The 144179-nt window shown below is 37.6% G+C and overlaps 1 protein-coding gene and 1 pseudogene across 3 annotated transcripts; both read right to left on the reverse strand.

Annotated features, from left to right (window-relative positions):
• Positions 1 to 7189: 7189 nt before the first annotated feature.
• On the reverse strand, positions 7190 to 7624 carry LOC308429459 (eukaryotic translation initiation factor 1A-like; annotated as a pseudogene). Its single transcript has one exon. The product of its transcript is annotated as a eukaryotic translation initiation factor 1A-like (transcript).
• A 59588-nt stretch (positions 7625 to 67212) lies between these two features.
• On the reverse strand, positions 67213 to 94148 carry HPGD (15-hydroxyprostaglandin dehydrogenase). Of its 2 annotated transcripts, XM_080929026.1 has the most exons (7): positions 93986 to 94148; positions 93627 to 93750; positions 90295 to 90401; positions 80798 to 80894; positions 70442 to 70518; positions 69116 to 69279; positions 67213 to 68163 (listed from the first exon to the last, which is right to left on the reverse strand). In XM_080929026.1, the coding sequence occupies exons 1-7, from the start codon at positions 94076 to 94078 to the stop codon at positions 68025 to 68027; spliced, it is 801 nt and encodes a 266-aa protein (XP_080785152.1). In that variant the 5' UTR covers positions 94079 to 94148; the 3' UTR covers positions 67213 to 68024. The 2 variants fall into 2 exon arrangements, with proteins under 2 accessions (XP_080785152.1, XP_080785153.1); XM_080929027.1 differs by lacking the exons at positions 67213 to 68163; positions 70442 to 70518 and having other exon boundaries at positions 69142 to 69279.
• Positions 94149 to 144179: the final 50031 nt, after the last annotated feature.

Raw genomic sequence — 144179 nt, forward strand, 5'->3', positions numbered from 1 at the left:
AAGCATATGGACTCAGGGACTGAAGTAGCAAGAACGGGCTCTGATTGGGTTGCATCAGGTCCTCTGCATATATGTCATGCCTGTTAGTTTGGTGTTCTGTGAAATTTTTTTTGTATTGTAAGGATGGGCATATCTTTGACTCTTTTACCTGCTCTTGCAATTCTTTTCCTCCTGTTGGGTTGTGTTGTGTGTGAGGTCTGCAGTGTGAGGGCCTTTTTCTTGTCTTTTAGGTTTTTTTTTTTTTTTTAAGTCATGGTTTTCATTTTGTTTAGTATTGTCATGTTTGGTTGCTTTCTCTTGGAGACCTGCTCTTTTCTGGTGGGAGGAGGGATGTGGGTAGAGGAACAGCAGAGATAGGGTGTAGGATCTGAGATTAGTGAAGAGAGTGAAAATTGTGGTTGGAATGTATTATATGAAAGAAGAATCTATTTTCAATAGTTAAGAAGCTGCTTAGTTTCCACATTGAAAATATTAAATTAAAGCTTATTATAGGACATTATTCTTTCGTTTATCTTCCCCTTCCATCATAAACAGTGTGTTCTTAGGTTTTTAGATTAGATAACTTCTTAGGAGGTTATTTTATTTGAAGAAGAAAAATCATACTGATGAATGGAGGGTAAATTTATATAGTACACACTAAATTCACACAACGGTGCCTTAATTTTTGCCTTAGGCTTTGTGAAAGAACAAGATATTCTACTCATTGGCCAAATTGGCAATTTGTGATTTAATTTTACCTCTTAAGTTCAGACTCACATTTTCCTTTCTTGACTTAATTCTGTTCTCATATTCTGTATTTACAACATGACTGTACTTACTATCTTTCTTCTGTATTGGATTTTTTTTGTTTTATTATCATCATTTAGTTATGTGCATAAGTGTGTGTCTGTGGGATTGTGTGCATAGCTTCAGAACCAGCAGAGTTGTATTCCCTGGAGGTGAAGTCCCAGGCAGTTATGAACTTCCCAGTGTGGGTAATGAAAATCAGCTCAGGTACTCCACAAGAGCAGCATGTCTAACTGACCACCAGGTCATCTCTCCAAGCCCCTGGATTGTTTTAAAAATATCTTTACAGTTTTAATAATAGGGTTTTCTAGAGATACTCAAATTAAAATGTGTGTGTCAGTTTGGTACAGCATAATTTTGTGGAAAGAATGTAGTCTTGGTGTGGGATAAGAATAAAAATATAACTTCCTAAATGTGTGTAGTAATCTACATTAAGTATCTTAAAATTAGAATAATAGGAAATTGTAACCAAAATATATTGCATTAAAAGATCCATTTTCAATAAAATATGATACAGAAAATTAGAATAATAACACCATTTTTCTAATTTGTTGTGAAATGTGTAAATTTCTGTTGAGCTTTCTGTACACAGAAAAGCTTACACTCAGCTCTCTTTTAGAACATGTTTTTGGCTAAAGAGTTTGTACGTTTTCCAATCTTATCTCTCAAATACTTTCCCTCCTCTCCTCTTATTGCTGCTACTTCATATTTTTTATATTTCCTTATCTAGATTGCTTCATGAATCACCCTATTTTGTTGACTACAGACTACAGCCCATCTCACATGTGTGGTCGACCCTCCACACTTTCGGAATGTGTAAAGTGTAACTTTGATTTTATTGTGTGATTCTTTGAAGCCCTTTAAATGTTGGCAAATATTAGTGAGATGGGCAAAATACAGCTGCTCCTACTCATAACAGGCATAAAAATGAACATTTTCCAGAAACCACTGATGAGTATTTATGAGCAGTGCTACCTATTGCACTTTCCAGCTTTAGAAGCTATGTTCTAAGTTCATTTCCTTAAGACCGTGCAGTACATATCCCAAGCTAGCTGCGAGATTACTATGTACCCGAGGATAACCTTGAACTTCAATCCTTCATTTTTATACTTTATAAGTGCTGAAATTAGAAAAGTGCATGGTCACACCTGGTTTTATAATGTGTTGTCCATTGCCCCTTAGGCCCCAGACATGACAGGTGACATTATACTGACAGAACTACCCCATTGACACTTGCCCCCCCCCCACCTCCTGGAGTTTAGCAATTGTTCAAGAGAAAATGTCTAAATACATCCTCAAGTGCCCATCAATGTATTTAGAGGAAAAACAACCCCACAAGAGTAGGAAATGATAAGAAATATAAATCCACCTTTATTCATGCCAAGAGTACAAAAATCAAAATTTTGCCTGCAGAATCTAGGAGAGATATAGTCAGCATAACGCACCCAAACCAAGATCTAGAAGTTTTCACTGTGAAAAATAAATGAAGAAAACTCTTAAGGACCATACGAAGGATCATCATTGATCCCAGGAACATTGAGGCTCGTACTATTTGCTGCCTAAGACCAATGACAGACAAACTGGTAGTATCAGGATTGTAGTATGAAGATATGATCAAATATAAGCTATAACAATCAAGTTGGACATGTGATGAGCTGTAAGCTTCCTCCCAGCTGACTAGCATTCATGGCATCAAAGTGCTACATAGTCGCCTGGGAGAAAGTCATCAAAAACTTACTTCCCTGAAAACCCCAAGTGCCTTGATACTAAACTGTCAAAGTGAAAGCTTCCCACTGGTGCAATAGTGGCATGAATGTTATAGGAGTAAAAAGTCACACTACCTTTCTCCATCTGAGATACCTTCTATGAATAGAATACACACCTAATACTGTAAACTTGGAAGAACATCTGCAGTCACATGCACTATGGAGGAATCTACTTCTGATGTCTTGAAAAGTGAAGTTAAACTGCTTCCTAAACATAGACCACTGTAGCTCTCAGCTGTTCAGAGGAGTTTGCTTTGGCAGTCAGAACAATCAAATCATAGACCAATACCTAGGTAGAGAACCAAAAATATGTGTTGAGTAACATATCCATAAATGGGACACCCATATCAGCCCCTCCCAGGCTCAGGTAGTATCATAAAGAGGTAGAAAAGAAGACCATAAAATATGGACAGTGAAGAAAGTCCTCTGCATAGCATGATCATTTCACCCAAGCACCTATAGCAGGCATGACCCTGGAACAAGACCAGAGAGAAACAGAAATATATGAAAAGACTCTAATTGGGAGAAGGGTCTAGCAAGAGTGGAAGAGATATGAAAAGTAAATGGGTAAAGGAAAATATGAGTACAAACTTTACACTCAAGAATGAAATTGTCAAAAGTCAAAAATAATATTGCTAAAGCTACCTGATTCTTTGCTAATAGACTCTAATGTGTATGTATGTATATATGTGTATATATATAGATGTATATATAGATGTATATATAGATGTATATGTGTATAGATGTATAGATGTATATGTATAGATATATACATGTATATGTATAGATGTATACATGTATATATGAATATGTATATATGTATATGTGTATGTGTATATATGTATTTCCTCATTTTCAAATTAATTTGAAATTTGAAATTTATTATTTTCTATTAATAAATAGGGTTAATATAGGAGAGATAAAAACAAACATAGTTTTTGGTGGCGTGGCAGTACTCATGATGGGCCAAGTGTTACTCTCTTGTTTGTACTTCAGCTATGTAAAAACATGTTGAAGTTTTCTAAAATATGTATGGTGTTTGTTAATGTTTGTATATGCTCTTCCCAGGGAGTGGCACTATTAGAAAATGTGGACCTGTTTGAGGTCACAGTGGGTGTGGGCTTTATGACCCCCATTCTAGTTCCCTGGAAATCAGTCTTTCACTAGCTGCCTTCAGATCCAGATGTAGAGCTCTGTGCTTCTGCACCATGCCTGCTTGCATGTTGCAATGCTCCTGCCTTTATGATAATGGGACTGAACCTCTGAACCATTAATCCAGCCTCGGTTACATGTTGTCCTTATAAGAGTTGCCTTGGTCAAGGTGTCTGTTCACAGCAGTTAAACCCTAAATAAGGCAATATTCTTTTTCTTTAAAAGTTTTGTGACTGCTGTCCCTGCATTTGTCTGGGTCATTCCTGTAATCGTGTGGCACTCATCAGACAATCAGCCTTCATTATAACAAATCTGTAACCACTCTAGACCTTATTATGTATTTTCAGTTTTGATATCATCCCACTGTGCACAGCCAGAGCCTCCTGCTTATGTAGATTTTCCTTTCTTTTAAAATTTATATGGATGTGAGGGTGTGTGTGTGTGTGTGTGTGTGTGTGTGTGTGTGTGTGTGTGTGTTTGATGCCCATGCTTATATGTTGAGGAGAGCTTTCATTATGCACTTTTATTATTCTCTGTCTTGTTACTTCCTGGTAGCTTCTCTAGGTGAAACTGGAGCTTCAGGTTTTGGATTATGTTGGAATACAGAAAGTGCCTATGATAACCCCCCGGCCTCCTTTTTTTTCAGTAGTGAAACTGTAGGTATTCACAGAACTATGCTTGTTTTCTAAATAGGTTCTAGGATTCAAACTCTGCCTCTTTTTCTTACAGAGCAATAGCTTTTAACTGCTAAGCCAGCCCTTAAACCTCTAGATTCTTTCATTTTTATAATTGTTTATGCATATTCTTTTCAAAGAGGTATTTAATTATATCACAGCATACTTAATTCAGTCTATTGTGCAGAATGTGGGGATCATGTTCCTTATGTCTGATTTACTTCATACATGTGACTCATTGAATTCATAAGAATTTACTAAATGTGTTTTCTCAATGAGATGATGACATTTGATTCCACCAAAATAAATAACAATAGAATCACATTTTTTTTTTATTTATTGAGTTGGACACACAGGACATTACTATGCACTGTGCCAAGACACTACTTTTACTTGTAAAGGAGACATTAACTTTTCAAAGTGAATCATTAATGATTTGATTTTTTTACTATAAACTTTGCTGTTATAAAATTTAAAGTTATCTTTCCATGGTTTATGAAAATGTTTCAATTGTCCCCTTTCTTTGATAAAATATAATGGTGTAAATTTTCAATTTGTTATTTAGTTTTCCCTTGCCGTGACAAAGTCAGAGAAAAAATTCTACTTAAAAGGGACAAAGATTTGGTTTGGATCATGATGTGAGATTTTGGTATGTGATTGCATGGTCCTGTTCCCTTGGGCTTAAGACAAATAAGAAAATTATTTTCGAGTGGCCAAAACCCAGAAAGCACAAAAGAGGAAGTGGCCAAGACAGATCGGTCAAGGGAATCTACTTCCACCAACTCAGGCTTCTTACTCTTTTTTTTTTTTTTTTTCACTACAATTCATTTTAATTCTAATATTTCTGTCAACATATACTTAAACAGTGTAAATCACTCGTGTTATAAGAATCATTCCTTCAACTAGAATTTGAGAAAATATAGATATTGGTAAGCAGGAAACAGGAACTGTAAATACCTCAGTGTTTGCCTCTGATAGTTTGCAATGACAGACACGATACTATATCCAAGTGTAACTCTGTGCATGTCTGATGTGTATATGTTGAGTACATGCTGTGGACTGAGAGGACATCTTCAGACACTGGTCCTCACCTCCTAACTTGGGACAGTCCCTTGTTTGCTGCTGAATGCATCAAGCTAACTGGCCTGTGGTCCACCTTTCATTCTGTACTAAAATTTTACAGTAGCAATGGGATAAATCTTAAATAACAATATATTCAGATACACTGTGTAGAGCAATAAAAAGGTCCAGTGATGTGTTCTCTTTCTAAAGACACACTGTCCTTCTGGGGCCATGGGATCTGCCTCTAATCTGGCACTATGTCTAGTTTCATTTTATAAAATTAGCCTTTACAAAGATCTACATCAATATCTAGAAGAGATCCACCAATCAGTGATTAGGAAATTATTTGCCCTTCTTTCTTCCTGACTGGAGAATTGTCTTAAGCTACATTAATTATCATGGGCTAACTGGAAAACAAAATTAAAGGTGAACACTTGTTTTCATGGTCAGGCATCATTTGAAGGTTTCTAGAATAAAACCTGAGAAATTCTTTAAAAAGGCATCTGAGGACTGACAAAGTTTATATTTACTTCTTAAGCAGCAAGGGTTAAACTTCAGAACCCTAATAACCAGCATCACTTAAATGGGAATATAGTTAAGTTTTATCTCAAATCCCAGAGTCTAATTTACAAAAAGAAAAAAAAGCCTCTCATGATATACTAGAAATCATCCAGTCATTTATTTGTTTTATACCAGAGAGATATAATGAATGTATTAAAAAGAAAAATGTTTTTATACCAACATATTTTTATTCTGTTTCTAGACTCCTCCATTTAGAAAACAGGAACCATCTTTTCATTAAGCTGTGGCTCCTTCTCCTTTAACCTAAGCTTAGTTTAAGGAAAACTTCGCTTGTACAATTATATAACTAACTTTAATCAATACATGGTAATTAACTATCCAAAGCCTTAATACAGCAGCTAACTTTTGGGAAATGACTTAACAGAAACAACCGACTTTGCAAAGTAAAAAATATTTTGTGTAAACAATTACCTTCTTTGAAAATTTCTCTATGCGAGTATCAGAACAGACTTACTTCTCTTTTTATTTTCATTTTCTGTATTTTGTGTATGCCTTAGAAAAGTAAAACTATATATAAGCATTGTCAACTATTATATCTAAAGTCAAGATAATGGATTATCTCTAAGTAATTTCTGCAATGACTAATTTTTAAAACTCAAAATTGCTACCCATGAAATTTGAAAACTGCACTGTAAGATACCTTTTTATGGGTGGCAACAATCTGAAGAATAAAATGAATGTATAGAACATGGAAGTATAAAATGGCTCCACAAATACAAAAACAGCCATATTCTGTTTGACTCCACATGCAGACTTACATATCTGTAAGTCAGATGAGAAGTCTCAAATGCAGCTAGATGAGTAGTATAAAGGTGTGTGCTGAACTAGGACTCACTTCAGCCCACAATGGTCACCTGCTGACAAAAACACTCCTGGGTCAGAAATGAAGCATCACAAATGGAAAGGCAGTCTCTGGACAGTGCACACTGCTGTGCCCTGAGTTCAGTGATATCCGTAAGCGCAAAGTGTCAACATGTCACTTTAAGATAACTCAACATCTTTGGTTTTCAAAGAAATGTAATACTTCAAAAATAAAATTCATCAATTTGCATTAACAAGTCATACACATGCCAAATGAAGCTTTACTTAACAGCTGAAGGTCAAGATCCCAAATGTGTAGAGCTATCTATCTTCAGAGAACTTGGAATGTAACATGCTTAGGTCAGGTTAGATATCGTCAATGTCTTCATCATCGTCTCCAATATCATCAAACTGGATTTCATCATCATCCCCAGGACCAAATGTGTCCATTTCATTGATTTTAGCGTGTTCTGGGAGCTCTCCCTATGCCTTCAGACTTCTTGCTTCCTCTGCATTATACTTTAAGATTACATCAGCTTTGTTATCTTGATAGTCTTGCAGACCAATCAGTATAATGTCTGAGGTATTTATCCAAACCTTTTTTCTCAACTTTCCTCTTATGTGGCACAGCCTCCTCACGCAGTCAAAACACATTGCTTCCAACCGTCCGTTTCCCAGCATCTTGATCACCTGAGCATACTCCTGCTCATCCTCTTTAAACACCAACTCTCTCTTCTCAGATTCGTTCTCATTCTTACCTCTGTGCCTGTTTTTGCCTCCTTTGCCTTTATTCTTTGGCATGATGGAGAGGACAACCACAGGAGTGGGGTGAGGATTCCTGCTGACAGTGGCTGTGACTCCTTTCCAGGAGCTACCACACTACTAGGATGGGCTGCAGGAAGTATCTAACAGTGATGGATCTGAAGCAACTGTGAGGCTGCCCTGTCAGTACAGAAGATTCACAGCAGCAAACAGTGTTCCAGAGTCCTGGCTCCTGGTAGCTACAAAATAATACGTCTGCTTCTGGCCTGGTTCTCAGGAAGGTGTAGTCTCTTCAGTGGTGACAAAATGTAGCAGAAGCAGGCTTCTTACTCTTAATATCTCAAATTATCTCTGCCTAATGTTCCTAGCTAGGGACTGAATCTTATCCATATAAGCTTTTGGAAGATTTTGCACATTCAAGATATAGTATTCATAAAGGAATGAGTGCTGTTGGGTTGGGGAAATGGCCCAGTAAGAGTGTTTGCTACACAGGCATAAGGCCCTGAAGTTAAATCTGTAGCACCATGTACATAACTCCAGCTTTGTGGAAGACAAAGGAGGATAGAGGGATTGCTGAAGCTTACTATCCATCAGTCTACCTTTCGGTTCAGGGAGAAGCACCATTTTAAGGAACAAAGAGGTGTTGGGTCCGAAAGTATTCATGAGTCCCAAAGACCAGCAAGGAGCCAATTCTCATGCAATCACATTAAGGCCTTTTTGTTATAAATTTGAGTTTGGGCCCTCTGCCTGCTTTGACAGAGCAGGACATGAAGGCAGAGCTCTGGGCCTAGTTTTAGGCAAGCATTTATAGAGGCAAGAAGGGTGTATCTAGCCTGGTACACATCTGATTGGGGAGCTATTATGGATTTTAACCTAATTGGCTGGTGCTGGTAGTCAAACTATAAACTTAACTTCTGCTTTTCTCTTGATCGGTAGTTGTTAAGAAATACTAAGGGTCTGAGGCAGCCTTGTAATCTAGAGGTAAGATTTGTTGGGGAATAACCTAGTAACTGGTGCTAAATACTTGCCTGTTAGTCAACTAGAGTTCAACCTTAGGTCAGGTTCTTTAAGATAGAGTTTGAGCCTCTGATCTCTCAAGAAGACTGAGGAGAGAACAGAGGGAGGGAGGCGAGAGGGAGAAAACAGATCAAGAGATTAACATGATAGCCAACACCCTTCTTTTTCCTAAGTATGCACACTGTAGCACACACCCACCAAGCAGACAAACTATATAGCCACACTCCCACATACATCCACACAAATAAAGAAGTGAAAGAAGATAAATGTTCTCAAAGCACATCTAGGTTTGTGGTGTTTTTGCAGATGACCATGATGAACTAGATATGCGTGTTCTTACTTGGGCTCTTATCTAGAATTGCCTAGAAGCCACTGGAATATCAGAAGAGCTTTTCTCCAGGCAGGCAACATTTTCCTCATAACTCTCTGCTGAAGTCTAAAGCCAGAGTCCTTGGCAGGAGAGAAGAAGGCAGAGAGGAGAAAACTGAGCAATCTAATATCACTCTATTAAAATGAGACCTTAGATTCTGGTCAAACTTTGTTTCATAAAAGCATGCTTTTCTAGTTCTGTGGGCAGCGTAATATATGAATCATTGAAATGGCTGTGTGTTAAAGCCTGCATGGTGATGATATGTTGTGTTTATAGTTTTCAGAATCTCTCTGGCTTGGCACTTTGCCTATATTTTCTGGGACAGAAAACAAGAAGAAACAAAATTCATTGAGAAATGTTATATGTTTTAAAATAAGTAATCCATGGAGACAAAAAAATGGAATTAGTATTCAAAATACTTGAGAAACTAAACTGTCAACTGCTTTGATTTTGTTCCTTGTTATATGAATTTTCTCATTGGGAAGCTCAACTAATAATGTATTTACTGTCTATTTTTCTGTTGAGCCTGACATTTATGTATATATTTAACAAAAATTACACATCTCACCAGAATAAATGAGCCTAAGTAAATATTGCCTATTGGTCTTTGCAGAATTTGAATATGTATAGTAGGTAATATAGTATTTATATATTTTTCAATGCTATGAGATAAAAGATTTATATTATTTGAGCATGTCATAAAACAAAATGGCAGCCAACAGATTGGGAAAAGATCTTTACCAATCCCACACCTGATATAGGTCTAATATTCAATATATACAAAGAACTCAAGAAGTTAGACTCCAGAAAATCAAACAATCCTATTAAAAAATGGGGTACAGAGCTAAACAAAGAATTCTCAACTGAGGGATATCAAATGCCTGAGAAGCACCTAAGGGAATCCTTGACATCCCTTGTCATCAGAGAAACATGCAAATCAAAACAACTTTAAGATTCCACCTCACACCAGTCAGAATGGCTAAAATCAAAAATTCAAATGACAGCAGATGCTGGGGAGGAAGCAGAGAAAGAGGAAAACTTCTCTACTGTTGGGGTTGTAAGCCGGTACAACCACTCTAGAAATTAGTCTGGCAGTTCCTCAGAACATTGCACATAGTACTACTTGAAGAACCAGTTATTCCACTTCTGGGCATATACCCCAAAGATGCTCCAACATACAACAAGGACACATGCTCTACCATATATAGCAGCCTTATTTTCATGTATCTCATTGCAGCTCTATTTATAATAGTCAGAAGCTGGAAAGAACCCTGATGTCCTTCAATAGATAAATGGGTACAAATGTTGTGGTATATTTACACACTGGATTACTACTCAGCTATCAGAACAATGACTTTATGAAATTGTTGGAAAATGGATGGATCTAGGGAATATTATCCTGAGTGAGGTAACTCAGTCACAAAAGAACAGTCATAATATGCAGTCACTGAAAATTGGATGCTAACCCCAGAAAGATATGAATACCCAAGAAACAACTCGCAGATCACATGAAGCTCAAAAAAAGAAAGGTCAAGAAGCAGAAGCCTCAGTTTTTCTTTGAAAAAAAAAAAAACCAATAACAACAAGTGTATAGCACTTCTCAGAGTGTGGTACACCTAGATCTTAAATCATTAATAAATCAAAAGCTGGGAAGATATCTTTGTGGCAATTTTTGGTGTTTAAAAATCATTATGTTTAATCTTTACACACCAAGAAAACTTTGACTATTTCTGTTACATTTTTATTTTATAGGTACTTTATGCTTATTGTAACTAGGAAGATTTCAATGCATACTATTAAACCTTTAAAAAAATCAAGTAGTGACTAAATTTATTTATATAGTTTTATGCCAAAATGCTTTAGGAAATCTGTACATGTATCTCTATTTTTAAAATAAAGTTTTTAGAAAAAAAAGTCAACCAAAAAAGAAAGCATGTCTAATAATTGATGATGGCCAATAGCCTTTTCCTGAGAACTCTGACAAAAATCCTCAAAATACATTCAGTTATTAATTATGCTTAATATGTTGCATGTCATATAAGATTTTGGAAAATATTTAATCCTCCTGATCTGGTTAACCAATAGAGAAACATGCCTCTCTGGTAATTACAATCTGTATGATGTTAGACAAATTCATTCTCTATTTTGCTACATAGTCTGTAAATGAATGAGGACAGAATCAGATCTCCGAAGTTTTTGAAGACAAAAATTCGTGTCATTTCCCTAGTAACATCTTATAATAAGTATGTGCTCAGTTTATAATTATTATTCCTCTATTTTAAGGTAATAAATTAAAAAAATATTATCTTGGCAATTCTTTGTATTTACATCTCAAATGTTATTGTATCCACCCACCTGCTCCCATTCCCTCTCCCCCCTCCCCCTCCACTTGCTTCCATGAAGATGCTCCCTCTCCCAACCACCCTATCACCTCAGCACCTTGGCATTCCCCTACACTGGGAAAACATACCTTTACTGGACCAATTACTGGCATCTCCCATTGATGTCAGACAATGCTATCCTCTACTACATATGCAACTGGAGCCATGGGTCTCTCTATGTATGCTCAGTGGTTGGTGTTTTAGTCCATGGGAGTTTTGGAGGGTTTGGTTGGTTGATAATGTTTTTCCCATGAGGTTGTAAGCCCTTTCAGCTCTTTCAGTCCTTTCTCTACTTCTTTCATTGGGGTCCCTGTGTTCAGTCCTTAAGCTAACAAAGTAATGATCACAATGTCAATAATAGTAGATATATCAGTAAAATTAGGTGTTTTATCAGATAAAAACCTACTCAAATGTGTTTGAATGTATTTTTCATGATTATAAGTCTTTTGACAATATTTGAACACATTAATGTATCAAAAGTGGACAGTATTTAAAGATGTCTTTATATTAGTGAATATTTATAAACCAAGTTGCCTTAAAAGTAAAATATTGACTTACTCAACTATAATTTGTTTCTTTAATAAGGGAAGTTTCTTAAGTGTCTGTAGGAAAACTTTACACATTTTTGTTTCTAGTTATTTAACTTCAGAAATTTATATTTTTTAAATGGGGAAACTAATCAGGAATTTTATCCCAATGTAGTAGGGTAAGAATTTATGAAAAATTTTGGATTGATTTTAAATTCAGAGAAGTTTCAGGTTTAATGTATCAATTTGTGTGACATGACTGCTCTCACCAATACTTGGTGACATTTTTTGTTTTACTACCTCATCTGTGCCTCTCATAAACATGTATTTATATTTTGAGAGTAGTCAAAGACTTTAAATGATCAGTGTGCACTTCTTCAGAGCACAGCTATTGTCTTGAATAACCCATGAAATGACAAAGATGAAAGAAACATTCCATCCTTGCCTTGCGTTATCCAGGGCCCATAATATAATTTTACTAGCTTTCTAAATAATGATGATCATACTTGAGGCTTTATTTTTCAGGTCTAAAACTAAATTTAATAGTTAGAACTGAGTGTAGCTGCCATGGCTAATAAGTTTCTTTTACTCTGCAACCATTCTACTTATAGATGGGGACATTTTGAAGAATACTGGAATTTTTCTAGAAAGTTCTTCGATTTGTTTTCTCACAAAATTCAAATCAGGCAATTAAGATAGGAAGGAAATGTAAGATTATATTCATAGCACAGCACAGGAAGAGATACACATGATAGTGCCTTGTCCCACAGGTGATTTTAGCTATAGTCATTTCCCTCGGATGGTACTTCTAGTTTTCTTTATAATAACATTTTATTTTCTCATTATTATTTAATAATCTCTCCATAAAGAGGTATGTTGAGGACATGTAAATGCTTTTCTTCTTATAAGTATATCTTCTCATTTAAGTGTATATTGATTATTTTGCTCAGATATATTTTTATCATAACCAAGATGGTGATTTTTTTATTTTAATTTTAATTTATTTATTTTTATTGAATATAGATTCTCATATAATATATCCTGATTATGGTTTTTTTCTTCCTTTACCTTGCCCACTTCCTCTTCACCTTCCTTCTCATTCAGATCTACTTTCCTTGTGTCTCTCATTAAAATAAAACAAGCTTCCAAGAGATAATAATAAAATATAAAAAAATAAACCATAATAAGATAAAACCAAATCTATCCTGTCAAAGTTGGAGAAGACAAATAGAAGAAAAAGAGCCTCAAATAAGATACAAGAATCACAGACCCATTTGTTTGCATACTCAGACATCCCATAATAACACTAAATTGGAAGCCATGATATAAGCAGAGGACCTGGTGTAGACTCATGCAGGCTCTATGCTGCTGCTTCAGACTCTGAATTCATATGCTCTTTGATAATGATTGTTTTGATAGCCTAGCTTTCCTGCTAGTGTTCATTCTTCATATACCTTCTCCTCCACAGCCTTCCACGGGCCATTCTATTCACATTTATTATCTGGAATTCTACTAGAAATAATAACATATTTTCTTAATACACTAATGTTTTATTTATTTACATGTATATAGATTAATGGGGTCTTATTGGAATCAATGGCTAATAATCTGTTACCATAATTGTTACTAGAACTCTTTGAGATTTTTATTTCTGGAATGGTTTTAAGTTCATTCTCCTTCATTTGCTCTTCTGCATTACAAACAAAAACAAAAAAACCAGAAAAACCTTTCTTGTTCAGCTTATGTGATTGTGGAGTGATTTAAAACTTAGCAATGTGGAATTAATATTTATTTTTCTCCTTTCAAGTATCTTAAAATTGTAATAGTCTGTTTGTTTGTTTGTTTGTTTGTTTGTTTGTTTTTGTAGCTATAACAAAAGGGAGACTTTTATGTTGCTTGTTTCTCTTTTCCTCCTTTGGTGCAGAATTGAAAAGATTTCGTGTTAGGCAGCTGTACATACCACAACTACTCAAGTCTCTTGGAAGCACAAACTTAGTCATGTACACATTCCAGTTAACTGTTTTTGTGAAATGCTTGGAAAGCTACTGTTCAGTATGATAGGAAAGTGTAAATGGAGGAAACTAATATACCCTGCATTGAAATGATTAGACTCTTAGAAATATTCCAGTCATATGAGGGAGACCAGGAAAAAACAAAAACAGACATAATGTTGAATAACAGGGATAGATTTTGGAGAAACAGGGGTAGTAAGAAATTATTGAAGGAGGGTTAAAAAAAGGCAAAAAATGAATGTGACATTAAGTTTGGTACATTAGGGAATCCTGTACATTTCTCTGTCCTTCTCAATAACTAACATTATTACACACAAGTACTATCAGAGAACGATTTGTAGAGGTATTTAGCAAAAATATGTAAAGGGCAGGAGACTCAAATGGAACTGATATCTGCTGTCCAGTACTGATAAACATACAAACCAGCATAAATATAAAAATATAACCACAGGGGATACTGAGGAATCCTGGTGGGGGCTTAGATTTATCATAGAACATCAGATAGCATTTACTTGTATGTCAGGAATTTAGAGCGAGCCAGACTGCATTTCATGGACTAATCTGTGACTGAGATTATCACTGAAACATATTTAGGCAATCTGTGTGGGCTGGCCATGAGGTTTAGTGCATTAGTAAAGGAAATTGCATCCAGCTGACCCACAGGGAGGTGTTCAGCAGGAGCAGTTATACAAGATATTTATCTGGACCAACTGCATTGTGAGATTGGGAGGAGGCAGAGAACTGAGAACTGTGTCAAAGGTGACTATGCTCTGCTTCTGGTATGAGAAATTCTAATTTATCATCAGGATGGATGTCAAGGCAATATGCAATTATAACAATCCACTACAGAAATGTTTATGGGTCAGTTTGTAAGAATAGTTTTGTTGTTAACGATTCATCAAAAGGGTTTATTACTCACCCAGGCATTTACTTTGATGTTTTCTACTTGTTTTGCAAATCCAACTGTGAAGTAAGCATAGGAAACCTGTTATTCTAACTAGATCTTAAGATGGGGTAAGAATTATATGCACACAGTGAGATGAAATTATTTGGGACAGGAATATTTATGGAGATGTTATATGGGAAGGAAACATGAGGCAATACATAAGCATATGACACATGTTGGACCTGTTTAGGCTTGGTGCTCTGATGAGTCTCTCTCTCTCTCTCTCTCTCTCTCTCTCTCTCTCTCTCTCTCTCTCTCTCTGTGTGTGTGTGTGTGTGTGTGTGTGTGTGTGTGTGTGTGTCAGTATAGAATAGAGTTTATTTAGGACAAGGGGAGGGGAGTTAAGAGGACAGTATGGTCAGAGAAAGAGAAGATGAGAAGAGAGGTAGAGAAGTAGAGCTGGCCATGAGCATGTGGAGAGATAGAGGAGAAGGGCATGGGGGAGGAGAGAGAACAAGAGAAGAGAGCAAGAGTCTCTTCTTAAGTCTTCTTAATAAGTCTCTTTTAATAATACCACTGAGGATTGCTCTCCATAGACCAGGGAAGATGGCAACTGACAAGGTAATATCTGATTCAGAAAGCCTGTATCATTAGTAATACCTACCATGAAGGCCAGATGTTATATTCAAGGGTAGAAGAATGGCATTGTTGATGGTTAGTGCCACATTCAACTTTTGTCTTAAGTATCAATAATTCATTCTCTTTTTCTCTGCCTTCTCTTTTTTTTCTTTCTTTTCCTCTTCCTACATTACTCCAATTCTGCATATTTTAGAGATAAGTTCTCACTATGGACCCTTGGATTCTTTCCTATTCTATAAAACTTATTAAATTTAAAAATATTAAAATTTAGCTGACCTTAAACTGATAGTGACCCTCCAAGTTTGAGAGTTACAAGCATTGTTGAGATTCTGTAAACACCGCCCTTTAGTTACCTGGCAATAGCCAGGTATGCTTTGCTCCAGTGACCTGACACTATAAAAGGGGCTGCTTGCCCCCTCCTCTCTCTCTTGCTCTCTCTCTTGCTCTCTCTCTCTTGCTCTCCTCATCCTGCTCTTCCTCTTCTCCTTCCCTTCCACCCTCTCTCTCTCTCCATGTGCTTATGGCTAGTCTCTACTCCTCTACTTCTCTATTCCTCTCTTCTCTATCTCTTTATGCCTCTCCTATCCTCTTAACTCCCCCATGACCTGAATAAACTCCATCCTGCACTATACCATCACGTGGCTGGTCCCTGGGGGGGATTCCCAACATGGATCCCCCAGAAGTATCACCCTCACCTCCAGGCCTCTTGCCCCTTCATCCTTTTTCTAACATTGGTACCAAAACCAGGGACGTCATCTTTTAACAAGAATGAGCCACCAAACTTTCCTCGTGATTCTTCCTTCCTTCCTTCCTTCCTTCCTTCCTTCCTTCCTTCCTTCCTTCCTTCCTTCCTTCCTTTTTTTCTCTCTCTCTTTCTTTCTTTCTTTCTTTCTTTCTTTCTTCCTTTTTCCCTTTGTTTTTGCTGGGTGTCTGGGTATGAAAAGGTCATAGTTAACATGATGGAAATGGGCTAGAGGGGTTTGAAACATCATATGATTCAGAAGTTCTCTTGCAATGATATTAAACTATTTTGTTTTGTTTTAAAGTTTTCATCTAGCAAAGCTCTTTTTTGCTTACTATGTTCAGCCAATAAATTCCTCACATGTTTACTATTTCTAAGGGTTCCCCTAGGATCAGACTTAAAAAATACACCAAGGCTACTACAACTATGGTCTGGGGGGAGGGGGATGGGGCTACATCTTGAGTTGGTAACACAACCTGGCAGCATATATTTTTGATTGCAGGTGTTGTAATCCTGAAAGATGTGAGAACCAGAGAATCAATTAGGTTTCAGAAAACTTCTAAGGCCCATACATATGTAGAAGTCTTGGAGTCTCTGAAAAGAGGCTCAGAAGACACTGAATAAAGTTGTGAAAATGAAGCTTAATATTGTTAAGATTTTGTGGGGGACAATCTTTCTGGATGTCTACTAAGAAAACATGAATTAATTCATGAATGAGATCTGGCTAACAGAGTCTATGTGCAGTGACAGAAGAATGGTGTACTATGCCCCTAGGAGCTCAGATAATAGGCACAACATGGAACTACTTGATTTGATATTTGCGCATTGAAATTTGGTCATGTTTTGATTTTCTCTTTCTGTATATCACCATTCTTCCCATTAAGAATGGGAATGTTTCCTATGATACTGAATATTTGAGGTATGTAACTTGTTTTTGGATTTTATAGGACTCACACTTAAGAGTTTGTCTCACATAGCAGAAGAAACTTTGAACTTCGGGCTTTTGAACAGAGATGAGACTGTTAAAAACTGGAAATATTTAGAGATAATTTAAATATAGTTTGCATTTTGATATAAAAATGAGGTCTGTAAACCAAGGCTGGGCTGCTATGTTTGTATGCCATATGTTGGGTGTCAGATTGAAAAACAGTGGAGTTCTTATGGTTAGATTTTGTTGTCAATGTTCCTCAATTTAGATTACCATAGATACACTAGGAATATATTGACTTAACTGAGAAAGGCTTGACTGAAGAAGGTATACTCATCTCGAGTATGGGCATTTTTATCAGTCAGTGTTCTCTAGAGTCACAGAGCTTATGGCATGTCTCTCTATATTAAGGGGCTTTGTTATGACTTACAGTCTGTAGTCCAAATAACTCAACAATGGCCAGATGTGGATGGAAAGTCCAAGAATCTAGTAGTTACTCAGTCCCATGAGACTAGTCGTTTCAGCTGGTCATCCATAGAAACAGATTCCAACAGATGTGCTGGCAAATAAATACAAGTGAATCCTCCTTCCAATGTCTGTATGTAGGTCTCCAGCAGGTGTGGTCCAGATTAAAAATGTGTACCACCAGGCCTGGATTTGGTAGTTGTTTTGTCCCAGGCTGACCTTGAACTCAGAGATCTCCTTACCTCAGTCTCCTGGGATTAAAGCTGTATACTATTTTGTCTGGACCTAAGCTTTTCATAGCTACTATGCCCCAAGATCCAGGTCAGAAACCTGTGTCTTCCAGCCCCAAGATCTGGATCACAGGCGAACCCACCAGTTCTGGATTGTAGTTCATTACAGAAATAGTCAAACTGACCACCAGGAATAGAAATTACAGCAACACTATCCACTGGGTGTTATCCTAACTGAATAAGTAGGAGAAAGCATTCACTTTCCTCTGCTGTGTGTCTATAGTTACAATTTGACCTTTCTTACCATGTTCCTTCTGCCTTTCCTACCATGATAGACTGTATCCCCTCCAAGGATAAGACAAACCAACCCCTTTTCACCTTAAGTTACTTCTACTCATGTGTTTAGTCAGAATATAAGATAAATAATTAATACAACAGGACGTAAAGTGCGAAAGGTCACAGAGCCAGTCCTTGAAGGTGCTGACAAAGGTTTTAATTTATATTTTTCCTGAGATAGGAAGGTGTGGTAGTTTGACTGAAAATGGTCTTTATAAGTCCATAGGGAAGAACACTAGTAGGAGGTGTGGCCTTGCTGGAGTAGGCGTGGCCTTGTTGGAGGAAGTGTATCACTGGGGTTGGTCTTTGAGGTTTCAGAAGCTCAAGCAAAGATCAGTGTCACTCTCTCTTCCTGTTGATTTCCAATCCAGATGTAGATCTCCATGCTACATCTCAATCTCGATGTCTTGTCTGCCTTGAGCATCTATACTTCCTGACATGATAATAATTGATTACACCTCTGTAACTGTAAGCCAGACCAAATTAGATGTTTGACTTTATAAGAATTACTGTAGTCATGGTGTCACTTCTAACAATAAAACCTCAATGAAGACAGGAAACTATAGGATGATTTTAAGTAAAGGAGTGATATGATCTAATTTTATATCTACTAGGATTTTTTTTGTTGGATCTTATGAGTCAAATGTGTATTTATATTAGAGGAGGAGGTGTGGTAAGGAGAAACACATTCAGGGTTATAGAAAGCAGTAGAAAGCTATCTAGAACCAGAGTGTAGACATTAGGAGATATCATACCAGTGGTGGATAGAATGGTAACAAGAAACTGCAGATTATAGATATTTATTGACGAAACCAATTGATGAAAAAAAGAGAAATTAAAAATGCTTCCAAGAGTTCTGATTCAGAAACTGAAAAAGAAAAAAAATGTATTTATTGAGTAGAGGTCAATTACTTAATGGGCCAGTTTGAAAAAAAAAAAAAGACTCCCTGTTTAGGAATCTTTCATTTAAGATGCCTGCTATGTAGGAAATGCCAAGGAGGACCTGATAAAGAAAACTCTGAGCTCCTGGTTTTGCTTGTAAACATATAGTTCCTATTTAAAGAGAGCTTAATGGACAGGCTCAGTAACAATGTTAACATAGATAGAGATCTGACTACTGTCTCTCAGGCTCCCTCCCTCCCTCCCTCCCTCTCTCTCTCTCTTTCTCTCTCTCTCTCTCTCTCTCTCTCACACCCACCCACACACACACACACACACACTCTTCTCTGTGTGCATGTGTATGTATAGTATGGAACAACAACAGTCAACAGAAGACATGTGGATCGAGTTGTTACGAATGAGGGGAGCACTCACTTTTTCTTCCCATGAAGATACAGTGATTTGTTCCAGTTAAGGACTCACGTGCATATGAAATGATGGACTTTCCAGGAAGTGCTTGAGTTGGCTGGAGTTGAGAACACATGCAGTTTCTTTAGTTTCTTCCATCCATTGTCACTAGGGTTCTTTAAGTTACTCAGTTCTGACTAATGCATTATTGTACAATTAAGAATATGATTTATGGAACTGATTTGCTTTAATCTTAGCTCTTATGCTATTATTTATTCTATGTAAATTTTCTCAACTTTCTAATGTGTAAACTAGGAAAGAAAATAGATCTAATTTACTATGATCCCTCTGGCTATTAAATACGCTAGTAGAAATTTGGTAGCTTGAATAGTACCTCAAATATTGCATTTTCTGAGTGTTAACCTCAGCTATTGATATGAGACTTTGAAAGACTGATAGTTCAACAGATAATACAAAGTAACAAATCTTTAAGAGACTAAATCTTCAAGTACCTCATCCCTGCAGCTATCCTACCTACTAAACCATTTTTAATCATTATAAATTCCCTAGGTTTTATTGACATGAGCCAAACTTTGTATCTTAAAAATGTGTGTGTGTGCATGTGGTGAGTCAGGATCTCATTATATTGTCCAGACTGTGTTGAAACTTGATAAGTTTGGTGTATTTATGAACCCTTTAATGAGTTAATAGTTTTTTTGTTTAAATATTTCAAAATACAATATATTTATGATTTTCCCATTATAGAAGTAGTATAAACTTACTGTTTAACAATATGGGTTTATCTGCTAAAAGAAAAAGTACAACTAATACTTTTCACCATAAGGTCACATTAGCATTTGGTGAATATTTCTTTATGAATCTTCCTATGTATGTATGCATTTCTGTGGTTCTGTTTCTCCACAGGTGACCCAGGAAGTCCAGGCTCTATAACTCTCATCCTCAATTCTCCATCTTCTGAATAAAAGTAAGGAAATATTGCATGTACTTTCTCTATCAAAATCTTGGAAGTGTGTAGGCCATCCCTATGCCCCAACAGTTTCTGAACCTACCCTGCTTAGCAGAAGACAGTAGTTGACTTGAATTTGAGACAAGCCAGCTGCAAACTCATCTGCATTCTGCTCCCTCCTTTATGATACATGTTGTATTATCTTGTCTGTTAACTACTGTTGCTATGTTACAACATTGTATCAAAATCAATTAGCAAGTGTTCTTACCGGCTGTGCAGTCTCTTAAGCCCCCACCTGTATGAGACTTATGCCAAATCACTGTTTTTTAAATTTTTCATTGTTAAATTATAAATTTCTATGAACTATACTAAAATATTTGGGTGTTGAGGTTTTGTCTTTTACTGATTATTGTAATGCTAAATGCTGGCCTCCAAGATCTGTCGTCTGTAGTAAGACACCGAAAGACCTGCCCCCAGTGTCTTAATTCTGGTCTACAAATAAAGATGCCATCAGTCAGTAGCTGGTGAGAAGAGACAAAAGCAGTGTGTGTGTGTGTATGTGTGTGTGTGTGTGTGTGTGTTCGTGTGTGTAAGTAGGGGTGAGGAATGGAATGGTGGGAGGGTTAGGTTTTTGGCGCTAGAGATCACAGAAAGGACAGAGAACAGATGGTCATAAACACTATGTGAAAAGTTGTTGGGGACAGGTAAGTTTTTATTTCATATTATACATTAGTTCTTTATTGAAGGAGGTCAGGGAAGAAACTCAAGGCAGGAACCTGGAGGAGGTAGGAACCCTCTTAAACTTTATGTGCCAGGCCTCTATCATCTGTATCGTTCTCAATACTCTTATCTTCCAAGATCCCAAAAAAGATCCAGTTAAGTTTTGTGTGCTTGATGGCTTTTTTATCCTCAACTTCCAAACACTCCCACAGTATTCCCTCAAACCACATGGTCAGGTTCGTCAGAGCTATGGTCTGCTCTTTGGTACCAATTTCCCTATTAGTTTTCTTTGCTAGTGCTGTCACTGGAAAAGATAAAAACATATCCATTTGGTTTTTACTACATTTTCCCCAAAACTTATTAGCTCCTTATCTGCACTGTTAATTTTATTAACAGCTAGATATTAAATTCTATATTTCCCATATCATAGCATCTGGCATCATTCTTCCCATTATTAATTTCTGAATTAGTCAGAAGGGCAACCAAAGTTTACTTTCGTAAAATAATAATTAGGATTTACCAGAATCCCATTAAGTAAGGATGCCATAAATTGAGGATGCCTGGTAGCTGTAGGGTCAAGTGGTCCTGTAATCATAGCACCCTTTTTCTGGGCTCTACTAACACCCTTAGGTAGTAACTGATGCTGCTGAGTTTGGCTTCAATTTAATTAATTCTATCTATTTATTCATTGTGCCATTTGGTCAAAATTAAGAGAGAGAGAGAGAGAGAGAGAGAGAGAGAGAGAGAGAGAGAGAGAGAGAGAGAGAGAGTCCTATTGGCATGGTTGTTGGCCACTTGTTATGTGAAGAAGATTCTTTAATGGAGGTAGGATAATGAAACTTTTGTATCACAGTCTTTATCCATTGTTAGCATCCATAGTAACCTGAAGAGGTATCGAAAATCAAACAAACAAACAAAAAATCCATCCCTTACTATTCTTATCTTAGAAGTCACAATAAGAGTACTTACTGAGAAGTAAATGTCAGATGACTTCTAGTGTGAAAAGAGCTTGACAAAGCAGCACCAGGCAGTACACAGTGGGAGGGCAGCTTTGTATGAGGTAGATTTGTGTAGGTATCCTTGACTCAGATGCATAGGCAATTATTTTCTAAGGCAAATGAGAGTATAAAGGGGAGAAGGGTTTAATATTTCAGTAACAGTCAATATAAAAAGTGAAATTCAAATTAAACAACAAGTCTTCAGTTTGGAATATCATTACGTTTCATATCAATAGTTATGATTTTATTTCAGAAATTCATCACTTGTTAAATTAATACTGTGTATACAATACTTAAAGCTTCCTGTTTATGAATTTCTTTGGTGTTATAGTTATGACTATGGAGTTTCGATGTATATATGTGTGTATAATTAATTCGGCACACTATATTTATGACCTCAAACGGGCAATACATAGACAATGTAGAGAAATACAGTTCTTCATAATAGCTTTGCCCATATACACCCATGGAGTCTCTCTGAATGCTGTTACAGAGATTATATTGTGACATCTCTGTCCTGAAACACCAGGAAACCGGCTTGGCTTTGCTGTTGTCAGTTTCTCCTATTGCCAATTTTAAGAAATTCTTTTTAGTGGGTAGTTCAGCTGGATGTTTCAGAATTTATGTTTTGTATTCAGACAGTGCCATGATTTTGAGAAGTTAAGTAGGCCTTGGGTTCATTACTTAAAAAATGAAACTAGCTATACGCAAATCACCTGGTTGCATAGCAACACCACAGATCTAAAATAGCACAGAGGAGGTATTTGGTAAACAGTAGTGCTCTTATGCTTGGAATTTTATATTGTGAAAAACTGGGCTTAACTACAGGGATATTTCCTAAGATGTCTGTGATTCTGTAGTATTTGTTGGTGAACAGTGTTTGAACCCTCAAGTTTAAATAACCACTTGGAGAAGCTTCCTTATCACTGAGGAGGAATTATTCAAGGATGAGACATGAAAATGACAACCTCTGTGTTAAACTCCAACCACACTGGAATCAGAAGATGACTCATACCTTGGCTATCTGGGTCATAGCATTCATGATTCTTTAATTTCCCCCTCCCTCTCTCCCTCCTTCCCTCTCTCCCTCCCTCCTTCTCTCCCTCCTTCCCTCTCTCCCTCTTTCCCTCTCTCCCTCCCTCCTTCTCTCCCTCCTTCCCTCTCTCCCTCCTTCCCTCTCTCCCTCCTACCCTCTCTCCTTTCCTCTCTCCCTCCCTCCCTCCCTCCTCCCCTCTGTCCCTCCCTCCCTCTCTCCCTCCTTCCCTCTCTCCCTCCTACCCTCTCTCTTTCCTTTCCTCTGTCCCTCCTCCCCTCTCTCCTTCCTTCCCTCTCTCCCTCTTTCCCTTTCTCCTCCTCTCCCTCCACTCTTTCTGCCTTCCTCTTTTCCCTTTTTAAATTTCTTCTATTTTTTACAGATACAGGGAGCATGCTATAAAAATGATACGTTTTTTATCTCTCTTGTATAGTCACTTGGCTAGTTAATAAATTTAGAAATTAAAAATGTTTTCAGCTTTCTAGTCAAAAAATTTAGTAAATAAGTTTCCAATTAAGTGTTTTGTTTGTCAATTCTCATTACTATAGAAACGTACTAGAAACAGTTTCCTGTTGATTTTGGGTGTATATATGCAGAGTCTAAAGCCATTCTGCACTGGGCACTTCTTAGGGAGTGTAATTGGACAGTTGTCCTGAACTTTCAATGGGAGCACACTGGACCAGACTTCAGCATCTTCTTGACTATTTGTATGTGATGTAAATTTCAATAAGGCTAATCAGGGTTTGAAATAAAATAAGTACATGTTCCTGATCTCAGCGAGTTTCATTCCATTTGTTTGTAATGGATCTTGGGAAGCTTTCATTTTCTTTTCTTTCTCTCTCTCTTTTTTTATTAGATACTTTGTATTTACATTTGAGATGTTATACCTTTCCCATTTCAGAGTAAACCCTATGACATTAACAACTTTCACTTCCGAAAAGATGAATTCCATGAACGTGTTAGCAGGATAAAAGATTGAGAATCATGGGGGAAGATATTAGTTCCCAATATTGAAGTTATCAGGAAGATAGGAATCTAAACAAAACGAATCAAATCAAACACAAAAAAAATTGCTCTCTCTCTCCTTTCCTCCCTCCTTCCCTCCCTCATTCCTTCCTTTCTTCCTTCAGTCCTTTCTTTGTCTTTTTCTTTCTTTCTATAACAAATTTGTCATAATTCAGATGGTTTTAAGTTTATAAAGTAAAGTCCTGAATTATTAATATAGTTTTGAACATTTTCAGCTATCACTTTTGGGTAGCTTTGAGTTTCCCTGTTCGAAAGGCAACCTTATCCCACAGTTAAGGAAGAAAATACAAAACCATTTGATACTCTATAAAGTTTGAAATTAGCTTATTTTGCAATAAATTATTCTGTTCTAAAATTACTATGAATTTATTTATTTGTTTGCTTTAGGGATTAAGTGTAGGAAATTATTTCTTTTTTATATTTTTTAAGTTAAATATAGTTTAGAGTTGAGCACCTCTCCTATAGATCGCTTCAGGACTTGGTTGTTATGAGCTGCCTCATAATTAAACTATGAGGTAGTTCATTCTACAGGATAGTCACTGCCTAGACATCCTAAGCCATAGATGAATGGTTCTCACTTATTTAACCTTGAATTCACAAGCCACATAATATATGTTGCCAATCAATAATAACTGTATGTAAAGTTTACAGATATGCAATATTACGCTCGAGTGACTTCTGAACATAATGAAAAGAAAATGATAGCACAACAGAAAGGTACTGAAGATGCACGTAGGTGGACTCAGTAGAGCAACTAAATTAGTATCTCAGTGACTGCAGAGCCAAAGAACACTGCAGTTACAGACCCTAAAGACTCTGTGTTAGGGTGTGGGGTTTGACTGAATCTGATGGATTTGACATCTGACAAGGTTGTTGAGGCCTGATAGGCAGAGGCAGAAAGGGATCAGCAAAAATACTAGAGCTACACCCACCAAAAGTTTGAAATCAGAGGCATCCTTTCCTGTGTTTCCCTAGGGAGCTTATGCAAATATTATACTTGCTTTAGCTCCAGTCCTCCTACTGGGCCCCAAATCACTTTTGCTCAGAGCCTTATCTTTCTTCCCCTTCTTGGCAGACAACTTACTAAATAAAAGTATTTAAATGGATTTCCCCTTTTTCCTTAACGTATTAACATTCCCACTGAGATTTTCCCCTTATTAATAGATCTAAGTGGGTTCAATCTATAATTTTTATGAAATTAAAATACAATTACATTGTTCTCCACCTTTTGTTTCCTCTCTCTAATCAGTCTCATGGCTCCCTTTTCTTTCTCATGTTTATGACCTCAAATTCTTAAATATATATTATATTTAATATATGTACTATGTATTTCTTTGTACTATGTAATATATTCATACACACATTTATTCCTAGGTAGATGCAACCTGTTCTGTATGTACAATGTTACTTATATGTTTATGATTTCAGGGATGACCACTTGATGTTGGGCAATCAATTTGAGGTTTATTTCTCTGAGGAAGAATAGTTATTAGACTCATAAAAGTCCTTAGTTGATCTTTGCCCAGAGCCACAGGCAAAGTAGGCACACTGCCATCAGGACTCACATCCTTGCTGCAGAGAACTGAGCACCCAGAGGAGAGGAAGGAGCACTCTTCCTCCTGAGCCCACTGGAGAATCCCCAATCTCTCTCCACTATCTGGGGAGAAACCTCGTGGAACTCTCACAGAGCAGGTATCTCGCTACTACTTTGGTCTGTGCCCTTTAGGACTCCATCTACACCCAGAGCTAGAGTCAGTCCGTCACCATCAGAACTCGAAGCCTGCCCGTAGAGAGCTCAACACCCAGGAACAATCTCTCTCTGGAGCCCACGGTTCACAGACTCACAAGGGCACCCACATTCATAAAGAACCTTTACTAAAGCTCAAAGCACACATTGCACCTCACACAATAATAGTGGGAGATTTCATCACCCCGCTCTCATCAATGGACAGATCATGAAAGCAGAAACCGAAAAGAATCACAATGAAACTAACAGAAGCTATGAACCAAAAGGATTTAATGGACATCTATAGAACATTTCATCCTAAAACAAAAGAATTTACCATTTTCTCAGCATCTCATGGCACCTTCTTCAAAGTTGACCATATAGTTGGTCACAAAACAGGCCTCAACAGAAACAAGGACATTGAAATAATCCCATGCATCCTATCAGATCACCATGGACTAAGGCTGGTCTTCAATAACAACAAAAACAAAAATTCAACATACACATGAAAGCTGGATAATGCTCTATGTAATGTTAGCTTTGTCAAAAAACAAACAAAAAAAGACTTTTTTTTTAAACATAAATGAAGGCATACATATTCAAACTTATGTGACACAATGAAAGAAGTGCTAAGAGGAAAACTCATAGCTCTGAGTGCCTCCAAAAAGAAACTGGAGAGAGCATACACTAACAGCTTGGCAGCACACCTAAACGCTCTAGAACAAAGTGAAGCAGTTATGCCCAAGAGAAGTAGATGGCAAGAAATAATTAAATGCAGAGCTTAAACCAATCATAGGAAAAAATGAAGGGATAAATAGAGGAGCAGGGATTTGAGAAAAGATCATCCAAAGACTTCCTCACCTGGGGATCCATCCCATATGCAGCTACCAAACCCAAGCACTCTTGCTGATGCAAAGTAGTGCTTACTGGCAGGAACCTGATATGAATGCCTCCTTAGAGGCTCTGCCAGAGCCATACTGATACAGAGGAGGATGCTTGCAGCTAACCATAGGACTGAACAAGGGGAATCCAAAAAAAGTAGCTATAGCAAGGAATGAAGGAGCTGAAAGTGTCTGCAAGCCAATGGGGAGAACAAAATTATTAACTAACCTAACCCACCACACCTCGCAGAGACTAAAACACCAACCAATGAGTTCGCATGGAGAGACCCATGGCTCCAGATGCATATGTAGCAGAGGATATCATTCCCTGGCATCAATGAGAGGAGAGGACTTTGGTCCAGGGAAGGCTTGTTTTCACAGTGTTGGGAAATGCCAAGGCACTGAGATGGGAAAGGGAGTTTGGGAGAGGGAGCACCTTTATGGAGGCAATGGGAGGGGGAGGGGAGCTAGGCTTGGTGGAAAGGGGATACAATTTGAAATGTAAATACAGAGAATATCCAATAGAAAAGGTGGGGAAAGAAAAAATTTCTTAGTTGCTTAGTTACCAATTTATGGTTGAGGTCTCCTGATATTTCCCTCATAAATATTTAGAATGTAATTATAAATTATTTTGGCTTAGTAAAGTAGCAGTTAATGTTCTCTGCCAAGATCCATGGATTCACTAGCCCTTATTACTTGACTAAGTTTTCAGCAACAGACTAAATTTCCCTTTTGTTGAGTGGGTTTTAAGTCCAAGTAGAGATGTTGTATTCTTGGGGATATGATTCCAGGCCTGTTGTTTTAGTTAATAGGCATTATAGCTGTTTGTAAGATTGTAGTTGTTTCTTTTCCTTGAAAACCTACAAGTTTCTTTTCAGTACTATAAAAGCTAATCTTCAGGGAGGAAGCTGTGAGGCCAAAACTATGGCTAAAACCTTCCTAAAATGTGGAAAGTGAAACCATCCACACATAATTATTTGCCTTTGTTCAAAGTGAAAAAAGCAAATTAATAATCTTACCTCTTGTACCCATTAGCCCATCTGGAAATCTCACAGTAGAAAAGTCATCCTGTGTCTCTGTCTCTTTCATGGTTTCCCTTATGAGATGCTCTCCTTTTATTCCCTGTTTCACATAATGCCCCCTTTGTCCTTCTAGAACCTGGAACCAGAAGCTCTTGTAGTTTTTCTGTTTTTCTCTATTCTCTTTGGGCACCCAAGTTCTGACTTCTACCTTTTCTAGGTCTCAGAGTATCTACTCTTCTCTCTTAACATACTGTGGAAGATGTTACAGACACCGCTGCACCATCTTGTCCCAGTTACTCTGCCAGCCTCTTTATTAGCTTTCTGAATTTTCCATAAAGATATTGCTCAGGCTGTAAAGTGAACTTCAGAATGAAAATCTAATCATTGTTCTCCTCTACCACCAACATCTTAATATTGGGTCTTGTGTGAAAAAAAATACATTTCTTTAATGGATCTTTTATGAACCTTATTTCCTCTTTGCCTGGTTATTTATGTCTCTAGCATTACTTCTGGCTAGTAGAGTTAATACTCTCCCTGTGATCTTGTGTTTCACCCAAGGGAGTTAATTCTATTTCGCCAAACATCACATTTACAAGTCTGGGTCTCTGAATACATACCACTCTTTCCTTTAAACATCCTGTTCCTTTGCCCAATGCCTGCCAACTTTCAATCTTAGGTACTACTTCCTCCTAGGAGTATAAGTTCCCTGTGCTAGTACTTGTTACGAGGTCATTGCCTCTAAATAAATAAATAAATAAATAAAAATATATGTATGTATGTATGTATGTATGTATGTATGTATGTATGTATGTATCCTGTGCTCCTTATCCTGAAAGTATGGTTTGCATCTTGTTTTCTCAGTGTGTTGTGCTTTGTATAAAGCAACTTTTAACATATAGTACTGCTTATCATTGGAACATAGTGAACAAAATTTTGAGCAAGGCTTGGGAATACATTGACATTGTAATAACTTCCAGTTCTTTCCGTGTGAGCACATCAGTGATAAAACTTGTAAGCAAAGGAGAGCTGCAAAGTGTGTTTTCCTTCTATAGTCCTAAATATTCTCCTTCTGTATTTGTTGAAGTCACACACTAATATATTCACATTTGAAGCATCCAGTGCAGACTCTACATCAAGGTCTTTTGGTTTAAAAGGAGACATAGTTCAGAATAAACATACCTGGTAATATTTACTGAAAAAAATTCAAGTTTATGTTTTAAGTCAATATATAAAGCCAGTACACATTGTCAATTCTTGTCTTCATGAATAGAAGTTTACAATGCATTATACAGTCTGTGACCTGTTTATAGTTCACTGTGATTACCAGCCACGTGATCGAGGGAGACTATTCTAACACACTGAATTAATGACCTTGCAGATTCTATTTTCTTCATTATGCATTGCCGCCAGCACTTATGAATTCCAACTCTGTGGCAGTTACCAGAAATAGAGATGTTTCTGTGAGATGTTAGCAATGCTAAGTAGCATTGTTTGGGACAAATATAACAGAATGTGATCTGCTCCTTAGGGAGATGATTTTGGAGTGGTATAATATGATCTTTTCAGTTACAGCTAGGGCTCAACCAGCCCCAACAGGCAATATTTGGCTGCCAGCTCCAATATGCCAATAAAATGAAAAATAAAAAATAATGAAAATCAGAGAAAGACCTATTCGGTGTGGTCACATTGGGAAAAGAACAAATAGGCCCAGGAGCACCAAGTCTATCTTTGGAGCATTAACATAAAGTTTGGGTTATAAATGGAAGCAAAGGTATATATAATTATGCAGGGCTGGTCAAGGGAAGGTCTTGTTCATCACTGACCCAACTTTGTCTGAGCTCTAGCTTGTCCTGCATTGTGGCTCCACAAATTGCTAACCTGTCAATCTGTTAACTGCTAAGCTTTCATGGACAACTGTAGTCATCTAGGAGAATGACCTTGTCTGCTTATTGACTTCATCTGGAAAATGACCTTGTCTGTCCTGGAATTTAAGGTAGCTAAAATGGAAAGGGTAGTACAGTAATTTACCTCTCTGCTTTCAGCCCAGGTGCTGACACAGAATCAAGGCAGCAATGTCAGACCTTTATCCTGCTTTTAGCTATTTTATGGGTCTAAGAAAGAAGTAAGTGCATTGTAGCCCCATGAAATAAAGGAAGCTATTATTACACCTCAAATTTGAGAGATTCTCTTCTCTCAAAAAGGCAGCTGCAAAATATAGAGAGCCCCGCAACAATTCCTTGCTTTTTTTAAAGTAAAAGAATAGAATAGATGTAGGCAAAGTGCCCTTTAGGTTTTGTTTCATTGTTGTATTATTATTAATATTATTGGCTGGGTCTTAGTACATGAGTCAAGCTGGTTCCGCCCTTCCAAATGCCAAGATTATAGGCATGTATGCATACACAAGGCATATACTATTCAATAGTTTTAGTATTCTTTTCTTTTTGTAAATTTGTGTGTGTGTGTGTGTGTGTGTGTACACACATACTTGAGTGCAAGACAACTTGTAGAACTTGGTTCCTACCTTCCAAAATGTGAATGCAAGGGAGAACATGAGTCTTGATGGGTGTCAACAAATCGTAGCCTTCACGGTTAACACAGGTCAGAAATAATTATCGGCATGCCACAGGAATGGGACTGATGCAGAGAAGGTCTTTGCACTTAGTCATGTACTAGCCATAGTTAACTAGTCTCCCAAACGTTGAACTTGATTTTTCTCTTGATTGTGATGAAATAGCCTGTGCATGGCTTAGGTGAGGGGATGAGATGAGAGGAGAAATAAAATAAACTGTGATAATGTATAGGTATCTCAATTCTCAAGAGGTGATAGAAGCAGGTGAGACCATGAGTTGGCACATATGATTTTCATTGGCAGGTTTGCAGGAGCCAGTTGCCCTGACCTCTCTTAGTCTGCTGGTTCAGCAGGTCCCATCTCAGCTTCTGGGTTTTATTTCTTATTCTGCACATAAGGTAGATACTTAGAGCACATCCGAATGTCTGCTGCATGTTTTATGGAACCTGTATCACCCAGCAATCTCACTGCTTTGAACTGGGTAAAGAATGTGCAAAGCCTTCTAAACGTTGGCATTTCATGTGGAACATGTTTTTGTTGTTGTCTTTTGTTTGCTTTTTGATTTGCAGAAAAAAAAAAAAAATACATGTCTCCAAAGAAATCTTTCATTAAAAAAAATCAAAAACAAAACAAACCAAAAACACTGACAAAAGAAAATGAACAAAACCAGAACATGTGATTTAAATGGTCATGTCTGATGCAAACACTTTTGATTTCTTGTTAAATGCAGTATGTACTAAAGTAAGCTTTCCACCCAGAATAATTTCAATGTGCTAATGGCTATAGAATTTCAAAACAAAGCAAGTATGAAAGGGCAAGCCATAATAACAATATATCTGAACAGGTATGAGATTTAAACCTTTTAAATCTCAATATTTAACCCCATAGAAAGAACAACAATATCAACCAACCAGACCTCCCAGGGCTCCCAGGGACTAAACCATCAACCAGTGAGCACACATGGAGAGACCCACAGCTCCAGCTGCATATGTAGCAGAGGACAGCTTTGTCCAGTGTCAGTGGAAGGAGAGGCCCCTGGTCCTGTGAAGGCTCAATGCTGAAGCATAGGGGAATGTTAGGGTGGTGAGACAGGGGAGTGGGTGGGTGGGTGAGGGACCACCTTCATAGAAGCAGGGTGGAAGGGGAGTGGGATAGGGGAATTCCAGAGGTGAAACTGGGAGGGGGGTAATATTTAAAATGTAAATAAATAAAATAACCAATTAAAAATAAAAAATACCCTCAATTCCAGTTCTTCCAGGTTATGCAATTTCATCGTGAGAACTGAACAATTATTGAGTCATTGTTTTGCAAGATGGGCAATTTTAACTTCTCACAATATATTATTGTTTTAAATATAAAAATGGGTCAGAGGGCAAACTTAGTTAAAATTCTGATACAGAGCTGGAAAGACAGAAGACCCGAGTTCAATTCCCAGAAATCACATCAGGCATTCACATCTGTCTTATTCACTCTTCTGCTTCTCTGGAATGTCTGCACACATACTCATATACTCATGCAGACACACACACACACACACACACACACACACACACACACACACACACCAGAGAGCTACATAAATAAAAACAATAAACATTAAATGAGATTCTAATGCATAGAGCTTACAATTTTATTGACAAACCAGTTAAGTATTTCATGTTACAAAAATCATAGAATTATGTCAAGAGCAAGCAGTATACCACCACAATATTTTTAAAAGAATTTGGCAACAAATAAGGGAGTTTCCTTGAGTTTGTGAATACTAACATCATTCTCTCTTGGATTTTGCCAGCACAGTCCTTGGAACCTGTCTACTTTCAAGATAACTGGGGAATTTGTATTATTATACTCATGGGAAACATGTCTTAGTTTGTTGGGTGGAAAAAAAACGAATGGTCCAACAGGCGTTCGGAGACAATGATTTTAGCTGCAGAACAGAGAAAATGTCTACATCTAGGCATTTGCCTTCAGGCTTCTCCTGAAGGAACAACAAGGCGCCTTGTGTCTGAGGGTTGAGCCCACTCTTCTGCAGTCATGTGACTCCAGAGTTCCCTGTCTTCTACCTGTCCCAAGCTTGTAATTCATCATCTGGTCCAACTTGATCTTCATGGCAGTATTCCATAGACATCTTCCTCACAGTGAAAGTAACAATTATTTTTTTCATGAGCTTTTGTTATTAGTTCCTTTTGTGAACCTTAGTTTAATAATTGGACAATGAAACCCACTTCAGTACAACAAACATTGAAGTTACAGAACATCATGGCATCACACATTCTAGGCACATGCCAGTCCCTACCCAATATACTCATCTTTTTCATTTTATTAAGAATAGTAGTACAACTTACTTTTTCCATTCTTTCTTTTATAATTTTTGCGTAAGTTAATTCATCTCATTAGTGTGACTACCCTGTGTCAATCATATCTAGCCTTTTCAAATGCTTGCCTGAGGTCTAGATCTCCTAATTTTGTTTTTGTTGTCTTATAAGTAATTGTTTACGTTCTGAAATTACATTTATTTCCCTGATTTTCAACTTATTCATAGAATTGTTATGGGCTATTTGTTCTCTGATTACACACACACACACACACACACACACACAGAGGGAGGGAGGAAGGGAGGAAGAGAGGGGGGAGAGAGATTGATTTGATTGGTATTTGTAAGAGTTTAGGTAAAACTAGACTCCCTGCCATGCTTAATTAAAATAAAATGTGTTTATTACATGTTCAATTACAGACTATTGCTTGCCTCACCTCTGCTATTGGCTAATAACCCCTAAAAGTAAACCCTGGCTTCCTATCTTTCATAATTCTAACATAGTCCCATTCAGACTTTTGCCTACAAAAATATTATGTTTCCAAACCTAGCTAACAGATAATTAGAAAGAAGACAGTAACATAGGGCAAGCTGTAATGTAATAACTCTGCTTCTGGGTGTATATATGACATTCTGATAGGCTCCAGAGATTAGAACAATATATCTTGTTGTCTTCTTTCTGAAGAACAAATCTAGTGGCACTTGTTAATGACCTGTCTGGCCACAGGAAACCTGACTCGCCTGAGGATAAGTCAAGAACAAAGGAGCCATACATTTTCCCATAGTGGGATAATGAATTCATTCCCAGAAGTTCCTCCACATAGCCAGCACACTTTTATCTCACCTCTCCCCTCCCCTCCCCTTCCTTCTCCTCTCCTTCCCTCCCCTCCCCTCCCTTTCCTTCCAATTCCTTTTCTTTCCTTTCCTTTCTTGTTTTTCAGTCTCTTTTTCTTAGGTACTGGCCAAAATCTCAGTAGCCAAGAGTGCTTCCCTGACAATACCCACTTCTCATTCTTTCTCTGAAGCCCCCCCACTCCCACCATCACATGATTGCTTCATGCTTTCATTTCCTGACCCTGTCCTACTCCTGGGACTTAACTCAAAGGTTTAGATTTCTGTTGTCCTCTTCTCCCTCTTGGAAGACTCAGGGATTTTTAGCTTACCTACCCTACTTCTCTCTCAGGAAAACTGTTCTAAAGAGTCTCTCTAAGTTTCCTTTAAAATTCTTTTGTAAATGAGACTTAAAAAAAAATCAAAGTGACCTCAAAGCTTCACATGTAAAGCTCAAAATGCACATTGCAAACTTAATGAAAATATTTCAGCAATTCTTTGTCTCGAGAGATAAACGATATAGCTTCTGAGGAAGACATTAGAGTGATAAGTAATTCTTCTTGCCTAAATGTGGAGACTGGATGGTATTTATAAGAGAATGCTTAATTACCTGGGGCAATAATGAAAAGAGAGGAGCCCCAGACAGCACTGTCCGGCATGTGCACTCTGCTATTGTACATTATGTGGCTAGTTTAAATTAGTTGAAAATAAAAATGATCAACTGGAGGCAGAGGACCTGACTCAGTGGGCAAAAGGGGCTCTTAGCATGCATGAAACCCTGCATTCAAACCTTAGCACCCCTCAAACTGTGCATTCTGTTGTCTCAGAGCTTAGGGGCAGAGGCAAGTGGGGCAGCAGATGGAAGTTGCACTCTGACTTTGATAGCTGAGCTGAGCCTGGACTGCACTTGTCTAAAAGAAAGGTTACCAGGAGAAAAATCACGTATGTTTTGTTTGATGTCTTTAAAATGTATTAGTTCTTTGAGAATTTTATATGTATTTTATTATTTAATCATATTCCATCTCACTTCCCCAGATACCACCCTTTCCTTCCAACCTAATTTTGCTACCCTGCCCCCATTTTGTATTAAGGCCTTTTGTGTTACCTATTATTTTTGGATATGTGGCCTGCTACTGGTGTGCAATGAAAGTATCATGGGTTGTACTTTTAGAGAAAACTGACACTTCCTTTCTCAATAGCTAAGAAATGCCAATAACTCCTTGCTAGGGAACCTCAACCCATCTTGGCTCTCCATGCTGGGACCGAACTAGGCTTGGCTTGACTAGGTCTTGTATACAATGTCACAATAGCTGTGGTTCATATGTGCAGCTGTTCTGCTGTGTCCAGAAGACATTTGTTTCCTTGTAGTCACCCACTGCCTGTGGCTCTTACATTCTGTCCACCCTTCCTTCTGCTATACTCCCCAGCCTTGGAAGGAGGGGTTGTGGTAGGCATGGGACAAGATGGTTCCATTTAGGGCTGGATCTTCAACGGTCTATTTTGTTCCCATACTTTGCCCAGTTGTGGGTTTCTGTTTCGTCATTATCAATTACAAATAGAAGCTTCTCTGATTGAGGATTTCGAGATGCCTCAATCTATGGGTATACTAGATTAACATTACATGTTGGTTTAGTACTATATCTATTTAGCGAATAATAGTAGCTGTTTCTCTCCTAGGGTTTAGGAGCAGCTGTCTAGCAATAGGCTCTTGCCCAAATAACAGAGGTATGTGTGAGTTTTGTCTTGTAGAGCTGTGAGTTCTGATGGCACTGCCCAGTCCTGATGCAACTTGGTTGGCTCTGAGTTTGGGCAGGAAGTGTCTGTTTCCAGATAGCAACTCCATCTGCACCTGAGGGTTCTGGAGGTCTCTCCTGGGATAGACAGTGGGGAGGGAACATGGACTCAGGAGTGAGAGCCCTCCTCAGGCTCTTAGGAGTGCCCAGCAACTCGATGAAACTGTGCTGAGATTGGCTTTGGGCTAGAAGTTGGTTTGTTTTATTCTTCTATTCTTCTTCATTTGAGTAATTGTATCATTTGATATATATATATATATATATATATATATAGTCACATTTAGTAATTGTTCATCTTAGTACCCGCATTACTGGGGTCCAGTTCAGAAAATCCTTTCTTTTCCCAATGAGTTCAGGCATATACCCTATGTTCTCTTCTCTTAGAGTCAGGGTATCAGATCTTTGATCCAATTGAAATAGAATTTAGTGCAAGATAAGAGATAAAAATAGGTTTCATTCTTCTACATGTAATTCTCTAATTGGGTTGACATATTTATTGAAGATGCCATTTTTTCCCATTATGTCTTGTTGGCTTTATTCTCAAAAAAAATATTTTAGGCATTTTCAGGCTACTATGAATGGTATTATTTCCTTAATTTCTTTCTCAGTGTGTTTGTCATTTGTGTATAGAAAGGATACTGATTTTCTTTGCATTAATTGTATATCTTACCAAATATATTTATCAGTTCTAGTGATTTGGAGTGAAGTCTTTAATATCTGTTATGTGTAGAATTATATAATCTGCAAGTAAAAATACCTTGATTCTTTTTCTTATTTTCACCGAGAGAGTGAAAATCCATGTCTTAGTCCTGATTTTAATGGAAATGTTTTGAATTTCTCCCTTTTTAGAATGATATTGACTGTGTTTTCTGCGTTTGTACTTTATTGTGCTAAGACATGTCTCCTGTTTCCCTGTTTTCTCCAGGATTTTTGTCATGAGTCAGTATTAGATTTGTTTCAAATGTCTTTCTGCATTAGCAAGATGGTTATGCAGCATATGGGCTGTCTTACTTACGTGGTAGTGTTTGTTTACCTATTTACATGTATCCATCCCTCTTACATCTCTGGGATGAAACCTACTTGGTCATGGCGGAAAAAATTTTTTGTGTTTTTTAATTTTGTTTGCATGTAATTAAGCAAGAATTTTTGAATTTATGTTTATCAACAATATAGTTTTGGTACCAGGGTATTACCAGGCTTTGTAAAAGAATTTAAAAAAATTATTTTCTTTTCATTTTTTAGAAATGTTGGTGTTGTTTCTTCTGTGAAAGTCTGGTAAAATCTGTATTGAATCCATATGATACTGGCCATTCTTTTCTTTAAGTTGGGGGATTAAAACTTATTGTGTTTGATTAGTAATTTGAGTCTTATTTGTAACAGATAAGAGACCAATGTATTTTCCATGTATTTTCTTGTTAAAAAAAATAAATCTTGTTTTGAAGACAAAAAAAAAAAAAAAAAAAAAAAAAACTTATTGTGTTTATCTTATTGTTATAGATATATATAATTTATTTACCTCATGGTGACTGGAGAGATGACTCAGGTATTAAAAACACTTGTTGCTTCTGCATAGACTAGGCTTTGCCTCTCAACATCCACCTTTTGATTGACAATCTTCTGTAATGCCAGTTACAAGAGATCCAACACCCTCTTCTGACCTTTGTGAGACCAAGCATGTGCGAAGTAGATGTACATGTGTGCAGGCAAAACACTCATACATAAAACAAAATGCATAAATCAAATAAAAATTTAAAAATTAAATTGTTTACTTTGTCTTGATGTAAGATTGGTAGATCATACAAATGTAAAATGCATCCATTTCTTTTAGATTTTTCAGGTTTAATGAAACATGTTTTCCAACACACTTTTAACTTATTTCTTTTTTTTTATTTTACAACTTTATTTTACAAAACAAAGATAAGTGTACAGATTTTAAGCATTTTTGCATAAAATTATACAATACATTTTTGTCAGTACTTTTTTTTCAGATTTTAAGATAATTTTACATGAAATTATATGAATATATATTTTTAGTCAGTACTTGATTTTTTTTAAAGGTTTGATAGTATGCATTGAAAACTTAATAGTTACAATGAGCATAAAGTACATGTAAAACAAAATGTAACATGGAAATAGTCAAAGTTTTCTTGTTGTGTAAAGTTTTTTTTTGTTTTTTTTTTTTTTTGTTGTTGTTTGTTTTTCTTATTTCTTGGACTTCATACAGTCTGTGAGTTGTTTCTGGGGGAGTGCAAGCCTCTGGGGTTAGCATCCCACTATCAGTGACTGCATATTATGTCTGTTCTTTTGTGACTGGGTTATCTCACTCAGGATGATATTCTCTAGATGCAGCCATTTTCTTAAGAATTTGGTTAAGTCATTGTTTCTGGTGGCTGTGTAGTATTCCATTGTGTAAATGTACCACAAATTTTGTATCCATTCATCTTCTGAAGGACATCTGGGTTCTTTCCAGCTTCTGGCTATTATAAATAGAGCTGCTATGAACATTGTGGTGCATATATCTTTGTTGTGTATTAAAGTGTCTCTGGGGTATATGCCCAGAAGTGGAATAGCTAGGTCTTCAGGGAGTATTATGTCCAATTTTCTGAGGTATCGCCAGACTGATTTCCAGAGTGGTTGTATTAGTTTGCAACCCCACCAACAGTGGAGAAGTGTTCCTCTTTCTCCGCAACTTCGCCAGCATCTGCTGTCATTTGAGTTTTGGATCTTGGCCAATCTGACTGGTGTGAGGTGGAATCTCAGGTTTGTTTTGATTTGCATTTCCCTGATGGCTAAGGATGTCAAGCACTTCCTCAGATGTTTCTCTGCCATTAGATGTTCCTCAACTGAGAATGTTTTGTTTAGCTCTTTACCCCATTTTTAATAGGGTTATTTGATTCTCTGGTGTCTAGCTTTTTGAGTTCTTTGTATACCTTGGATATTAGGCCTCTATCTGATGTGGAGTTGGTAAAGATCTTTTCCCATTCTGTTGGCTGCCATTTTGTTTTCTTGATAATGTCCTTAGCCTTACAGAAACTTTGAAATCTCATTAAGTCCCATTTGTTAATCTTTGACCTTAGAGCTTGAGCCATTGGTGTTTTGTTCAGGAAATTTTCTCCTGTGCCTATGTGTTCTAAGGTTTTCCCTACTTTCTCATCTAATAGTTTCAGTGTATCTGGTTTAATGTGGAAATCTTTGATCCACTTACACTTGAGCTTTGTACAAGGAGATAAGAAAGGGTCTATTTTCATTCTTTTGCATGCTGAGTGCCATTGGACCAGCACCATTTGTTGAATAGGCTGTCCTTTTTCCATTGAATGTTTACTGCTCCTTTGTCAAAAATCAGGTGACCATATACATGAGGGCTCATTTCTGGATCTTCTATTCTATCAACACACTTTTATTGAGCCTTTGGGGAACTTTACATCATATGCCCCATTATATGTACTTTCCAATCACCCCTGTTCTCAACTACCCTTGTTACAAGCCCTCCCCCCAGTAAAAAAGGTTCAATTTGTGTTATCTATATATTCACTTGGGTGGGGAGTATTGGTCAAGCTCTCAGTGGCCTGCTTCCTAAATGAAACTGAGTCCTTCCCGTCCTAAATCACATATCCTTTAATGAATCTCCCCAGTATCTGTTATATTTCTTTTCATCTTTAATTGTATTATTTTGGATGGACTCATTTTTTTTTTATTTTGCTAAAATTTTGTCATTTCAACAAACTTTTTAAAGAACCCAATCCTCCATTCACTGATTTTTGTGGTGTTTTTTTTTTAATTTTATTTTTGCATTGGTTTAAGTCCTAATTTTGAGTGTCTCCCCATTAGTTGTCTGAGGTACTGATTGCCCTTGTTTTTCTCAGGTTTTCATATGCATCACTAAGCTATAAGCTCAAATATTTTGATTAGGCACATAGCAAAATAAATTCTACTATTTTGACTGCCTTTCTTGTGTCTACTTTAGTGTGTTTTTCAGCTTCATTTCTTCTTTCACATAAGTTTGATTCTGTACTGACTTGTTTATCTTGCAAGAGTTTGTGTACTTTGGTGGTCAGATAAAATGCAGGATATGATTTCAATTTTTCCTCAATCAGGACTTGTTTTATGTTTGAATATCAGATGTATGTTGAAAAAACTTCCATGGGCGATTGAAAGGAATATGTCTTGCTAAGTTCAGCTGCCAGCTTGTGATACAGGCTTGGTTCCCTCAGTATCTCCCACAGCTCTGTGTGAATACATCCCTGAAAATTTCAGTTCAATGATGCTTGTCTCCTCTTAAGCACAGCTTATTTTCCAGCTCCAACTAAACCCACAGATTTTTATTTTAAAATAACACAAGCACTAATTTGTCAGGTGTGGCCAGCTGTACTGGTCTTGGGGTTCCATCTTTGGGCAATTCAGTGCAGATGTTCAGATGGAGTTTCTAAATAGCACTGACCCAGCTCACATGTACATGCTAGTGAGTATAGTTGTGGAAGCCTGTGGTTGACTTTGAAAATTTTTAATCTCTCTCCATCTTATTCACTGATGCATGGCTTTGTGGTTGAACATAAAAATACTGATGTGACTAGTCTACTCAACCAGCATGGATTTGGATGCTTTGTCTATGTTCTAAGATCCAGAAATACATGTGCTGCTTAAGTTCACTGACACGAGGGTGGGATCTGATGATCCAATTCCTGTTTTCTGAGATTCTATTAGGGGAATCAGAAGATGGAAATCGAACTGTGCACTGGAAAGAGTTGTTGTCTAGATATTTAGTAGAAAACTTTAATTAAAGTTTATTCTTGGTTTTGTGAGAATTTAGTTTCCTGTGGCTATAGGCCCCAGGTCCCTGATTCCTTTACTGTTGTTTCTTTTTCATTAGATAGTTTATGTATTTACATTTCAAATACTATCCCCTTTCCTGGTTCCCCCTCTCACATACCACCTCCCTTTGCTTCTACAAAGATGTTCCCCCTCCCACCCACCTACTCCCACCTTACCACCCTGGCATTGTCCTACAGTGGGAAATCTAGCATTCTCAGGACCGAGGGCCTCTCCTCCTACTGATGCCTGACAATGCCATTCTCTGCTACAAATGCAGCTGGGTTTCTCCATGTGTATTCTTTGGTTGGGGGTTTAGTCACTGGGAGCTCTGGGGGGTCTGGTTGATTGATGTTGTTCTTCCTATGGGGTTGCAAACCCCTTCAGATTCTTCAGCCCTTTCTGTAACTACTCCATTTACATCCCTGTGCTCAGTCAAATGGTTAGCTGCAAGCATCTTTATCTGTATCAGTAAGGCTCTGGCAGAGCCTATCAGAAGACATCCATATTGGACTTCTTTCAGCAACTACTTCTTGGCATCATCAATAGTGACTAGGTTTAATGGCTGTATATGGGATGAATCCTCAGGTGGAGCACTCTCTGGATAGCCTTCAGTCTCTGTTCTACTCTTTGTCCCTGTATTTCCTTTAGACATGAACAATTCTGGGTTAAATTTTTGAGAAGGGTGGGTGGGTTCTACTCCCAACTGGGGGCCCTGCCTAACCTCTGGATATGGTCTCTACAGGACCTCACTCTCCTTTGTTGGGTATTTCAGCCAATGTCACCCTCCATTGGGTCCTGGGAGCCTCTTGCTTTCCTGGCATCTAGGACTTCCTGTTGGCTACCACCAGTTCCCCCTTGCTACACCTCTGTTCAGATTCCTGACCCTCTGTATGATATCCCTATCTCCTGCTTTCCTTTTGCCCACTCTTATACCCAAGTACCTCCCACTTTCTTACCTCTCATGATTATTTTGTTTTACCTTCTAAGAAGGACAGAAGCATCCACACTTCGGTCTTCCTTTTTCTTCAGTTTTATATGGTCTGTGAACTGTATCTTGGGTATTCTGAGCTTTTGTATTAATATCCACTTATCAATGAGTGTATATCGTGTGTGTTCTTTTGTTATTGGGTTACCTCACTCAGGATATTTTCTAGTTCTATCCACTTGCCTAAAAATTTTATGAAGTCATAGTTTTTAATAGCTGAGTAGTATTTTAATAGCTCCATGTGTAAATATATCACATTTTCTGTATTCACTCCTCTGTTGAAGGACATCTGGGTTCTTTCCAATTTCTGGCTATTATAAATAGGGCTGCTATGAACATGGTTGAGCATCTGTACTTGTTAGATGTTGGAGAATCTTTTGGGTATATGCCCAGGAATGGTATAGCTGGGTCCTGAGATAGAACTATGTCCAATTTTCTGAGAAACCACTAGACTGATTTCTAGAGTGCTTGTACTGGCTTGCAATCCCACCAACAATGGAGGAGTGTTCCTCTTTCTCCACATCCTTGCCAGCATTTGCTATCACTCTACTTTTTGATCTTAGCCATTCTGACTGGTGTGAAGTATAATTTCAGGGTTGTTTTGATTTTCATTTCCATGATAACTAGGGATGTTAAACCGTTCTTTAGGTGCTTCTTGACCATTCTGTATTTACCAAAGTCATATAGTATCAGCAGGTTTCTAATAGCCTTTAATTTACTACCCTGGCTTTCTCCAGTCAAAATGAGCAGCAAACCTTAATTTTGAAAGTGAACTTTGTACATACTGAAATCCTGTACTGTATTGCAAAGTTCACAAAGCCTCATTTAAGTTTATAATTATCACATGCAGCTGGAATTTTTTTACCTTGTTTCTTTATTTATTTGAAATTGAGTGAAGCTAATCCAATGTGATAATGCAGATGATTATAAGAGAGAAAAAGTTTTTTAAATTAGTATTTTCTACAGAAATATATGGACATTTTTTTTGGATTCTCCAGACTTAAATTAGCATGACTTAGATCAAATCCTTTGAAAATTAGTGGGAAGTTTCTTTCATTTTATTATATTACATGTTTTTTCCAACATCTGTCATAGCAAGTCCTAGGAGTGTTATAAATATTTTTCTAATATAGACTGCCCCATTTGCTTTTCCTTTGTACTCAATGACTCAAACTTTCGGGCACCACGTATTCCAACTGTGTCAAGGGCCACTTGGATGTCCTTTTGCCTAGTTCCTGTCTAGTGATGCGCAACGAATATTCATTTAGACTTCATCATTTATGTTGTCTTTTGCTTCATTTTCCCTTTCAGAGCAACGTTTTTCCTATTGACTAAGATGCCAGTTTAAGTTATGGTGTATTTTATCAAAGTTGGGTGGGGCTTTAGATAGCATATGTTATCTACAAGTGTGGCAAAAACTTAAGCAAAAGAGCTCTATTTCAAACTAATAAAGCTGCCTAAATTAATACATTTTTTGCTTATTTTTGCATCTATTGATATAAATTAAGCCATGTAGTATTTTTACCTTATTTTTGAAATGCAGAAATTCTGATCATTTAAATTTCTAATGTATACATTAATAATTTAATCGTTTAGATACTACTATATACAAATTTCCCAAGCTTTGACCTGGAGCAGTGCTTTCTATATTCAATATATCAGCATGTCCTGAGATAGCATTATTTAAAACATCTGACCTCTTGAGACTACACTGTTATAAAGAAAAACATTGTCTAGTGTATAAATCTCTGTGCTAAAGAACATCTGTATACTGCATTTGGTTCATTACAGTAATTCAAGGGTTTGGCACTAGGAAAATAACTGAAACTTCAAAGCCAAGCAATAAGACTTTCCATTTACAGGCAGCCCCATTCTTGCTCAAATCTCACCAGATAATTTAGTTAATCTCACCTGTCATATATATATATATATATATATATATATATATATATATATATATATATGTCATATATATATATATATATATATGTCATATATATATATATATGAAAATGCAAGAACATACAGATTAAATAAATTTTAAAATGATATTCATGTTATATTTCAGGTCTTCCTATTCTTCCATACCACTACTGATACTTTTATCATGTTTTACTCTCTTAGAGACATATGGCATTTGTAGGGGTTATTATATGGGTTAGTAGAAAGAAGTTAAAAATTCTAGTAGCATTTTTTTTTTTTTTTTTTTTTGCAAAATGAGAACAATGATCACATATATTAACCTTAATGAAAAAAAAAGCAGTATGACATGTTTTAATTTCCAGTGAAGGGGATTGATTTCACTCCATTGATTTTCTTTGGAAACAGTAAGTCACCCTCCTCTTACATAATCATTCTCTGGAAAATCTTGCTTTCATTTTCTTTCTAAGAAGCAGGCAGTGTTCCATTCTTTTTAGTTAACCTGGATGACAATTAGATAAGTATATATGTTTACTTTCAGCATCCAGTAGGGTGGGCCAGGCAAAGTTGAGCACATCTCCGGCAAGAGTCATTTAGTGGCTTTTCTCAATTGGGTCTCTATAGCCTACTTTGATTACTGTGCCCTGAACTGTTAATTCCCAGGATGCCAGCCACACCTATATTCCAACAAAAGTACAAAAACAAAGTTCAAGGCCAATCATGGTTGAATATTTTATTGCCTACTAGTTTGATTAATCTTTCTCCTTCTTGTAAGTTTTCCAAGCCCCATTAGTTGGAAGACTCAAGTGCTGTTTCTCATTCATCTAGAATACTTGAGGTCTAAATAGACCAAAGGTTGCCTTTATTAGATGAGAAAAATACAGTCACAATATAGGTAAGAGGTTTTTCTACATAGGTAGAAGAACCCCTCTCCGCTTCTGAATGCTTGGAACACTAGTAGATTTTGCCATTGTTGCTTTGGGTGGTGTCCCTTTTACAGAAAGAAGGGAATAGAGACAATCTTTCATATCCAATTCTTGTTGCCTTTGGGCCTGTTTTCTTTTCCCACAGAAGATTAAGGAGTAGGCTTTCCGAAGATTCTGTGTTCTGGCAAGCCTGTTGCTGAACTTGGCAGGCATAGTAAAATATCTTTATTAGATGCCATGAATCAAGTTCCATTCCAGAATTCAGAAACTTCTTTTGCAAACCCCACAGAAAGGTGCACCTGAAAGATCAAGTTCATTTTGAGATGCAAAGATCCAATAATCCTAGTAAATCTTGTTCTAGAGACAAATGTAGGAAGTTTTCATTTAAATAAATAAATAACCATCCATGACTTAAAATTCTGTCCATGGAAGTTCCTAGAGTAATAAAGAGAATTTGTGTGTGTGTATGTGTGTGTGTGTATGTGTGTGTGTGTATGTGTGTGTGTATGTGTGTGTATGTGTGTGTGTGTATGTGTGTGTGTATGTGTGTGTATGTGTGTGTATGTGTGTGTGTGTATATGTGTATGTGTGTGTGAGTATGTGTGTGTGTATGTGTGTGTATGTGTGTGTATATGTGTGTGTGTGTATGTGTGTGTATATGTGTGTATGTGTATGTATGTGTATGTGTGTGTGTATGTGTGTGTGTATATGTATGTGTGTGTGTATGTGTGTGTGTGTGTGTGTGTGTGTGTGTGTGTGTACTGCTAAGGACTGTACTGAGGCCCGAACACAAAATAGAGAAATGCTCTCTCACCGCCACTGAACTACTTACCCAACCCTAATCCAGAAACTTGGCAAAGGGCCTATATTTTCCTGTTCCTGAAAAAATACATCTGCTCTGGTTTTTTGAAGACACACATGGAGGTAGTTATAATGGGACATTTTGTTAGTATTTTCTTCGAGCCAAGCATTGCAATTGTTATTACAAAATGACCTCTGATTTTAGAAATGTAGCCCCAGGAAATCTAAAACCTCAGAATGAACAAGCCCAGGCTTGTCATTCAGGTTCTTGTTATCTAGAAATGCTGGAGACAAGGAGGAGCTTTACCATGCTAGTCCCAGAAAGCATCTTGCATTTCCAGTGTGGGTTGGAAGGCATTTGACAGGTAAAACATGATCTATGGAAGACTAGTTTAGGTACGTCAGGTAAAGCCTCAGAGATCCATAATGTGAAGTTAGTTTTCATTTGGGGGTATTTTAGCATGTGCTAGCATCTTTTCCATGCACTAGGGGATGGGTTAAAACTATAAAAATCTCAACTCTGAGAATTATAAAATCACCTGGATGAATAGAGTTTTGTGACAGTTTCCAAAGCCTGCTAGGTAGTCAGTTCACTGGAGATGTCTGTCACAATCCATGGAGATAAATAATTTATAGACTCAGTGCTTTGAATTGGTTTTGAAAATATCTTCATGAGTTCGAGGCTGTTTTATATTGTACATAGCTATGCCACAGAGAACTGAAGCATCACCAACTGTTGTTGTTCCTATTTTTAATTTTGTGGGCATGGATAGTTTATTTGTTGAGATACACACACACACACACACACACACACACACACATACATACATATATGATTGATTATATTATGCCCCTTTAAATCCCAGATTGCCCAGGGATGCACTTTCTCCCAGTTGTGGAAAGCAGCTGACAAAAACCTCCGGTTAACTTCTATTTCGTTTTTCATGTCTACCTCTAGCACTTCATTGTTTAGCCCAGTGCCAAGGTACAGGCTTGTTATGATGAGAAGGCAAACCAGCCGTGGAAGCTCTCCTGCTTTAACATTCTGTCTACATTCCTGAGCCACTACACACTGTAAACATTTGTCCTTGTTGTTTATGAAATTTCAAACTGCAACCTTGACTCAATGACTCACAAACTCCTTGCCCTTATTTCCCCTGGTTTGCTGTTCATTAAGAATATTTAAACTCGTCAGCGTAAGCTCTTCTTCCTATTTATCTGCCCCAGTCAACAATCCGATAGAGGAAACCCAAACTGAGCACTGAAAATCTGGATAGCTTTTGTGTGTTTAAAATTGTTCTGTCTCTCTCCTCTTCATAGCAACCCTCATAAACTAACCTGCTTCCCATGAGGTGGAGAGACAAGGAAAGTAAATCCTAGTCTTTTCCCTACAGAATAATTCAGATTTGCTGTACATCATGAAGGACTGGTAGGTTTAGATGTTGCTTGCAGGAGTTCAGATGGGTTAAAAGAAGAAAAGGACAATGATTCAAGGCAGAAAGGAAGAGCTTACTGTCTAGTTTTCTTGTAAGTTACAGTTCTGGGTTACTGTGACTGAGAGTACACGGCAAGTAAAGGCATTCTGTGCAGGGGTGAGGGAAAGACATATAATAAAAATAGCTGTTTGAAAGGAAGACTGATATGTTTATATAACTTACCACAACCTGAGCTCACACGTAACTTTCAACTCTGAGCTATTTAATGCCCACTCTGGGATATCTGAGAACAGATAGTGTGCAAAATCTTCACATGTAGTATTCTGAGAAATCCAAAGTTTGAATTAAAATGAAAAGAGAAACTATGGATAACTAAATGGAAATGGCAAAGGCTAAAGTCAAGGCAGAGATTCATCAGTATCTGGTTACATATAGTTTGTAGCAAACAATTTATGATATTATAAAATTCTTTAACACCTACAAATGAAGATTTCTGTCTAATATGGGGTACAGGATTTTCAAGATTCTCGATTTTATGTCATAACAAACATAGGTATATTAGATAGGTAAATAGACAGACAGACAGAGGTTTTTCTCTCATCTTATGATATTTGTTTTAAACAGGAAAGATTAAAGAAGCCCTTAGTTGAAGATTACTTTTTTAATGTTACATTTATTCCTTTGTGCATGTAGAATCCAAAGGACAACCTGGTAGAGTTAATGTTTTATCTCTAACAAGTTGGTCCTTGAGCTGACCTGATGTCCCCTAGGCAGACCTGAAGGCCTTGGTGGCAAGTGCCTTAACCTGCTGGTAAGTGTCTTACCAGCCTTGCTTGTGAATTTCATACAGACTAAACCAACAACTTAAGAATAACACACTATTTTTTAAGGAAAATGTAGAATTGAAGCATTAAAAATAGGATTTTATATGAAGACTTTAAAAGTTTACTATCATACACAGTACATTGTAGGCAGAACTATATGCAAAACTAAGAGTGAAATAAAAATTTGTGACCTATGGTGGGAGAGCATAGTTATTTCTTTTAATGGTGTCTTCCATGCATGATTTAAACAGTCATTATGCTAACAGTGAGCAATCTTAATACTCGATGATTTAATGTCTTAGGATTCTCAAGCTCTTTGGCTCACGATGGAGAAAGAACACACTACCAAACCCATCATAAATTGAAGTCCGTAATTTGAAACCACATTTAATACACATAAACCAATTAAACACTGAAGCTAAACACCAATGGGCACTGAGGAGTGTCTACTGTTTATCTGCGTGATTTCGTGCTGACTGGAAGCCCTGCCTCTCTTCCCAGCACCAGGAACTTCTCATTACTTTACAACGAACAGAGACGAGATCAAACATCAAAAGCTGAAATCTAGCTTTCTGCAGAATGTATATCCAATTTAATCCTTCTGTAAAGTGGGAAAACTGTGAGTTGAAACAGAGTAACACAGACATGTGCATGCACATGTATGTATTCACGCACACATGCACACACACATATAGAGAGAGTCTTTAAATGTAAGGAGATATTCTTACATTTCAACTGAAAAAATAATGATTTTTATCAGTTTATATAAACTAAAATAATTATTTTTTAAAAATAATTACAGATTTGAATTTCTATCTTGAGCCAAGTATTTCTGTTTGGTTTCTTTGTATTCTGTCTGGGAGGAATAGGGAAGGAATGGGAAAAGATGCTTGGGCAAGTTGAAGGGAGGGGAAAAGATATTCTCATTGCTGCTTGGCATTTCTAAGACCAGCAAGGGGTCTTTGAGATAACTGGAAATAGAGTGTAGATAACAATGGAAATGACCCAGATTTAAAAATAATAGTGAACATTTTGAGTAATTATTAAACTTAGATATATAAAACAATATATTTCTTTCACATTTTTCTCCATAATAGTTATTGTTGGTTTTATCATTTCTATTTTTGCATTAAAACTGAGGTTCAATAACTCAGTGATTCATTCATTCATTCATTCATTCAGAAAGAATCTTAAGCATTCTATGAAGCTGAGTGATGTTCTAATCTCTGAGTGCTGACCTAGAGGTTTGTCATCACTTCCAACTATGATAGCGATGTACAGTAAATACAACTGTATTTATTGCCACTCAAGCCTGGCTTCTTGCCTGATACATTGAAAAATTCCTTTTTATCCATCTCTGAAAAAACATAACCTGGGCTTGGCAAAGTCGGTCTAGGCAACTGACCTAGCCTAATGCCAGACCTGAAGGTGACAGTTCTTTTCCCAGATGAGGGTAAAATATGGGGCTTTATTTAAGAATCAAAGTTGGCTCCCTAAGACAGGAACAGAGCTTATGCCTCTGAGGAAAGCTACCTAGAAGGTCATACCAGCATGACCTTCTGCTATTATCTGGCTGAGGGACACTGGGGTGGAGTCCTCAGGAACTGACCAGTCTGTCAACCTACTGGAGTGCACCTAGGTTATGGTAGGCTTATGTTCCAGCCTCAGCCATTAGTGAGCCAAATAGCTCTAAGTATGTCATGGGGACATTAGACAACCTGTTAAAAACAAAACAAACAAACAAACAAAAACATTGTATACAAATGCTTTAAAAACAAGATATTTCCAACCCAAGGTTTATTCTTTTTATTATCAGAATAGAAAATTGAAGCTATTTGTAATAAAAAAAAAATTTCCTAGGCCAGTAACTTTTCTATCATCCAAAAATTTTGGTCACTTTTTGGAAAATGTGTCAGAAAGAAGGTGACGAAGTAGAAAGTTAAGGTCAAATGTCACCAAGAGCTTGTGTGTACCTAAAGCTAAAGCAAAATATCAGCAGCGAAAACAAACCTGAGGACAATCCTTGCATCTCCACATGCCGAAGTCTCATTTCTCAAGTATGAGGCTTGTAATTGAGCAACAGATACGTTACGTCTATATTTCCAACTTAAAAGAGTTGTCTGAGCTGCAGAGGTGGTTCGGCAGTTACAACGACCTGTTAGTCTTCCAGAAACTGAGCTGGTTTCTAGAACCATATCTAGTGGCTCATAACTGTTAGCATTTTGTCTAGGCTCTGCCCCACAGTTACCTGGCAACAGCGAGATCTGCCTGAGTCACTGCAAAAGGGACTGCTTGGTCCCTCCTCTGTTTCTCTTGCCTTCCTTCTCTTGCCCCTTCCCCTTATTCCCCTCCCTCCTCTCTTCACATGCTCATAGCTCTCTCTCCCTCCCTCCCTCCCTCCCTCCCTCTCTTTCTCCCTCCCTCTCTCTGTCTCTCTGTTTCTGTCTCTGTCTGTCTGTCTGTCTGTCTCTCTCTCTCTCTCTCTCTCTCTCTCTCTCTCTCTCTCTCTCTATATATATATATATATATATATATATATATATATATAGAAGGCATATATATATATGCCTTTCTCTGTCTATTCCACCCTCTCAACTTCCCTCTCCATGCCCTGAATAAATAAACTCTATTCTATGTGGCTGTTCCCTGAGGGGAAAGGGATGCCTCAGCATGGGCCCCAGCAAGGCACCCCCTTCCCCCACACCTGTTTGCATATCTACCAAACACATTCCTTCTCTCCTTATGTTTTTATAAAACACAACAGTAATCACTTGTACTTCCAGCTCCAGGGAGTGCAGTGCTCTTTCCTGATTTCCATGGGTGCCTGTCCACACACATCCACAGGACCACAGATACATACACAGAAATAATAGTTATTATATCTTTAAACCTTACTGTCTACTGGTGTGGGGGTTATTAGAAAGTAAGTATTAATGAAGTATTAACAAAGCATCTTGAATCTTTTCATTGAAAAAGGTGATTTAAAAAATGATAATGTTTAGTATCTTTTTTTTTTCCACCAGGAATCTATGGCTTCTGTCATTTTTCTTCTATTACCTTTGAAAACTTGCTGTTATTTTGAAGGTTAAAAACTTTATTCCTTTGTGTCTTCAAAAATGACTGCATTTTAATGCGGACATTATACAATCAAGGCATCTGTTTGGAAGGAGAAAGCTTTTGAGAGAAAGAAAACTAAGTTCCGGTTTTGCCTCATGCTATCGCAAGTTCTTCCTGTAATGGTCTCACGTGTCTTCTCCAAACGGATTCAGAGCTCTTGCTTTTGAGATGCCACATGCCAAGTGGCCGGACACCGTGAGACTCGCAACTGAGCATGTGCAAGACACCATCCTGGTGTGAAATTTCTTTTTGCCATCATAATTATGAATAACTTCCATAGCTCTGTAAGTGAACTTCTGTTTTCTGAGTCTAGGATTTTATGTCCTATTCCATTTGATTCAGAAGCCCTAAGTTTCTTTCCTGGATTGCATTTCTAATTGGTAGGTTGGAAACGGGGCTGTAGAATAAATCGTGAGGAAAACATATCCGTTGTAGCTCTTATGGCTTCAGACATTTTGATGTTTTACCATGTTTAGTTTGCTTTTTGCCAGAACCCCAGGAGAAGGTCAGGCTGCTGGCAGAGGAGAGGATCTGAAAATTTGAATAGTGCAGTGCAACTATTTTCTGATTAAAGAAAGTAAAGAGAGAAGGTCAGTGTCTCAAAACCAGGAACCTTTGAACTTACTGTGCTGGCAAATAGCTTCTGTGGTTCAAATAAGGTTCGCGTGCTCTCCCTAAAACCAACCCGCAACCCAGACCTTTAAAGGGTGATTTCTCATTCCTAACAATTTTACACACCATCATTTTTTTTTCTCAACGCTATAATTTTACTTCCCCCCAAAGTATTTTCTTAAATTGTATGTTGAAAATAAAACATTATATTAACATACCATTATGTTAGCTTTATACTTTAATGTATTATCTCTTCCTTTTTTTTTCTCCTGATTTGGGCTTCGGAAAACAATAAAAATAATCACCTCTCCTTAAAGACACTTTTTCATATACCCTTATATCACAGGATGGCCTGGACCTCTTTCTGTATTTCATGATTATTATTACTTTTTAAATTGAGCTGAACATGGATGACAATAGACATGTTAAGTATAAGAGGAAAAACCTCAGGTGGCCTCAACATTATATAAAGATCTATAGGCAATCAGGAATGTGTTTGAATTTCTCATCCTTCTATATTTACTTCTCAAGTCCTGGGACTGAAAAAGTAAGCCACCACTGATTTATGCACTACCTGAGGAGCAGGAGGAGGTCTAACTCCATGGGTGCTGGGAAAGCACTTTGCCAATTAAGCTACAAATCCAGTCTCAAATAGCTATTTATAATACTTTTATCCTAGGGAAAAATAGCTTTCTCAAAGTACCTTTCACAAAGATTTTCTTTCAAAGTACACAGAAGTACCTGGAAGCCTACCCAAAAGTGAAATTCAGTTGATGTGCTAGAAAAAAAGAAAGCTGGAGGCAAAAAGAAACAACAAAGGGAAGTAACAAAAAGTAACAAAAGAGCAAAAAGGGATGACAAATCTTGGGAAAGTAAAGTGTATTAACTACATGGAAACAGCTTCGGCTATGTCTAGCTGCGATCCTGGTACCGAGTCATCACTTCTGGTGCCACAAGCAGAGACTTTCACAGAACTGGATGGAAAATGCAACAGAGAAGTCATGCACATGTCTTGTAAAGACAGACTGCCAAGAAAATCAATGGCTGGTTTGGCAGGGTGGGGCGAGGGCCGAGGAAAGGAAGTCGGGAGGGGAGCTCCGGGCTTTAGAACGTGGTGTCTCTTCAGGTTGTTTGTGGCAAGCTTCGGGCATGAACTTAGTGCTAGTTCCAAAACGTGTTCGTACTGCATGGCCATTTGTTGGTATCTGAGTTCATACTCAGGTAAACGAGCAGTCCAAGAGTGAAGACATAACGTAGCAGCATTCCCCACCCAGGACTGGCACTGGCCAAGTGGTAATTACTGAAGTTGGACAGGAGATCCCGTTTCTTTGCTACATTTCTTCCCTTCTCTTCCTGAGCTCATTATCTGGTTCATTCCTATCTGTTTCCGCTGTAAGGTCTGCTGATCCGGGACACTCTCTTCCGTGCCCTTCCTCCAACAGATAAACTTTGTGTTCCGTTTCCTTCAGTTCTTATCTCTGTTGGGAAGAGTGATAAAACTAACATGTGCTGAGTTGTTGAATGTCAAATAATAGCGTCTATCTTGCCCATCAAAGATTGTAGTTGTGTGTACTAAGAACTTTCAAAGTCTCAACTTGAATGGCCAAGGTTAGGTACTTTATGTAATATGTGTGGTGGAGAAGCTGGTTAGTAGATTGAAATTTGAATGTCAAGTAATGTCAAAAATGATTCATTCACCTTTCAGGGCACACTCTTCAAACCTCGTATCAAACATTTACAAAACACAGTTGAACTGATTACTGTATATACCCACTATATGCTTGCTTGTTTTCATTAAGTGGTTACTTTTCCTCTTCATGTTCCTCTTTATTAAAAGGACCTAACTGCCCACCCCATCACACATATACAAGGTGTCCAACATAGATCTTTGACATGCTTATTTTGGTTTAAATGAGATGTACCATCTAGTCTTGAACATTTGAATACTTAGTACCCAGTTGGGGACATATTTGGGGAACAGTAAGGAGGAGTGGTCTTGTTGGAGGAAGTATGTCACTGGTTGCAGGCTTTTAAAGTTTAAAGACTGGGCCATTTTTAGTTTTACTTCTCTGCTTTGTGCTTGCAATGCATGATGTGAGCTTTTTTGGTTACTTCTTTTGTAGTGATAGTTGCAGGCAAATTAACTTCCTACTCAGTTAGTGTGTGTGTGCTTGATATTTGGAATAGGGAATGAGGAGCCTTAAAAATCTGTTCTCATTAAATTTAAGTAAATAATGTATTAGTAACTATAGTTACTGGTTATAAATATCCCAAATTTACTCCTCTTGAAAATGTATAGTTTTCTGCTATATTTCTCACAGTCTCTACAATCTAGCTATTGGCAACCAGTATTTTTCTTTTTGCCTATAGGAGGTCATGCCAGTTTGTTCTTTTTGTTGTTTGTTTGTTTGTGTGGATTTTTCAGATTCTACACATGAGGGTAAAATATCTGTAGTATTTTTTAATTTTCTGTCAGACTTATTTCAGTTGGCATTTTGAACATCCAGGTTTATCCTTTTTGGAGTAAATGTCAGACTTTTTAAACTCTTATGACTGACTAATATTCCTGTGCATGCTGCATCTTTGACCTGTCAATACACACTTAGGTTATTTTCATATTTTTTCTATTGGAAATAAGGCCTCAACAAAAAGGGGAAATCACTTCTCTTTTTGAGATAGCAATTTTATTTCACTGGGATAGGCACACAGAAATATATTGATATATACTAATCTGATAGGTTATCTAATCCTAAAGGTCAGTTCTAAACACATATATACATAAGAAACATTAAATAGTCTCAGCAGAATATTTTATATGTTATTACATATATAATACATACTTGTAATGGTAATAATTAATGAAGAAAAAGGAGGAGGAACATTGGAAATGTTGGAAAAGTGAAAGTGATGTAAATACAATATTCATGTGTGAAACATTAGGCTTTCTTACCACCTGGAGTCCCTCAGCACTCCGCTCCTAGTCCATCCTCATTTGTAAGCTTCAGCTCCCAATACCTAGAAACAAATTTTACCTGAAACCCTTGGGGGTGGTGGTCACACCTGGCAGGATCTCAGAATTTTCTACCAAGCAACACACAGCCACCACATCCTCCTAACAGCCAGGGAGGGCAACAGAAACCAAGGAAGAAACCATGCACCCAGTAAAGACAACCTGATACCAGCATTTAGAATTACAATAGTCCCAACACAGATGCTTATATATCAGTGTGAAAACACTATTTATATCAGTCAAGACATTATGTCTCCACTATATCCCAGGAACCCTATCACAACAGGTCCTAAGTATTTACAGCATAGTATTTACAGCATAAAACAAAGACCTTAAAATAGCATTTATGAATCTGAGGAGATGAAAAAAGCCCTTAAAAATGTAAAACAACAACAATGACAACAACAACAAATCAACATAAAAATAAATGAGAAGAGCAGTTCAAAACATGAAGGTGAAATAGAATGAACGAAGCAAATCTAACCAAGTGAAAACTGGAAATAAAAGAAAGTTTCAGTAAACAGAAACGTCAGAGAGAAGCTTCGCCAACAGATTTTTAAAAGTTCAAAAAGTCATTTCAGGTCTTACATGAAATGTAGAGGAAATAGATATCTCAATCACTAAAAATGTTAAGGCTAAGGAAAACTCTGGCAAAAATATATCCAGGAAATCCGGTACACTGTGAAAAGACCAAATTTATGAATAACAGAAAAAGAGGAAAGAGGAGAAGCATTAAGTCAAAATATTTTCAACAAAAATCATAGAAGAAAATTTCCCTAACCTAGGGAAGGAGATGCCTATCAAGGTACAAGAAGCATATGGAAAACGAAATAGACTGAACCAGAAAAGAAAGTCCTCTTGCTTCATAATAACCAAAACCCTAAATTAACAAAATAAGTTAACAAACAAAAATTATTAAAAGTTGCAAGTGAAAAACACCAAGTAACATATAAACACAGACTTATTGGAATCAGAACACTTGAGTTTTCAGTGGTGACTTTAAAAGTTAGAATAGCCTAGACAGAAGTTCTATAGACTCTAATAGACCTCGGTTGCTAACCTGGATTAGTGGTCAGCAAAACTTTCAATCACAGTACATAGAGAATATAAGATATTCCAAGATGACACCCAATTAAGGATACTCTGTCTATAAATCCACAGAAGGATCTAAAAGGAAAGCTCTAACCTAAGGAGGTTAAGCACATACAAGAACACAAGGAATAAATAATCCCCCTACAAGAAAATCAAAAGAGGAAAAACACAGACACATATAAAGGCAGACCTATTAGTTTTCAGTTGGGGAGTTTGAAAGCAAGCTTCCTAAAATTATACATATATAAAAATGGTCTAACTTTAATAAATTAATTAAATAATGGGGGAAGACAACTCTACTTGGATATCCCTTGTCCACCAAATAAAACTTCCAGAACTGGGACTTGGGGATTGTGTTACATCTTTCAGTAGTTGGCTAAGACTGTAGCTTGTTCTCCACAAACTGATGCCAGCACTCCTTTGCTGAAGATAACACCTGCAAAACTCAAAGAACATGAAGAAATCAAGCTAGTGCCTACAAGATCCTTTGTCTTTGCATGCTAGCATTATGGGTGCAGGAAGGTATTTTGCATGCTACTAAAAGCACAAAGGTAAACATGAACACAGCAATAAAACCTTTGATCTACAATGTGATCCACCAGCAAGATAGAATAGTAAAATTGTGGCACAAAGCTTTTGGGAGTAACTAACCAATATCTGATATCACTGTAAGCCCACTCAGTGAGATGGAACTTTTACCCAACATGGCTTGGGTGACCAAGAATCTGAAACTAAATAGTCCGGGAATTTAGGGTTAAACCAAATTCTACTGTTTTATAAAAACAAACACAGTAGTAAAATAACGTCACGTGACATTCTGCTGAGCTCGTAGATCAATGCCTTGCTCAACCATCATCAGAGAATTTTTTTACTGCAGTAAGTGGGAACAAATGCAGAGACTCTCACCAGATATTTAGAGCTAGAAACTCTCAGATCCCTAATGGGATATTTCCATCAAATACTTCCTTTCAAGGCTTAGGGAACCCCAAGGAGTAGACAGAAGAAAAGAGGCAGAGGGTATGAGGGATACTAAGGAAACAAGACATTCTAAACCGGAGAGCTGATGCACATATGAAGTCAGAGCACAGGGCCTGCATTAGTCTGCACTAGATGGGATTGTAGAGCTGAAAGCAGAAGTGGACAGATGACCCCATCCCTAATGCAGAAGCTATCTTCAATTAATAACTACTTGCAAATGAAAATTTAGTTTCATTCTAGGGAGTCTCACTGTCCAGGGAAGACAGACTATTCTTAGAAGTAGGCTACAAGCCTAGCAGTAGACAGCCAAAAAAAAGGGAACTCAGTGGAATCATTAAAGGTCCTCAAAATTTTGTGTTAGGGCTTTTAAATTTTTTGCTATCTTTTTATCTCATTTACACACACACACACACACACACACACATACACACACACACACACACATACACACACACACACACACTTTTATTTTACATGCCCTTTATACATACCATATAAATTCTAACTTAGTGTTAGTGTCTTCATGGGATTTGTGAGTGCTTGAATGAGTGAGTATCTGTTTTTTTTTTTTTTTGTCATTTCTTGGGCTCCTTTCTTTTGTTTCTCTGTTTTGTCCATTTTCAATGTGTTAGTTTTGTTTTATCCTACCTTATTTTATTATTATCCCTTAGAAGTCTGCTTGTTTTTAATAAGATTCAGAAAGCAGGTATATCTGGACAGTAGAGGTAGGGAAGAAATGGGAGGAGCAGTGAGAGAGGAATCCATAATCATGATATCTTTTTGCGAAAAAATATCTATTTTCAATCAGAGTTATAAAAGATATTATAGCCATCAATTTAATCTTTATTGTATCCTATTATTCTTTTGCTGGGTGGGAATAACTCGACAGATATTTACCTACTGGCAACACTGCACTTGTTGCAATTCACAGACCTCCAAGTCAAACTAGCACAAACAATAATCCAGTTTTATTGCTTTCCATTCATGAAAAGTCCAGCCATCCTTAGACTAGTACAAATTTGCAATTTTCTGTTTGTACCTTTCTCTGAATTCTTTTGTTCATCTAATTTATTCTTTGGTCAGCTACTAGCATATACACAGAATAATTTTTAATTGTACCTAAGAAGAGCATCGTTTTCTACAAGCAACAGACTATGTTTTCTGAGATTTACTCTAACTGGGACAATCGCAGTGCCTAGAAAAAAAGTATATGTGGATTAATCTGGGGTTAGACAAACTAAGGACTATTTTTCCTTAAGAACAACAAATATACATAGTTTAGAGCTGCAACAGAGTTGATCCTCACAAGAGTTCATAGTTATAGTTCAACAGGGAAGGCTCATTTTCAAAGGAAAACCTACCTAGTAGAATTAACTCAGAGAATATAGTCAAATATTAATCACCAATAACCTTTGGGTAGAGCATATTCTTCAAAACTGTAAATAATTGAAAGAAAAACAGAAGTATAAAGTTCACTGTATACCTACCAGAAAAAAATATGCCTGACTAATATCTGATATGGCAAAGAGAGTTCCTCGTTCCTCTATAAAACCCAAAATTTCACTTATTTATAGAACTGGGTATTCAGACTTAAATTATAAATTAAATTATACCATTTAAATAGTACTGCATACATAATTTATGATACCTCCAACTCCAAGTTATTTGGGGGAAATTCTGAGATGCCTGTACAACCAATTCAAGAAAGAATTCAAGATTATATCCAAACAAAGTTCTTGCAATGTTTATCCTGAGATTAAGACTGGGGTATATATATATATATACTCATAGTTTTTCCTTTATTATAAAGAAATGTAAGAATCAAGAAATGTTCCTCTTTCTCCTCATCCTCACCAGCATCTGCTGTCACCTGTGTTTCTGATCTTAGCCTTTCTAACTTTTGTAAGGTGGAATCTCAGGGTTCTTTGGATTCACATTTCCCTGATGACTAGGAATGTTAAACATTTCTTTGGGTGCTTGTCAGCCATTCAATATTCTTCAGTTGATAATGCTTTGTTTAGTTCTGTACCCCAAATTTTAAAGGGTTATTTGATTCTCTGGACTCTAACTTTTTGAGTTCTTTGTATATATTGGATATTAACCCTCTATTAAATGTAGGATTGGTAAAGATCCTTTCCCAATCTGTTGGCTAAAATTTTGACCTCTTGACAGTGTCCTTAGCTTTACAAAAACTTTGCAATTTCATAAGATCCCATTTGACAATTCAAGATATTAGAGCATAAGTCATTGGTTTTCTGTTCAGAAAATTTTCTTCTGTCCTATGAGTTCAGATGGTTTTCTTCTACATACATACTGAAATGTCCATATTTTTAAATTTGGGAACAACTATGAACTCTATATGCTGAGCAAAAAGGGCAAATATAAATTTTATTTATGTGGAGAATGAATGCATTGAAGAGAAAGATTTGACTCATAGTTTTTCCTTTATTATAAAGAAATGTAAGAATCAAGAGTGTGACCAAGAACCAGCCATTGCCTTAAAAATATCTGAAGTCCGGAACAGTCTTTCTCAAAAATTTATGTTTTTACCCAGCCTGGATGGATTTCTCCTTATTTTTCCTCATCACATTGAATTTTAACATATGTCAATTTGTTTGTTTGTGAGAGAGAGAGGGTAAGGGAGGGAGAGGAAGAGGGACAGGAGAGGAAGAGGAGAGGGGGAGGTCGAGGGGAAGGGGAAGGAGAGGGAGAAGGAGAGCAAGAGGAAGAAAAAGGTCTCTAGAATTTTATCTCTTGTGCTTTTCCTTTTCTTCTCCTCCTCAGGACTTGAGTGTTGAAGTTCGGTGATACCTATAGAATTGTTGAATGTTTAACATTTTCATTAGCCATCCATCTCAATCTGATGTACAATAAAGAAAGATCATGGGTAGTTGAGACCCATCAGTGCTCTGAAATTATATTGCACAATGGAGTCTGCCCAGAATCCTGCAGGCTTGCCTTAGAATGTTTTAGAACATGAAAAGGAAATGCTGTGTGGGAATGATCACAAAGCTGTTTTTCAGACTGTGACTATTGAACTCACTTTTTCTTGGTCCAGATCAACTCAGAAGTCACATGCATTGTTGTACGCCACTGTGGGACAAGGCTTCATCACAGGGAGGCCTGCTTCTCCATCTCAAATGCTATGATTATAGTATGAAAAGCATATTCTTTGTTCAATTGAATTTGAATCAACAGTGATTACAAACATCTGTGTGTAGAGAATTGAATTCAGAAATCTATTCCTTGTGCTTTTATGCTAGACTAAATGGTGAGTGCACATTTCCTTGAGAAATGTCCAACTTTCCTCCTAGCATCTCCATGTTAGAACCTATGCACCCATCTTACTGCGGCTCAATTTTAGTATTCTTCCATTTGAAAAGATTTTGTCCCCTCCCCCACAGCTGCTCAGCTTCAACACTTGGAAGGCTTATGGGCAAAGGGAATGGAATGAGCAAAGGTAGAGTGCAGGGTGAGAAGCCTGAGATTGATGAGAAGTGTCTCTGTCTGAGACAAGACCCTGACCTGTGTCTCACTACGGATGTCTGGCATGTCTGGATGGAGGGCTCACTTTCATGTTTCTGGAAATCGCAGATAAGGTTTTGGGCTGAGAAACTACCCAATGAGCACAGTAAGATAAATCACCTCAATAACAGTATTTGGGGTAAATTGACCATGATAAAAACTATAGGCTTGAGATTAATTACAAGAAAAAAAAATAGACGATGTTATGAGAGCTTGACTTTGTACTGTGGATGTGGGTCAGAGGAAAATATTAAAACTGTAATTAAGAGTCTAGTCTATAAAGATTACTTTCTCGACTTGATGACCTCATAAACTTTAATTTCATCATGCTCAGCCCCATAAAATCCTAGGTGTCTGTGTCATTCACATAAACTTACACTACTCCCTTACTGACTAAGGAAGAGGAAAAGCATAACCATGTTTTCACATAGCAGTTTGGCGACTATCAGATAAAAACAATGACATTTATTTAAGAAAACTAATACTCCAAATATTCTCGCTGACAGAAACCTTCCTGCCACCCCCACTTCCCCATAAAAAGAAACAGAGGAGCAGTCAGATTTTATAACTCTTTCACCATAAAAACAATTTGTGTTTGATTAATCTAAATTTAGATGGCTACTATGACTCATCAGAAAGGTCTTAGCCAGACTGTCTAGGGAATTAGACACCAAAATGACCTTTATCAGTGAAAGTAGTATCACCCAATTAACAAGATATTCTACTGAAACAATTCAGATCCTAAAATCAATGGACACAAGCAGCACTATAGTTGCTAAAAAGAAAGCAAAGTAGAATGACAGTTCCAGAGAGAGAATCCCTTGGGTTTAAAAAAAAATAATACAGGTATAACTATAAATGGCTTTTACTTTGTATAAACTAACAACTCATTGTTCTGTATTGTAGAATAGTATGTTTTTAAAATACATCAGAAGTCATTTGCCCTTACCTCTTGCTTATAGAGGAATTTTGAATGCAAGAACCTAGCCAGTGGTTCACTTTCATCAGCTGAATCATCTCAGTCATTAGTGAATTTTCTGCTTGAAAAACACAGGCATTTAATTGGGTGCCATAATTCTGATGGTACTTCATGATGCACCCTTCTTACTTGTGCTTGTTCATAGCGCCTTTCTTTTCTTTTTCTGTTCTTTTCTTTTTAAAAATATTTTATGTGTTCATATTTCAAATGTTATCCTCTTTTCCAGTTTCCCCTCCATAAACTCCCATCCCATCCCCCTCTCCTGCTTCTGTCAGGATGCTTCCCTACCCACCCTCCAACTCCCACCTCAATGTCATGGCATTCCCCTACACTTAGAAATTGAGCCTTCACAGGACCAAAGGCTTCTCCTTCCACTGATGCCAGACAATGCCATCCTCTGCTACATATGTGGCTGGATCCATGGGTCCCTCCATGTGTCCTCTTTTCATAGCCCCTTTCTAGAGCATGACTATAGCTACTTCCTCTTTCTTACAGCATTCTATAAAGAGTGGCTAGGATGGTGAGTTACAGTAATAAATATGGGAGCCAAATAATAGTGCAGTCATGATAACCTTAGAAATATGAGGTCGAAGAGAATTTTATGAGAGGGGAAACACTAGGCATACTTGAGTTTCAGAGAAGCTAGTAAAACCACTAAAATCAGAAAAGAGAGGAGAGAAAAAGGGGGAAAAATCTGTACGTTACTTAAGATGTCACTGGTGTTAGGTCAGTGGACAGAATGTTCACCACACAACAGGCTTACTTATGCTGCCAGAGACACACTTTGAACTTTCAATGAAGCCATATGTTGATGAGTACACACAACACAAGTTGAAGGGGACTCAGCACGCCTGTGTACTCAATAAAATCCTGTCCTGTAGTGTAACTTCCACTTCCGGGTGCTGCTTTCTTATGCTTATGAGAATGTGATGAAATAAGAGTTGTGGTTCCTTGTTGCTTCATATTCAGAAGAGAGTGTAAGATTATCATGAGTATTGCTCAATCTGAACAATATTAATACTCAAACTTCAAGGTTTTGTTTTAGTTGACTGTGTATTGTCAGGATGCCCTGAAAGCTTCTTGGGGACTGATAGCATAGGGGACTCTGTGCTATGTGAAGAATGAAATCTGAGATGGTGCCCTCTTTCGCAGACCCTGGTCCTGGTCTCCAGGGATTTGACCTCATGGTTTACTCCTTTTACACATTTAAACACTGTGGGACTGGGGACCTTTATAATGAAAGTGAATTTTATTAGCAAATAAACAGAACGCAGAGCTAAGGCCTAAGAAGGATCTGTAACAAAATGGAGAGATCTATGGGTGGAGGATGAAAAGTACTTGGGGCTTCTTTCATAGGGATGTGGCCCATTCACTGCAGGCATAGGGCCTGAACCATGCTCAGGGGGCTGGGAGGGTTCAGCTGGAGGTTGGTTCCTAAGAATCACCAGGTTGATTGGCCGCTTTGCAATGTGACATTCCAGATGAATAAGTGGCATTTTTTCCTTCTGTTGAAGAAAATAGGCTAGTGTGATTGAAAAGTCCTCACTTCTCCAATGTTTATTTTAAGTTGTGCCTGCTACAGTACATCACTCTTTGGCTGTCATAAAGCTAAAACCTCTTCTTGAAAGATGATAAATCAAGAACTGTCGACATTTTTTTCTATTCTGCCTATTTGTAGCTCTTTTCATTTTCTTTTACTTCTAATGGACTCATCTACTAAATGTTAACATTTTCCCTAAGTTGATTGTTAGTTTGTACTATTTATTTTTTACCAGAATTTTTGGGTTTATTAATATTTAATATTGATTATGAATATTTGTTACTTTTTGCTGTTACCAAATGCTAGACAAAGTAATGTCAGGAGGAACGCTGTTTTTCTGACTCATGTCTTGGGGGCTGTAGCCCAGCATGGTGGAAAAGACACAGGGTCAGGAGCATGAGGTATCTGGTCACAAGTCATCAGCAGTCAAAAAGCAGAGAGTTATGGATGCTCGTGCTCAGCTTTTTTTCCTCCTTATATTTTATAACTCAGTCTGAGACCCCAGCCCACACATGCCGCCAAGCATGTCTAGGATGGAGTTTCACTTTTCAGCTAGTTCTCTCTGGAAATGTCCTCACAGACACATGGTAAACTGTGCCTCCCTTGCTTCCATCCTGTCAAGCTGAAAATGAGCATTCACCATCACAAGACTGATACCTTAGAAAACTTACTTTGTGTTTACACTGATCGCATTTCCTGCTCTCATGAGCTTCAGTTCTATGGATATTGTATTTCCTAGAAGTCACAATTTCTCTTACGTAATCTTGTTATTCATTTTGATTTTTGTTCTCATTTCTTTCATTTCTTTGGGTGTTTTCCTTCATCTGGAGACCTTACATTTATTTTAAGTTATTTTTCCTTCTTTGTTGAGAAATCTTCCTTGTTCTCCTCTCTTCTTCTTTCCTACCTTTTGACCTTTTCTTGGAAGGAGCCCATTTAAGTCAGATGGTCCTTTATGATTTTTTTTTATGTTATTAACTTTACTGTGTTTTACACATTTTCTTGTGTTGTACCACTTTGTGTGCTACATTAGTGTCAGACCTTCTGGTTTCAGGTAGCATTAGCTGTGTAACAAAGCCCATCCATATCAGGGATTCAAGCAACAGTCTATGTTTTGTTTTTGTTTTTATTTTTTTTTAATTCTGTGTGTTGATGATTTGGTTATGTATGGTGGAAAAGGTTTTCTGCTTTGAGTCAGGCTTGGCTAACTTTGGATGGAACTTACTCAGTTTTGTGTGACAGATTGCTCCAACTTGTAAAATCCCACATAGGAAAGAGGCTAATTACACATACATATATGCATACATATAGATATACACATATACCCATACACTAATATAAACTTATGGAAAACCTCAAATAAGTTAAAATTCAGTCATGGAGCCCAGTCCAAATAGATACATCTACAACACAACGCCTAAGCCTTGGTTAAGGGATCATTGTGAAAATGGGGCCTGAAATATTATAAGAACCAGAGGAATGGGAGTTTTCTGAGAGCCTGTGTCTCCCTGTAGTATCAAGAACTACATCTATGAAGTCTTACCAATGTGACTACTTACTTATGATAAAGGGAAGTACAAGTAGACATACTAATACATATAGGAAAAAGCACATGAGACATTTGACCCTAAAGAAAGAACTATAAGTAACTCAGGACCACTGAGAGAAAAACAGGCTTCCTCTGGCAAGGGCACAACAATTGGTTATCCAATTATTTCTCCACATAAACTCACACACCACCACCACCGTCATCACCACCACCAACATCAATAATAAAAGGAAAAGAGGTCATGGATCTGTAAGAGAGCAAGAGGGATGGGGCAGTACATGGAAAATTTTGGAAGGAGGAAAGGGAACTGGGTAATTATATTATCACCTCCAGACAAGCAGACAAACAAGAACATAAATATTTAAAACAGAACTCTTACAGCTACTGAGAGAACTAAAATTTACAAGATTCATAAAGGCCCTCCCCAAGGTTACAGACACAGTCATAACAGCTGCGGCGGGAGACTCTGACCATCCAAGCTGCCTAGAAAACATTCCTCTACCTGTTGAGGTGAGCAAGTCATGTAGAGTGCCATGGCCCAGGTCTCTTGCAGTGTCTCCGATGCTGCAGTGGGTTTTTCAGTGATGCAGCTGCTTTGGAATCATCCCGGCTTCTGTGAGTAACTTCTCCCCCATATTCCTGGAAGCAATGCCAACATACTCATTGGTTCACCAAGTCAGACACTGGCGTAATAGTTACCTCTGTCTGTGGTGAATTGATATGTTCCACGTTTCCCTAGGAAGCGTCTAGTGCCAAATGTGTAGATGCGTTTCTGGATGGGCTGGTTGGAAACTGTCTGAGGAGCTATTTTAAAATGACTGGTTGAAAGGTTTAAATGTCTTAGTCTGGGAAAATGCTGTCAAGTATGAGCAAATGGCTTAGAGAAGGGCTTTAGGAAGAGAAAATGGAAGCAGCACGATTCATTGTTTTATTTTAAGAGACTTTCACATCCATCCTTATTCTTCAGAACCAATACCGTGGTTCACCCCACTATCTTAGTAAACCTGTTGTTTTTACCAAGAACTGAAGTTGACCTGGTAAAATGGCAGCCTAGAGGCCATTTTGGAACTGGTTAATGATGATCGTTGGAGAAATAAAAGAAATAAGAGGGTGCGACCAGTCAACACTCCACCGAGCTTCCTCTGAATATTTCCTCATATTTGTATTGTACCATGGCAGTGCCCACCAGAGCTGCAGAATCCAGTGAACTCTCTCAGTCAGCCCAGCCGTGGGCTAAAAGACCTCTTCCAAGACATTTACAGAGCTGCAGCTATGGAGATTTTATAGAACCCTTTGTACAGCAAAGGAAATAAAAGCCAGTTAAGTGATAAGGATGCCTATAAAATGGGAGAAAATCTTCACCAGCTATATAATTAATCAAGGATTAATATGAGGAATACAAATATAAAAGAACTAAAAAAAAAAAAAAAAGTCAAGAAAACAACCAACCCAAGAAAAGAATAGGTTATAGATCTAAACATTGTAAATAAATCCTTTTAAGTTGTTTTTTTTTTTTTTTTTTTAGGTATTTGCCATGTCAAGAAACAGCTACTACAAAGTACCCACATTGCGATAATTTTATTGCATTTAAGCTTAAGGCACACTAGAGGAATGTCAGATACTTTAATTCTTCCCTGAGAACCAATGGCTCATATTCTCATTCCAAAAGTAGAAAGGTTGCTGCAAAGTGACTTTGCAGGTAGGGATCAAGTTTCTAAACATCGTATCATGTCACCTTTGCTTGTAGGTGGGGCTGTTTGAGTAGCTTTTAAAATTATCCTAGTATAGAGTGAAGAAGATATGAAGCAGGTGTGCCTTGGGCTTATCTGAATAATGTAGAAGACTTTGAACCCTGGTGGAGCCATGAACAGTAGGCGATATGAACCTTTGAAACTTTACCTCGAATGCTGCCTACAATATACCTCACCCACATTGAATACTTTTGTTCAAAACAAAGTTATGAATCTGTTTTGTTAAGACCCTAGGATGTGAGAACACATTTTCTACAGCACAGTAGTCCTACATTGTCCATGGTTTCGGTGTTCATTGCCACCAATAGTTTAAAAATATTAAATGGAAAATTCCAGGAATAAATTCAAAGCTTTTTAAGGTCGTGTCACTTCAAGTGGTGTGAAAAGGTATTATGACTTCTCGTTTTTTTCGTGCTTGAGACATAAATAATGTCATTCATATGTCCATATTGTGCATGTGACACTCTCATTGTCACACATTAGCCAAATTGGCTATCAGACAGACAGCCATGGTATCTGAATGCTTATGTTCATGTAATGCTTATTTTATTTAAAGTTTTTATCTAATAAAAGTTAGGGTAGCTGAAAATTTCAATTTTCCCTCCAAGTCCTCAATCTCTTTTCATTAGTTTATATTTGTGGACATTCTGTTCAGAAAAATATAATCCAATAAAGAAAACTATTTTTAATAGTTATAATTATCTATAATTTATATAAGGACTTTTCACTAAAAAATACAATTAAGGAAACCAAGGCCCCTAGTCTGGATGCAATATAATAATTTTTTAATACTTATATAGAGATATAATATAGAGATTTATCTATAGCTACTCATAGAACATACATGTTAAGTAAATAAATGTTTAATGTAATGTATTTCAGCTTTATGTAGTATTTGATTTTAAATAGTTAATTTGAATTTTTAACTCAAAGTATAACAGACTTTGATATTTACAAATACAAAATAATTATCCATAAGTACGAAGTTTAAGTTGGAACTTCTCATTATAAGGAAAAGATGTAATAAGATAAAGCACACTACACGTGTATAGTACTTGCTGATTGGTCACTACTAGAATATGCATTTGTAATTCATTTCTACTAAATCTTCACAGATACTGGTTTTCTGGTGTATGTCAATACATTAGGTGAAACTTCAGACCAATTATCAAATTACTCTTTAAAAATTAAGTACCTAGTTCTTCATGGAAGAATTAAAATGATGCAAGGTATGCTAATACTTCAGTATTTGGGTAAGAGTGATGATAAGACTGTAACATATACAACATGGACATCCTGAACATTATGTCCCAAGGAAGAAAAAATGAGAAGACATTTTTATGCTACTTCAAGTGGCACTAACTTTAAAGTTATAAATTGTTTATTCCTGGAATTTTCCATTTACTAGTTTCAGACTATTGGTGGCAATGAACACTGAAACCATGGATAATGTAGGACTGTACTGTAGGAAATGCATTCTCACGTCTCAGGGCCTTAACAAATACTGATACTCATCAATTTCAGATAGGTGGGTCTTGCTCCACAGTGAAAAGCCTAGATTTGGCAGGCACAATGAATCATTTACACAGCATTTTGTTGAGGAATTGACTGACTTGAAAATCTTGTGTTTTAACTTTTATTAGGGTTACCTACTGGTTGTAAATAATATTACTCAAAGGGAGTACATCTAATTATTCTCTCATAAAACATCAGACAATAAAGAGAGCAAAGCAGAACTATTTATTATTTAGTGTTCTAATGAATTTTGAGCATATGTTCAAATCAATTTTAAGTTTTGGCTTTGGCAGAATTGCTTTTGTCATTTCACTAGGTTTGTATATAAGACTAGGCATAACAGAAGAGATGGCTCAGAGGTTAAGATCATTGGCTCTTTTCAGAGGATGGTGGTTCAATTTCCAGAACCCACATGGAAGCTCAAAACTTTCTGTATCATTATTTCCTGGGCATCCAACACTTACACAGAAATATACCAAACAACCACCAATGCACATTAAAAAAAGAATTAAAAAGGAGCTTAAAAAATAGGAAAGTTATGTGAATTAGAATGCAAGAGTTTTATTGAAAGATAGGCACTTTTGAAATTGGTACAAACCAACAAAGAAACAATCTGGAAAATACATTTGTATCATTTTATAAGGAACATATACAATATATATATATATATAAATTTACACCCACCCCTATTTTGCTATGACTGTTAAAAGTTTCATTCCTGAGGGTTTTGGAATCCATTGCAAATTCTAAATTAGGAAGGAAAAACTTCATCTTCCTTGGTTTGGGGCTAAAGTGTGAATTTTCAGTGTTACTATCAGGATCATATTCCCATACATCAGACTTGTCCCTGACACATGGCTACACTGGAACTCATTCCCTAGCACTGGCCCACAAATCCACCACTACTTCAAAGAGTTGAAATGCTTAGCTTGCAAATCGTGTACAAGCTTTTATTACTAAACATTTCCATTGTAAAGGAGCTTCCCCCTTGTTGCAAGCACACAAAGTGAATCATTTAAAAATCTGCTTTGACTTAAATAACAATTCAAGTATTTCCTCTAAGATGACTTTCTGAAAACCATTAATATTTATGAGGCACTATTATAAATACATTTTCTGAAAGGCAGAATATCTTTGGAATATCCTTTGTTCTGTCTTTAAGATTATATAGGTTCTAACCCAGTTTTGGTTTGCACTGCATTTTTGCTAGCTTTTAACCATACATTCAGCTAATCATTTGGAAAAATATTAACATCAGATACATGAAGGTAGGTTTCATCATACGATACTTCATCGAGAAAGCTGTATTAGTAAAGATGCATTCTGAGCGAGTCACTTGTATTGGCAGTTACGGCTGATGCTAAGGAGGTTCATGGAGCTGTTACAATGGATGGAGAGATGTCATAATCCTGAAAATGAATTCCTTTCGATGCTGTGATCTTCATAATGGCACCATTGAGAGCATCATCTTCAATGAGATTTATTAATCCATTGGCAATTGTTGATGGGCTAAAAATGAAGGAGACGTTTGTATTTTGAAATTAAAGAACGGAACTAAGTAACTTCACATTATTTTTTAAAACACCTGCATCCCGGTTATAAGGAAACATACTTCATTAAGATATTGTTACCTCTAATTCTTATTCATTGAGATGATAAGTAAATTATATAATATATTTAGTGATCATTTGGGAATACACTAGGTCATGAATTGTATTGATAAAACCAACCATGTTCTTATTTATACTAGATCAGTAGACGTCAGACATACCAGACAGAAACACAATTGAGAGAGGAATAGAATCAATTACTAGAATTTATGAAAGATCATTTTTTCATTTTCCAGACGTTGTCAATTAGAGATAACTTCTAGGTTAGGGGTAGAGGTTTTTGTCCACTTTCCCTTTCAGTGCTGGGACAACATCTGGCCCAGAATTGTCCAAGCCATGGTCTCTATGAGTTCATATTTTTCCATACATTCTAACTCAGACACAGGTCTGTGTGGGTTGGGGTGTGTGTGTGTGTGTGTGTGTGTGTGTGAGAGAGAGAGAGAGAGAGAGAGAGAGAGAGAGAGAGAGAGAGAGAGAGAGAGGAGTGGGGTAGGGAGAAGGGATGGAGGGAGGAAGAGAGGGAGAGGATCAGTTGCTTTTGTGAAAGTGGTTGAAATTTTGGAACCATACATTTCACAGTGTTTTTATGTGCTTATTGCTTGAAGTTTAGGCATGTGAACTATAATTGCACTGGAAGGTTGTGTACAGAAAGGAAATCCAATAAAGGCTGATCAAAGCAAATTCCATAATGTCTACATATAATTCTATTTCTTGTGCCTGGTTTTTCTTTCAAAGGGATTGCCAATTCAAACTTTGAGTTATATACAATTTTCTAACTCTTAAACCTTTAAAAAATTGATTGCTTGTGTAGATAATGCTTTGTTCCCTTGTGGAAAGAAAGTTTTACTTACTCCAAAATTCCATAGAATTTCATCATAGCCTTGATCTGGTCCTTATATTCTATATATGGGCCCATATTTTCTTCTTTTTCAATGGATTCAAGGATGGGTGTGTTCACAAAGCCTGGACAAATCGCATTCAGTCTTACACCACTTTTCATAAGGTTAGCAGCCATCTGCCAATCAGAAGAACACAGTCTCAGGCTTCAGCTTTTTCAAAAGTTATAGCACAAGACAAATTGAAATAAAAAGTTCTTTGAAAGGATAATGTAAAACACATGAGTTAAATATGCTCTGAAACATGGAACATTTGCCAGTGGGCTGTCACATAGCGCATAAGGACATACTCGACACACAGAAATCTTTCATGATAGCCTCACTGAATAAATTGTTTGCAAAGCAACACTACTAGACAACTCCAAACATTACAAAAGTTATCTAAGATGCTATTTTTATTGAACTGTGTGAGGACCTGAAGCTAGGCAACTGAGACTTTATTGAGGCAAACATCATAACAGAAGTTTTATTACTTGTAAATTCAATATCTCTACAATATATAAAAGTAACTTTTCATTAAACAGAAATGCACATAGAAACATTGCTAAGTATTGAGTAGTTGAAGAAATGATGTGACCCCAGGCTTCACTTTTTATTTACTAACTCAGCACTTACTAATTCAGTATTTGCACATAGCTTTAGAAAACATAACTTCTGTGAACAATGGAAGCCAACTGTAGAAATATTCCACCAGAAAGTGAAATTCCTGCTTTGTAATGGTTTATCTTGTTCCAATACATCAAAATATTTTCAAATTAGGCACTGGTTTCAAATCAGTCCAAATTAAGAGTGAAGACTGCTTTTCTTCCCAGGATGATTAGCACTGACAGCTCTGTTTTCTCCTTGCTAATGAAAAACACTGCATCCCCCTAGCCCTTCAGTGCCCCTCAGAGACTTCCCAACTACTTGGGTTTTTTTTTTTTTTTTTCTGTGTTAACGTTTTGTAGTACATTTTCCAAACAGCAGGCTAAATTCTATTTAAGTGTCCTATTTAAGGACTCCTGACATTAATATTACAGAAACTGTGTACAATTTTAAGAAAAGAATTTCCCCCATTATTTTTTATGCTTAAAATATTCACCTCTCATCCACTTTACAATGATCTATTATCGATGTAGTCCTTCATATGGTGGAAAATGCTTTTATGATAAAGATTTTAGTAAGCCCTGGTCTCCATCTTTTATATATTGAACTTTGAACTCCTGTTCCTATGCTCTATACAATTTGGGTTTCCCCTATGAGTGCACGGAGGGAAAGGGACTGTGGTTATAATTTCCTCACCGCCGCCGAGCGCGTGAATCCAATGATGCCATGCTTTGAAGCACAGTAAACAGGCTGCTGTGCAACTGGCATGAGCCCTGAAACAAAGACATGTTCTAAGTGAGTTGGTGTTCTTAAAGCAGACTGTATCGTAGAGACGGTACCAGTGATGTTTCACGGTCACATCAATTCACGATTCATCTGGAATAGACACTCATGTGAAAGCGTACACTTCTGTGCTATAAATGAAACCTAAAGCTGTCCCCGATAAACCAACATCCTACAGAACCTCTTTACTGCAACAGCTATTCCTGTCACACTTATTCTTCATATCCATCAAAGCCAAACAGACAAATCTGCTCAGGTATATATTCTGTGCCTAATGAGTTTCTTATGTGAACTTGATTTCCCCCTTTGAGACCTTCTCCTGTACAACTCAGTCCACCTTTGAATTTGTAGTCCTCCTGGTTTAGCCTTGCAAGTCCCAAGATTATGGGTGTATGCACCGCCTTGCCTGATTGAGATGATCTACTTTTAATTCTTATTAAACACGTAATTTCTCTCAGTCAAGAAACAGTGACTGACCCCTGGTTACTGTGAGATTTATATCAAATGTCGTAATAGTGTTAAATTATTCTGAGATGTGACAGTCTCCACCCAGATAACTAGTCAACACACACCACCACCACACATTTCTGAGTATCATGCCAAAGTTCAGCAGTAAACGCAGAACTTAACCACTCCCTGAGTGCCTTCCTGGCTTCAGTTTCTAAAGCATGTTTGCTCAAGAGCAGTTTAAATCCCTAAGGATGGTAGATCACACCGTGTACGCAATGATCTCAAGGTACCAGAACATGTTGGTTCTCTTGTTATTTTGGGTCAGGAAACTTGCAAGTTAATTACTTCTATCAGTATTGTCAGCAAGAATTTACTTCACCATAGAGCACACAGGAATTTTACCAGTGTAAGATAAAGGGAACAAGTGGGTAGGGAATAGGCATTTTATACGCCTGCCTTACCTGTTTGTTATAGGTTTGTGGTACAAAGGCAACTTGTGGAGGATGGTGCTCACATTATTCAGGAGTCAAAAAGTGCATCTTAATCACAAGTAAGCTAATCCGCACAGTCATGAAAAGGTCAAGGATATTTGAACTTTTATTCAGCAAAGATGATGATGAATTTTTGTTAGATATAGAAAGTTGACAAACTTATGAACTATAGTTATTGCAAAGTGTAATATAATAGAAATATATCCAATAGTCTTTTGTTGGCTATGATCATTAGCAAGTGGAAAATACTTACATTATATCTTTAGGTATAGAATTATAAATGTAATCAATCAGAACACCAAAAAACTTATTTGCCTATGTATGTATGTATGTATGTATGTATGTATGTATGTATGTATGTGTATATGTATCTCTCTATCTCTATCTACTTATCTATCTACCTACCTACCTACCTGTCTGTCTGTCTGTCTGTCTATCTAAACATAAAACCAACCAACCAACCAACCAACTAACCAACCAACCAACCAACCAAGGTCCAACTATGTACTCCAGACGAGCCTTAAATTTTCTATGTAGCACAAACCTAGCTTTGAACTTTCAACTTTTCTGTCTCAACTATGAAAGTGCTAAATTTAAAAGCATAAGGTACCATACCCCAGTGGACTTCTTTCCATAAGAACAATAGTATTTGGTTTATGAATTTATTTTAGCATTCTCCTAAGTTTTTATTGTATTTACATTTTTATAGCTTTACTGAGTTATAGCTGACATAAAATAAAACAGCATATTCTTTTTCAGGTATACACTTAAGTTTTTACATATGTATAAATAAATGAAGCTATGGTAACAATCAAGACCATGACGAAGCTCATCACCCAGGACTCTTTCTAATCCCTTCATTCTGCCCTTCTCTTCTGACCCAACTACTGATGTGCTTTATGTCAGTGTTTGCATTTTCTAGTATTTTATGTGTATGTAATCATGGGAAGTTGTTTTTGTCTGATTCTTTTGCATTTATGGCAATACTGCTGAGATTAATTCACCATTACTATTATGATTTTTCTAAAGAGAAATTCACAGAACAATACAGCATTTATCCATACCATGCATTCTCAGCAACAAATATTCAGGTTCTTTTCAGTTTCATGGTAACACAATTCAAGTAAAGAGAATTCTACTTTCCAGTTGGCCAGGCTCCTTCTTCCTCACATAAATGATTACCTGCTCCAAGCTGCTCTCCTTGGCTAGATTTGTAATCATGCTGAACAACTCCAGACTTGTCCCTGACTCTGTTTTGGGGAATGTTCCTGTTCTGGCTGACTTTATGACTTGTAGAAAAAAAATACATTTTTTTTTTTTTAGTTTCTTTTAGTTTCATGTGCATGTGCAGTGCCTCTCTGTTGTATACACACATACACACACACACACACACACACACACACACACACACACAGAGGGAGAGAGAGAGAGAGAGAGAGAGAGAGAGAGAGAGAGAGAGAGAGAGAGAGAGAGAGAGAGAAAAGAGAGACAGAGAGAGACACAGAGAGACAGAGAGAGACAGAGAGAGACACACAGAGAGACACACAGAGAGAGAAAGACACAGAAAGAGACACACAGAGGGGGGCCAATTATTCTCAAGTCTAAACTGAGGTTTTCCAGCAAGACTTGTCATCTGCTCTGAACTCCTGACAAAGCTTCCCTTCATTAATACCACCTCTCTTGCCAGTTTCTTTACTTAAATTGTAGGCACACTAATTTAAATATTTGGGTTGCCCTGAATTCATTTCCAATACATAGATAAGTAAAATTAAGCCCAAACAAGACCATATGAATGTTAAAGACATATGACCAATGGCATAGACTAGAAGTACATAAAATGCCATATATAACTCTATTTCATTATTTAGATATGATTTCTTCTTTTTTCCAAAACCTAGCAACTTTCATGTAGACTGACAGACTTCTAAAAATATTTAATAAACTGGTAACTAAATATATCTAACAAATCTTAAAACTCAACAGAAAGGAAGTAAACAACATTTAAGACAGATGAAAAATACCTTTCTAAAAAAATTTCTCTCTCTCTCTCTCTCTCTCTCTCTCTCTCTCTCTGTGTGTGTGTGTGTGTGTGTGTGTGTGTGTGAGTGTGAAAGAAGTATATGAAAATATGTTTAACCTCATTCTATTATGAAACTGCAAACTAAAATGGAGTACTCCTCCACTTCCTGGTGTTGTCTCTGCTTCTCCTTGTACTCACTATTGCTGAGTGACATACTCTCAATTTCTTTCTCCTTGTCACATGCACACAGGCAGCCACAAATTATTTTTATACCCAAATTTTAGTTTTCTTGCCAGAATAAATTAAAAATAACTCAATCACAGACTTTAACAGCTGTGAATGCTGGCGAAATAGAACAGTAGGATTTCCTATTCATTGCTGGTGGGATAGTCAAACAGTATAGGCACAATGGAGTGAGCCTGACAGGTTTTGACAATTTTTTTTTACAGTGCAAATGTTTCTTGGCACTGACCCAAAGTAATTGGATACTTACATCCTCACAAAATCCTGCACCTGGATGCTGCCAATGGTCTTACTTGCAATTGCTCAAAGTTGGAGACAAATTAGATGTCTTTTCACCAGTGAATGAGTAAATAAAGCAGTGTATACTATACTTAGAACTAAAAGTAAATGAGGTGCCAAGTCATGAGTAGATGAGGCAGAAACTATCTGTTCGTTGGGAGAAATAAAGCTGAACTGCAAAAAATGGCATACCCTATGATTCAAGCTATGACTTCCTAAACACGGCACAATGTTGGAGAGTGTGAAGAGGCCAGTGCTTGCCAGTGCTGGATGAGAGAGAGATGAATGGGTAGAATGGAGGACATCAGGGCAGTGAGTAGAGTATCACAGTACAGTAATAGCCAATGTAAGTCATTGTTCATCTGTCCATGTATACACCGAGTGAGCCTCATAAAGAAATTACAATACTTCATGATCAAGGTCATGCTAAAGTCCAGTTAAACTTGGTAAAAGTAAGGACTGTGCTTCTCATTCAGGTCATGGACCTCTTAATCAAAGCAACCGTGTTTCTGTGGTGGTGTTGGTGGGGGTGATGGTAGAGGAGTAACTCCTAATATACATTATCAATGGTAAGTAATAATGTGTCAGGATATAGCAATCTATTGTAATAAATGTACCACTACAGTAAATATGCCGATAGTAAAGGAGGCTAAATGGTGCTAGAGATACGTAGAAATTCTCTGTATTTTGTATCCAAACTACTCTATAAAATAAAGGCTACTGAAAACAATGTTCTTAGTTTTATTTTATGTAAGACAGAATCTGGCTACTGTATCTTAGCTTAGCCTGGAACTCACTATTTAACTCAGGCTAGTCTTGAACTCAGGATACCCCTTCCTCCCTTTCTGAGTAGTGGGATTATTATATGGTACCACTGGCTAGGCAACAGTATCAATTTAATTAAATGTCTTGAGAAAAGTTTATAGCACAGTGGATTGGATTGTAGGTGTCAGGCTTGAATTCTTCAGTATAGAACTATGAGCCCCTGAGACATGTCAACTTTGCAGAGATACATTTTCTATACTGTAGTGCTTTCTTATGCAAGCCAGGTCATAAAAATAGCTACCGTGAGTCTACAATAAAGCACTATACAGAATATGCTTAATATGATGCTCTATACAAAACAGCCATTACCATAAGGGTGAATCTTCATTGCCAACTTGACTGGTTCTAGAATTACCTAGGAGACATACTACATGTGAATCCAAGGATGATGCTATAGAGGCATAACTAGGAAAGTTTGAGTCCTGGACTGAGTTTTGACAGAGAAAGGGAAAAGGGGGAGGGAGCATGGAAGAGGCAGCTAGAAGCAGATGGGTAACAAGAGGAGAGTGATATGGAGGGAAGGTGAGAAGGAGGGAAATGGAGGTAAGAAAGGAGAGGGAGAAGGGGGAGGTGAAGGGGAGGGAGAGGGAGTGGGGGAGGATGTGGGTTGTGGGGGTGGGGTACAAGTTCCAGCATTCCACTTTCTTCACCTCCTCATCTGCCCAGGTGTAAAAGGCTCCATTTATTACAGGGATGCTTCCTGCCCTCAGGACATGATGATTTACATCCCTAAACTGTGAACTGAACAAATCCTCCCAAACTTAGATTGGTTTAGGCCAGTCATTTGGTTACAGCCAAAAGAAAATTATCAAACAGATCCACACACACACCGTAACTAAAAGTAATAAAGATAATTAAAAAGACATTTACTATTATAAAACATTGTTTATTATATCAATATTGTAAGAAAACTCAGATCTGTTTCTTTTAAATTATACTTTGTATTTTAAAAGTTAAGCATAGTAGTTCTCAATAATTTGAAAACTACTTTTCCCTATAAAATTTAGATAGTTCAGTGAATAAATTGCTTGTTGTAAAAGTGTAAGGACCCAGTGTCCCATCACCTGCACCTATTCACAAAGCCTGCCTTAGTAATGACCTGTAATCCCGGCTCTGAGGGATGGGCAAAGGCAGGAACGTACTGAGGGTTCACTGGTCAGCCAGCCTAGCTGAGATCTAGGTGCAGTGGGTATAGATAACAAACAGAAACGCTCTACACAAACACTACATACATAATGTATAAACAAGCATTTATGACGTGAGCAAGGCCATGTCACATACTCTAAAGCCCCAGACCTATAAAATCGCAGGACCTCTGCCAGGTCAGACATGGGGAATGGCAATATCTTCCCTGAGTTCAATATCAACCTTACCAGTATGTGAAGAAAGTATCAACCCCAGCTTCCTCCCCCTTAAGAACTTCATTTCTGGCTGCTCCCTTGCTGAGCTCCTTTAATCCACCTCTTTTTTTCAGCTGTATATAATAAACATTACATATTCTGGCTGCTGGTGCATCTCTATGGGAGCTCATGAGCCACTCATAGTTTTTCTGTACAGGTATTCATTCTCCATCTCCCAGTCATGTAAACTTCAAAGCTGTACAGGTCACAGCATGGTAGGAGAAACTCTTCACACAAATGTTTTTTAAGGACCATTCTCAGACCTACTAAATGATACCCAGATAATAAAATAATTTATATAACCTGTATAAGAAATCTGAAATACTTAAAATTACTGATATGTGTATAAAGCTATTTGAACTATAGAGTTAAAAATTCTATCTTCATTTTATTCTTTTCTAAATATTCTTCTAAGCATACTTGTAAAAGCTAGCCTTAATATCTTCCAATAAATAAAAACAAACCTTATTTTTTATTTTGAGCTAAATCAACATTTTCCCTCACAATTGTACATAATCTGCAAGAACAGTTGTTCCTCAACAGAAAGAAATCATATAAAACATACTATGTAAAAATATTAAAAATAATTTAATTTAGGGATATAAACTAGGAATTCAAGTAGGCTAATTTCGGGGGTTGTAAATTTCCTGTACAACCCCTAAGGAAGCTAACCATTGGCCTACCAGTCTATTTATTCTCTTCTCCCGCTCCTTAAAAGAGGGGAAGTGGAGAAGCAGTGGTGATTTATTTATATATGTTTATGCCCAAAAGTGACCAAAGCAACTAAAAACTTCCTCATTGTAAGTTTCCACAGGACAGCTTTTTTTTAAGGCAGTTTTGTTGGTTTCTTTTGTTTTGTTTGGTCTGGGAGAGATCTGAGGGGCTGATGCAATCGAGGTAAGCCTCCTCCCACTGAGTTCGGCCCAGTCCCAGCTCTCACGTGGCGTTTCCCTTTATTGTTAGGTTTACTGGGAGGATATATGTGAAGGTGTGATGTGGCATAAAAAATGACAGAATCCTATCTCGCCAGGATGATAAATCTGAGTAGGCTCTAGTGAACAGTTTTCATAAATTTGCTGTTAGTGCTTCCTGAAGGTCTAGTCCCTCCTGTGATGATGTAACTAAGAAACAGACTTTAAGCAGCCAGTGGGTATCTCTAGTCACACTGATAGCTGGCTTCCTGAAATGGGTAACCACACCTATATCTTCTTACGTAAGAACAGAGTTTCAGGATCACCGGAAGTCCTGTTCCTAAGTAAAGTTTGCACTGATGTTCACACACATCAGAAAAGAGAAAGACAGCTCTAGCAGACATTTACTTCTCCTACTATGAAAAAGTTCATCTGCACACTTCTTAAAAACATTTAAATTTCCCTACCAGTCCTTTCTCATATGTGTCTTAAGTATTTTTATGATCAAATACAAAAACTAAATCGATACTAATCTTTCTGGACTGGCAGGAGTTCTGATAGTATTGATCAGGATGCGTGGCTCACACAGTCATTTGGGCAGTGTGTAAGTGAATAACTAAGCTCCAGACATGAACAGTTCATATATTTCACGATGTGCACTAGAATACTGCAAGACGAATTTTCTTTTATTATCACTGATTCTTACAATGTTTTCCATGTCACATAGATTCTTTGAGATTAGTAGTTCCATGGAATTTTGAAGATAATCCCATGAATGATCTGAATTACTGTTGTTTTGGGGGAGGCTGTCTGACTCGTGAGCTATTATTCTCCTATCGCTACCCTTCAAAGATGGGGTCACAGGCATGGGCAGCCATGCCTAGCTCCTTTGCATGAACGTTGAAGATTTGAATACAGGTCTTCCTGTGTGAGCATCAAAAGGTCTTACTCTCTGAGCTATCTCCCCATCCCAAGAAACCCACTTGACTTGTTGGGGTGTCTTATCCCAGCACAGTTCTCTCCAACATTTCCTTTGAATGTGCCAAAGAATGAGTATGAAAAAGAGTGTCTGTATGACTTGTTTAAACAGAACCTCCTATAGCAGTGGCCACGTGATTACCAAGGACCAGAGTCTCTTCTGAAGATGCAGATGGAGCACATTCATTCCTCCCATCAGACTCACCTCGCTCTGCTTGTTAGACCATTAACTGCACCTGACACTGCGTCAGTGGGCATTACTCATTAGGTTCTCTGCCCAAGCCAGTGTGACAACTTGAGGCTCTACCCTAAGAGTGACGGGCTCTGCATGTCACACAGGAATCATGCTGACCTAGATATGGCCTACAACTCTGCATACACTAGAGTGACCAGAAAAAAACAAACAAACAAACAACAAAGATACTTTAAAGGAAGCAGATGCTAAAAGCACTTTGAATGGGAGAAATCATACTCTCCAGGGAGGAGCCTATCAATTGTTTATCCAATACCAAGTGGTTAGCCCTGAACATGTAGGTGCAGGCAACATGATACAATATCTTTCTCAAGCCTGCACACTTTTAAGTATGATTCCTGTGTTCCCCTCCGAGTGTACCCATAGAGGGAATCATTGCCATCTCTAAGTAGATACCATAGGAGAAAAATTAACCCAGTTTTCCTTAATGTACTGTAGAATTAGCATTGTAATCATGTTAGGCCTGCCATTCTGATTCTAAGTAATGCAGAAAATAAGACTTCAGTCTCATTTCAGAGTTCCCAAAGACAGGTATTTATAAAAATACAAGTGGTAGTTTTATAGTGGCTCAAGGTCACCCGCTTGTGACTGTTAGAGGAGTTAGGAAAATTCTGAGACTCAGGGATTGACTGAGTCGTAGATAGTGCCACATCCTACTGCTGGCCACTCCTGCCTCACTGATACTACTAAAGAAACTAGTAAGAACAGCTGTGAGGCCTCCCTCCCTCCCTCCTTCCCTCCCTCCCCCCCCCCTCCCTCCCTCCCTCCCTCCCTCCCTCTCTCTCTCTCTCTGTGTGTGTGTGTGTGTGTGTGTGTGTGTGCGTGTGTGTCTGTGTGTGTGTGAAGTCACTCCACTGAGACTAAGCAGGTAATTTAAGGCCTTCCAGTTTTGTAGACTTGCTGTCATCAGTAATCATGTTTCTTAAATCTATGACTTCACTGGTTCCCTTCTACAAACACTGATGGACTTTCCATGGAATTCTTGTTGCTTGCTTGTTTCTTTGCTTGAGAGTAGACACGGTTGCAGGCTAAACCAGACCTCTAACTTTCAGCCCTCCTGCCTTAGCTTCCCCAGTGCTGGTGTTATGGGATATGAAACAACGTGTCCACCCCTAACTGCAGTTTTTACAGTATGGTTTCTTGACTAAGTTGCTCCAGATATTCCTGGCTGTTACTGAGGAACACATATATTTAGCTGACATTAAACCATTTTGCTTTGAATGAAAACCACATCTGGATGGCTTGTGTAGTGTCAGTTCTCCAGTCTTCGGTGTGGTGGGTGGAAAGGCATTCCACTGAAGCCATGTTCTTATATGTACGACTAGGGTATATTTTCCAGATTTTTAAGTAGCCAAATGAACCATGGGATCGCATTATGCACTGTGATGTGAGCACAGTGAGGTCTACTGAGGCTTGGGTGGTTTCAGGGTGGGGGTTCTCCATGTGCCTTTCTTTCTTCTCCTGGGCAGAAAGGAGTCTACTCCATCGTCACCTATGCCTTCCAAATTGCTTATATAGAATAGGTACCCAGGGATTCTATAAGAAAGCAGTCTGAGAAAGCAATGATAAGAAAGCCAGTAACCAGCACTTCTCCATGATCTCTGCATCACTCCCTTCTTCCAGGATCCTAATCTTTGTGAGTTCCTACCCTCACTGCTTTTGATGACGAACTGTTATATGAAAATGTGAGAGTGATAAACCATCCCCCCCCAAAAAAATTAATAGGCACCCAGAGATAAGGATCTTCTCCTTGATGATATACAGGTGTTGTCTAAACTTACTATGTTTTGAAACTAGGGTGTGTTTGGATACATTTGTCTTGACAGCTGAGCGTGTACCATCTACTACAACTGTCCTGTTTGTAAATTTCACACTCCTGCTAAATTCACAAGTGAGCGGAGAGCTCAGTCACTTCACATCACATTTACCCCGTCAAAAGTTATTTCACATGCGTTACTATTGGGAAATGTTAAAATAGACTTTGAAAAATAGTAGGTTAAAAGCACACACACACACAAACACACACACACACACACACACACACACATACACATATACACACAAATACACACTCAGAAAACATACAAAGAGAGACACACATACACACAAACACACATACACACTCAGACACAGACACACATATACACACCTATACACATCAAGACATATAAAAACAAGCACATAGGCAAACAGACATGAATACACACACTGAAGCAATACCATGGCAAGAGAACTTTGAAAAGTCTCAGATTCATTGTTCAAAATTTTTGCATTAAGTATAGAAAAATCTAATGAATCATTAAGAAATTAAACAAACATTCAGATCATATTCAGTCTTGTCTTGGCAATTCATAATATAACTCACAGGCTTATTTCGTGGTCCAAATGAGCAATATTTTGAAACAAGAATTGCCCTTACCTGCTATTGAAGAAATATTGATGATGATACCACCTTCACCACCATTTTGTTTGCTCATGTAGTCCAAACCAAGGTAGGTCCCACTGATAACAGAAACCTAATCCAGGGGTGTAAACGGAAACAGTGACACATCTTTACCATATGCCCACATAACAAAGACATTGCTACGTCAGGTATATCAGGAGATCTTCAATAATTAATAAGAGCTTCCTCACACATTTTAAGGTATTCGATCTGTACAATATAGTAATTCAATATTAGCAGTAGTGATTAAAAATTATGGCTTTTTTACTGTTATTGCACAAACATTGTTTTGCTTTTATTGAAATAGATTTTTCCTGATTACAGTTTTCTCCTCCATCTATTTCTCCTGGTTCCACACCACCTCTTCCATCCAGATCCACCCCCTTCTGTCACTCATTAGGGATTCTAAGGAAATACAATATAATATAGTATAATATAACATATTGATAAAACAATAACTAATATATTGAGATAGGATGAAAGAAACAGAAGAAAAAAGCCCAAGAAAAGACAAAAAAAATCAGATACAAACCCATTTATTTATATACTTAGGAATCCCATAAAAACCACTATATACTGAAGAAATTGTAGGGTAAAAAGAGAGACAAATGTATACACACACACACACACACACACACACACACACACAGAGTGATATATTTAATATTATAAAATCAAATTAAGATATAATCTAAAAAGTAATATTAAAAAAAAATCAATGTCATGACACTATGGGACAAGGAACCCCCAAACTTGTCCTTGAGTTCAGTTTCTGTGGCCATATCTACTTCTGAGCATGGAGTCTACCCTGGCAGGTAAGAGTCTCTTCAGGGGAGTGCCTTGGCGAAACTAAATTGTCCTTTGCCTGCACATCCATTCTTATCAGCAGAGCACAAGGGCTCCCTGTTCCCTACATCCTTGTCAACATGATTTTATTTGCTTTCTCGGTGACTGTCATTCTGACTGCGGCGGCACCATGGCGTCTTAGTACGGTTTGTATTTGCGTTTTCCTGGTGGCTAACAGTGCTGAATGTTTGTGTTCTGTCTGCGCGTCACATTTGCGCTGCATATTTTAAGTGTTATTGGTTCACTTCATTAACCCATTCATCAGTAATGTTTTGTATGCGGTTGCGTTTTTCTATCTGAGATCCTCATATATTCAGGTTCCTAATCTGCCATTATATCAGTGGCTCTCCACCTTCTCAGTGCTGTGACATTTTAATGCAGTGCCTCATGTTTGGTGACCCTCAACCGTAAAACCACTTTTGTTGTCAATTCATAACTGTAATTTTGCTACTGTGATGCTTCTTTATGTGAATATCTGACATGTGGAATATGTGACCAGTTCACTCGGTTGTTTATTTTGCTGTGAAACTTTTGACTTTCACAAATCCCATCTGTCAATCATTGCTATTATTTCCTCAGAGAGTACTTATGTAGGTGGCATCTCAAAGTATTTATTCAGCTTTTTCTTTTAATAGCTTCAGAGTTTTAGGCCACAATAAGGTCTCAGATACCATTTGCATTGGATTTTTTACAAGTTGAAAGGCAGGGATCCAATTTTACTCTTCTACAGGTATACACCCAGTTTTCTGAACACCACTTGGTGAAGAGGCTCTTTTCTCCAGTGTCTGTCTTTAGCATCCCTGTAAGAATTCAGGTAGTTTCAGCTATAAGGGTATAAATAAGACTTCTCTATTCTATTCTATTCTATTCTATTCTATTCTATTCTATTCTATTCTATTCTATTCTATTCTTCTATTATCAACATACCTGTTCTGTGTTAGTTTCATTCTGCTTTGTTTGTTACCATAACTTTATAGTGTAACTTGAAATCAAATATTGTGTGATACATCAACCCTCATTCTCAGAACTGGTTTGCCTATGCAGGGTCTTCTTGCTTTATACACTATGACTTGAGTTGGCCTGGAACTCCCTATGTAACCCAAGCTAACCCTGAACTCAAGGCAGTTTTTCCTGCTTCATCTTCCTTTGTGCTGGCATTGCAGGCATAAACATTCTTACATCTGTGTGTATTTTTTGCACGTAACACAGAAGGATGTGACGTCCCCAGAGCTAGTGTAGACATTGACTGATATAATTCCATCTGAGAAAATTCCATTTTCCCTTATAGCGTTCTGTGCAAGAACAAGGAAATAGCCCAGTTCCACCTAAGTGAGACCTGAGGTCGAAACGTTGGAGGTAGAGGTAAAGAATAGGGTCTGGTGTCATTTTGTTGTTGTTGTTCTTAAGAAAATGAAAAGGAAATGGCTACATTATTCCCCTGACATTTTGTGTAAATGTTCAGACGCTGTAAAGCACAGCCATGCTCACACCATGACTATGAAGTCCGTGTGAATGCGCCGAATGAGCCAGGTTGGTGAGGTGGAAGGAAATCAGGCTGTAATGACAGCTCTCCTGTGGCCCTCAGTGTGGGCAAACTCTTCTCTAGTTCTAGTTTGAGTAAAGATTTTCTACCATGTGGACATGGCCTCTAGACATATCTAATACCGTGTGTCCTTCCATGCTTCAATGGAGTCATCCTCATAGTCTAATGTTTTCCTACCTACATCCTGCAGTAAAAAATGCTTTCTACTTTTATTCTGACTTTTACAAATTTACTACTATCAGAAATAACTCAAGGGAAAACTGACACTATTTTTCCTCTTCCTTTCTGTTTCAGCTCACGTTCTTGAAATGTGAAAATTCACTTTTGATGGCTTAATTCTTGCTTTATTTATACAGCAATGGATAGGAAAAGGTCACTAGTCTGAGACTGAAAGTCCAGGTTAGTGTGTACCTTCCTTTCATTTTAAAACATCCTTTGTCAGCAAGTACTCAGGAACATGACCCTTTCCTAACTGCACTTTTACAATGATAATGAAGTTGGAAATTCAATTTATTTAAGGCCTTTTCCAGTGAAGTTTGAGAATAATTAACTTATCACAGTTCCCCTTCAAAGGAAAAAAAAAAACCCTATTGGGTTATAAAAGAAGGAAAAAAATATGTAAAAGTTTGAAATTACTGAAATCAGTTAGATTCTGTTTCTGTTCAAGTCTTCGGCAAATCTGACCAGGGTTCTCACTTACATTTATCAGTGTATGCTTTTGTTCAATATTTAAGACTTTTACTGACATTTTTCAAAATCTGAAAGATATAGATAGGTAAGAAACGTATACAACTTTAAGCTTCAATTTTAAAGTCTTTAAAATATATTTTATTTTATTTTATATGTATGAATGCCTATCTGCAAGTATATATGTGCACTATGCAGGTGACTGGTACCTCTGAAGGTCAGGGTAGGACATCAGATCCCTGGACCTGTAGTTATATAGGGTTGAGAACCTCTATTTGGTGCTGGGAACCAACTGCATATTCTCCGTAGGAGCACCCCAATTCTCTTAACTGTTGAGCTACCTCTCCAGCTCCCTAGTTTTAAAATTTTACAAAGAATATTAATTTCCATATTTTCTGGGTGGGTAGAATATTTTCCTCAGCCATGTAAGGACTGAATATCTTTTAAAGCAAACGTGTTGATGAAAGAAACATTGAGTAATATTTGATGTTTGGGTTATACATAAATGGTATTTCATATAAGTTTGATAATAATATTTTCTTTGTTCCAGATTTTACACACACACACACACACACACACAGGCATGCATGCACGCACACACACATTTAGAAGAAAGATTATAGAATGAAATATTTCTTATTTGTACTTCTTGGATTTGAGCAATACTTTCTGTTATGTATTAGATCATTGAATCAAACACCTAGATTAAATTCCATATGTCTACATTGAACAGAATATAAGTTGGGTTTGTAATATTATTTAAAGTACATTGTGAGTATATCTAAAATTCTGTTTTTGACTCCAAGGAAAATATTCTCTTTAAATAGAGAAAAGAGAAACATTTAAACTGTTGACAAAATGATAATGTTCATTCAATACTTTTGGTTGGGAAGAGACAACTTTGAATTTTAACACTAAAATTGTGGTCAGAACTCATTCTAAGTGTGAGACATTTTTGCCATTTTCAGTATTTGTTAACTTCCACCCATGCTTTTCAGTTCCCTTGTCCTGGGAATAGTTCTAATGAAGGGAAATTGACAGGTGGGAATGTCCTAGTTGTGTGCTTCCTTTTTTACTAGCCACTGCATGTTTCTATAGTACACATACATGATACATATACATGAACATTTAAAAAGACAACTTTTTTCACTAGCAAATTCCCAATGCATTATTTCTCCATTTCCCATATCACATTTCTGTCCACAATGAGGTAGTTCACAGTTTATGAATTTTTACACTACAATGTAATGAGAATATATATGAATCATGCAACCTTGCTTGGGTCCGTGTGTTCTCTCTCTGCCAGTTCCCAGAGAATATTAATAGAAATGATTATTTTCCTGAAATCATTGTTTAATTTTTCATGTCTAAACTCTTTTGTTTTAATCTTCCCTTGTCTTAGTGCTAAACACTATGTCTTCTGAGTTGTTAGAGATATTTATAATTTATCAAACTCTTCCCAATAACTTCAGCAACAATTCTCATTGTTAAGAGTACCAATGGGAACAAATAGTTACTTGTTCACTTTGTCTGAAGCCAACAAAAGGAAACACTTTCAGAACAATGCTTCTTTAAGCAAACTAAAGGAGATGATGAGTAATTAGTCCTTTGATGAAACTGTACTTTTGCTTCCCCAAAATTTCAATACCAGGTGCAGCCCCTGGAAGCCACCAGGAGGTTCTACTGGGTCTACCCATGTTTCTGAGTCCTGGCGCAGAAAGAAGTAACTTTCTCTTTTCTCCCTACCACTTTTCTATTTTAGGTTGTGGCTAGAGTCTAGTTTGCTTTGTCTGACACTTGGAGATTTTTTACTTTTTCTCTCAGGTTACTCTTTCCATCATTGGTCTGGTGTCTGCCATACAGCTGACCTCCACCTGGGCTTAACTCATACAGCCTGGACATTTTCTATTTCTTAAGTTCTTATTGATGAATCCATAATAAACTTATATCTAAAGTCTTTTAAGCAGTAAAATTTCTACCTATTCTCCCAATTCATTTCCTTATTCAAAGCATGATCATGGGAGAGGATTCCACTTTGTATGAAAAGGAGATGGTACACAAATATGTATTCTCTCACTTTGAGCAGAAATATGCTTTTTGGAATGTCTATGTCTTCACACTGGGATAAATTCTTCTCAAAGATTGTAATTCATTTAAGCTTAACTGTCCTTAGAGAAAAGGGATTTAATTTCTTTCCCAAACAGTGAAATTCAAGGTCAGATATTTAAATCAAGAGTTCATGAGTTTTTAGATTTAAGACTAAACTTAAGTTTTGACTAATTCCAAATGTGCACCGTCCCTTCTGTTGGAGTAGAAAGTAGTATTTCAGGAAAGAAAATCACCAACAAGAGCTTTCTATTTTGTTTTTTATTTGAACATACTAAAGGGTTCAGTATATGTTGATTATACATCTAAAGCATATTGAATTTCTCATCTGCAGGGAGATGAGTAGTTTATACTTACTAAAGCTCGAAAACTTTAAAAGAATCACAATATAGAATGCCTCTACCAATATTCAAAATATGCCAGAATTGATCAATAGATATTGATCTATTGCCAGAATGACCTTCTGTGATTCTGCACACACTCTCTTTATGTAGAACAGTATTAGTGAGCTCTGGGGATGGGGGCGGCTGCAAGGGACACCACTAAATGACAGTATGAAGGAAGAAGCTGAGAATGACTTGTGAAACAATAGATCAGAGGAAGTTTGAGTGTGTTGCTTCTATGTGAAGACCGATGAGATCATCAGGGTGAAGGACAAGAAAGGCATCATCCTCATAAGAAATGGAAGTGTAAGAACACATGGGACAGTTTGGCAAGTCACCAAAGAGTGTACTAAAACACAGAGATGCACACAAAACTTTTATGTAGCAGTTCTTAAAATATTCTTTGGACTTCTATTCTGTAAGAACACACAAAAACTAATGTTCTGCCCCCAAAGAACATAATTTGTGCTAGTGTAAATTGTACATCTATAAACAATTCTAATAGAACTACAGAGTTCCAGGAAAATGGTAGAAAGGAAATATGCTGTATGGTATTTCTCAGGAGGATGCTTTGGATTAGAGGCACACAACAATGATATAATGTCTATTTTGTATACGTAAACACTGAACTCAGTCCTAGTGGATGGGGAGAGGAAGAAGGAAATGATGACACAGGAAAAGGAGGAAGGGGAGGAAAGCCTAGGAGATGAAGTTCTTTATCTCAGAGGATCCTCTCTGGTATGGGAGCCAGTGGAGGAAGCATTCAGAAGGGAGAAATTCCCTAAGATCAAGGCAAAAACAATGTCTCTAAAATAGAGGGTTTTTTTTTTTTTTTGAAGAAGAAGAATTGGAACTATAAATAAATATTTGCACTACACTAGCAGTGATAATCAAGTTGGAGAAACAGGGGTTAGTCCGCTGAGTTTGTCTAACTTGTGGGTGGAGGCACAAGAAAAGTAACATATTTTAAAGTTCTCCATGAGTTTGCAAAGGTCATGGCAGCAATATCTGAAGCTAAGAAGATAGGTTGTGCCAGCAGGTTTCAGGCACAATTCAGTATAGCGAAGTTTTCATGTGGAAGAAGGAGTACAGAAGAGTTAGTTGTAGAGTAAAGGGTTTAATAAAATTCCCCAAATCTTCCTGAATCTCCTATTTACAGCTTAAAACATGTTTTTTTATATTTTTTTAAATAGCCCCTGTTAAAGCAAATATGCCCATTTGATGAAATATCCAAAACCTGGCACTTTTTGAAAATAGCTTTGCTACTTCATGTTCTTTATGTTAAGTCTTGTTATTGTGTATTGTTTCTGACACCTGTTTTTTTTTTCAGATACAAGATACAATAACTGTTTATTAGAAATGCACTGAAGGTAAGCTGCCGATTCTCAAGTGATAATAATAGTCATAACATTTCTGATAAAATTATTAAAGACATTAGTGATGTTGAAAGAAAATAGCTCATATATATTTTGTATTTTCTTATGAGGATAGGCAGACAAATGAAGTCCTTGAGTTTAGCTGTGAACGGAAGCTGGCACAGTTTATAAGAACATGCTTTTAAATCTTTCCAGCTTTCACGTCTTTTTATACTCAAAGATTCTGTTTTATTGAGTAGCAAATGAAGTATGTTTTAAATAATTTCTTAATAGAATAAAATATCTATCCAAGTAATTTACAAAAGGGCAGAAAACACAGGGGCATTAAAGTATAAATTAAAAATGTACAAATAAATATAAGTGGCTTAAATTTACAAACACTAAAAGAAAGATTGTTCCCTTGATTAGTTTAATAAACTAATATCTTACAGTTTAATATCAAGAAAAGACACTTCCCTTGAAAGGTTATTTACATTCTCAAAAGAAAGGATGGAAAAGGAGACTTAGATAAAAAGGAATCAAAAGAAAATAGCACACTACTAACTTTAAATCTGGAATTATAAGCTTAGTCATCAGTTTTCTAGGCAGCAATAAATAAGATCAAGCCATAACATAAAGTCAAAATATAACTAACTAAAACCTGAACAGAACCATAGGTTATAACACTTATAAAATAAGTTTATAATACTTATAAAAAGGAGAAGCAAAAATATCAGTGATTTCAAGAAAAAATATGCAATGGTTTATTGAATGTGAGTATAGCAAGATAAAGTAAGATTTTGAAAGAGAGTAAGTGTGATTATTGGTCATAAATATTTCACTTATCTTACTCTGTTTTTTTGGGGGGGGACTTGAGCAGAAAGAAGTCATATGACTATTTTATTTGTCATGAGTATTTGTTTGCTTCAAGTATGGGAACCACAGGCATGCCTGGTACCCTCAGGCCTCAGAAGAGGAGGAGTGTTTAAGTTTGCTTGTAACGGAAGCCACAGGCAGTTGTAAGCTGCCACTGTGTTCTGGGAACGGAACTTGTGTCCTCTAAGAGCAGCATGCTCTTAACTGCTGAGCCATCTCCCCAACTCCACCCAATTCCTATTTTTAAGCTCGTTATTCCCTAGAAGACACTCATGAAGCAACACTCTATTCTTACACATGAACTGGTCATGTTGTACTTGACAGCTGGCTACTTGGCAAATTTGTAAAAATAACTTAAGCCAGGCAGGGCATGGTGGCCCTGTGTAAAATCCTTCTGGCATTTTGTTTTAGTTACACACGTTGTTTTTTTTTTTTTTTTTTTTTTTTTTAATTCTGGAGAAAAGTTTGGTTTAATAGATTTATGTTGAGGGAGTTCTTAACATGGTACAATCAGCTCATTCGTGCTACATTGCATGAATTGGAAACTCCACCTTAAAACTGAACTTGTACCTTACTTCAGAGTGAACTCAACTTCAAATGTTGTAGGAGACACACACACACAGACACACATAGACACACACAGACACACACACAGATACACACACAGACTCACACACACACACACACACACACACACACACACACACACATACACGAAGGAAGTGAGAAAGGCTGGAATGGGAAGAAGGGAGGGAGAAAAGGATGGAAGGTGGGAGGTAGGGAAGGATGGGTGGAGCAAGGAGAGAGAGAGGAGGGGTTGGGGGGAGAAAGAATGAATTTCAATCTTACCAGCTACAATGTTCAATTGTTGCTTTAACATTGTTTTCTGATCCATTTCCCCAAATTTAAGACTTGTTTTTTAGGGCTGGAGAGATGGCTCAGTGGTTAAGAGCACTGACTGCTCTTCTAGAGGTCCTGAGTTCAATTCCCAGGCAACTACATGGTGGCTCGAAACATCTCTAATGGGATCTAATGCCTTATTCTGATGTGTCTGACATTTACAATGTACTCATATAAAGTCTTAAAAAAAAGAAAAACCAAACAAAGACTTGTTTTTTAAATACGTAAGTTGAATCACAGAGTTTAGCAATCTTGACTTATTAAGGATTAGATGGTGAATATTTTTAGCATTGCAAGCCATAAAGATTTTGTTACAACATTGACTTCTGCCATTATTACAAAAATCCAGGCCCAGAAATACATAGCAATGACTGAAGGTTGTGTTCTAATAAAATTTTATAGATACTGACTTGCAGTTTCCCTTATTCACGTTTTTTTTTTTTTTTTGTTAGTAATCCTTCAACCACTTAAAATGTAAAAATAATTTTTAAATTATCGGTCATCTGAGAACCAGTGGCAGGCCATTGGGCCTATGCATTGAGAATGTAATGAACTGTGCTTTTCCTTATCTCTATCTAATATTTTAAGAGAGATTTTCATAATTACAAATATCAAATATCTTCATCTTCATAAAGTGTCTATTTTCTAACTTTGGTAACTTCTACTTTTCTGTGCTAAGGTTATTATTGCTGTTCTATGAGTATAATAATAAACTTTTCTGTGTGAAGAAGTGTGCTAAATACTTTTAGACAATGAGCGAGCCTAAAAGTAGCTTACCAAATTAATTTGTAGAGTCTGTTCCCAGTTTTTCTCATTGTTCACTCCTGCGTTATTGACCAAAATATCCAGTCTTCCAAAATGGTCTACAACTTTTTTAAAAGTTTCTAACAAAAGAAGAAGAGAGATTTTCATTTTCCATATATACAGTGAAGCCATTTCATGTGAGAGGAAATGCATTTTTATTGGTTTTACTTTATGATTTTATTCTATTTTATTGTTGTTCGAGAGCTTGAATTTTGGACTTGTAGGCAAGAGCATCAGGACATTCCAGGAAAGAGCTCTAGTACTTAACTATACCCAGTCATCTCTTACCTTTTATTTTGAGTCAGAGACTCACTAAATTTCCTACATTGTTCCTAAACGTGGAATCTTCATGCTTTTGCCTCCCTAGCTGAAATGACAGGCAAGCACCACCAGGTTTGGTTAGATTTTTAAAATCTATTTGACCACATGGTAAAAATTTAACCTCATAACCTGGTTCTCAGTAAGTGATCTGTTTTGTTGCCTAGAATTACCTGTGTGTTAGAAACACAGTTTGGTCATTGAATGCCTACTAAAGCAGAAATGCACTTCAGCCGATTCTTAGACGATTTGAACTCACATTAAAGTTCTGTAATCAACAAACTGATGAGTTGAATACTAGAGAAGTGAGTATCTCAAACTAGGAACTCTCTTGGGTTCAGTTTGGGCATCTGTTATCTTTCTCTTCCTAAGAAGGAACTGGACCTCTTTGGTATGGACAATACACTCCTTTTGTTTGTTTGCAGCGAGGGTCAAATCCAGGTCCTTTCACATTATAGAAAAGTGCACTAGCACAAGAACTATGCCTCTAGCCCTTCAATTATCCCTTCTTAATAAGCTGTATTCTATAGTGAAGCCTTAAACTAACTCAAGTACTCGTGCACTAAAATCCATTTGGTCGTATTTCAGGAATATCTGGTGTTAGAATAAGTAAAAACTGACGTTTTATTCGGTCAATTTCATTGTGTTAATGTTGCTTTCATGTTAACTATTCCATCCTTCATCCCTGCTATCACTGACACTTCACAGTATGGCTTTGTATAAACAGTGTTTGATAAGGAAACTTTTTATAGGTTCCCAGACCTGAATCTCACTCATTCCAGTGTCTATCAATATAAAAAAAAAATCATGAAAGCCCTTTATAACTAGTTAAAGTTGGCTTTACCTAGCCTTGGAAAACTTGGTCTTCTTAAATCAGCCTCTTATATACAGCTATAGATTTGACAAGTTCCATGGTCATTTTTGCTCTATCTCTATGACTTCAGACTGTAGACAACTATGTGTCTTCTTTCCTGTGGGAGATGCATATTCTCAGGCCTGCAAGTGAACATCTGGGTTCTTTGAAATAGACAGATCAACTCAAATTGTATGTTGACCGGAATAAATTTAGAGAGTTATTAACAACCATTGAATCTATTTGGGGAGCCAATTACTATGAAGGGTGATTGGTGAGCACAATGTCAAAGTTTTGGATAAGCATTATTTTACACTCACTGGGCAATACTGGAAAACAACAACAGTGTTATCTATAGATATAGATATAATTTTTAATGGGATTTTAAAACCATTTCTTAAGTCTTAAGTTGGTTCCAGAAAAAGCCTAGGCTCCATGCTTGTTCCTCTGCTGGGACACCCCAATTTTATGGAAAATTAAGTTACTAAGTACATTTATCTGATTTTCCTTAATTCTCTTCCCTCCTGGTTGCCACTGCTTAGAATTTTACCGAAGTGTCCCATGCCATCTGCTGTGTGACATCTCACCGAGATTTCAGCTCTAGTGACTTAAAAGTTTGCCCCCTCTGCCATTCACATGCCATGAGACTCTGTGATTCACCTGAACTTCCTAGGCCTTTTTTGGTTTGCTGAGTTGCATAGTACCACATCTATATGAACCCCGGGAATCCTTTCAGCTCTGTGTTTTTATGAATCCATTGTATCTAAATGGTTTTAGAAGTTGTGAGCAACCTTAAGTGCTGAAGTTTTGAGAATCCTTCTCCTTTATGAATGTAGGTCTCTAAGCAACGTTGGGACTTTTTATGATTGACAGGCCTTCTGGACCATTTCCTATGTGTCTGAGGTTCCTTCACAATCACATATGTTTAAGGAATATATTCATAGCTGTGATACTCATTTTAAATACTGGCAAAATAGCACATGAAGCCACATAGATCATCTATACTGGTCTCTGTTCCAGCAGCATGAATGCTGGACGGAACGTGACTGTCACTAAACCTAAGTGACATGCTATCACTGAAACTATCCTCTGGCAAAGGATGTTCTATCATGGCTTCTCTTAAAGATTTCTTCTGCACACTCTGGCTGTGTCTACCTGACAGTTTAGCATCTTCCGATTTTAACGACATTCTCTTTAATCCAGTTACCCGTATCTTAAGGCTCACCGACTTCTAATGGATCAGTCCCTTTTTATTCATAGGGCATTCTATGCTGTCTCAGTAACCCACTGATAGAAACTCTAGTGTGGGACAGGGGAAATGTTCTGACTTCTGGATTAACAATTTACTTTATTTCTTTGACTAATGCCTTGTGAAGCACTTTTTTTTTTCTTTTTCTTTTTCTTTTTTTTCCTCTCAGGGAAATTATCTTTAGGAAAATCCTTTGAGCCCTCTCTCTATACAGCCAGTGTGCATTGCTGATGACAATATTCTTCCTGATGACACAGGAGTAGATGGATCTATTTTAAGAGATCACAGAAAAACAGGAAAACATTGGGGGAAAACGATAGAGCCTTTTTTTAAAAAAAATTCTAATGCCACACAGTTATTATTTTAAGTCCCATCTTAGAGTAGAAACCCAGAGCAAAGATCTGGCCAAAGGCAATTGGTTTGCCTGTGACCATGACCTGCAACTTGGAGTCTGAAGTGTTTATGAGAAAGGCATGCTGAATGTGGCTATCATTGGTTAAGTCTTCCTTGTTTCTGATAGCTGCTTGCCACAAGGTTCCTCAGCCTGTCCCCTCACTGGGTAATTAACTATAGCATGTCACAAAGGACTTGATTACATTCCGTGCTGTCAAGTGGCTAAAACTAGAGGATTTCTTAGGCAGTCCTGTCTTCTCTTAGTTTTTATTGACCTTGGGTTGTCAGGAAAACAAAAACAAAAACAAACAACAACAACAACAACAAAACCCACAACAGTTTGAACTATCCATGGGAGCTAGAACGTCCCAGCTTCCCAGGAGAGAGCTATGCTGGCTCTCAGCCTTGTCTGTTCCTACCTGGCAGTCTTCAGGTTGCTGCTTGCTCAGGGTGTGTTCCCGAGAGTCTATGGATTGATTCCCTATGTCTTACCTCTCAGTTGTTTCTGGTCAGCCACATCACACTTGACGAACAGTGTCTTCTGAGGTTCGAACTGCTCATCCAAAGCAGCTTTACATTTCACACCTGCCTCAAGATTCCAATCCACCAATGCAACCTACAAACAAGAAAAGAGGGAGCGGGTCTTGGATGAAGGAAACACCCGCCACCAATCCACAGACACACAAGCGATGGATAAACAAGACGCTCCCTCCTTAGACCTCAGAATGTGCTCATCCAAGTTCGGGTTCTCTGCCAAAGGCGGCAGCGTTGGAGGTCTGCTCGCGAGCCTGGGGCTTGGCACCCCGGGGGCTCCGGCGGCAGCGTGAGGGTGGACTCGGAGAAGTTCTTACCTTGGCGCCATGGAGCAGCAGAGCTTCAGCGAAGGCTTTGCCTATGCCCTGTGCCGCGCCGGTCACCAGGGCCACTTTGCCGTTCACGTGCATGGCGGGTGGCGTCTCTGCGGGTGGTGGGCGAGCTCCGCGTCTGGGCGCTGCTGCAGCTTTTATGGCCCCCTCCGTGCGCGTGTGCAGCTGCCCTGGGAGCTCTCTTGCCAGTGGGCGGGGATGAAACTGTCAAGCCAGCGCCTAGGAAACCGTCTTTGTGTCACCTGCCCCTGAGCACCCTGGTCGGGTCGGCAGGAGGTGATCTTTGCCTTCTGGGCTTTCAGCTGTTGCGCATTCCCCAGCAGAATTTGCACTCAAGCCTCTGGCTGCAAGAGGATGTAGAGCTAACAGAGGAAAAGCTGAAAGGAAGACGGACTTTATACAAAAGTTTCTTGAACTACTGAAAGGCTAGTCCGATAGGAGAGGAGAGAAGAGGTTCGGAAGCCTGGATTTCTCCTCACACCCTCAATAAATATGAAAACTACAAGCAAGCAAAGGAAGGAACAAAACCAAAATGTTTAGAGATGTTACTCTCTCTGTCTCTCTGTCTCTCTGTCTCTCTGTCTCTCTGTCTCTCTGTCTCTCTGTCTCTCTCTCTCTCTCTCTCTCTCTCTCTCTCTGTGTGTGTGTGTGTGTGTGTGTGTGTGTGTTAAGCTTTTTCATAACTTCTCATCTCATAAACAAATATTGTTATGGGATAGGGGTGAGCGAGTATAAACACTTATTTGCTGAGATTTGGAGCATGAGAGTTTACTTTTGCTCTGACCCCAAAAACCTGACTCATATTCCAATGCCAGAGTTTTAGGAATCTTCTGGCCTTTCTGTTTCAGATCAGTGTCAATTGAACTGTCCTTAGCCATGCCTTCACGTACACTGTCAGCCTCAGTGGCGACAGCTTTGCGTATTGTGACTTTGACGGAAGCTTACTTGCTGGATTACCTTGGCCCTTAAGGCCGAGTCTCCAGATTTGGGAATGAGGTCCCAGACCTGCAGGGCGCTGACTTGTGCTAGGGTGACTGTTTGCCAGGCCACAACTCCACTGATTAAGCTTCTCCCTTTCTCACGTTCGCAGCGGCAGGCTTCAAAGTTCATTCTGTCAGTTTAATTCATTGGCACTTATTTTCATACACAAAGAAATCTGAGCGCGCCGGGAAGCCGGAGATTAACAGCAGAAGAGGTCTTTGTGTGCTTTGCCTGTGCATAGAAAGAAACCCTGGGGAATGTGCCTGTTTTCTCAGGGAAGTATTTGGAGGGGCTGCAGAAAATATGGAATTGGTGTTAAGCCAACTGGTTTCAAAGTTGCCTTGAAACTAGATCTTGCAAAAAAAAAAAAAAAGTGCTGAGAAGATAGGAACAAATTTATATCCAGCATTGTACTGAGAAGAGGAAGTCAAGGCACTGTGTTTATTTCTTTATTCTTGAGAATTTCATGCATGTATATAAGGAAATAGGACTTGCTCCCTCCAAGTTTCCTCATGTGCCCGGACAACCCCTCCTCTTATTTTTCAAGTTGCCAACCCACCAAGTTCAGTTAGTCTGACCCATATGCATCTGGGTGTGGGATTGGGCACTGACACTCACCAGTGACCACTTGTGAGGGCTTAATGTTGAAGAACAGCAGAGACAACGGATAAAAAGACAGACAAATAGCAGAAAGCCAGGACTGATATTTACAGCCCTCAGGAAAAGAAAGAGGAACACATCTGCACCAGGAAGGATCTGATCAGAGCTGGAAAACAAAAACAAAACAAACAACAATAAAAACAACAACAAAAAAACCCAGCACACACACACACACACACACACACACCAGCTACTGAACTGTTAGTGAAGATGTCTGGGGATCAGCAGCTTTGCTGTGCTCAACAGAGAGAAAAAGTTCCAAACGCCAAGTGGATCCTAACGCCGAGTGCTTTATTGGTGACAAGAGCAACATTTGGCAAAATGCTCTGAATCTGCTAGAGCAGTAGTAGCTAGTATGAGTAAATTTAAAAGCCATTGCACCTGGTGCTGAAGTTTTAGGAGAAAGTGGCTGATGAAGGGGGAGAGATTGATTTACAGTCAAGCCCATCATTACGAAACTAAACGCAGGCTGGGTAGTCATTAGGGAGATGAGACTAAGCTTTTCTTTTAAGAAAAGACAAGAGTGATTCAGAATAAAGAGACTGGTGTCAAGGAGGAAACAACAACAACAACAACAACAATAGGAGTTTGAGGGTTTATGGGTGAGATTTAAGGTGACCAGGAGGGTGTCGCTCCTTTATCTTGTCTCAGATTCTTTATTTGTTAAGTAAGAATTAAGCAACGCACGTGAAGCATTACCACAGGGCCTGGCACAGAATAACAGCACAATAAATATTAATCTTAACAAATTGTTCCTAGATTGTTCATAAATCATACATGTGAGAGAGGGGGAAACAGGAACCTTTTTAAAGCACATAAGAAGACCTAGGGTTTCAAAATTGGTTCCCGTTAACCCTCTTATCAGTCCAAGTACCAACAGCTTCTCTCAAACCTTGTCTTTTGTGTTAGCAACAGCGCTTAGGCTGCTGACATGATTTGCCCTTAAATTTCTGCTTCAGTGCTCAGACCAGAAAGAGTGCTAACGGCATAGATTGACTCACGTCACCCCTCTGTAGTGATTAAAATTCTTTAACTCCAGGGTACTGATTATGGTACAATCAACACTGTCTGTCTATCCAGCTGCCCCTTCCTACATTCCCAGAAGCAGTATCAGTTACAACACAGTCCAGTCTCCACCCTCAAGGCTGAGCCCTGCCAGGCTTGCTCACCTGTATTACCTCCTCTTCTTCTTCACCTGCTAACAAATGCCTGTCCTGGAAAATCCAGCTCATGGATGACTGTCATGGGTTTAGGATCTGAGAACCTTCACAGAAACCTGGCTCTTTCTCTCTTTCTTCCAGTATCTGGCCTAAGTGTGTGTGTGTGTGTGGGCGTGTGTGTGAGTGTTCAGTGCATGCTGGAGAAAGCAAAACGGAGATAAACATGGGTTATGCTAGAAGATGGAAAATCTTGCCTCAATACTGTGATTTCAGCTACTGTGGAAGTTTTCTTTACTTATTAAGATCAGACAAAAAGTAATATTTTTTAAAATGTCTAGTATATATTACCAGAAAGGTATATTTTGATTTTAGAATATCTACTGGTCCTTGTAAATTCTTTTCTAAAACATAAAAAATAAATAAAATTTGTGAATTTTGATAAATGTTGATTCCACTTCCCAGTGAATCCTGTGAATTGTGTGATTAATTTTTATTTACATGAACCACCCCAGAAAGTTGCTGCAAAAAAAAAAAAAAAAAAAAAAAAAAAAAAAAAAAACCTGTGACTCATGGTTAAAACCATGAGAAATCCAAGGTTTATCACTAACATAACTTTATGAGAACATTCTTAGGATTGTCTTAGCATTTAAGCAAGATCTTCAGAAACCGAAATACTATGAAATTTAAGAAAGGATAATTATTCCCTAAGGAAGCACAAGTATTGAATATTTATCATTTACTGGGGGGTGGGGTCAGTTAGACATCTCAAAATAGCTCATAGCTCAGAATTCCTGGGCTATCTCCAACACCTATTGCCCCATGACCTACAGCAAGTTGTTTAGAATCTCCACTAGCTTCCTCACCAGCAAAATCAGAATAATAGGGGCACTTATTTCATAAAGCTGTTATGAAGATTATAATAAGTCCAATAAATACAATTCAAGAGCACAGGCCAGTGATTGGCGCACAACACATAAATGCTATTATATTTAAGTATCATGCATGTATAATTGCATCTATTACAGCCAAACTCTGAGGTAGTTATTATTGTAAGTTGTTTTACAGGTGAGAGAAACAGGTTTGGGGAGACTGGAGAACTTGGTCCAGCACCTGCAGCGCTAACCAAGGACACTGAAGGAGAAGGCTTTGACTTAGGTCTGGCTAATTTTTCAAGTAGAACTTTTAATTTTTGTAATAACCATTTTAATTTGATAAAATTATCAGAAGTGCATTTAATCATATCTAAATATGTTTGGCTAGTTTTATTTGTTCAATGTAAACAATGTAAAATGTAAACAATGTATGCACTGAAATAGACAAAGCAGTATCTACAACAGTGTGAACATCAAAAAGAAGAAGGCAATTTGGGGTAACTCTGAGGTCTTGGCTCTTCTGTGATGGACCCTTAATTCTTAATGTCATATACCAATGGTACCTGGAGGAAGCACTTTTAGGAGGTGATTCAGATCTAAGAAGTCATGGGGATGCAGCCTCACCTCCACATTAGCAGCTCTGTAACTAGAGGAAAAGAGATCACATTTGTTCTTTACAGCTGAGTGCTTCATTATGGTTTCCAAATTCTGCCTGCTTTAATCACAGTCTCTCAACCTTAGACTTCCAAAAGATGAGCTGAATAAATGCACCCAGATTCTTCTATTTTGTTAGAGCAAATTAAACAAAATTTTAAGCTATCTTCTTTTTTTTTTTTCAAGATTGGTTATTTTATTTATTTACATTTCAAATATTATTTGCCTTCTCAGTTTCCCCTCCATAAACCTCCCATCCCATCCCCACTTCCTCCTGCTTCTATGAGAGCGATCTCCCCACCCGCCACTCCCATCCACACACTCATTCCCACCTCAGCACCCTAGCATTCCCCTACACTGAGCTTCAGGCCTCCACAGGACCAAGTGCCTCCCTTCCCATTAATGCTAGATAAGGCCATCCTCTGCTACATATGCAGCTGAGGAGCCATGGGTCCCTCCATGTTGCTGATGCCAAGAAGCACTTTCTGAAAGGAGCTTGGTATGGTTGTCCTCTGAGAAGCTCTGCCAGAGCCTGACCAATACCCACAGCCACGGGGACCCCAATGGAGGAGTTAGGGGAAGGACTGAAGGACCTAAAGGACCAGAATCTCCCTCCCACTTCTCCATCTCTCCCATACCCTCACCCTCCTAGGACTTCTATGGACCAAATCACCAACCAAAGCCGTCTACTTTTCAGTGTCTGGTAAATTCCCTTGCTTTTGTAAGATACTTCACTTATTTCACCTATTAACCTTATAAGGTAAACATTACTTTTATTTTCATTTGTACATGAACTTGAGGCTCAGAGAAGACCTAACCCAAAATCCCCGTGAAGTTTGGCAATGAATCTGGGTCCTTATTCAAGCCACCCAGTCCCAAAGCTGCTGTTGTTCTGTGATGCTCATCCAGGTTTTTATTTTTATTTTATGTTTTAGTTGTTTTAAGTTTTAATGTAGCCTCTTTTCCCCTTTGCTAGCTACGAGAGAGCTTACGTCAATAGTTAAACAACTTGGATTCTACTTCCTGAGCTACTGAAGGGCTAACAAGTTGTTTTTCCTTGGTTTACCCACTGCTACACCTGGCCCAAGTCAACTTAGCGATAATGAATTGTTTACTACGGGTTCCTCACTTGATGGTCACATTTCTCTCTGGATTGCAAAGATAATGATGAGTTGCAAGCACTACATGAATGACCGAGCAGATCTCAGTGATAGATTTCAACTCCAGACTGCAGCTAGACTCTCTGTGATAATGGTTCTCAAGCTGTCAATAGAGACCCCCTTGGGGGAAGCCAAATAACACATTCACTGGGGTTGCATATCCAATCTCCTGTCTATCAGATATTCTATTCATTCTATTCATTACTATTTATAAAGAGTAGCAAGATTGCAGTTATAAAATATCAACATAATAATTTTATGGCTGGGGTCACCATAACATGAGGAAATGTATCAAAGGGCAGCAGCGGTAGGAAGGTTGCTCTAGAAGAAAGTACTATAGATTTGGGGGGTATCAGTAGACTTTTACATTTTCCAGTTCTGGAGGGTCTCAGTTCAAGATCAAAATTTAATAAGCTTGATTTCTTTTGAGTTCTATTACATAAGAGCTAGCTTCCTTTTACAGTGCATATGTTTGGGCAATTTCTTCTTTTGTGGCCCAACTTCTTCATATAAGGAGACAAGGCTGATTGGATTAAGATCTGACCTAATGTTTTCATTTTAAGTTAATCACCTTTTTGAAGGGCTCACCTTACAATAAATTTTAAGAGCCAGAGGTTGGGAGGTACTGGAGAGAAACTGTCTTCTAGAGCAAGAAGTATGCTATAATTTTTACAGCAACTGCTCAGAGAAGCTGCCATCTTTCTGCACAGAGTCCAGTGGGGAGCAGAAGGGGACTCACAAGCTCCACCTCTAAGGAGGAGACAGAGACAGGTAATGGATCTTAAGAGAGGGAGACTCAATTTTCTTTGAGGGTGAGGCCTGTCTTAAGTTGAACACTTTCCAGTTTTTGACCCAGGGCCCAGAAATATATGGGGAACACAAAATGGCCTTGATGAGTTTTTAAAAATAAGAACATCAAAAGACACACAGTAAGGAATAGGGAGGTGGGGTAAATATGGGGAAAGGTACAGGGAGAAATGGAGTCTGAATAAATCAAAATACTTTGTATAGAATTCTCAAAGAACTAATGAATCACTCTGATAAGATAATAAAAAAGCCTATATTTAAATATTACACTCATGTTCTGTGTTTCTAAGATGTGGCCTTCAAATTTCGTGGTAGCGGGCACAAAATTCCTCACGTTCCAATCTGGAAATAGAAGTTTGTTTAATAACTCAAATATGTGTTGGCAAACTTTATAGTCTCATTAATGATTAAACCAGTGTCATAGTTTGAAACTAATGAGGCATTTCATAATTCTACGAATAGCAAGTAGTAAGAACTAGAAGGCTTGGGAAAGAGAAGGAAAATGGAATAGTCAGATGACTATTACTCAGAGGTTGTATGGTGGTAATCTGCTTACAAGAAGCAAGAGAAAAGGCAACCTACCTCCTATAAGTAACGTTAAGAAGAATCAGAATAATTCCTTTGCCTGTTCTTGAATTGAAAGACTTGTGTTGCAAACAATGACTCTTGCACAACATCTGTTAAGTGTATCATCTATACGTCATTTCTGCAACTTACTCATCAGATGTTTTTCAAGCATCAGGACACTAATACTCACTAGCCTCAGGGGACATGTGATCAGGGAAGTGGATGCTCATTTGGAAGCAGATTTGTGTGTGAGGGTTTGCATAGAGGAGCTCAGCCCAGTGAGGTGGGATGTGTTATTCGTGTTCAAACTGGAAGGAAGAGAAGAAGAGACGTTAGTAAAGACAGAAAGGGGTTAATACGGGCAGGGGTCTAAAGGTACAGTGCTTGAGAGAGTGAGAAAACTGTTTTCAATGAAATAAAACAGACAAAAAAGCTAGACGTTGAGATATCATTGGTGGATGGGGGAAAGGCAGAATAGGATGCTGAGGAATTAAACAAGGACCAGGACACTGAAGAGTGTAAGCTGAGAAAATGGATTTCAGATTCACCCTACCCCCAAACAGCTGAATATCTCTGAATAGCTCTGAAAGCCACTGAGCTTTCTCATATTTGGTGGTCTGCAAGTTTATGTTGGTGGCTCTTAGGGAATAGATGGCTGTCCGAGCAAAGGCATCAGGGCCACTTACTGACGTACTCAGCTGCATTGCTTATGAAACATACTGTACTGGGAAGAAGCAAAGTAGTTGAAGCGGAAGGATTGGAAGATGCCAGCATGATGCTGACCACAAACATCGACTTGACAGGACAGAGGCAAGGAGGAGCATCAGCCGCTCACATCTGCATTTGCTGCTTTTGAGTTTGTCATATTTTTCACAATAATGAAAACAGTATGTTGTGCATAATACAGTAAGCTAGTACATTTGCTCTTTAGCTCTAAGGCGGAAAACTGTGTGCTTGGCTGAGCTGTTCCATCTTTGGGTAGTAATTTATTCCTTTTGAACTGTTGGGCAGTGTCCTAGAAAAATCTCTTTGGATTGGCACTTTTTCTATTTGGAGATTTAAATGTCTTGGTCAGAGATGTGTAATCACATTAGTCTTTTCAAATTTCACAGTAGATGAGGAGAAAGAAATGCATGTTTTCCACACTCAAGGCACTGCATGTAGTGTTTTCAGACCTTTTTGTGCCTGGTAAAAACAATGGCTTCATTCATTCTGAGGATGTACTTATCAGACAGGAAGATCTCTGACGGTTGTAGAAAACCTGACCCCGTAGCTCAGCCTCCTCTAGTGAACAGCCACTGTGAACAATAACTATGTTGTCGATGGGTCATTAATAATATGAGAATTTTTTCCAGTAGATATCAATGTGATTCGAATTCTATAATACACAGTAATGGAGAAGGAGACTTTCAGTATCCAATTGCCTAGACTTTGAAGAACATTCTTAAAGTTTGTTTCTATCATTAATTTTTTTTTTTTAGATTTTTCAGGTAGGAAATTCATAAACTAAGTATTTTAAAATTATAATAAATATAATATATTAAATTATATTTTTATAAATAAAATTATAATAAATTTAGAGCACACAAAAGACATTTTGCACCAGAAGCTGTCAGGAGCTGTAACTTGGTATTCTGGCCGATTGGCTGCAACCTCAGCTGACATGAATGAGTTACTTGACATTTACATAATCAAATTTGTTTTTCACTATCAATCTATTAGGGTCTGGCTGCACTGATCAGGTTGTCGTCCTCTCTGATGTGTTCTACCTGTCTCTCGTCCCTGCTTTCCCCTCTTTGCTGTGTTTGGTGATTCATGGTTCACTTGCATGTCAGAGGATTTGAGATCCTTGCTTCAGTGGCCAGTGTAAGGAGTGAACACCAATACTGGGATTGAAAAGGGCAGAGTTTCAAACTCAGGCTCTCCTGCCCTTTCCATCTTCCTGACCTTGAAGCACTGATGAAGATCAAGGAGGCCTCACAGCAGCATAGTTAAAGCATTAGAAGAGCGTATGGCAATTGGATAGAGCATTCCTTAACATGAGGCAGTTTCCAATGACCGTCCGTTACGTTGCATCAAATAACACTAAATGCAAACAATATATTTACATATGTTATGTGACAGGATTTTGTTTCCTGGGGAGACACAATACACACATCCACACACCTTTGAGAGGGAGTCAGCAGCTGATCAAAGTGCAGATAACATCAAACCCCAACTTGCTAAAGGAACGAGTTTTATAAGTATTGTTTATAGGAATGTGGGTGAAGGATTACCTCGGAAGTAACTTAAAGACAGTTGCATCACCAAAGCCCAGCCCCTAGCATGTGAGTGACAGATGACTAAAGCTGGGAATCTGGAACGGACTGTCCGATCTGCAGGCAGCTCAACAGACTGGAAAAATGCCTTTTCCAAGTGACTCAGTTGATCTAAACCCTTTCCAGGAAGCTGTTCCCGGGCAGCTGATCTGCTCTCAGAGTGTTCTTTGCAGCTGGTCTTGTCTGACAGTGACCCCAGCCTGTTGGCTTGTTTCCTCTTGGGAGGAAAGGATCTAGAGAATCTGGTCAGTTTCAGGGCCTTACTGAAGTTATTTTGAGTTGTTTACGCTCTGGTTTAAAGAGCTTCCCTGTAATATGGAATATTTCAGTCTCTGAGGAAATTGTTACGCGACAGAATATGAGGAAGCTGAGCCCTATGTAGGACACCTCTTTAGATCAATGGCTTAGGAAGAATGACAGCATACTTTTTCCTTCCTATGAGAAGCCGATCAGATTTGCTGTTAAATTAAGAAAGAAGTTAAACATGAGTTTCTTTAAGCTGGAGCTGGTTTGTGTTTGAGAAGCAGAGTCCTCAAGGTGACATAATGACAAGCAATGCAGTGACACGGGCTTTCCATGCGCGTTGTACGTGTTGTGAGCATTCTGCATCCTAGGAGGCTCTCTGTAATCTAAACTTCCTATTATCAGTCCTTCTGCTTCATGGTTCACAGTAGGCCATTTTTAATTGAAGGAGTCTCGGTAAATGTACTTGTGAAGGTTATTCTTAAAGAAACTAAAGCATTTGACATTTCAAAACATATATACACATCAAAATAACTCAGAGTTATTCATCTGAATCTTTTGAGAATTCTACTTTTGTGTAAAAACACTGGCTCACTTTCATGATTACTCCGCTTTCGAACTGTTTTTCTAATTGACAATTGAAAATTTTGTGTTGGTGTGAACCATGGTGCAGAGGATTGAACTCAGACATTCAAGCCAAGGACTCTGTAACAATTACACCCCTAATCCCAAAGCCTTTTGAAAGTGCAAAAGTGATAATTTACTGTGTAGCATAAAAATAAACATGCAAGTTAACGAATAGTAGAAAAATCCTCACTGCTGGGTCCTACATATTTTAACTGTAACTTGTCAACAGTCTTAGATGTCTTATAGAATTAGAAGTAACAAGAAAGAGTCTTAGACTCCTATGGAAAGAAGACAAAAAGGCAGAGGAGGCAAAACGTGAAATGGAAGAAGTAAGGAGGGAGAAAGGAAGCAAAGAGGGAAAGAAGGAAAGACAGAAGGGATAAGATATCAATATTTTCAAAGACAGCGCCTCCTTGACTGGCCAGGGAATTAGTTCCCAGCTGCTCTGAAGCACACTGGAGGAATAACATCTCTAACTATGTAGAGCTGGTCTTACTGTTTTGTTTGGTAGGTAGATCAAATATGAATAAAGCCAAAAGACATCTACTTGATTCCTAATCTATTGACCATGGTATTTCTTTATTTATAATTAAATTATAAACACTTAAATAATATGATATGCAAGCTCACCAAACCAGTTTCATCTACAGACTCTCTTCACCTTACAAGTAATTGTATTCCAACTATGCAAGTTTCTTACATTGCATAAGCGTTTCTCCCTCTGGCAAGACAATAATGTTTTCTTATATCCCACGTAGATGTTTAATAAAAAATTTGTCAGCATTTATGTTGTGAAGACAGTGAAAGGTAAAACATTTATTCAACTGAATATATTAATAGGCCTATTTGGCATTACACTAATATTTTCAGGACATTATTAATTTCTATTAGACAACAGAAGTACTTTATATTTTCTATTTTTGGAATGGAGACTGTGCAAGAAATCAGTGTAGCTAGAAATCAATGTGGAACCCTGTTACCAGAGAGCAGTCCATTTCTTCCTACCACAGATGTTAATTATGTGACATAAGACAGAGCTAGCCCAAAGGACATGTAACGATTTCAGTGTCAGTGGTGACAACACTAATTGAGATCTCTTGCAGTTACTTTATTATTGAGTACATTAAAATAATTAGTAATTCAGTGCTTTTTTGTATAGTTCATTAAAATTGTGTATAGAAGTTAGATTAACTTTTCTGAGAGGAACACTTTGTACCACAAAGCTATGTGTATAAGAAAACAGTGGGATCTACAGTAACTCAGTTACCCAGAAATCTCACCTTAACTCAGGAAGGCCATCATATTTTAAGGATCACGTTGTAATATGTCTTGTCTTTAGACAGTTTCATATTATCTCATTTATTATTCAAAGTATAAAATATGGTATAAGTTCCTATGAGGTTTGACAACCGTTTCTTTACCATGAAAGTGAGGATTAGGGACTCTGGAAACACCTAATACTAAGGATTAGCTATTTTGTACATTGAGACCTCAATATGCCTATTTGTCAAACAGATACCAGAACTGGCTCTGATATTTTAAATTTTATGTTATAAAAACTTGTATTTCTTTGTCAAATAGGAATATTATAGGAGATAATGAATATGAGATACAGCAGGCACAGAAGCTACCTCCCTGATAGCTAGAGCCCTTATAGTGTTAGAAGGTACTATTCAGACTGCTGGAAGAGAACTTTTGTCGCCAGTCATATTGCACTGTGTCCCCTGTGAGCAGCAATACCAGCTAGCCAGCTAGCTAGACAAAATGCAACAGTGGCAGGCTAGACTTGATACAACAATGGCAAGTCTGTTATGGTGGTAACCAATTTTATTTGATAACTACATCCCATCTAGTACTTAGTAAATATAAAATCCATGGATGTAAAGGCCATAGATTTTAATGGTGGAAGCTTTTATTGTTATTTTTTTTAATAAAATGACATGTGGTCTCTAAATTGCTTTTTAAACACTGGTGCTCATGACACTATATTATTAGTAGATACTTTCAGCTTTGGTCAGAGAAGATCCCCCACTGCTTGGTCAGTGGTGACTACAGAAATTCACAACTGGTCAAAATGTTAAGAATATATGTTTATTGCATACCAAACATAAATATGACATTGGTATCATTCTTCATGATTCAAAGAACATAATAGAAGGGGGCAAAAGAACCTTATGAGTTAGAGGCAATGCTGTTGATAAAACATTGACTTCTGGGTCATGATATCTTGAACTTCTGACAGCTGAGATTGTAAACATAATATGTACGTAAATTAAGGATGGCAGGAGCTCATGAGGTCCCACCCTTAACTGAGGATTTACATGCAGTTAATGGTTGATGAGAGATGGAGAGACATTTTCTAGCAAGGTATCCCTGATCCTGTAAAGAAATCCTAACCTATGCTTCTGTAAGTACCTCTAGCAATGTGTCCCCAACACAACAAACAGCAGCACATTTCATTCACCCACAATTACATTAGAAAGAGCAAGTGTATTTGCCAGGAATCCAATTTCATGGGATTTCATTTTTTAAATAGGTCTTTATCTCTGGAAATCCATATTCCTGATAAAGTATAAAAAGTAAATAACATTTTTGGGTTTCATTCTAGTGTCTAATACATTTCCGCATTTTTCTTTGAGGATATACAATTGAGCAAATTAATTCATAATAAATATGCAGTCATATGCCCATGTGATAAACGGTACTGGATTTGATGGAACATTGTATTTTCTCATTTCTTGGAATCAAAAACATGCAAGAGATAAAGGTGAAAAATACCCGTGAGGCTGTCACAGAAAACCCGGGAATTGCCTAGAAGTGCCATTTGAATCATGTTGGCAAACAGTACCGAGACGGTGCAGTTGATAAGTTCACTTGATAAATTTTCCTTAAAATTGTTTGACACTTTAATATCTTGTATTATAAATTTTAGTCATCTCTACACCTATTGCCATCTGTCAATCATTCTTGTCCCATGGCACCTCACATCTTTCTCTTACTTTCATCTTTCATGTCTTCCTTTCAGGACAATCCACTCAAGTTACAGTGGAGTTTCTCCTTTAAATGAAAATTTAAACTGTTTTCTTCCTCTTTTTTGATAATAAATTCAAAGTTAGAGAAACGTTGTAGTAAATATTAAAAAATATAAAACGGTTTATTTCTTTATTGGTCCTGAGGTCTCACTCCTCAGGCCCGACCCTGATACGGAGCCTCGCGTACCTCTGGGGCCTGGTCCGAGCCGCCACCATGGCCAACTTGTCCACACAGCTCCCTTCCCTGGCAATTTTCTACCGCCTGTTCTCTGCGTCTGACTGGGGTGTTTCTCTACCTCAAAATCCCACATAAATACAACTCTATAGCCAATAGCTTTTCATTCAGGTTTATATATTCAACTCTTAAGCCACAAACCCTCTACACAACAAGATTACATAAAATAGAAAAAGATACAAGCTGCCTTTCTACATGAGATATTAGACATATAAAATCCATAATGTTTATAGCTGTTTAATGCCAATCAATCTCACCCAGGTCTAACTGGTCCTTGGAAACCTCCACGTTGCCAGGACCTCCACTCTCTGTCCTCTGACCTCCTCAGACCTCTCAGCCCTCTCCACCTCCCTGGCCTCACCCAGTCACTGGTTTTCCTTTATTTTACTAATTAAAATGGGAAGGTTCAGTTGGAGTCATGTGACTAGCCAGCCCTCTTGGGGAAGTGGAATTAACATTAAAATATGAACAGCTTCAGGACAATCTACAGAGAATTAATTTCTTAAAAAATATTACAAGGAACTTTTGCTCTGGCAATTTGAAGATAACATTATAATGTTCCATCACCCCAGATATTCTGAGGCTGATAGTGTAGTCTCTTTTATACAAACTCAAGATAGTCATCACAATTCAAATTTAAGGAGACAAAAATTAACAGAATAGTTGCATAATAATGGAAATGTATTTTCTTTCTCCTCCATGTTATATATACTATATTCTTATTATTATCTACATAATATTCATAGTAGTAATTGTAACTTTATAAGTGTACTGGTGCATATAACATTGTCAGTTTTTGTAAACACATACCATTTTTAATATTTTTGTGCTTTCGAGATTATAAGTCTGTATAGAACACAATTACCATATTGATTTAACTGTAGTTCATTTGTCAAAATGCTGCCAAAGTATTCGCATTCAAGTACAAGTATATTTTTATTGTATTTATATAATAATTAATAAAATTATATGCATCATATACATGTATATAATAGTATGCAATATGACAGTTAATAAAACATATTTTATGAATTCTATCAGTTTTGTTTATGGTAAGAAACGTTATTTATAAGCTAACACTTAAAAGCTAAATTAAAGTTTCTTTTAATTTAGCTATGACATGAATTTGCTTAGTCATAAAATTACTTTAAATGAAAATAGTATTCCATAAAAAGAACATGTCAAAATGTGTATAAGCCAGTTTTCCAAAAATCTTACACCTTTACACTGATTTTCATTTGCAGTTTTATTTTTATCATTGTTATTGTTGTTTATTTATTTATTTATTTGAGACAGAGTTTCTCTTTGTAGCCCGAGCTGTCCTGAAACTCACTCTGTAGACTAGGCTGGCACAGTTTAATAATCTTATTCAACTGATTTTCTTTTAATTGCTAAAGTTAAATTTAAAAAACAATAGAATGCTAGATTATTTATAAAAAATTGAAACCAATATATACACCTAATAAATTGTTGAGGAAATCTATACTCATTCTAGGTAACACTGTCACTCTTTTGAATTTCTTCCAAATGTGGATAATACAATTAAATATAATATACATGAATCACTATTGTTAATAAGTCTATTTTTCTTATGTTTGTTGCTTGTATTTATATTGTCACCTAGGAAACTGATAGCTTGTTTAATAGTTCTACTTATTTAAAATTTTAATTTTTTCTTTTTTTAAACATTTTTTGGTCAGTACTTGACTTTCTTTGAAGATTTGATAGTATGCATTGAAAACTTACTAGTTATGATGAGCATAAAGTACATATAAAACAAAATGTAACATGGAAATAGTCGAAGATTTCTTGGCGTGAAAGGATTAAACATAATATTTTTAACTATTAAGGATTGCCACAAGGCTGCATTCTCAGCTCTTGAATTATTAGTGATTTAAATTCTAGGTGTACCACACTCTGAGAGGGTACCATACACTTTTTTATTTCTAAGAACTACTGAGGCTTCCACATTTTGGCCTTCATTCTTTTTGAGCTTCATTTGGTCTGTGAGAAGTTTCTTGGGTATTCAGAGATTTGTGGGGCTAGTATCCAATTATCAGTGACTGCATACCATGTCTCTTCTTTTATGACTGAGTTACCTCACTCAGCATGATATTCTCTAGATACATCCATTTGCCTAGTAATTTCCTAAAGTCACTGTTTCTAATAGCTGAGTAGTACTCCATTGTGTAAATGTACCACAATTTATATATCTATTCCTCTACTGATGGACATCTGGGTTCTCTGAAGATTCTGTCTATTATAAATAAGGCTGCTATGAACATGGTGGAGCATGTGTCCTTATTTTATGTTGGAGCATCTTTGGGGTAAATGCCCAGAAGTGGAATAACTGGGTCTTCAGGTAGTACTATGTCCAATTTTCTGAGGAACTGCCAAACTAGTTGCCAGAGTAGTTGTAGCAGCTTACAACCCCACCAACAGTGGAGGAGTGTTCCTCTTTCTCTTCAACTTTGCCAACATCTGTTGTCATCTGAGTTTTTGACCTTAGCCATTCTGACTGGTGTGAGGTAGCATCTCAGGTTGTTTTGATTTGCTTTTCCCTGTTGATCATTTCCTTAAGTGCTTCTCAGCCATTTGGTATTTCTTGATTGAGAATTCTTCGTTTAGCTCTATACCCCATTTTTTAATATGTTTGTTTGATTCTCTGGGGTATTGAGTTTCTTGTATATATTGGATATTAGAGCTCTATCAGATGTGGACTTTTTAAAGATTCTTTCCCAGTCTGTTGGCCGACATTTTGTTTTTTTAATAGTGTCATTAGCCTTACAGAAACTTTGCAATCTCATTAAGTCCCATTTATCGATGCCTGATCTTAGAGCACAAGCCAACGGTGTGTGTTCTGTTCAGGAAATTTTCCTCTGTGCCTATGTGTTCTAAGGTTTTCCCCACTTTCTCTTCTGATAGTGTCAGTGCACCTGGTTTTATGTGGAGATCTTTGATCCACTTGCACTTTAGCATTGTACAATTAGACAAGAATGGATTGATTTGCATTGTTCTGCATCCTGACTACCAGTTGAACCAACACCATTTGTTGAAGAGGCTGTCCTTTTTCCAATGAATGTTTTTAGCTCCTTTGTCAAAGATCAAGTGACCATATGTGTGAAAGTTCATTTCTGGATCTTCAGTTCTGTTTCTTTGATCTACCTGTCTATCTCTGTACCAATACCATGCAGTTTGTTTGGTTTTTTATATCACAATTGCTTTGTAATATAGCTTGAGATCAGGGATGGTGATTTCCACAGAAGTTTTCTTGTTGTTGAGAATAGATTTTGTTCTTCTATGTTTTTGGTTATTCCAGATGAATTTGCAAATTGCTCTTTCCAACTCTATGAAGAATTGGGTTTGAATTTTGATGTGGATTGCATTGAATCTGTAGATAGTTTTTTGCAAGATGGCCATTTTTACAATGTTGATCCTTCCAATCTATGAGTATACAGATCTTTCACTTGCTTAGTTGAGGTCACACGAAGTTATTTCATATTGTTTGTGACTATCATGAAGGGTATTTTTCCCTAATTTCTTTCTCAGCATGTTTATCCTTTGAGTAGAGGAAGGCTACTAATTTGTTTGAGTTAATTTTGTATCCATCCACTTTGCTGAAGTGGCTTATCAGCTGTAAAAGTTCTCTGGTGGAATTTTTGGGATCACTTAAGTATACCATCATGTCATTGGCAAATAGTGATATTTTGACATCTTCCTTTCTGATTTGTATCCCTTTGACTTCATTTTATTGTCTAATTGCTCTGGCCAGGATTTCCAGTACTATATGGAATAGGTAGGGTGAGAGTAGGCAGCCTTGTGTAGTCCCTGATTTTAGTAGGATTATTTCAAGTTTCTCAACATTTAGTTTGATGTTGGCTACTATTTTGCTGTATATTGATTTTACTATGTTTAGGCATAGGATTTGGATTTATGCTCTTTCCAAGACTTTTAATATGAAGGGGTGTTGAATTTGGTCAAATACTTTCTCAGCATCTAGTGAGATGGTTGTGTAGTTTTTTTTTCTTTGAGTTTGTTTATATGATGAATTATGTTGTTGGGTTTCAATATATTGAACCATCTCTACATCCCAGGAATGAAGATTACTTGATTATGGTGAATGATTATTTTGATGTGTTCTTGGATTTGGTTTCTAGCATTTTATTGGGTATTTTTACATCAATGTTCTTGAGGCAGATTGGTCTGAAATTCTCTTTCCTTTTAGGGCATTTGTATGGTTTAGCAATGAGAGTAGTTGTGGCTTTGAAGAATGAATTGGGTACTGTTTCTTCTGTCTCTATTTTGTGGAATAGTTTGGAGAGTATTGGTAGTAAGTCTTCTATAAAGATTGATAGAATTCTGCACTGAACTCATCTGGTCTTGGGCTTTTTTTTTTTTTTTTTTTTTTTTTTTTTTGGTTTGGGAGGGTTTTGATGACTGCTTCTATTTGTTTAGGTGTTATGGGATTGTTTAGATGGTTTATCTGAACCTGATTTACCTTTGGTGTCTGGTATCTGTCGAGGAATTTATAATTTCCTTCAGTTTTTCCAGTTTTATTGAATTTGGTTTTGTCCTGGAATATCTTGGTCTCTCCATTTATGGGGACTGAGAGTTTTGCTGGATATAGTAACTTGGGTTGGCATTTGTGTTCTATTAGAGTCTGTATGATGTCTTCCAGGATTTTCTAGCTTTCATAGTCTCTGTTGAAAAGTCTGGTGTAATTCTGATTGCTCTGCCTTTTGATGTTACTTGTCCCTTTTGCCTTACTGCTTTGAATATTCTTTCTTTGTTTTGAACATTTAGTATTTTGACTGTTATATGTCTGGAAGAATTTTTTTTTATTCAATCAATTTGGAGTTCAGCAGGCTTTTTGTATGTTCATGGTCATCTCATTCTTAAGGGTAGGGAAGTTTCCTTCTATGATTTTTTTTTTTTTTTGAAGATATTTACTGTGCCCTTTAGTTTATATTGTCTGCCCACTTCTACACCTATTATCCTTAGGTTTGTTCTTCTCATTGTGTCCTGGACCTCCCAGTCATTTTTGGTTAGTAGCTTTTTGGTTAGTAGCTTTTTGGTATATGTATCTTCTATGACTGTTTTGTCCATGTTTTCTATGTTGTCTTTGGCCCCTGAGATTCTCTTTTCCATCTCTTTTAGTCTACTGCTGATGTTTGCATCTATTACTCCTGATTTCTTTCTTAGGTTTTCTATCTTGATGGTTGTCTCGTTTTGTGATTTCTTTATTGTATCTATTTCTATTTCCAATTCCTTCACCTGTTTGATTTTGTTTTCTGGTACTTCTTTGAGTGATTTCTCCTGGTTCTCTTGTAATTGTTTAAGGGAGCTATTCATGTGCTTCTCAAAGATCTCCATCATCATCATGAAGTATAATTTTAAGTCTAAATCTTATTTTTCTGGCGTGTTGGGAAATACATTACTTCCTGTGGTGAGAGAACTGGGTTCTGATGTTGCCAAATTGTCTTGGTTTCCATTGCTTGGGTTCTTGTGCTTTCCTCTTGCCATCTTGTTGTCTGTGATTGTTGGTGATCTTTTTCTTTCTGACTGGTGATTGTCTCTCCTGTGGGTCTGAAAGCCCATGGTCTCAGGAGGGAGATTGCTCCTGGGTGTTTGGTTCTTTGTGGCAAGCAGTGAGTTCTGATGGCAGTAATTCAGTTCTGTCTTCGTGGGCTCAGGTGTGAGAGCTCTTTTGAGGCTCTTCTGGGAGCTCAGCCCTCTGCCCACAGGTCCTGAGTCCTATGGCAGAGACTCTGTTCTTTCTCTAAGTCAAAAAGAACCCTTTTCCGCAGAGCACCCCATTCACTGTGTCCCAAGGACTCCCTGTGTTCCCTCCCTGGACACTCAGTGGGCCTAGGGGTCAGGCTCACCCTTGTTCCAGGTGAACAGTGCCTGTGCCACTGACCTGGGAGCTCAGCCTTCCCTGGGCAGATCCTGAGTCTTGATGCCAGAGACTAGGCCCCATTGTGGGCCATAGAGGACACTTTTCCAGAGAGTACCACGCTCTCTGTGCTCAGACAACTCCCTGTGTGGCCTCCCCGGGCTTGTGCCCCAGGCTCAAGCCTGGTCCAGGTGTAAAAGAGCCTGTTCAGCTGCTCTGTGAGCTCAGCCTTCCTCAGGTACATCCTGAGTCCTGATGACAGAGAGCGATTTTTTTCATGTGATATTTATTAGAGTTGTAAAAGGGCACTTACAATCTAGAAATGCATTGTGAAGGTATTGTACATTAAATGATGTGATGTCTGGTATTATACACAAACCGGCCATGACGTAGCATGCTGGAAGTAGATGTAAAATGTTCCTGGCAATGAAATTATGCATGATGATAATGCTGAGGAAGTTCATGGAGCTTCATCATGTATGCCCGTTTATTTTCTTCTATTAATAATTATATGTTGATAAGAATGTATTAAAAGGAACAAAAAACATTTTGTCTTGAGAATGTAAGAATATATTAAAATATTACATTGATTATTTATTATAAACATACAGAGCTTTTTGTAGTAAGGCACAAAAATAGTACAAATGTTTTTTTAGGAGATAAATAGATAAACAATGGTGTTTCGTACAGATATTGTGTGGTGGTTTCCTCTAAGGTAAAACCATCCATCTTGGAGGGAAGCCCATTACAATGCAAGATGTTATGAAGTGAGGTGAAACATTTCATGCTGCAGGGAAGTACCTTATTATCAGGGCACAAACAACTCAAAGTCTTCAGGAAATCCATGAAACTAATGGGACACACTCAGCTCCCCCTTCTCCAAGCATATATGAGCAGCTGAAAGACCCCTGCAGAGGGGAGACCCTCAGTCAAGTCTCGGGATAACATGACCCCCCAAGAACTCACAAGAGACCATCCTTGCTGGAATTACATGAGGTTGTTTTCTTTTATTAACCGGAGCACCGGGGTCAAAACTTATATCCCATGCAGGGGTAGAGGAGTCTGACCCCGAGTGGCTGGGAGAAGAGGGTTTAAAAGGAACCAGGGAGTGAGGGGAGTACGCCATTGGAGAATACAAAAAATACCAGTGAAGAATCCTAAGGGAAATACCTGGTTTCTCAAGATTACCTATAAGGTGAAAATTACCAGTGAAGAATTGTGAGGGGAACATCTGGTTTCTCAAGATTATTTATGATGTGTTATTTAACTTTTATGTTTTTATGGTCAGTCAGTTTCTGAAACAGAGTCACCCTGACCTTCAGGCCATAAATTCTTTATGGTCAGCCAGTTCCTGAAACAGTCACTGAACCTGCTATCCTACATTTTTGGCTCTACTCTACCTACTAAGGGTCTTCTACTTTACCTGTTAGGGAGTCAGGATTTATCCTGGTCTTTCACAGCAAGGGCCAGCAGAGCTGCCTAGAAGAACTGGTAACCTCCCATCTGGATCATCTGGAAGAATCTTCGACCCTGAGAGGCCTGAAAGAAACAGCCTTCAAACATTTGAGCTGCATGTGGGTTGTTCAGGACACTACAGGTTTCCAGGTTTTGTGAGTTATCACTGATGTTGAAGTAAGCTTTTGGAGTTTTAGGTGTTTTTGACTTATTTCTACTCTTCTGAGAAATCCCTCACCAATATTCTTGTAAGTAATCCTAAAAAAAGATAAAAGCATTGGTGCATCAAGTTGAATTTTTGTGGTATTCTTACCTTGATCTGTTGTTGGTTCACTGTCTAGGGTGAAAATAGCCTGTTTATATCTCTCTAAGAATATTGTCCCATAACAGCAGAATACTAACTAATAGAACTAAAATACTCATATGAGCAATGATTATGACTGTTAGAATCATTTTTTAACATTTTATTCATTCTTTGTGAATTCCACATTATGTATTCCAGTTTCATTAATGTACTGGCTGGTTTGTGTCACCTTGACACAAGCTGGAGTTAATCAGAGAAAGGAGCCTCAGTTGGGGAAATGCCTTCATGAAATTAGCTGTAAGGCATTTTCTCAACTAGTAATCAAGTGGGTTAGTAATCATTGTGGATGATTCCATCGCTGGGCTGGTAGACCTGGGTTCTATAAAATGCAGGCTGAGCAAGCCAGGGGAAGCAAGCCAGTAAGTTACATCCCTCCACGGCCTCTGCATCAGCTCCTGCTTCCTGACCTACTTGAGTTCCAGTCCTGATTTTCTCTGGTGATGAACAGCAATGTGGAAGTGTAAGCTGAATAAACCCTTTCCTCCTTCCTCCCCAACTTGTTTCTTGGTCATGATGTTAGTGCAGGAATAGAGACCCTGACTAAGACAACTAATCTCTCATCCCCTCATATATGCCCTTCACACCAACATCTACCCAAACAAAACAAAACAAAACAAATGAACAAACAAAATCTCCTCATGGAACTTGAAGTTGTGTCATGAGGTATACATGTTTGTCCACACATCTTTATTTGCAATGATTCATTGTAATTAGTTATTTCTCTGGTTTGAGGCTTCTGACGTCTGCTATCCTGGCAATACTGAGTCCTCATCAGGAATCGTTTTGGATAGTCTGCTGTTGCCCTGTGCCATGGAGATCTGGCTGTTTCGGATCGGTAGAATCAGCCCTGTCACATGCTCCCACAGCTCACAGATGGACTAGATAATGGAGTGGGCCAATTCAAAGCTTGGATTTAGGTCTGGGTGGTAGCTGAGTTGGTCAGCAAACTCCCCTGAATCCATATTACCAGGGTGAGACCTCCAGCACTGCCCCTGCTAGTTCACCCAATGATGCAGCCAACAAAACACAGGGCTAAACATCCCACTGTATGTACTGTAGGCTAGCTCACAATGACACCATGAGGACCAGCTCTACTGAGCTTCCTAGGTAAGGTATGGGGCCTTAAGCCTCTCAAGTGCTGCAGCCAGTGAGGGATGGGACCAGTGCTGCCATGGGCTTTGGACATCAATATGGTCCCAAGAGCAGCCCAGACTAGAAATGTCTGAATGGCCTCTGGTGGTAATATGAGCCCTGGATGTCGACATAGAAACCTGTTGCTGCATAGCCATGAACCCAGATGTGGCTCTCAGCGGCAGCACAGGCTGGAACATCACCATGACCTCAGGTGACTGGAAATATTACTCATATCAGGTGATTCCTCTCCACTCTCATGTCTCCAGAGTCACCTCTCTGCAAAGTGCTCAAATCCCTTTCCTTCTCTTTATTTCACACCTCTGCACCACATACCTGCACATTGTAGTTAGGTTTGCATGTCATATATATCCAAGCTTGTCCAGCTTCACATATCAAATATACTTTATCAGCTTATCAGTTATATTTCAGTACAGCTCTTAGAGAAAGGCTGAAGTCCACATTTGCCTGTTTATGAACTAGAATATTTACTTTATAACTCTGAGTTGACTCCACCAAGACTGGCTTGGGAAACCAGGAAGCACTAGCAGGAAATAGTTGCAAACAATAAGAATGTTTCTTTCTCTCCCCCCCCCCTCTCTCTTTCTCTGTCTCTCTGTCTCTCTCTGTCTCTCTCTCTGTTTATATATATATATATATATATATATATATATATATATATATGTCAAAGAATGTCTTTGATCTCATCATAAGATATTCAAAATCTAATGTGCATTGACATTGAAAAACACCAGTATGAATTGAGCCTCTTTGTCCAACTTAGCCATATGCTATGCCACGTCTGTGGACATGCTTTCTGGAGTACATTTTCCTTACTATGATGCAGCTTCTTCCAGGTCATCTCACTCACCCAGTCTTTATTTTTGAAATTGTATTGATTATTTTATTTATCTACATTTCAGATGTTAGACCCCTTACCTGTGTTCCCTCTGAAAAACCTACCGGCCCATCCATCCCCCCCCTTACCACCTTAGCATTGCCCTACACTAGAGCATCAAGCTTTCATAAGACAAAGAGTCTCCCCTCCCACTGATGCCAGATAAGGCCATCTTCTGCTACTATATGTAGCTGTAGCAGCTGGAGCCATGGGTTCCTTCATCTGTACTCTTTGGATGATGGTTTAATTCCTGGGAGCTCTGGAGGTCTGGTTGACTGATATTGTTGTCTTTCCTGTGGGACTGCAAAACCATTCATCTCTTTATTCCTTCCCTAACTCCCCCATTAGGATCCCCATGCTGAGTCTGATGGTTGTCTGCAAGCATTTATATCTGTATTGGCAAGGATCTGACAGAGTCTCTCAAGAGACATCCAAGCAATTCTTGGCATCAACAATAGTATCTGGGTTTGGTGATTACATATGGTATGGATCCCATTCAGGCAGTCTCTGGATGGCTTTTCCTTCAGTCTCTGCTCCACTCTTTGTTCCTGTATTTCCTTTATACAGGAGCAATTCTGGGTTAAAATTTTGAGAAGTGTGGCCAACCAGGGGTCTTGCCTAACCTCTGGATATGGTCTCAACAGGTTCTTTCTTCCCTTTGTTGAGTATTTCAGCTAATGTCATCTCTCTTGGGTCCTGAACAAAAGGATATAGTGTCCACATTTCCTCTCTGTTGTATTTGTTCTGATTCTGGTGTTCAATAAAGCAAAATCATTGCAAGGATGCCTCATTAGTGTATAGCTTTGGATAAGCTAATCTTCCTTGGTATCTAGTCAAGCACATGTCATTCAGGACCAAGACACATAACTTATAAGGATGCCACTGTATTACCATCTAAAAAAGCAGATAAAATATCTATTTGCCCATGGCTCTTCATCAGCAACCCAGGGAAGATATGCAAGGAGAGAACTCCAGAATCACACATTACAGTCCCCTTTCTTCTTTACCAACCCCTCCCCATTCTTTCACAAGTTAGTAAAAGTCCACACTCTACTAATTTTTAAAGAATTCATAGCTAAATAAATAGGTTCAAGGTAAATTAGTTTGGATTCAGGATTGCATTGGTTTACTTTGAACTAAAGCCAAGTCTGATCATCTTTTGGAACATTTCTTTTGGTCAGAAAGCTTAGAATCACATGGGCACAAATGAAAATGGGATAATGTTTACAGAGCATAGAGCCTGTCTGAGATCAGTTTGTAATAATTGTTTATTCATATTATGTAAAAAGTTCTATATATTATAATGATATTCTTCTGAAAGCCAACTCTTAAATGCCATAACACCATATTTGATGGTAATATACTTAAAGTTTATGTTTTTATAGTCATTTTACTTTCAATTTCAAAGTTAGAAGCATACAGGAATCCCAGAGAGAACTTCAGATCTTTACACTTGTCAAAAATATTCAAATGAAAGTGAAACATGTTCTAATTAGACTTGTGCACATATTTGGTAGCTTGTCTCTAAGCAACAATGGGGATTAGGAAAATGATTAAATAGAACTGCAGACTTATAAGGTAGCACTGTATTCCTTGATTTATAGAATAATTGTTCATAATTCTGAACCACTTGAGAAAGAAATCTTATATAAAGATTTCTATTTTCACATATATTGCATTAGTATGGAAATGGAATCTCAAAGTTTATATTAGTCACGTTTTAAAAATTAGTAAGTGTGTTTTGGATTTGATTATAGTTCTTCTGAGTACAAATTTTACATTTCCATGACACCATCCTGAATGGTGCTAGTAGAACAAACAAAAAAATCTGAAGAAATGCTGTGACCTTTTATAATATTTGAGCAGTTCTCTCACTTTGAGAGGGAAACTATTTGTCTTTTAAAATATATAATTAAAATGTGTAAAATTCTAAAGTATTTTTTTGCTGAGAGAAAAAATTCTATACACTGATTGCTAATTTCTATAAAATTTCTAGGTGTATTTGATAGGCATCATTTGACATTGAAACTTGTTTATTATCTTAAACTCTGTTTAATCATATTTAATTTGTTCATGAAAGAAGTAGACTGCATAATCAACCACAATTGTCATCAACTATAATTTTGGCCTTTTCAAAAACAGCTTCTTTTGAAGTCTGAGATGCCATGTCTCTAGTTATAAAAGAATGTGATATAAAATTATAAAAGTTATAAAAGAAGTTTATGTAAAATGTTATGAAGAGTTACAGAAGATCTAGTTGTGCGAAAGGGTTATTGCTTAGCTACTGTTAAAATTTGATGCTGAGGGGTCACTGAATGATAAAGCGGCATGGTATGATTTAGGTTTCAAATGAATTACTCTGGGTGTTATAAAAATGGGTGTAAATGGAACAAGAGGCATTGATTCAAAAGTTAAAAATCCACAGCACAGCAATATATAAAAAATATATATATGTATATATACATATATATATACATATCTTTATATCACATATAATTGTTATAATTTGATATATGTATATAAATATCAAGTTATAAGAGCAGTAGTTATAAAGAGAAAGAAGTGGGTTGACATGAATTTTATTCACAATTAAAGAGGACTTAATAGTACTTAGAAGTATAATGTGTCATGCTAGCAGAAGTGTTTATATTATGTTGAGGTAGTAAGAAATATTGAGAGCAAATTTTAGGGTGTTAGAAATGAGGAAAGTAGGAGATCTGGAGAGATGTCTTAGTTAAGAGTAATAATTACTCCCAGAGTTGAGTTCACTTGGGTTCATTTCACAGGACCCATATGGCAACTCACAATTATCTGGGTCTCAGTAATCAAGTTGCAGGAGATACAACTCTTTTATCTGGCTTTTTTGAATATTATATAAACATGGTACATGACAGCAGATGAAACACTCATATATGTAAAATAATACAATCTATAAATCAAAAAACAAGGAATCTACAAATAGCCTCATTAAACTTTCCTCATGAATTTGAAATAGTGCTTGGGCATCAATGCTTATCAATAATATATCCTTCCACATTTCTGAATTTATTAACTGAAAAAAAGAACAGCTCATGGGAGATATTGACTTAGTGCTTAGAATGGCATGTGATGCGCAGTGCCCATCATTCCAAAAGTGTTAGGATGTACAAGTGGTTAGGGATTGAAAGTTGTCTATTGGCTGATCACATTGCAGATAAGAACAGAGCTGTAGAAAGTGACCAAGAGTTCTAGTCTAGCATGCAAAGAACATGGAAGTCATTCCCTTCCTAAAAACAATGAAGACACAAATATACTGAAGAAGCAATAACTTTTCTCAAGGCAAAGAGAAAATGATACACCAGAGAAAGACTATAATTCCCAAGACAAAGTGACAGACAGATATAGACTTTTACAATTACAGGAGTCCCCAAGCCACTTAGCCTGAATCAACAAGAGAAGCAAGCCAGCATAGGAAAGCCTAAACAGTAATTGATAGCTTGCTAAAGGATAAGTCTGGAGATTCCCAGAGTTTTGAGCTTTAGCTCCATAATTTCTAGCAGGTTCTCAAAGCATGAGGTCATTCACATATGTATATGGGGAAAGTAGCCACTTTGAGTTATACCAGAGTTGTTTTTAACAAGGTCAGTGATCCGGAGAAGCTAATGTGGATCTGTTAGGCTTTAATCAGAGCATAACAGACTGGAGGGAAAGGAAATGCTCAACCCTAGTCCTCTGTTGCTGTCCTGTACCACCTACAGGGATGGTAACTGAAACTGAAACAACAACAAATAAAATACCCCCAACCACCCAAACAACCAACAACAACAAAACCAAATCCCATAGACAAACAGATGGGAGGCACTCATAAAACAGCACAAAGCCAGAGTTCTTAGCACACCAAGATCTAATAATAGGACCTGAAATGCTTCTCCCCACAAACCATATAATGATATTGTAAGATCTAATTATAGGACTGTAGAATTCTTCTCCTCAGACTCTCTAGAATGGTATTGTAAAGACCCTATTTATAGGTTCTGTTACTTACTACATCATATCCAGCTCTCAATAAAAATTACAAAGGAAGGAAACAGATAGAGTTTGAAGAGAGAACTAAACATTAATTAGTACCAGACTCTGAATAGCAGGATTGCTGGAACAAACAGACTAGTAAACTCAGGCAACTCTAATTTCTACATTAATGGTTCTATATATGTAGTAGACAGTGTGCTGAAATGTAGATGTCCTAAACGGAGATGAAATCATAAGAATAAATTACTTCCAACTTTAAGAAATTATAAATAAAGAGAGGGTAGGGGAAACAGGGATAAGGGATAACATTTGAAATGTAAATGAATAAAACATCAAATTAAAAAAATGTAAATAAAAATAAATAAAAATTGTTATTTGTATCTGTGTCCAAATATGTAGATTTTGTATTTATATATAATAACAAATACTATATATATTATATACATATTATAAAACAAATTATATATGTGTATATATATACACATATATGTATATATATGTATATATATATGTATATATATGCTTAAAGAGAAAGCATATAACTTAGGTAAAAGAAATAAAGACAACAAAACCAGCAACAAGTATAGCAGTTGTCATGAAGGTGTAACAGTGATCACTCCAAATGTCAGTAAGCTTAGACAGACTACAGACTGTCAGGTGGACCAAACAACAAACAAGTAAACAGAGCATCCACTTTATTGTTAGCTGAAAGTGTACTTCAAACATAAAGATGGGGCAGAATATAAGTCCCATGCTTGAGTTGATTAAATTAAGGTCATCATAGCTATATGCTGTAAAGTGAAATAGACATTACAGTAAGAAAAGTCATCAAGGACAAAAGAGCTTCTTATGATTAAAGGGTCAGCTCTCCACCATGACATCAGAGACTTTAGTATATCTCCATTCAACAATAAAAACATCTAAATACACGAGGAATAAATCTGGGAGAACTGCAAAAACAAAGGAATGGTTTTTCTATTACAGTTGGAAACTTTAATATCATGCTATCAGAAATAGATAAGTAGGTCCAGCAGTCAGAAATTCTGTAAGCAGAGCTGAATTCAACACTGCCTCAAATCAACAGGATGTAACTAATGCTTACAAAGAGTTTAATCCAACAAGAGCATAGTGCATGTGTTAGCCAAATTCACATTAACAGTCTCCAAAAGACACTACAGTTTTGGGCCATTAAACAATTGCCTATTTAAAGTGAGTAAAAACCATATAGACAGTCTTGGAACTCAGCTAAATATGAGTAGGAAGATAGATGGAAGCTGAGAGTATATAGTTACTGTTAGATTAAACAACTACATTAAAAATAAAGTACATAGAGTCAAAGAAGAAATCTCCAGTAGGATTTAAAAAATCTTAACTAAATGAAAACAGAGCTTATCAGAAACTGTGGAATGTGCTGAAAGCAGCACTTAGAAAGGAGATTAATAACACAGAACACAGACAAATACTCCCTGATTTATTATGGATAGACCCAGTTTATTATCATTGTACCGGGGAGTGCAGGCAATCTGCATTCAGTAGAAACAGGGCTTAAGAGATAGAATTTTGGTCCTTCCTAGGTTGGTGATGAGCTATGTGATAATTTCTCTTGGTCCTTGGCAGCAGCAGCAAAGGGAGAGGGAGGAAAAAATACTTTAAACAGCAACTTGTGCCCTTTCCATGGGCTACCAGACAACCAAAGCGATGGGCTTCAGAGAATGTAATTTCCCTAGTAATTTCATGAGCAGAGAAGGAAACTACTGAAGACCTGGTACCAGGCAGAAAATGTACTTGCCTCCTAGGAAGAGATTCCACAGAGTTCTACCAACTTATAAGACCACCCTACAGTACAGCCTACAGCCAAAACAAACAGTGGATGGGTGACAGGAGGGACCATAGAATGACCAGTACAGCTTGCAGCTTGATTATACATCCACCTTAACCTCTATTTACAGCTGAACCTCATGTTATTACCCTGAAATCTTGGGGCCCTTTGGATTTCATGACTTGCTCCTCTTTCTAATGTGGCTATCATTTTCTCTGTTATCATTTTCTTTAATTATCATATTGGAGGTTCATGTCTGGTCCTAACTTGTTGAGGTTGCCAGTGCAGAAGCTTGCACCCTAAATCCTTCCATAACAGCCTCTCTCATTTCACGCTTGATCTTGAGGACAAGTATTTGGACATTTACAGTGTATCGTGTTACTAAGCTGTGAGAGTCTCACACAGAAGAATTACATTTTTTTTCTGGATGTGTATTCATTTCCCACATTCATATCTCACTCATTGTCAACATATTAAAGTTTGCCTGTCCCATTTTTTTGCCTGCTTTCCAGTTTCAGGATGGATGCTGCTTCCATAAGGCAGAAAGGTTTTGCTATGTTTCATTTTTGAAATATCCCAAGTGTCCCGAATACTCCACTTTCTCTTCCTATACAAGTACATGTACTGGACCAAATAAAGCTATTTCATTTTTCTTTGAGTGGAATTAGGTATGGTGGTACATCACAGTTATTCTACCTATTGAAAGGCTGAGGCAAGAAGGTGGTGAGCTTAAGGTTGTCCTGAACTATATAAAAAGCTCTAGCTTCAGAACACAAACTAAACACAGGACAACAGCTGTAAAAACGCAACAAATCTCTAACAAATAGGAAGATGATTGCATTGGTTAGTTTTTGTCAACTTGACACCAATTAAAGTCATGGGAAAAAATAGATGGGGGATTTTGGTTGAGAAATTACCTCTATCAGACTGGACTGTAGGGGCAGTTCCTTGGTTGCCAATTGATGCTGGCTGGCCATTTCACTGTGCACGGTAGCATCCTTGTGGAGGAAGTCCTGGATTACATAAGCAAGCAAACTAAACAAACATGGAGAGTCAGTAGCAAGGATTCCAATTCCATGGTCTCCAGGTTCCCTCTTGAGTTCCTGCTCTGGCTTTTCCTGACTATGGACTGTAATCTGTAACTCTAATACGCTCTTTCCTGCAAAAGTTGCCTTATCTTCAGAGGCATTATCACAGCAACAGAACCAAACTAAGAAAATGATGAGCCCCCGTGGATGGTGAATGAAAGTTTCTGAAGGAGTAGGTTGGAGTTGGGGAGAGGGAATAGTACTGCATTAACGTTTGCTCCTTGCAGCCCATTGTGGTTTTTAATGTAGCTTGGTTCCCTTTACGAAACCTTAATCCTTCATATTTATATTCTCCATCCCTGATTCCTACTTCATCCTCTTCTTCTTCCCTCTCTCCTTCTTTTCCTCCCTCCCACTGTCTCTCCCTTCTTTGCCTCCTTCCTTTCTTTCTGTGTCCCATGCATCTCAGACTACACTCAGGTTCATAGCATAGCTAGGTGGAATAATCATAAACTTGCAATGCCTTTGCCTTCACTGTCTGTGGGTTGGAATTACAGTTGTGTATGACCTTACCACACTTGGTATATGTGGTGATGGGATTGGAACCCAGGGGTTTGTACAGAGCTAGACTGGCACTCTGCCTGCTAGGGTTGAGGGCTGGGATAACAGGATGGGTGGGAAGCAAAACTGGAAAAAAAGATTTGCTTAAAGTAAGGGAGGCTGCAGCAGCTGGTCTGCTACTGAGATTGGGGTGAGGATGGGGGTGATTTGGGTGAGATGGGGGTAGAGTGAAGATCCACAGATAGGCTACCTGCTTTTTTGTTTGGAGATACCTGTGGGTTCCTAGGAAATTTTTCCTGGAGTTGGAAGACTGGGTAAAGAAATAAGTAAAGGTAAGAAAGTAGGAGGGGAAGGTCTATGTGATTCACTGGTGACTGAAGCAGGCAGGGGGGCAAAGCTGTGCTGAGTGGTTTGCTACAGAGCCAAGCCTGAACTTAGAAGGTTTACTTTAGAGAGAAGGAGAGAGGGGCAGTTCACCTACCTCCGTTTGTCTCTCTGGCCAGCATGGTCTGTTCCAAGGAAATGGGAAGTGGTGCTGGAGACTGGGACAATGGGGTGAGTTGGGGAAGGCAGGTTGGAAGAGAATGCCTCGGTGGTGCATTTGCAATGGAGGTGAGAGTAAGCAGTGGCTGGGCTGGGGTGGAGCTGGAGATGAGACCAGCCGATTGGAATTAGAGGAATGGAGGGAGAAGTAAAGACCTGCAATTAGCACTGCTGCTTCCCAGGCTGGAGTGCTCTGTAGGTGCCTTGGGAAAGTCTGTTGGAGATGGTGGCCAGGATAAAGTACTGAGTGGAGGAAGAGAAACTTGGACTAGTGGATCTGTGTGATCTGCTGGACATGGCTTCAGGGAGGGGAAGGGGGGCTGCAGATGCTCTGCAGCAGGTCTGGGGATAACACTGGGAAATTGGTTTTGGATGAGGAGCTGAGGCAGATCTGAAGATCTAATCCTTTTTGCCTTTGTGATTAGTGTAGTCAAATAAACACTTGTTAGGGGGATGTAGTATTTAAGATAAGTTATGAATTGAAATGATTTAATTATGCTAGAATCTTTGCATGTGATATTTTTCAGTATACAAAAGCCTGAGACAGTATTTCTAAATGTTCATTTTCATAGAACATAGCTGTGGCATTGGAAATTTGATGCATTTGACAAAATGTATTATTTGAATCTATTGTTATTAAAAATTCAAGTGAGGAAAATGCTATGTAGGGATCTCCCAATGAATATCACTATGGGTCACCATGAAACTTGTGCTATGATTTGAATAGCAAACGTTCCCCATATGCTCAGGTGCTGACTGTGTAAGGGTCCATGATTCACTGAAGATTGACACCCCATACTCAAATAGTATGTAAATAGTATGTAAATGCAAAGAATGTTTCGTTCTGCAGAAGCCCAGCATGCTGGCTTCTCCCATTACCAAGATAGAGAGACACCCAAGTGAGCTTGCAGGCCTGATTTAAAGCACATTAGGGAATTCTGGGGTAGGTGAGCTCTATGTTGATCTGTTGGGTTCATCTCTATAAACATTCCATTGTCAGGGTATGTGTTGGAATAATCATGCCAACCAACTCTTGAATCTGCTTGGGGTTAGCTACACTGCCTGCTTGCATGCCTTGACCCTGGGAGAGACACATGCCCCTTGTTTGCTATGCTAATTGGCTCAGTCACAAGTCTTCTACACCTGGCCTTCCTATCTCTAGCTGCCTCAGCTTACAAACTTTAACCAGGAGGTAACTTTTATCTAGCAGCTAGGAAATTTGCATACCTCCCCTGTAATTATAATAGTGTATAATATTGGGACCGCAGTCTGTGTGGAGTGACTGCAGGCTGTTTTGTTCAAGATGGAATAAACTTTCTGGTAACATGAGTAATGGACTTGTGTCTTTCTTTCAAACCTTTAGGCCTTCATCCAATTCAGAGTAACTGTTAGTGGTGCAGGCACCACAAATGGAGGCCCAAGTCGGCCCCCGAAAATGGAGGTCTCATGCCAGGGTTTGAACTCGGATTGCTGGAGGTATGGGGGCTGGAAACTTGCTGGGGAGGTCTGGAAATTGTTGGCTGAGGAAGTAGCTGAGGAAGTCTGAAAACTGCTGCTGACCCACTGTCCTTGCCTCAGGCCAAGGGATGGGCAGCTTCTGAGGCCTGAACTTGCCTGGACTTGCCCAGTTCTTGGAAACAGAGATTTAGGCCTAGTCTCCTTAACTGCCAATTTGAAGCCTGTCATAGACTAGCCTTCTCAAATGGATTCTTAATTCCTAAAAACAAAATAGTTTTCCAAAACTATTTTGAAAACCAGGGAGAACTTTTAGTCTTAGAGAAAGTAGCTTATTGGGAGCATGCCTTTGAATGTTTTACCTAGGTTCTAAACTTTTCCCTTCTTTCTACTTCTTCTCTACCATGAGGCTCAGAGTGTTTGTCACATAATTCTGAAATCATGCAATTCTGTATCACCATACACACAGGATCAACAGAGACAAGGTCTATGCATTGAGACCTCTGAAAATGTGAGCCCTAATAATTCTTCTCTTAATTTATGTCAGGTATTTTTCACAATGACAAAAATTCTGAGTAGTATAACTTTCTTAATAATCTTATTTTTCAAATTAAACAACAAGTATAGTATGCAATGGTAGAGCAATTGCTAGCAATATACTAGTGTACTGGTGGCACAAAGCTTATGGGGGTAACCAACCAATACCTGATTTCATCCACGAGATGAAATCCATAACACTTATTATGCGTGTGCATGGACCTATCTGTGTAGACATGAGAGAGAAACTTGGGTTGTTGATTGTGGCAAGAGATTTTACCTGCAGAGACATCTTGCTGGACAGTAATCTTTGTGTACATATTTTGGACTCATTAGCACAAAAACGGCATTTTGGCAGCAGACAGTCCAAGAAAGTATGTTTTGGAGTAAGGAAGACTCCTTAAAGAGTTTGCCTTGCCAATAAAGATTTTGGAAATGTGTCAGACATTTAAAGAATGTAATAAATTCAAATTATACCTTGTCTAACATGCTGAAGTTTTGAGTTTTTCAAGTCTAACAGCAGCTGCAAAGTTTGAGAAAGTATTTAGTGTCTCTCCATTACTTCAGAACAACAGTTTTGAAAAAGTTAAAATTGACCTAATTTTAGGTCTGTAGAAAAAAAAATGAGTGGATTAAACAGGATCCTCACACCCTGTCCCCAACCTTTTCCCTCTCCTGCATCCCATGTCCTTCCTTCTTCTTAGAGTGACACATTTCTTCTAGTTGACAACCCAGCATTGAGACACTAGTACAGTTGACATCAGAGTTCACTAATAGTTTTTAAGAGCACAATGTTTCTTCATTTTCATAATATGTAAAATAATCTCACTACTGTGGAAATACCATTTATCCTTCTATTCCTTTAAGGAAACAACTGGTAACTACAGATTTTCCAAACTTTCCATAGCTTTTACCTTAAACTAAGCATGTTGGTTCACACCTGTGCTTCTAGCTCTTGGAATGCTAGGGCTGGCTGAGTCTGAGTTCAAGGCCCGGCTGAACTACATACATAGCTTTCTGGACTACCTAGCAGGACTCTGCTTCTCTTCCCCCCCTACACATCTTTCAGAGTATCATACTGCATGTAAGTTTCTACATAGGCTTTTTTTTTTTTGGCCTATAAATAATTTAATCCTTATAAGCTCATAATATAATAAATAAGTAGATAATTACAGTGGGTTAGACAAGTTCAAGTCTTATTAGGATACATACAGAGGTAGCAAAGTAAATGAATGTAGATAAATGTAAATAAGGGATTTGAGATGATTGCCCAGATAAGCTCCCTACAGTGCAATTTTGTGTGTATGACAACATCTTCCGATTTTGAAGTCTCATCTGGCTTTGAACCTAGGGTCCTTCTGGCTCTATCTTCCAAGTGCTTGTATTACAGGCTTATGCCACCACTTTAGGCCTTAAAGCAGGATATTTATTTATTTATTTATTTATTTGTTTGTTTGTTTGTTTATTCATTTATTTATTTATTTTGTTGTTGTTATCATTGTTTTCTTACAACTTTATTTAAAAAAACAGATACATGTATAGATTTTTAAAGGGATTTTTAAAGGCATAAAACTATATGAATATATTTTTGTCAGTAGTTGATTTTTTTAAGTTTCTTTTTTTAAACTTTATTTTAAAAAACAAAGATAAAAGGAAAAAGTTTTAAACATTTTTGCATAAATGTATACAAATAGGTTTTTGTCAGTGCTTGGCTTTTTTTTTTCTTTTTTTTTTTTTTTTAAGGTTTGATACTCTGCATTAAGGTCTTACTAGTTACAATGAGCAAAAAGTACATGTAAATGAGGATGTAACCCGGAATTAGTCAACGTTTTCTTGGTGTGTAAGGATTGAGCATAATGTCTTTTTTGTTTGTTTGTTTTGTTTTGTTTTGTTTTTTCTTGAACTTCACAAGTTATTTTAAATTTTAAAACAAGTTATTTTATTCATTTACATTTCAAATGTTATCCCCTTTCTCAGTTTCCCCTCCACATCCCTTCTACCCCTTCTTTCTCACCCTGCCTCTATGAGGATACTCTCTTACCCTCTCACCTCATGGCTTTAATAGTCCCCTACACTAGGGAATCAAGCTTTTACAAGACCAAGGGACTCCTCTCCCAGTGATAACCCCTAATGCCATCCTCTGTAACATATGCAGCTGGAGCCATGGGTCCCCCAAGGTGTACTCTTTGGTTGGTGGTTTAGTCCCTGGGAGCTTTTGGAGGGGGCTGTTGGTTGATATTGTTGCCCTTCCTATAGGGTTTCAAACCCCTTCAGCTCTTACATTTCTTGTTCTAACTTCTCCATTGGGGTCCCTATGCTCAGTTTCATGTTTGACTGCATATACCTGCATCTGTATTAGTCTGTCTCTGGCAGATCCTCTCATAAGACATCTATATCAGGCTCCTGTCAGCAAACACTTCTTGGCATCAGCAATAGTGTCTGGGTTTGGTGTCTGCAGATGAGATCAATCCCTAGGTAGGGCAGTTTCTAGATGACCTTTCCTTGAGTTTCTGCTTCACTCTTTGTCTCTGCATTTCCTTTTGACAGGAGGAATTCTGGATTAATATATTTGAGGTGGGTGTGTAGCCCCATCCCTCAATCGGGGCTAAAGCAAATTATTTGTATTCAGTGTTCTGTAGGTGAGGTTTTGTCAAAAAACAAGGAGTCATTTTTTTCTGTGGTGTCTAGTTTGACAGTTTCAGGAGACTATAATCACAGCTAGAGTTAGTGAAAGAAGCTCTCAGTCCCATAAGGACAGTGAGCACATTTGACCCCAATTAAGTTCAATGCCAGAATAAGCTGCCAAATTGTCTTAAGATTCTTTATAAATTAGCATACGCACATGCCCATATGGTACATACAAAAAAATGCTGTTTCTTAAGATATTTTTAAATTTAATTTAGAGTGATTATAGCTGACACGATATTTTTGTTTCTGTGTTTTCAAGTACATTTTAGTTATGTGTAATTATAAAATAGTAAGTCTTTGTAGGAAGAAAGCATCAATATTCTTATCCAGAAAATGAAAAAATGAAAAGTAAAACTCAGTACTACACTGAGATGTGTTAAAAAGCTATCTTGATTTTCACTTAGTGCTTTCTCTCATTCGTCATTCACAGCCTCTAATTTAGATCAGTAATATAGAGCAATGCAAACAGATTTGAAAGTACAGGAAGGTATTATTTTCACCCTATTACTTTAGGCAATTTCTGCAAAAACTCTGGATTATTGTGTATAATAACCTTACAAGGGGCTTTGTAGTTGATGGCCTTAGTTTAGAGTGCTTCCTCAGATCTTAAAGATTCAACATTAATGTATGCCTTAAATAGTAATAATGGCAATAAAAATGCAGAGAAATTCAAGTCACTTCTTGTTTTTCAAACATTTGCCAAAAATGAGTTTCAGGACTATTAAAAGTGATGTTTTTAATTTTGGCAGCTCTGTTTTCCTTTCAGGGCATAAACAGGACTTGCTGTCCTGTGGTGTATGGACTAGTCTTAAAAGGCTTCATTTTCAGCAATAAAACTCCAACCAATCTTTAATAGTGATCAGTGAAATGTCATATAATAAAATTGTTTATGTTCCAGATTGACAAAAGTCATATTTCTTTCTAATTAAATCTAAAATATATGAATTGGGTATATATGTTAAAAGTCCCATTTTGTTTCACACCAGTAGTCAAATAAAATGAATGAATTTCTTTAAATGATGTCAGTGAAAATGTGTGAAGGCCATCATTTCTATTGCTTAGAGTAATGGCTCTTACTAAATTTCTCCAAGACCCAGCATTTCTTTGTATCTCTAGCCAGAAAATATTAGCTTAAAAACACACAGAGTGACACATAGAGCATTTTGTTCTCTGACAAAATGAACAACTGTTGAATTTCAGAAAGCTCATGTTGAGGAGAAATTATAGCCCACTCATTTGCAAGTTTAAAACATCCTTTTTTATTTTTAAATCCTTTTGACATTTAATCATATCATGTATACTTTAAAAAGCAATTCATTTTATACTCTAGGGAAAATATGACCTCAAACTTAGGTATCATAATGGCCTGTGTGTATGTGTCTGTCTCTCTGCCTTATAAATGATGATTTCAGACTAACAAGTGTCACACATGTATATTAAATAATGTAAAAATAAATTTCATGCATCCTGGCCAAAGAAACAGCTAAGTTGATTGCAGATCTTTACCTCTGACTTCTCTCCTCTGAATCCAGTGTCAAAGACACACCCTCATGATCACCTAATATTCTGCGCCTTGCTCCTGCAGTATATAGATACTTCCTACTAAAATTTCTTTTTCTACAAATTAACTGAGCCTCCAACTCCAGCAGGTACTCCCTGAGTAACCACAGACCACTCCATCTTGAAATCAGGTATGCTAAATATAGATCTTTACCTCTTGCCCTCTTCTCAAAATTGAGTTCCCATTCTCAGCCTCACCTCCACAGCAGACCAGCTGTTGTCACCTTCCACTGCTCTTTGACCCCATCTCCAAGGATCTATCAAACAGATCTCCTCTTCCAACCTGGTTTCCAACTTAACCTGTTATCCAGCCCCAAATCCAATAAGCCTTCTGGGAAACCTTCAGAGACTCCTGCCAGAAGAGCAAGTAGGACAGGATGATAAAGCAGGTAGGCTGGCTTAAGATGCTCAGTCTCCACCTTCTCTTTTAAATTTAACCCCCATTCTCATCTCCTTCTCTGTAGCAGACTACCCATTGTGTCCTCTCCTCACTCTCTGCCCAAATTCCTAGGGGACTAAGCATAATTTTATAGACTACTTGGCATTGAATTCATATATCAATCAATATCTCAGTCATAAAAACGTTAAATCTAGTAAAAAAAAAAATCCTGGTATAAAACACTCAGGTCACTATGAAAAGACCAGATCTAAGAAAAATAAGAGCTGAGAAAGGAGAATAAATTCAGGTCAAAAGGGCAGAAAAACAACAACAATAGCACTAATAACACAATATAAAATAATAGGAATCAAAAGTCACTCACTGCTTATATACATCTCTCAACACCAATGGTCTCAATTTCCCAATAAAAAGACAGACTAACAGAACTGAAAACAGGATCCATCCTTCTGCTGCATTCAAGGAACACACCTAACACCAAGGACAGGCGTTATCTCAGTGTAAAGGGGTAGAAAAAGATAATCCAAATAAACTCAAACAAGCGGATATACCATTTTACTATCTGATATCTGACAGAATAGACTTCATGCCAAAACTAATCATAAGAGATGGGGAAGGACACTACATACCCATCAAAGGAAAACTTCATTGTCTCAGTCAGGGTTTTATTGATTTGATGAAACACTATGACCAAATAAACAAGCTGGGGAAGAAATGGATTATTTGGCTTCGATTTCCAGATCATAATCCATCCCTGGAGGACGTCAGGATAGGAGCTTAAATAGGGCTTCAACCTGGAGGCAGAAACTGATGCAGAGGCCATGGTGGGCACTGCTTATTGCCTTGGGTCCCCTGCCTTCTTATAGAATCCATGGCTATCAGCCCCAGGATTGTACCACTCACAATGGGGTGGCTCCTTCCCATTGATCAGTAATTGGGAAATTCCCTCAGTCTCATAAAACCATTTCTTTAACTGTGGTTCTTCTCTCTGTGATGACTCTAGCTTATTTCAGGTTGACACACAAAAGAAGCCAGTATATCCACCAAAGCGATATTTCAATTCCTCAGATTTTCACATCAAACTCAAGAGCATGCAAGTTCACAAAAGAAACCGTAGCTTAAGTCACATATTGATCTTTACAAACTCATAGTTGGAGTCCTCAATATTATATTCTTGAAAATGACAGCTCATTCACAGAAAAACTAAACAGAAATGCTGGAGCTAACAAATGTTATACACCAAATGGTTATATCACATATTTACAGAATATTTTATGTAACTCTCTCTCTAAAATTGACCACATATTTGGACACAAAGAAAGTCTCAATAGACACCTGAAAACTGAAATATCACTTTGCATCTCATGTTAAAACTGGAAATCAACAGCAGAAGCAACAGATGGCTAACATACAGCTTTATGGAAACTGAACAATTCACTACTTAATGAGAAAAAGGGTCAAATAAAAACTTAAGAAGGAAATTAAAGTCTTTTTACAATTAAATGAAATGAATACATATAAACTTATGGTCCTAGGCCACAAGTTCATGTATTAACTGCCTACATTAAATGATGATAGAGTTCTCATACCAGCAACTTAACAGTTTATAACAAAAAGAAGAAATCAAAAGTGATTTGAGATTTCATCTTTCACCCATCATATGGCTAATCAGCAAAACAAGTGGCAGTTTATGGGATAAATGGGATCATTTATGCATTGCTGGGCCAGAGTGCAAACCTGAAGAGCTGCAATAGAAATCAATGCAATACTTTCTCAGGAAAACGAGGACCTGAAGATCCAGCTATACCACTTTTGGGCATATGCCTAAAGATGCTTCATCCTACCCTAAGAGCATTTGTTCAACTATGTTCATTGTTGCTCTATTTATAACAGTCAGAAATTGAAAAATACCTAGATGTCTTTCAAAAGAAAAAAATGAGACAAAGAAAATCTGGTGCATTTACACAGTGGAGTATTAGTCAACTGTTAAAATACACAGAATCCTGAAATTTGCAGGTGAATGGTATAAATATAAAAAATAGCCCTGAGTGAGGTAACACAGACCAGAAAGACAAGTATTGCATGTATTTTCTTATATGTGGCAACAAGTTACTAAGTCAGTGATAGCCAGCTTACAACTCATAGAACCACAGAGGTTCTGTATAGAGTGACGGACTAGTGTGTGACTGATTTCCATACAAAAGGGAAATAAAATAAATACATAGTGATGGGTGGATGAGGTGTGGCTAGAATAGAAAAAGCAAGTGGAGAGGACTAGAGAAGGAAGGGATTTGGGAAGGAATACAGGGAGGCTTAGCCAAAATTAAGGGCCATTTGAAGGGTACTATGAAAATCTAATACAGTAGATGCTTCCTAAAATATATACAGATGTAAAAGGTTATCTAAGTGGAATAATCAGGTTCACAGAGTCCCTAGTGGGCATCTTTTGTCACTAAATGAAGGTTCTAGGACTGGGTTATGTATAATTGACTTGTTAGGCAATGGAATCCTATAGGAATTCCCAAACAACCCATGCTGTTACCAAGATAATAGATTGCTATCCACAAATTGGTGACAAGGCCCCATTGCTGAAGACGCCACCCACACAACTGACTGGATATGGAGAAGTTGATCTGCTGCTACATAGAGCCTTCATTCTTAGGAAGAGAAAGGAACTCTTTGTGTTATTAAAGGAGAAATAAAAACACAGAGCCGGCCACAAACCTATTGATCTACAGTGACATCCTGCCTGCAGGATATGCTAGGACAATGATGGCACAAAGCTTGTAGGAGTAACCAGTGAATAACTGATTTGACTTAAGACCCAGTCTACAAGATGGAATTCGTGGTTAAAGTTGCTTGGGTGATCAGGAATCTGAGACTAGATAGCTCAGGGACCTAGAGTAAAATCAAATACTACTTACTGGTCTATAAAAAACCAAACACAGCATTAAAATGACTCCAAAGTACAGTCTTGTGTACTCATAGATCAGCATCTTGCTCAGCTATCATCAGAGAATCTTCCTCCTGCAGCAGAAGGGAACAAATACAGATCCACAGTCTGCCATTATGCAGAGAGTGAGAGAACTTAGAAATTACTTCTCCAAAGGGGATGTTTCCATCAAAACCCACCCCTGTTGTCTGTGTTCTCATATGGTTGTTGTAAGCTGAAGACCGGTCCTCATGACTAAGAAGCAAGAACTCTTGAATGTTGATCCTCTCTGCAAGTTTACAACCAGAAATAGCCACTACACTGCTCTATGGTGGAACTTCAATGGCTCTTGTGTTGGTTTTGTGCAGTTACTTAGAAGAGCTGAGTATTCAAGAGGGGAACAGCAGGTCATGCCCAGAGGACAGGGTTCCATAAAGTATTTAAGTATAAACGGAGACATTTCATATTTTGGCAACATTGAGACATTCACATTTTGGCAACTACCACAAACTATTTATTTTGTTATGTAAGTGATTAAATAAAAAATATCACAAAGTTTTAACCTGAAATAATTGCCTTCAAATATGAAACAGAAATTAAAGATAAATTGCTACCCTAGAAGTCCAATGACTCCTCAGTACCACCTCCGAGTCATTAGCCATCCAGCACCTCAATCATAATTGATTAGAGATAATGATAGATATTTGTGCATTTATTAAAAGATGAAAATTTTTATCTCCTAATAACTGATTTCCTGTTATTCAGACATTTTCTGGTATATTATTTAAATCTGTGTTCATTTTAAACAAAGTGCTATTTGTCTTGGAAATTCAAAGAAAGCTAGTGAGAGATTGTGACAGCATGCATTTAGTTGGTTCAAGTTTCTTTTCTTTTTAAAGTTCTGTGAAAAAATTTAGGTGATGTGATTCAGACAGGAGCAGTCAGTTTTTATACTGAGCTCTTATTTTTTGTTAACATGCCTCTGCTCTGTTAATTCTAAAACTGGCCTGAAGTCTTAGTTTTAGAATTCTCTCTAAGTTATTTGTCTTTTATTTGTTCCTTTAAATAATTTTATAAAAAATCCACTAATATTGGCAGACATATAGAGATGAATTCTATATGTTTTACAGTATAGTAGAATATTTTAAACAATTTAAATATTTTACAGTATAATGCAGAACAATTAATTTGACAGGATATTTCAGGGAGAGTATAGAATATTCTCAGTATATATATATATATATATATATATATATATATATATATATATATATATATATATATATAAAATAAAAGTCTGAGGTCACATATATGACAGTTATTCTGACCTAATTATTGTACATTCTCTGCACGTGTATATTGTAGTCTTATAATTACAGATTATTGCTATGCACCAGTAAAACATAAAAAACCTATCTTGAAAGCCAACTGATTGGTCATTTAAGAACCTAGTGTTCATAGACACAGGGATAAAGTATTTCCTACACCTAAATTGCTCAGTGGCATGAGAGAAACAAAGAGCAAAATATTAGAATATACTCAGATATAGTGGACAGTATATAATGCTTTGACAATAATTAACTGAAGGAAAAAGATTCATTAAGTCACAGGGGGGAAAACATTTTCAGACGAATAATGTTTGAGATCAATGGGAGCTAAACTGCAAAGACAAAGCTTATTCACAAGCTAATGGAGAGGCATGCACATTGACTTAGGAAATGAGGGACAACAGATAATTAATCACTAGTAGCTTTCTCCACAGACTCATTATCCTGAAAGCTCTCTGTTCCCTACTAATGGCATGACACCTGATGTGCTGGGGAGTCATAGATGTTAGGACCAAGCTGGAGAAAACAGGCATGTGTGTGCCTTCAAACTATATCTTGTTCTAGCTCATATCTCTGCATCCCAGCCCCTATGAAGCAAGCCGTTCCTTCTCTCTATTGAACGGTTACCCTCTGCTTCACATCATCTCAGAGACAATAGCCATCCTACCATGCTGAGTAACCTCCACAAGTACCAGCCACAATAAATCTGTCCTCATTTTACATTGTTTCACATATTTGCCACAATACTGAAAAGTTTAGAGAAAAATGATTTCCATTCATTCTTGCCATTAAAATTGTATCTTATATAAATTACAATCTACAATGGTAAAAGGGTAAGGATTTTCTTAAGCTTTATGCCCAGAATCTGTGTTTCTTATTTCAAGTAGTCACAGACAAATTATCTGAGACAAACCATCTGATAAAAAACTGTTCCCATCTTTTAGTCAATACAGATTTTTCTTACACATGAATTATGTGTACTCATTTTCCTATGAGGCACGCCCAGTTAAAACACATTTACCATGACATGTATTTCCACATGTGAACGAGCAGAGTTGGAATGAGGATGTCTAAGTAGTTAATGACATGTATTTCCACATGTGAAGGAGCAGAGTTGGAATGAGGATGTCTAAGTAGTTAATATCTATATCACCTTATCCATAAACTCCAAATGTGTGGAAACTTGACCTTGTAGATTATTCTATGTGATTGATAGTTGATAGAATAAGTGTGGTGAATGGAGGGGCTGTCTTTGGTGGGCTGTGCATAGATGTCCTGCTACAAAATTACATCGTGCAACAAATCTAGTGTAAGAGGTTTATTGGTGGAGGAAACTGAGCAAAAGGTCATCTTGGAGTAGGGACATGAGGGAGTGATAGAGACAAGCAGAGAGAGAATGAGAGAGAGAGAGAGAGAGAGAGAGAGAGAGAGAGAGAGAGACAGACAGAGAGAAATAGAGTGAGAGAGAGACAGAGAAAGAGATCAAAGAGACAGATCAAAGAGAGACATATAAGAATGGGATAGAGACAGAGGGAATGGCAGAGAGATCTAAAATGACCAAGGGTCATTTTATGGGCCCCAAAGAATGATGTAAGCTGTTGCTTGTTCCCTGAAGTCAGGCAAGTGGAAATTGTTAACCTGACTGCTAACAATAGTTGTAGCTTCTTCTATTTGGTTTTTCTGAATTACTATATATCATTGAAAGAAATTTTGTTAGCAGATACCTGAGGAATGAAGAAATGAGAAAAGCAGAGGTGGCTATCAATAGCTTAGGGCATTGTGGCCTTAACAGACACAGACTCTCTGTTTTGGATTATGATTATGGAAAAGCCATCCAGTGGAACACTAAAGGCACTAAGCAATAAGAACACAATAATATACCGATTCTCAGCAGCAACTGAAAGACTAGCACTTGGAAACAAATATTTGGTGCATTTTGACCCCTTAGCTTTTTATTTTCCCCTTCCATAAGGGACCCAAAGACTGCTGGGCTTAAATACCGGGGAATAAGCAGTATAACTTCCCACCCCAAAAACATCATTCGCCATAAAAAGAGGGGAAAAGCCTGGGTTTCTTCCTGGAGAAATCTTAATCAGATCACAACCACGAAAAAACCATAATGTCTAAATAGCAGAACATTACAAATAAAAGAAAATTAGTCTGAGAACAGAGAAAGGAAAATTTTCATGCTTTCTCACTTGCCAAATGTAGGTCACAGACTGTCTGAATTGCTCCTGGGTTTGCCAATAACTCTGGCAAGCTCTGTGACTTTTTGTGCCATCACATACATACTAAATCAGAATTCTGATCCTCCCTAACCAACTGAAAATGATAAATGTAGCTTGAAAACCCCTGTTAGGTTTTAGTACACACAGCTTGTTTCTGATTGTCTGCTACTGAGTAAATTTAGACAATCCAAAGCTGTTTACAGAGTGACCTTCTCATATCACACATGACCTGAGAAAAATTCACCAATATACGGGCTGAGGTTTGTGATTTCACTTGATTTACTTCAAAAATATGTGTGTGGCTAGCTTTTACGGTGATAGTATGTTAAAAACTGTTTGCTGTGTGTTGAGGATATTCTCAGAAACAAAGCAAATAAAACGAAATGTAAATTAAAGAACACAAGAAACCATCATACTTCCATAACTTTTAGTAACGAGATAATATAGTGCTTTGGTCAAGGGTAAAAACTGTAGTTTCTATATTTGGAGAATAAGACACTGTTTCAGCACCAGTTTTCAGATGATTCTAGTTACTTTCAAGGTTGATAGTACATATATATATATATATATATATATATATATATATATATATATATATATATATATATATATATATGTAAATATATGTGATATTTGGAAAATGGCTAAAATGTAATTAAACAAATTATAATCATTGCTCTAAGATTTATTTTAATCAACATTACTTGGAAGCTGGAAATGAGACTGATGCCTGAAGAACCACATAGCACCTATGAGTTATAAATCAGTAGAGGATGGCACCCATGTCTGAGAGATAGCTAGGCACTGAAGAAGGTTTCAGCAAGGTAAAAAGTGAACCTTATTCATAGTTTTCTACTCAAACTTTTTAGTTTTTCAAATCCACATGTTAATAATGATATGATTGTATGCCTTATGATATAGCATATTATCTTGTCAATAAATAAGTATTACTTTGTGCTTTAATGATGCCTTTGCAAGCCACTTAAAGGAATTCTGTCACACAGTGACATTCAATCCCAGCCTGGAGTTTAGGTGGAGACATTCCTCAAAACTGCCAAGGTTGTATCAGGAGCTGTGACCACTAGTTGGCTTAGGTGTTTTACTTTTAGCTCATAGCTAGAGTCACAATGCTGTATACAAAACAGGGCTGGCTGTGGCTTTTTAGACACTCTGTTGCCTAAAGTTGATGTTCTAAATTTGACAAAACAACAGTGCTCAAGAATGAGTTACCAGTTGAAGGTCAGCATTACGTAAATTGGGGAGGCAGGAAATACTCTCTAGTAAACTTATGGCAGTTTTAGACTTCTTTCTTTTTTTTTCTTACAACTTTATTTAAAAAAGAGAGATACATGTACAGATTTTAAAAATCATTTTGGCATAAAACTATATGAATATATTTTTGTCAGTACTTGATTCTTTTAGGGGTTTGATAGTATGCATTGAAATCTTACTAGTTTCCATAAGCATAAAGTACATGTCGAACAGGATGTAACATGGAAACAGTCAGAGTTTCCTTGGTGTGTATAGATTAAATATAATGATTTCTGAATACCAAAAATTGCTACAAGGATATATTCTAAGCTTTAGACATATTTCTAAGCTGCAAAGGGGTGTGTTTCTGGTCAACGCCAAAAGCGCTACCCTGCTGTTTCAGTCTTCCATTATAAATTCTTTCAGTTTTAATATGCAGAGCTATTAGTTTTAATGAAAAACTGTTTAGTTATTTATCAGAGAAATTGTATTGATTGGATATCAGTCTTTCTGTGTGTCTGCAAAACAAAAGGTGTTACATTTCCTTGACATTAAGCCCTTTCATGAATGTTAACGAGCTCTTATAAAAAGGTGTCCAAGGACAAGCATCTGAATAGAAATGAAGAAATAATACCAATATTAAAAATGGACTTATCTGTAATTTCCCCCTTCAGTCCATGTCATATCTAGATATGATGAGGAATTTATGTCTTTCTTCCTGCATTAGATAGCACACAGCTGGCTATAACCCCAGATACAGGGGATCTGATGCTTGTTTTTTAAATTAGATACTCTCTGTATTTGAAATGTTATCCCTTCCCCCACCCTGCTCCCATCCCCCTCCACTTGTCTTCAAGAAGGTGCACTTTTTTTTTTTTATAACTCCATGGGCATCTATACAATTGGAATGCCACACACACACACACACACACACACACACACACACACACTCACACACACACACACACACACACTCACACACACACAAATGTTTAATACTCAGAAGTTTCAAAATTTCTATGAAAAAGAGTCACAAAATATTAAAAACAATCATTCTAGTAGACTAGACTAAACTCTGCCACCTGGGTCTGCATCTCATGCTCACTTTCTGCTCACTGTTGACCTTTAAAAAGCTTCTTGTTTGGGTTTTAGCAAACTTCTCTCTGTTTGGATTTGAGGCTCCCTGCACAGGAGGTGGGAAGGCATGGATGACCCATATTTGGTAGTGAAAGCCTGGCTAACATACCAGATCTGGGAAGGTGGTAGATCCAGATGGGGAACATATTACTGATATTTAGCCAAATGGACAAAGCACAACCGTCTATGTATATATTTTTTATCTCTATTCTTATTACTTACATACTTACATAATCCGAATAATAAAAAATGGTGGATTGTGCACAGACTTATGACTGTCTATGATGCAAAAAATATTTATTAGGCCTCACCCTAAATAACTGCATATAAAATTTTCCAAGGTTCAGGGGATATTTCAGAAGATGGGGTGAGAATTATTTAAAAGATAGGAATTAAGGTCAAAGGTTAGCTACTATGAAGTGCAATTTTCTAGACGCAGTACAACCAAGGCAGTGATTATTAGCCCACAGTAACTACTATTGACGGGCTATGGCCCACACAACACCAGCCATGTCAATAGTAAGTCAAGGCAGGATTGGTTATGGGATCCTGCTCTTTGAAACTGAGCTATAGTCTACTGATAGTCTTTAATTGTCTACCCACTGCTGAGCATGCCCTGGACAGAGTAAAGGAGCACTCAGGTATCAAGTGTCTGAACAAGCCAAGCCTGTGAGCTTACTAGGTGTCCCAGAAAGAACCCTCATGCCCTGTTCCATAAATCAATAGGAATCTGGCAACTGAAAATAAGACACAGGAAAGGGTCACGCCAACTCAGTGCATGTTAAGTCCACAGGGTATCTCCCAGTAAATCACATTAATATCCACAGGAGTCCATTTGGGTAGGTTTAACATGCTTGCCCGTGTCATTTAACTGATTAAAAAAAATATTTCCTTTTGGTTTTGTTTTCAATAGAAAAATATTCCAGTCAAAACTTCATTTAGGCAACAACATGATTTATTTGAGATTGCATTAAATAACACTAATTTCATTGGCACAGAAACTGTAAAGTATACGCACTTAGAAACTGCCAACTGAGTACCAAGTTTCCTACATGAGCTCAAGTTTTATCTGATTCTGATGCAGATGATAGCGCACACTCTGGAATGCCCCATTCAAAATCAGTTTTCCAGGGCAGCTGTCTCACCGGAAGTCTTATCTGTGATGAGAATTTAATTTAGGCTAATACATGGCAATCACCGCAGTCCAAGAGGTCAAACTAAGTTTCAGTGTTTGTTTTGGAAAGAATCAAGAGAGGCTCTGGATGAATATTGTAGTAAATCTCCTACTTTACAGGGATTATTTAAGTATTTTCAAAAATCCATAGAAACTCTTTTTTGAAAAATAGTATAACCAGCAAGTTCAAATTATCCTAAAGCATAAAATTAGTTTAAAATGTCTTAGTTTTAAAAATATCTACACAATCCATATATAATATATACAATCTGGCATTATTATATATGCCATTATATGATTTGTACACATATGCACTATATGTGTCTCATGTTATTACATGCAGCAATATGGCATTGTTTATAGTATTAATTGTATTGATGTTAAATGTCTAAGTATGTGTACACATAAGAATTGAAAGCTGAGCTATGAGATAAATGAGGAATCAGGGTGTCATTCCGATTGATGTAGAACTGATGAGGATGGACTGGCAAAATCCTCCTGCTCTTCAAAGAGCACCAAACAATAGACGAATTTGGGGTTTGGGAAATCATCTCTACTGAACAAAAAGTAATCTTCCTTCGATGAAATAGGTTTGCTTTCCAACTGGCAATATTTCAGCAGTATTAAAGTTGTTGAGGTGTGGGGTGGGGGGATGGGTGAGAGGCACAAGTGTTTCTGCACAGGACCTGTGCTCAGATTCTAGCCTGTGAGTGGTGGCTAATAACTGTCTGTAACCCCAATTCCAGGGGTTCTGACATGCCCTTTTTGACTCTGAGAGTAAACACACACACACACACACACACACACACACACACACACACACATACACACATACACACAGACACACATACACACTGCAGCCAATAATATAATCCTCCCTTTCACTTTGTTTAGCCAGTGCTGGAGTTGGAATCTCAGAGTCTGACTAAGACACAGAACTTGTTTATCTTACCTCAGAATGTACTTTGCTCTGAATTTCTTGGCTTTGGATATATTTCTCTTTCACACATGCGCTGAACTCACACGCTGAACTAACTAGTATCCTGTCTCACAAATCCACAGATTTCAGTCACCCGCTGCCTGATTTCATTTCCACAGAGGTCACTTACCATATTTATCTATGGCCTGCCACTAAGGGAAAGCAAAAAAGCAGTCTGAACTCAGAAACTGGAGACAGGAAATACCTCATGTGCCTCTGGCTTCACACACACACACACACACACACACACACACACACACAGACACAGTTAATAATAATAAATAAAACTGAAAACTAAAACAGGAAAGTCCCACTTCAGTTGTGAAATGTATTGATCCCGTGGACTTTATACTCTGGCCCACAACTCTGCCTGCTTTCCTGGAGTCTATCATGCAGGTCACACAGCCACACAATTTCCAGTGGAGACATCGTGCTGGACCAGACTCCTCATTGGTCACCTCAGGGCACTCAGGCCAGAAGACCGGAGAGGCAAAAGAAACCAAGAGAAATAAATACCTTAGCAAGTGTGGCTAATTTGTTTTGACTAAGTAGTTATTACTGCATTAGTAATTTTAAAGCTCTTGACTCGTTCCGGTTCAGACGTTTTATTTTTGTTGCTTATTAGCCTAAAAACTTTGGAGATCAAATAAAAGAGAGACAAAACATATTCACAGAAGCTTTTTATATACTAAGAAAGTGAAAATCTCGTTTTCTAAATGCTAAATGTTAAATTATAGCTTATATCCAATATCAAATATTTATTATATGTAGTAAATTATATATATATATACATATATATGTTGCAGGCAAGTTATCGTTAAAATTGTATTTGCATAAAGTGTTCATTGAGAAACTAAAAAATATTAAAACTTATTTTTACTAAGTATAATTACAAATGTGTTGTAATGAAAGCAACTGGGCAATAAACAAAATAATAAACAACCTTTAAGCTGGCTGGTGAATTTTGTTCCATTTAAAAATATTCCATCTTATTATATAACTGGGAAAATAAAGAAGTGGAGAAAATATAGTTTATTTTTATGTGCACATTCATTATAATTAATATTGTATAATATTCAGAAAGGATCATAAATTATAAGAGGTTTTATTAGTCAGTGTATTTGTTTAGTTGCTTTAGATAAGCAAATAGAGGTCAAAAGTAGTGTTTTAGTTCTTACATTTCATTTCGACTTTCCCCAGTCCCATGATTCCATTCTGTAATTCCAGGCTATCACAATTGATGAGATTTCTAAAATTTGGGCAGAGTGCCTTGGTGTTCCAATTTGAGAGCAACTTCTACGAATTTCAGAGTAGAGAGAGGAAGGGCTTGAGCCTGACGTACTGTTCTCATTCTGATTCTATGCTTTCATCCTTTCAACAGTCTGGCTCATAGTCAGTGATAAGTTGACCAGTCACAGAAGGTCCCAGGCAGCAACCTGAAACCACAATCCAGACCCTTATTTGTGTAGCTTCTCCAATGAGCCAGTAATATGC

The sequence above is a fragment of the Micromys minutus genome, assembly GCF_963924665.1.
Source record: "Micromys minutus genome assembly, chromosome: 14".
NCBI classification, from domain to species: Eukaryota; Metazoa; Chordata; class Mammalia; order Rodentia; family Muridae; genus Micromys; species Micromys minutus.

What these genes read in the sequence shown, in the direction of transcription:
- HPGD (XM_080929026.1), bottom strand. Translation starts at nt 94,078, where the DNA reads ATGCACGTGAACGGCAAAGTGGCCCTGGTGACCGGCGCGGCACAGGGC. An exon ending in TGCTGCTCCATGGCGCCAAG is followed by an intron (nt 93,751 to 93,985) that starts GTAAGAACTTCT and finishes TCTTGTTTGTAG; the next exon opens with GTTGCATTGGTGGATTGGAA. An exon ending in AGACTCTACAAATTAATTTG is followed by an intron (nt 80,895 to 90,294) that starts GTAAGCTACTTT and finishes CCCCTGGATTAG; the next exon opens with GTTTCTGTTATCAGTGGGAC.